This window comes from Grampus griseus (assembly GCF_964374135.1).
Source record: "Grampus griseus genome assembly, chromosome: 9".
NCBI classification, from domain to species: Eukaryota; Metazoa; Chordata; class Mammalia; order Artiodactyla; family Delphinidae; genus Grampus; species Grampus griseus.
This window is the reverse complement of record NC_139003.1, coordinates 42,141,063-42,262,958: the sequence shown is the minus strand read 5'-3', so window position 1 is coordinate 42,262,958 and position 121,896 is coordinate 42,141,063. Positions and strand designations below refer to the sequence as shown.

Sequence of the window (121,896 nt, the reverse complement as noted above, 5' to 3'; positions counted from 1 at the left end):
ATTGTTCTATTTTAACACTACGCTGTTTCTGCTAAGCACTTTTAGAGGCTTATCTTTTTATAGAAATAATGCCCCAACTTTGTTTTTTTTTATGTCATAGCAATAGCTATTTTATCACTTCCTTGCCCATCCTAACCTTCCTCACACTAAAGCAAAATATTTTTAAATGCTAAAAATGCATAAAATACTGAGCTTTAATACTATTTTGTCATGTATATCAAACCTACCACTACTCTGTGCTGCCATAAAAGATATTAATAATCTACAGCACCGGCTGCTACCAGATGTGACCAAGGCTGAGTGTGCAGTGTAGCCCAAGGCCTCTGTTCTAAACTGACTGGCCTAAAATGTACTCATAGTTTGCTGGTGGAGTTACATCAATAAATACTGTTACAAAAGGAGTCTTCTGGCAAAAAAAAAAAAAAAAAAACTAATTTGATTACTTTTATCTTTTCCCAGCATATGAAACAGTTATAACAGTATTTTAATGTTTTTCCTATATAGAATTTCAAATAATTACATGTGAACTTACTGGGAAAGGAATTCCTGAAAGGTGGGAAGAATAGAGAACTTTAAAAGTAAAATTTTTTTAAAAAAATTGTAACTGCTGGATGTATAAAACATATTTACGAGAGAAACAATGGCAAATAAAGCAGAGCACACACTTCCGCTCTTCCTGCCCATGGTGCCTCTCATCCTCCTCGACCTCAAGTGCCCACTTGCCATTTTTCTGCATTGCTTCATCATTGCTCAAATTCTACTCCTAATCCACAACTCCCCAGATGCTTCCTTGTTTTCTGACTGGCAAAAGACCAAGAAATAAGTCACCCGGTAAGTGAGAAAGAGGGGGCAGGCACCTGAAGACACTGACAATCTCCGCTGGAAGGAGGCTCCCTGGGAGAGGCGGGCTCTGGGGAAGACTGGGGGCTGCACAGTCCTCAGCCCAGGCTGTCTCGGCAGCTGTCTGCTCTAAGCAAGCTAGTGCCTCCCCCAGACCAGGCTTGTCCTTGGGCTCTGGTGAGAAGGCAGAAAGAGAACAGCTCTTCACTGGCTCCCCGGAGTGGGCACCGGAAACCATCCCTGAGGACTCAGGTCTCAAGGACAATCCACAATGAGGTTAATCTGCCTGTGGTTAATAAAGAGAACACTGTGTAATTAAACGTGTAGTCCACCAGAGTCATGGTTTGCTTAGAACGTTAAATCTTAAAACCATTTCTCAAAACTATGAGGATTCACTGTTTTGAAGAATCTCATTTCACACAAATTAACTTTTAAGAAACAAAAATTCATACTAGAAATTTAAAGCAGGTTGGAAAATTTTCCAAATAAAAATAAACAGGAAAGAAAAAAAACAAAGAGGAAGGCTGAATATACTCATTCCTCATACTGAAATGATGCTTTTTGGAACCAAAATTATAACATAAGGTTTAAGGCTTCGTCTTATTAAAGACAGGCAATTTTAAAAGTAAAATATAAAAACTCCATTCACTTATCATTATTCATTTACTTATTTGACAAAAAAATTAGTCATATTTTATTGTATCTTAATAGTAAAAGAAAAATTACCACATACTACAGTCTACTGTTCCACTATAAATTATGTCTACTCAAATATACATTAGTTTCTAGATGCATTATATTTGTGGTTGTTCAAAATAGTTTTCCTAAGTCTACAATTATACATGAAAAATTTTAAGTGGTTTAAAGTTATTAAAATATAAACATTTGAACAATACTAAAAATGAATACTAAAAATACACAATTGTCATTAAATTTTTTAAACCAAGAATAAGTACTTGCTAAGCAACTAAATGTGTAAATAGCACTTATTTGACAAAGAATATTGAGAAAGAGAGAGACAGACAGACAGACGCACACACACTAATGCCACATGGTTGGCAGTTAACAGGAATTTGGTCTTAAGGACTAGGTCCAAGAGCTTGGATTAATAACAGGCAGGAAATGCTTCATTAACGAGAGCAACAGAGAAAAGAATGTGAAGAAGTGAAACAAACAGAGTTCTACATAGCAAATACGCATGTCTGCCCCATCTATTCTTACTGAAGTTGATGACAGGGGCTGACTTGACTGAGGAACTTACAATAATCGCTGAAATGTTCAAAAGACAACAGCAAAACGCAGAGAATAAAGCAAGTGGCATCAATAGTCCACGAACTGTAAAATGAGCCCCTAAACAGTCCGTAAGTGACTATATTTTCATATCACCCTTGTCACGACCCATCATATTTTTTATACAGGTAGCTTTGCTCACTTTAGGACAAATATTTAAGTCAAGTACAAGCATATACTCATTTGCATAGCAAATTTTAAGGGGTGCATTGAAATAGTAACCAACTGATAAACGTATAAGTATTTTTACAATCAGAATGACATTCAAATTGACCAAATAAGATGTTTTTCATTTGAAAACAGTTACTTATAAAAGTTTTGGGGATTTGAATTAAAAACAAGGCATAAGCTATTAGCAAAACATGATAACCATTACTGGTGGACTTCTCTGTAGGCAGCGGTCATTCCTCTATAACTTCTAAGACTTTGTAAACACTATTCTGGAATACAGTGGTGAAGTGAGGCTTGGACTCCTTTACTAAGAGGGTACATAAGGGAGGTTTCCCAGCATTAGCAGGATCTTCCACATCCCAGATTTCAGGCATACTGCAACCAGGCCTAGAAAAGTTAATGTGCAGATTAAAAATCAATGTACATTATATAATGGCAGATAAAGGAACACACTTTTTATGTTCCTGCTCTCATGTCATTTTTTTCTTAGTTTTTTTTTTAAATCCTATCATAGTTATTTATATTTATGTAAGCTACCATAAATCCTCTTGAGAATAAGGTGAACACAGCGAAGGTAACTATAAAGAAAGAAAAGACATATAATATACATGAATTCAGGTATTGGGGTAGGAAATCTCCATTGAATTCTGCCTCAGCTACTTACCAAGAATTTTGTATTGGGTAGTTCACTCAGTCTCCCTCTCCACATTTGTAAAATGGGAAGTACCCATGACATAAGCGATTAAGGGAGAGACTGTATCAAGCACATACTCAGTGGTAATATACTGACACAGAACATCATACAGGCGTACCTCCGGGAGATCGCGGGTTTGGCTCCAGACCACCACAATAAAGCAAACATTGCAATAAAGTGAGTTACATTTTTTAGTTTCCAAGTGCATATAAAAGTTATGTTTATATTGAAGTCTATTAAGTGTGCAGTAGAATTACATACCTTAATTTAAAAATTCTTTATTGCTAAAATAACGTTAACCATCACTGAGACTTCAGTGATAAGGCTTCACAATCTTTTTGCTGGCGGGGGGCCTTGCTTTGATGTTGATGGCTACTGACTGATCAGGGTGATGGTTGCAGACAGCGGGGGTGGCTGTGGCAATTTCTTAAAATAAGACAATAATGAAGTTTGCCACCTTGATGGACTTTTCCTTTCATGAATGATTTCTCTGTAGCATGCAATGCTGTTTGACAGTGTTTTACCCACAGTAGAACTTCCTTCAAAATTGGAATCAGTACGCTCAAACCCTGCTGCTGCTTTATCAACTGAGTTTATATAATATTCTAAATCCTTTGTTGTCATTTTAACAATCTTCACAGCATCTTCACCAGGAGTAGATTCCATCTCAAAAAATTACTTTCTTTGCTTATGCATAAGAAGTAACTCCTCATCCATTAGTCTTATCATGAGATTACAGCAATTCAGTCACATCTTCAGGCTCCACTTCTACTTCTGGTTGTCTTGCTATTTCTACCACATCTGCAGTTACTGCCTCCACTGAAGCCTTGAACCCCTCAAAGTCATCCATGAGGGCTGGAATCAGCTTCTTCCAAGCTCCTGCTAATGTTGAGACTTTGAGCTCTTCCCATGAATCACAAAGGTTCTTAATGGTATCTAGAATGGTGGATCCTTTCCAAAAAGGTTTTCAACTGACTTTGCCCAGATCCATCAGAGGAATCACTAGCTATGGCAGTTATAGCCTTACAAAATATATTTCTTAAATTATAAGACTTGGAAATTACTCTTGATCTATGGGCTGCAGAATGGATGTTGCATGAGCAGGCATGAAAACGTTAATCTTGTCGTACATCCACCAGAGCTCTTGGGTGACCAGGTGCATTGTCAATGAGCAGTCATATTTTGAAATGAATCTTTTTTTCCCGAGCAGTAGGTCTCAACAGCGGGCTTAACAAAATCAGTAAACCATGTTGTAAATAAACAGTTGTGCTGTCACCCAGGCTCTGTTGTTCCATTTATAGAGCGCAGGCAAAACAGGTTTAGCATAATTCATAAGGGCCCTAGGATTTTCAGAATGATAAATGGAGCACTGGCTTCAACGTCAAGTCATCAGCTGCTTTAGCCTCTAATAAGAGTCAGCCTGTTCTTTGAAGCTTTGAAGCCAGGCATGGACTTATCCTCTCTAGTTATGAAAGTCCTAGATGGCATCTTCTTCCAATAGAAGGCGATTTCATCATTGAAAATCTGTTGTTTAGGGTAGCCACCTTCATTAATGATCTTAGCTAGATCTTCTGGATAACTTGCTGCAGCTTGTACATCAGCACTTGCCACTTCACCTTGCGCTTTGATGTTATGGAGACGGCTTCTTTCCTTAAATCTCATGAACCAAACTCTATAGTTTCAAACTTTTCTTCTGCAGCTTCCTTACCTTCTCAGCCTTCATAGAACTGAAGAGAGTTAGGGCCTTGCTCTGAATTAGGCTTTGGGTTAAGGAAATGTTGTGACTGGTCTGATCTTCCATCCAGACCACTAAAACTTTCTCCATATCAGCAATAAGGCTGTTTCACTTTCTTATCGTTCATGTATTCATTGGAGTAGCACTTTTAATTTCTTTCAAGAACTTTTCCTTTGCATTCACAATGTGGCTAACTGTTTGGCACAAGAGACCTAGCTTTTGGCCAATCTTGGCTTTTGACATGCTTTCCTTACTAAACTTAAACATTTCTAACTTTTGATTTAAAGTGAGAGACATGTAGCTCTTTCACTTGAACACTTAGAGGCCACTGAAAGGTTATTAATTGGCCTGTGTCTCAGGGAGTAGGGAGGCCCAAGGAGAGGGAGAGAGATGGGAATGGCTGGTTGGTAGAACAGTCAGGACACACACACCCATCAAGTTTGCCATCTTATATGGGTACAGTACATGGTGCCCCCAAACAATTACAATAGTAACGTCAAAGATCACCTAATCAGTAACTGATATATTACTTTCAAATCTATATTACCTAACTATTTTATAATCATCAATGTAATAACTGATTCAGGGAATTATAAGAAGTGGATGCAAGAACTACCTGGTGACAGGCTATTGATTATAAAGGAGATTTGTCTACTTAAAATGGAGAGAATTGGGGAACATTCTTTAATCAAGTGATCAAACTTAGCATCACCAATAATAGAACAAAGTTACAGGTACCTACCAAAGTGACATAATGGAAGTACACATCTTCTATGTACTATTCTTGCCAAATTTTGTCAAACTGAATCTAATCATGTGGAATAAATTAGACAAATCCAAATGTGGAACATTCTTACAAGACAACTGGGCTGGACTCTTCCAAATATCAATGGAAACAAAAAAGGTGAAAGGAATTTCACAATGTTTATGTTTTTTTAAAATATTAAAAACAGAAAAATCAAGGAAAAATTATAGAGATTTGCAACAGCTTATGTTTTGTCATAGTTGTTTCACTTTTCTTTATAAGAGAAAAAACCATTTCCAACAAGTCCCTTTTATTCCCAATGGCAGTCCCACTCCCCTGCTCTCCACCACGAGGCAAGCACTAGACAGAAATGCACATGCTTTCTCCTTTTCAATAACATTTTTAATTTAAAGGTAACCTTCACCCAAAAAGTGTCAAAATATAAACCTATCAAAATAAATAAGTGAGTCACTGTCACCTCCAACACCGTTTCTCAGAGGTGGCTTCTATAAACAATCCAGCATACATTCTGCTAGACCTTTTCACGTTCAGACATACAAGCACACAAAAACATAGGCACAGACATATTCGTATTCACAGATGCTCCTGGGTTGCTTTTACAAAAACAAGATTAATCTGGGACTCCTCACTTAGGAATGAAAAGTGGTCATTGTTGCATTTCATAAAGACCTACTTTATTCTTTTTCATAGATGCTAGTAATTCTATGTATTATTTAACGACTCTTTTATGGATGGATATTTTGTTTCTCATTTTGTCATTATAAAACAATGCTGATATAAACAATGTTATGCCCATATTTTTCTGTAAGCTAAACTTCTAGAAGCAGCACTATCACTATGTCAAAAGGCTATACAATTTTCACTTTGCTTCTATCAAAGTATCTCCCAAAAAGGTATTACCAGTGAGTGTTCCTGCAGAGTGTTCAGTGCACACTTTTTTGCACACCCTTGTCGACACTAGATTCTATCGATGTACGAAAATATGACGGAACTTGGATTTTCTATGTTTTAATTTTCTCACACATACTAAGGCCAAACCGTTATTACACTGCAGGCCAATGACAGTAGAGAGTAAAACATATATGAAGTACCAGCTACTGAGTTCAATTGCTTTCAGGAAAAGAAGAGGGCAAAGAGCTGCCTTTGTGAGCTCTGTCTAACATCCTTTAGTCCTTTTCCGAGTTTTCTGAAGTTTCCCCAGGCCAGCCAGCTACATCTTTAAAATGGCATTAGTGAAAATCTGAATAATTTTCTTCTGAATTCACGTATTTTAATTTTATGTCAACTCTATTATGGGAATTAATGAGAAAGAGAGCAGAGAACTGAGAATAAAAAAGGAGTTAATTAAAAACTCATCTACAACTTGCATTTGAGTATATTTTCCTACTTGTATTTGAACACAGGGTATCAAGTATTTAAGGAATAATCAAGCACACAATTAGCCCACTCTGTTAATGAGAGCACATAAATACAGTGCCTACCAAGGTGCCAAGCACAGTTTAAGCTCCAGATAGATATTAGTCCCTCTTCCCTTTCTTCTCCTATTTGAATTCCCCACTTGCTCCCCCTGTTCTGCCATAGCTTTCTTTTCCAGTAACATACAGCTGTCTCAGGCTGGCATAACAGAAAGAATTGGAGAGTGAGGGCCAAGGGAATAAAGAAGATCCCGATTCTGGTAGAGAGCTCTCTGGCCAGAAACTCAGTTCTTCCTTCTGCAAAGGTATGTGCTAAGTATTAGTCCTTCTTCCCTTTCCTCTTCTGTCTGCGCCCTCCACCTGCTTCCCTGTCAGGACAGAAAGCACAGCTGTGTTTTGTCTCCAGCTTTAAGCAGAGTGCACCTATCTAAGATTTCCTGAGACTTATAATCCTGTAGTAGATAGTGTTCTTTCAGTAACTGAGCAGGGAAACCAGATGAGAGGAAGCCACTTCTTCAGCTTCCTCCCTCCCCACTCCTGCTGCAACAAATACAACAAGGGCAAGTCAAGGTCCAGAGGCGGGGAAGCTGGCACACACCTCCACCCCTCTCAACTCTCAGTCTTAATGCCTGTAAGTGAGCTCTAAATGGAGATGATCAGAAGCCAGTTACTTTACTGCTGACTTTGTTTAGTGTGCAAGATTTATTGCCATACTTCCCAAATTTGTCTTTTGATCCTTTCTTGTGTACAAAAACCAGTGCTCTGTCCATCAGAACATGAGACTACTACAACTATGCAAATCCAAGGAGCTCCGTCAACATCTTAGCTCCATCAACATCAACGGGCTTAGTTGCTCCATGGCATGTGGATCTTCCCGGACCAGGGATTGAACCCATGTCCCCTGCACTGGCAGGCGGATTTTTAACCACTGCGCCACCAGGGAAGTCCCTTTTTTCTTTTCAGAATGAAGCACCTTAGCCTCTGCAATTTCCACATATTCATAACACTATGCAGGAGGCTAGGAAAAAATGAAGAATCTTGAATCAAGGTTCATCATTAGCTTGGAGAAAAAAGGTCATGAAATAATTTTTATGTTCCAGTAACCTACAGGTGTTTCAGGCTGGCATCACTGAACTGGAGAGTTGGAGAGTAAACCCTAAGTCAGTAAAGAAGATCCCAATGCTGGTGGAAATCTCTGCCAAAAAACAGTCCTTCTGACTGCAAATGTCAGCCCACCATTCATTTATTACAGTGTCTTCATCAAATTGTTATGAGAGATTCTTATGACTTTTTGTCCTAAATTTATATAACAAAGTTAAAGTTTATGTATATAAGTTTCACATATATTCTTACGTTCATAAAGACTTAAAGCGTTTTCTAAATTATGACTCAATAACATTTTCTGTAGATCCTGATTAAATTCAAATCACCTGTGACATATTCAATGGAAAATCATTCAACAATAAAAATTTATTTGAGTTTCCTTGTGGGCAATGCTTGATAGGTACTGTGTCACAGAACTATCTTTACTCCTAAGTCAATATTAATCATTTCATCTTAACACCCTTGTGTATTGTTGAAATACATGGTAAATGAGTATGATTAAGCCACAGATACAGCAATCTCCTGGAGACTTCTGTTTACTTAAAGAGTAGTGAGAATTTTAAAAATAATAGTATTCCATAAAATATCCTTGATTTCTGATAAAACTATTCCTTTCTGTATTCCTCATGGGGTGAATGCTCTGATATTTTAATAGCAAGCTATCATCTGCTGTCTAGTCACCCAAGCGTAACATTTCTAAATAGTCAACTTTAGAATTCACATTTGCTTTTAAAATCTTACTCTTATTGCTCTAATCTGCTTAGTGAACTTCTCTGTGGAAATAGATACTTTTTAAAACTATAAACCCAAGAGAATATGGGTCACCGTAAGGTTAATTATTTTCCCACTCAAATAAGATGCAAAACAGAAAGAAAGAAGTTCACTCTGAGTTGATGCTGGGAGGGGGGGTCCCAGCTATCACAGGATATGGTATGGTGCAGAGATGTGGTATGGACAAAGCTGCCTGACTTCATTATAATGAGACTCTCCATTATTTGGTTTCAGACTCCACAAGTCTTTTGAAAGAAAATACATCCAACTTTAAATAAATGTTTCTCAAAAGAACATCAAAGGCAAATATGAACAATCTGGGAAATTATCAATAAGTGCCAATACCTTTAAGGTAATGTGCACATGTAAATCATTATAAAATAAATAGATGTTTAAAATGACTAGAAAAGAAAAAACTCCAAATAATTATCAAAAAGTTTTTTCTGCTTGTATTTTGCTATTATATACATCTCACACATACAACTAGTAAAGCACTTGCCATGAGACTGAATTAACTTTAATGTCTTCTGAATATAAAATGCTGTATTAAGTACTCACTTGGATCTTCTTATACACCAGGACTCTTCCAGAACGTAGTAATTCACTTGTAACTTTATCAATTCTCGCTTCACTTCTTCAGCTGCTTTTCGACTATACATTGAATATACTATTTTTGTTCTGGCTCTAAAGAAAAATAATTAGGCAGAAGATTTTCAAGATCAAAAGAATGCAATCAACCTATTTGGACAAAAGCACTGAATGGAACTAGAAGAAAGACTGTACAGAAGAATCAGGTCAAGGGAACATTCTGCACAGGAGTTCCTGCTGAGGGGCACTGGGGAGGTCAATGGAGAAAAGCACAGGTAGCACAAGAGTCCTGAGAGAAAAAGTTCAGTTTAATGAATCTCTTCATTTCCAAACTTAGTCTTTTGGTTTGTTTGAGTGCTTGTTTTTGTTTTAAATTCTCCATCACTCTATCACAAGTAAGAGTATGAGCTACACAGACACAACTACAGGACTACTTTAAAGGTACAACAGTCCTAACTTTGAGAACAAACGATTAGCATTAAATGGCTCTCCATTTTATTCCTAATTTAAAAAAAAAAACAAAATACAAAAAATGAAACTTATTCAATACAATTGCTCTGGAAATTAGTTTGCTAACATTGATTTTTTAATGAAAAAGCTTTTTATTTATAAAAGGTATGACTTGCTGTTATACAAAATATTAATAAGGATTCACCAATTACTTAGGAAATGACTAGCTGATCAACCTAGAAATTGCATGAAAATTAAATCTATTTCCTTTACAAAGAGAACACAACACTCTAACTTATAAAAAATTAGTAAAAAAAAAAACAAAAAAACAAGATCATTCTAGTAGGTTATATTGGTGAAAATGAGAAAAAAATCCTCTTTGAATGGGATTCCATCTCAACTGACTCCTCAGAATTCAAGAAAAATAGCCTATAAGAAAATCTTAATACAAACTATAGGCTAGTGAATCTTCTGGGGAGCTTAAAAGGTGATGATAACTAATAAGGACCTGGGTGTTTGGAGCCCTGTAACCTGTATAAAACAGACATGGGGTGATTTCTTTTTACTGCCTAGGAGAGAAGATAACCCCAAAGACTGTAGTTTTATTGTCCTATGGGGCCTTAACAGTTTGTATTGAACTTAGCCATCTTATTTCAGCATTCTTTGTCCCCAAACTCTATAAACCCCAGTTCACCATATCCTTTTGAAACACTTCTCATTATTTTGCTGGTTCCCTCACTCACTATTTGTAAGAAAAATTTGTTTTCAACAATGTGATATTTGTGTACTAACCTCAAACCTGCATCTTCATAATGTGGATGATTCACAATGGGCCGAAGTGCGGAGAGTTTAACACTTGCCATTGTAGGCATGGCACCTGCAAACACTGCATCTGCAAAGCAGGAAGGAAGGTCTTAGGAAGACACCTGGTGAGCATGACAAGGGGTCTCCTTCTGGTCAAATCAGTTACTTCCCAGGTGAAAAAGCTGAGGCCCGAATCATGATACAGAGTCAATGACAGAACCAGAATGAAGTCAGGTAGCTAATAAAATGGTGGTCAGCAACCAAGCCTGGATAAACTATTTTCCTTGGAAGATAAAGCCTCATCATATGTCTCATCATTGAGGATTTCTGTTTCTTTTGTTTGTTTTTAATGTCTTTTCTTGCTTCTAGGAAAGAAGTAACAAATTGACTAGGGAAGTTTTATAGCACCTAGGAATTCTGGAAGATGATTTAATATTCAGTCACTTGATACTCAGATGACAACAAAAACCTCTTTTTCTATACATGAATAAAATATCACATTCCATGAGTTCATTTCAAAAAGGAATGTGAAGGGCTAAGATTAAAAATTAATTAGGAAAATAAGGATAACATAAATTATTTTAAATTGTGCCATGCAAAACTTTGTATATACGTTGAAAAAAATTAGAATTTATGTAAAATAGAGAAATAAATTACTAAGAAAATAGATGTAACATTTCCTTTGCAAACTACATAAGCAAGACGGACATCTCTCTCTTTCTGGATAATCTAGAAGCAGGACTGCTTAGAAAGATTGAAAGTAACTTGGGTTCAGGATTGTGCAGTTGTACATAGAACTGTAGGGAAAACCACAGTTTTCCTGGAAGTAAAACCATTGGAAGTAACTTGGGTTGAGGATTGTGCAGTTGTACATAAAACTGTAGGGAAAACCACAGCTAAATAATATGACCTTTTTTTACCTGGTTTAGTGCTATATTTAATCCACTCTATAAGTTCTTCTTGCGGCAAATTGCTGAACTCCCCTACAATATTCCACTGGGTTTGCAGATTTGCTGAACCTTGTATTGACATGGCTGCTAACACAGCAAAAACAACAGCACCAGGATGTACTTTGCAAAAGAGCCATCCAAACAGCTGAAACCAAATTAAGAATACATTGACAACTGTTAGTACAAACCAGCCTGCATCCAACTTCCCAGAGAAGAATACAGTCTCTGCTAGAATCCCTGATACAAGACTAATAATTCTAAGGAAAAGTTCCAGAAACAATAACCTGAGGGATCAAAACAATTCTACCATTAGCCTAATATAGGTGGGACATGATTTAAGAAACTCTTCTGTCAACTTGCTCTACTCCCAGATTCGGGTAAGGCCAGGCCTACCTACATAATTTGCCAGACTCAGTGCAAAATAAAAATGTGGGTTCCTTGGGACTTTCCTGGCAGTCCAGTGGTTGAGATTCCATGCTCCCACTGCAGGGGGCATGGGTTCAATCCCTGGTCAAGAACTAAGATCCCACATGCCATGTGGTGCAGCCAAAAAACAAAAAAAAATGTGGGTTCCTTGTCTGACATTTTTTAAGAAGTTCAAAACAGCAACAGCAGAGCATCAATCTAGGTGCAGAGTCCTTCTGAGTGTGGGCCCCTGTGCGATCACTGCTTTCTATCAATATCTGTAGTTATCATTCATGAATTCAGCCTGCACTGAATGAGTGTTTGTTGTACACCAAGGACTATTTTAGAAGTTAAAAGGATAAGGGATCTGCTTTGGCCCTTACCCCTTAGGAAAGGTTAGTACAAAACCATGAAGAACTTTGATTATAAACAATTTAAAGAACTTTGGGTCATTTAATATTATTTTAGGGCCACTCAATAACAAAGGCTGGGGTAAAATTATCATAGCAGCTATAATGCCAACATAACAATCATCTCACCTGTCTTGAGCAGATCAAGGAAGCCATAACGCACATGTGTGGCGTCAAAAAGAGTTTTAGTCTCATAATTAAAACACCAAGAACTGTATATGCTAACAGCTGCAATGCATGATAAACCAGCTGAAAGAAAGAGAAAATATTTTTACTCCTACTATTTGTGAAGTTTAAGAATATATTGTTAAATTGGTGAATATATGGAAAAGGGTACTTTTTCTTAGTAACAATATTTTGATTTCTGAAATAATATTTAATAATATTTAATATAATAATCAATATTTTGATTTCTGAAAGTCTTAAAATTCACTTTCAAACTTGTCGCTTTTATTAGAGGGCTAAAATTATAAAGTCCCTAAGGTAAGTGGTCCTATAATTCTGCTCAGAATGAAGCCTAGGGTTAATAAAGCCCACATTTCTGAACCAGATGGAAATATGAGATACAGTATCATGAACTATAGTCACCATGCTGTTGCTGAGAGAATAGATCTTAAAAGTCCTCTTCACAAGAAAAAAAAGAAAAAAAATTTGAGTAACTATGTATGGTAATGGATGTTAACTAGACTTATCATGGTGATCATTCCACAATATATACAAATTCTAGTCATTATGTTGTACATCTGAAACTAACATAATATGTCAATTATACCTCAATTAAAAAAAAAAACCAGGCTGAATCACCAGGAGATGAGAACAGCAACCAGTCACATCTCTGAGGCCTCAGGGCAAGGTGAGCAGAGAGAAAAGTGATCCCTAATCATGCGAAAGACACTCTGCATATGCGTCTAAATGGTCTCCAGCAATGAACTGCTATTACCTTGAGGATGATCAGAGCCGACCAAATGAGTTTCCTACCTAACTGCTCTAACAAATGAATGGTCATGTTTGTAGTATTCTCGTAAAAACACATAGAGGCCTATTTTGAAGATGATTACTGACTTACCAATAAAGTTAGAAAATGGAACTAGAAAGAAAAATCCAAACATATACAAACATTAAAATAAGCCAAATTTTGGTAATATTAAGTCTTTACCTCTCCATGATCAAGTTGGTGTTTTCTGAAATGGAAAAAGAAATACTATCATTGAATCACTACGGAAGCACTTACTTCAATCATGCGCATTTTTATCTTACAAATATGAGTTTTACAACTTCTGTAATATGCCCTCAGGACACATACATGAAATCAAAATAACTGAAAGTTATAAACCAAAACTGGTGCTACAGTCTTTTAAAACAGTTTATTTTGCATATCCCATATCTGACTACACGGGTATTTATTAGGCCAACAAGGCTCGCTGGCTGTGTATCAGGTACCTCACTGGTAATATAACCTGGCAAAGCAGGGAGTGAAAAGAAACTCTGCAGCCCTCACAGTCCCATACCCCTACTTCCTGTCCTCAGCAGCCCCTCAGCTCTGCCGTAAATTCTAGCTGCTTTAGGGACAATTTAGGAAGCCACACACAAGGTTTTTTTTCAGCAGCAGCTCTGGAATATAAAAATAGCCACATAATGCCAGCTTTACCTTTGCTTGGCAGTTTTAATTTCCTAAGAAAGGCTGCATCTTTATAGGCCCATATATCCTCCCCACATCTCACTCCGGTCCCCTTCCCGCACCCCGACCCCGTGTTGAGTCTCATCACAGCAGTGAGAGCAACCGTTTGAAAATGGGAATCCAGACATGCCACTCACTCCCTTACTTAAAACTTTACAATCGGCTATGGGGTTTTTTGTAATTAAAGTAAACTCTCAAATCCTTACCATGCTACACATAGTCCTCCTAATCTGGTTCCCCACCTCCCATCCTGGAAACTCATCTCCTACCAGGTTCCCTCTTGATCACTGTGCTCCAGTCACACTAGACTAATTTTATACCTTAAAACATCAGAGAGCCGTCTTTGACTCCCATATTCAGTGCCCCTTACCTTGATCACTCCCACTCCATTTCCCTGTTTTATCTTCTCACAGAAAACACAGTTTTCACTTATTGGTTTATTTGATTATCATATGTCTCTCCTAACTAAAATGAACCCTTCAGGAGGACCAGGTACAAATCCATCCATCCACTCAATTTCATTGAGCCTTGAGCAGTAAACAAGATGGAAAAAAATCCATGCCCTCACAGAGTTTACATATAAGTTGAAGGAGACAAACAAAAAGCAAATAAACATACATCACATGGCAATAAATACTGTGGGGAAAAAAGGAAACAGGGTAAAAGATGCAGGGAGTGCTGGGTGACTGGGATGGCATATATTATCAGTGTGGTCACCAACTGAGTGACATCTGAGCATAGCCTGAAGGAGCTGAGAGTTTGAGCCTGAGGATCCCTCAGGGAAGAAGAGCACTTGAGGCAAGGAGAACAGACATGGCAAAGCCTCATGGTGGCAGGCTCCCTGATAGGCTAACAACAAAGACGGCATGATTAGGGAGAAGAGAGAGCAAGGAGCAGAATGAGATGAGGGAGATCCAGGAGAACGGTACTGACAGGGAAGCACATTCTGAGGCTCAGTACTGTGTTCACAAAATTTGAGATTCTCATTAGACACCCAAGTAGAAATGACAAACAGGGAATCGTATGTATAAATCTGGAGTTCAAGGGAGAAGTCTGGATCAGAGACACAAATGTGCGACTTGATAACACATACCTTCTCTATCCTAAACACTGATCTATTTCCAAGACCTAGAAAACAATGCCTAGCACATAGAGTTCAATCTTTTTTTTTTTGAATGAATGAGCAAATGATTCAATTAGGTAGGTTAATTGAATAGGTAGCACACAATCTGATTTGAGGACTTGCTTTCAAATATATTGATGTGTTAGCAAACAGTAAAATTACTGGGCAAATGAAGGAAGTGAAATGGATCCTCCTTTATTCTTCTTTCATGCCAAGTAAAAATTATCAGTTACCATTTACCGAGCACCTAAAATGTTAATATGATCATTACATTCCATTAACTCTGATCTTACAACTATTTATTATCCTACTTACAACTGTTTATTATCCTAACTGGCAGCTAAGGAAAACAGGTTACAGAGATAGTAAGAGGCGAAGCCAGGTCTATATATGGACTGGTTTCAGAGTCAATATATTTTCTACTTCATCATGCTGTCTCTATCCTACTTTATCCCCTAGTTCCCTGAATAAAGGAGATACTGATACTCACACCTTGAGAATTAAAATGTATGTCCTACCTCTCCCCTTTTTACATTGGCATATGACTTTGGTACTTATGCAAAATGAAATGTCGATGTGCCATTCTCCTTTCCAAAAAGCTCTGATCCTACCTGAATTGAGAGCCCCGTGAAGCTCAGTGCTTTTCTATAGTTACTTCTATAGTTGAGTTATTATTGAAAAGACTGTTTTGTTTCTGTGAAAAGTTCCACCTTTCTCTTCCAGAGGTGCATAGTATAGTTATAACGGTAGTCCCCTTCTGAACTCTTAAAAAAACTTCATCTCAATTGAAGAGAAATTTTGGCATTACATACCAGAAGCTTTTTTCTTTTCCCTGGCCCTCAAAGGCATCAGGTAGAAGTAAGGGCACAGTTACAGTAAATTGTTTCTAAACGAGAACAAGGATTGTCTCAAGAGTGCATGCAATAATTTATCACTGGTGAGGTGAAAGAACAATAGATAAGGCTGTGTGTTATAAAAGAAAATATATAGACACACAAATTCAATAATCTCTACTCCCCAAAAAAATCCCACAAAAGAATGAAATTAGAATTAAAACTTCCTTTGCTCCATCCTCTAATCCCATGCTCCTAACAGTTACAAGTTTTATCCTTCCATATCCCTCCGATGTACAAAGACACATACAAAATCTTTATATTTTAAACAAAAGTGTAATCATCATGTATATGTCTTGTAATTTTTTAATTCAAGGATGTATGATGAAATATTTCCATAAAGAAATTCCACTTTATGACTGGGTCATAAGTAAATCAATCCCGCACTAGTGGATATTTTGGTTGTTCACATTTTCCACATTACATACACCACCACAGTGGGCATCTCTGTACCATCACCTCTGCATTTCCGTGAGCATTTCTAGGGGACACATTTGCACTGGTGAAACTGCAGAGTTAAAGGACAGGCCCACCGTATGTTTTGCTTGTATTGCCTAACTGCCCTACCACCCACTTCCTCCCACGCTTGCAAGCACTGGGTATTATTAATTTTTACAAACTTGATAAGTAAAAAGGCTTTCACTTTTATCTTTACCATGGGACGGAGCACTTTTTCATGTATCTGTAAGTCATGCGTAAGTCTTTGCTCACTCAACTACTATTCTTTCCTATGTGCCAGGCACTGCATATAAACCACTGAACTGAACAGAAATGACCCCATCCCCCTTCAGGAGACACAGGCAACACATCAGTATGTAAGCACACACGGTGACAAATGCCGAGAGAAAGAAAAAGGGTGTGATGGTGGAGAATAACAAGGAAGGAGACAAGGGATCTACTCAGAAATGATGGTCAGGAAAGCCTTCTTGAAGGAGGTGGCATTTAAGCAAGGATTAAAGGAGTGAGTCACGCCAAGCCAGGCTGCGGAAAGCAGGAGGCACAACTACGGACTTAGGGTACAACCACTGCAAAATTGCAGAGGCAGGAAACTACTTGTCATGGTCAAAGAGCAGAAAGGAGATCTGTGGGACATTAGTGTAGCGGAAAAGGGAAAATGGGAATTTTTTTTTTTCTCAATTGCCCATTTGAGTCTTTCACTCATTTTTCAAATGGGTTTTTAGTATTTTTCTTATTAATTTATAGCAGTTCTTTATGTATGATGGTCATTAGGCGCTTGTTATAATTTCCAACTATTTTCTCCAAGTTGTATTTTTCTTTGAACAGTGCTTACAGTATCTTACCAAACCAAAGAATTTATCTGGTCAACCTTGTCAATCTTTCTTTCTAGCTTATAGGCTTTATGTCATACTTAACAAGGCATCTCTAACCCTAAAATTATAAAAATAATCTCTTGGTTTATTTGGGAGTTTCATTTTTTTTTCTATATTTAAATCTTTGCTCCATCTGGAATTTATTTTATGTAAAAATGAGGTGTGGGTCCACTTTTACATTTTCCTGCTCTTCTCTCAAAAAGCTGTCCATTGGTCCTAAAACCATCAACAGAGTAATTTGTTTTCCCTGCCAAACTGAAGCACAAAGCTGTATCCTTCAAGCATAGATTAGTATAGGGCTACAGTCAGATCATACTGGATGCGATTTGGGGAATGAACAAGTGATGTGCTGAGCTCTACATAAATGGGGAATAATGAGAAAAGCGGAGAAGGGGGATGGCAACAATCGAAACATCAATTAACAAATGTTGAGTGTACAACATGTAACTATAAAATTAATATACTGTAAATAACTACTTAATAAACAGAGGAGGTAACAAAATCATTAATGGCATATTTACCTTATATGTGTTTGTTGTTTAGTTAAGACACCCCACATGTCACTAACAATCTGCAAATAGATTTTTAAACATTTTATAACAGCCGTATTGGGAAAAAGAAAATTTCAAATAATGTATCTTCTAAACTTTCAAACTTTTATTTACTTAAAAATACAGAAGTATGGAGATAAGAAGTAATTCAGAAAATAGTAATTACAACAACAAAATCTTACGTTTGTACAGTACTTCATCATATCTATATCCAACCCTGTTCAGATAAGTTTTATTATCCTCATTTTAAAAATGAGCAACAGGCTCAGAAGGATTAAATGATCTCCCTAAAGGTGGACAACAACTAAGAAGGGTCTTGAAACTTCACCTTTTGGCTTCCGATTCACCTTTAAGAGAATTCCACCATGCCCAGGTTGTTGGCAATGCCTCTTCTTAATTATACACACACATAACTGGAGAACTGGCTCAGAGACTGATAAGCACAACTAACTAAACACTGTGTTTTCATATTTAGCAGTCACTGGGAGGTCATCTAATCTGAAATCCTGTCCCCAATGTGGATGTCCTCTGTGACACTGCCTGATAGGTTTTAATTCAGCCCTTGGAAGAACCACCTAGCTGCTGATTAAACCTATAACACTTTCCTAATCAGTCCAGATCAATGCTGGTCAAAAGCCCTAACTCTTAGAATTGGCCATAATATTAAGGAGCCAAAATGAGTATAATCTTATTTCCAAGTGGTAGCCTTTTAAGTCTTTGAAAAGAATTATCCTCTTTCTATTTAAGTCTTTCTTCTTTACATCAAACATCCCACTTTCTTTGACCCCAATCTAGTCATTTTCATCATCTCTAGCCATCCAGGTTGCTATCTTTTTAATACATTCTGGATTGCCAACATCTAGTATTTTTTTATTACCTACTGGGTGCCCACCCACATAAAGAAAACAAAGGAAGCAAAGAGCACAGAGCCTGGCATACAGCAGAAATTGACTAACCATCAACTGACAAGACTTAAAAAGTGCTGTGAGACTACAAAGCTGAATACTATACAACACTCAATGAGGGGGGGTAAAGGTACAGTCTGATTCTCACTCTTCCCTTGCTTTTTTAACGGACATGATGTGAGGCTGGTAATAACCTCACTGACCTTATAATTTTGCACTTGTCAAAATGGAAATAATAATATCTGTGTACCCCATAATGCTGTTGAAGAACCAATTGAAATAAGGTAGATGAAATGTTTGGGGAGATTACAAATATATGATGTAAATAATAATTATAGTACAGAATATTTTACAAATATATGACACTGTATTAACACAAAAATAATAGCTACAAATCAGAAAACTTTTAGGGTCTATCATTTTGATTACAGACTAACCCCAATTCATTCTCTTAAAACACCTGTACTTACAGAGTTCACCAACTCTTAAAAGAAGAAAAGAGGGACTATTACATCACTCTTTACTGAAGATTGGAACTTCCCTGGCCTGATTTATATGTGGACTTAAAATTTCATTATCAAAGTCAAGTTGGGAGTCTATTTTATCAAGTTTAGTAATACACTGTTAATATTCTATTTTTTCCTTTTGATTAATAATAAACTCTATCCAGAAGTTAATGAATACTGCACAAATGACTTAGAAAGGCATATATTAAATATTTTAAAGAAATATTACATAAAAGTTAAAAGTGAATCAGTAATAATTCACATAAGCAAAAACAATTGTATCTGCGTCAAGAGGGTTCCTCTGATCCTATCTTTCAAAATACATGACTATCAAAACTTGAGCATCCTTTCCCTAGATCTACTTTATGCTGGCAACTAGCACAATGTTTTTAAGGCTTATAAATGTTCATCAAAGGCTATTAGTAAGAAAATACAGAATGTGTTTCAATAAATCTATATAAAATATTGTATTAGATTAACATGTAGCCTAGTATATGTAACTACACAAGAAATGAAGAAATAAGAAAATGTTCTATTATGAGAAAGTGCTCTTAAGTGATAGACCTACCTTTCTAATGATTGCAATAAACACGACAAGAACAACTGGAAGCAATAATGTCTTTGTATACCTCAGTGGAGTCTGAAATTCAAAGAGATGTTTTGTTAGAAGAAAAGATGATTTCAAATGAAATTTCAGATCATGATCCAAGTGAATTTTAAAACATGTTAGTATAGAAACATAAGCATTCACCCATCTAGGGTCCAATCTACTCACTGACTCCCATTGTAAAAATGAAGATGCATTTCCATAGAAACGAACTTGCCCAAAATGTTGAGTTGAAAACACTAACAAACACAGTTCCCAAACACTTGTAAAACATGACTAGAAAGACTACTGTTCACTTTTGCACACTACTTTTCTAACTAGAGAGCATTACTTATTATTCACCTAGGGTCAGCAGAACTCCTTTAAATGGCATGAGCTTTACTGTGCATTTTATCTGGGATAAAAATCATAACCATGATCTCCAGATACACACACACACACACACACACACACACACAATAATGACTAATGTTTATAAGAGGAATAAAAACATTTTTACGTTTTCTTTGGTAACAGATAAAAAACTATAGAAAAATTTTTTTTATTAGAAAAGCCCCACACATTGTAATTCTATACACTTCTCGATAATTTGAGATCACAGTCTTAAACAATCCTGGGCTTGAAATTTCTAAATTGCAATTGATTTGCTTATTACCAACACTTTCCCTCAGACAAATAATCTTACATCATTAAGTAAAATGATGTATGCTTTCCCCAATATGTTTATAAAGAGAAATCTAGCTTCAACCATATTAAAAATGCTGGTACATTTTAATTCTACAAAGTATACAGTAAGTAGCATTTTCTGATTTCCCTCTCCTTAGTCCAATTTTCTCACTATTCTGTATTAGACAAGTAATTTTCATAATTCATTATACAAAATGCTTCTTCATGAGTTAGAAATTCCATTAAAAAGAGAATTTTTATGTTTTCATTTTACTATTTACCTTTATAAACATTTGCATGCTATTATTTTAAAATAATAAATATATTTCTATTTTGTAATTTTTAAGTTATGTTTTAACCTACACAAAAGTCATAACTAAAACTATTTTTTTATAGATCTAAACTTTCAAATTTTATTTACTTTTTTGGCCGCACTGAATGGCATGCGGGATTTTAGTTCCCCAACCAGGGATCAAACCCATGCCCCCTGCAGTGGAAGCACAGTCTTAACCACTGGACCACCAAGGAAGTCCCCTAAAATTATTTTATTATTTTAAAAGTTAGACATTTGCTAATAACAGTTAACAATAAATATAAGTAGTAAGATACAGATGTTTAGTTTAAAAAGGAAGTATGTCAAAATTGTGTTAAAAGTATTTAACAAAATTTAATAAGGAGTTCAAACAATTTTAACATTATATTCCAAAAGTTTATTTAAAAGGTGTTTTTTAAATATTTCTTTTAAAAAGAAAATCATATTAGCATCAGATTTTCAAAGCAACACTTTAGACCAGAAGATAGTAGAGTAATTTATTTAGGATTCTCAAGGAAAGATAGGTGAGCCAAAGATTTTGTATCTAGCCAAACTGACCTTCACACATAAAAGCCACTGATAAAATATTTTGAGCATGTAAAAATTCAGGGATTACTGCTCCCATGAGCCCTTCCTGAGGAATCCACTGGAGAGTAATCTTCACACAGCCAAGAAATGTGTTCTTCGATCCTACAACTCATAGTGTACAATAAAAACAATGATCTACAGAACTACGACAATGACGGGGATATAAAGGTGACAGAAGAGTATGAGAGGTTATACGTGCTGACAATGAAGATACAATGGGACTCTTAAAAATGGGGTAAAAGGGGGAGAGTATATAAGAAGCAAAATAATCTCCCTGATTATAGTATTACAATAAATTAGAAATGGGTGGGAATAGGCATCGGGCAAGAAACGACTAGCTAAGTTCAGTATAACTCCCAGGAGGAAACCAATAGAAGGGACTAAGGTTAATATATACAAGTATTAATATAAAGGAAACAAAATTATAAAACTTCCTCAATGCCAAAAGATACACCAGAGAGAGGGTATGCACAGAACAAATGCAAACCACACAGAGAGAGATGTATGCACGTGTGTGTGTGTTCTATTAGAACTGTAAGTTCTTTTAATATTTCTTGTAATTGTTGATTTTATTCTAAGCATAAAAGTTACATATGCTCATTGTGAAAACTAGAAAATGGAGAAAAAATAAAGGAGACAATGAATTTCACATTTTAATCAGTTATCAGCATTTCCTCCCGGATGGATTGTATGTTCACATTTGCTCATTTCTGCATATGTGGGAGGGGGGGGTGGAGGGGGGATGTGTTTTTGGTGCTGGGAAAGGGTGAGAGCCCTTGGTAACTTTTTTTATTGATTTGAACAAGCTCCTATACTAATTATATTAATCTCTAGTTTCATTTATTATATTTATTGCAAGAATCATCCCAGTTAGTCATTTCCTTTTTAATTTTTATAATATTTAATGTACAGATGTTTTAAGTTACATGCAGACAAATCTATTAATCATTCTCATATATGTTTTGCACTTGTATTATGCTCATTAATAATGAAGTTAATATTCATTCAAATTTTTCTCAGATTAATTTTTCAGGCTTCATTTATATTTAACACATTAACTGAAATGAAGTTTGGTGTATAATATGATACAAGGCCTTAAGCTGACTCCCCACCCCAATTCAATTTTTCAAATAATATTCATGAAACAATGCATCTTTTAACCATTTATTGATATATTATGTGGTGCTCTCTTCACTTCATACTAAGTACATACACATAAACATAGTTAAGTACCTACACATGGGTCTATCCAGCATTGTCTGTTTTTGGTCATAATGTTCCTGTTTTGGTATCCCTGTACTTTAAATACTATTGCTTTCCATTTTCATATCTAAAAAGCAAAGATCCCCCTCACTGTTTTAACTTTTTTTTTAGTAGCACAATACAATTAGAATATGATTATTATAGAAAATTTAGAAGACGCAAATTACAAAAAAAGTTAATCACTGATTATCTCTCCACCAAAAAAAAACAACTGTTAAAATTTTGGTCTCTTACACTTTATTCTATGTGTGCTAATTATAGGTCAATAAGATCGGACCATTTTGCTCATCCCATTATACATCTTAAGTGTCTTTCCATATCGGTATGATATCATGTTAAATTTTTCCCTCTTCCCCACTATATGGACGTACCATACAAGAGATGCCCTCTCTGAACTGGCACCGTGCCCTGTCTCTACAGCATCGTCCCTGTGAAGGTACCTATGGAGATGAGGAATGGCAGGCTGGACACAGCTTTGCCATTTTCTTCAAATTGACTGAAGGCATCTTATGCCTCAATAAACAATTTCTTCTATCACATAACTGATGGTTCATACTCCCAGGTTGTAAAGGTGTGTATATCCTCAATAATGTTAAAGGATTTCCACTGAGTCCTAATTTCTCTGTTGATGTCTATACTCTACTTCCTTTACCACCTCCTTGAAAGAGGCTTGATCTGCTATTAAGTGTGCATTTTAAAGCCTTGCAAGATACTTTTCCTTAGTTTCTTTCAGCAGGTTCAACACTATCATTTGTACACTTTTTATCAAAACCATTTGCCAGAACACAGGAAATGAAGACTGATAGGTCACTGGAGGAAACAGTACATCTGCAGGACATGCTCAACTCAGAATGTCTGGTTGGTAAAAGTCTGCTGTGTGCTGCACTCTCCTCCACTGGTCTGTAATTTAGGACATGGGCTGACCCAGTGGGGATTGGGGAAAATGAATGTGTCAACAGAGGACTGTTGGCCACTTCCATATATATACACACACACAGCTTTGAAGAAAAATGTCTGACAGATAATAAAATATCATCATAAATCGGGGCCACATGGGTGGTGTGAAAAAAAGGCATATATATACAGGTCTGTTGAACCAAACTAGCTCATAAAGTATTGCAAAATGGTATTTAATATAAAATATCTTAAAATATCAAAGTACTTTCCTATGTATCTCCTTTCGTCCTCACAATATCTACCTGTAGCATACTACCAGAAACTAGTAAGCTACAACTCCAAGAATGAGAGTCACTTGTTCAAGAACATCAAGTAATATCGCAGACTTCTGTCTCACTATCCACTAAACTACTCTCTGGTTTCCTTCTAAACACCTGAATACAGTTTTAGGAACAAAATGTTGTTGGAATGAAAAACTTATACTCAATGATATTTCAAAGCAATGAGATCATTCAAACAAACAAACACAAAGTGAGTGGAAACTTAAAAGCTTGAGAGCTTCACTGAACTAATGCTATCCCTAAAAAGAGGCGACTTGAAATGCCTCTGTTTTTACTCAATCCTAAAAACTATTGCTAGACTGAATGCATGTTTCTAAATTATCAAAATAAGAAAAGACTATATATTTCAGGAAGCTGTACTAATGTAAATAGGAATATCTTCCTTTAAGCTGCCAGGTTTTCCTTTTCCTTCAAACTGAGATAAGAGCACAGAGGTAAGAGTCTGAATAACAGGAGCACTCTTTATGAAAAATGAATGGACCAAAAACTAAGGAAAGAAAGGAGAAATCACATCTTACCTCCTTCTCCATAAAATCAAACTCCGCTGCACAGGTATACAGTAAAGTGTCAAAATCCTTGTAACTGAAGAATTTTGATGTTAATAAGTTGCCAATATGAGCCTAGTAAGGAATAAAGGGAGGTACCATTAGATTATGCCGTATATTGTAATAATGCATTTTAATCTTAATAGTACCTAAAAATAGTTTCCACTGCATGACAGAGCTCGCTGTTCCCACACCTGGCTACTTCTGGACCCTCCAACTTCACAGTCTCCCTTCAACTGCTCTGCTGACAAGTGATAGCTCCAACAACACCCTGCCGTCCACGCTCCATCATCAACATTCCAAAGGTTTTTACCCTTGGGTTTTCCCTGCTCAAGGTGTTAAACCTGGTGAAATACACTACACAGTATCGGGTAGGCTTGGTAACACACACAGGCATCTGTCAATCACAAAGGGACAACGTGTGATAGAGCAAAGCAAAGCAAACGTTAATTCAGATTTCTGAAAAGCTGTTGGAAAAGACTTTTTGAAAGAAGTAGAAAATGGGCAGGCCTTGGAATAAAACACACTTTTGCCTCACAATCAGCAACTGTGTAATTCTTCATATGTCACCAAGTGCTCACAGTTATATCACCTAACTTACTTCCCACAAGAAGCCATGTGAGGAAGCTGGAATTGTTTTCATTTAACAAATGAGAAAACATTTGCCAAACTTTCAATTCATTATTGTCTAAAAGAGCAAGAAGAGCAAGAACCATAGAAAAGGGGATAAATTATAACTGAAACACATCATGACTAAAACCCTAAACGATACCTAAATGAAGTAGGGGGTCAGGGAGTGAGTAGGAACTATAAAGGGTGATGGGATATGCTGAAGAATCTCAAATGCTCTGTCTCCTGGGGAAGAAATGTATTCTGATAAGTTTAAGAAATCAATAGGAGGGAGAGTACATAGGTCTAAAATACACAAAGTACCTAACCACTGAAAAGGAAAAGAATCTAAAAAGAAAGTAAAATGTTTGGAAAATCTCAAATAAAATGAAAGAAGTAAGTCCTAATATAATGATAACTGCCATAAATGTAAAGAGGTTAAATTCACTAACTAAAGGACAGATGCTCAAGTTGGATTTAAGGGGAAAAATTCAATATCATATTATCTACAAAAGACAAACTTAAAAGTATGCAGAAAGGTTGCAGAAAGGTTGAAAACAGACGAAGAGAACAAGATATACCAGATAAAATGAACCAAAGAAATCTGGGTTAGCTACTGTGATGTCTCACAAAACTAAATTCAAACAAAAATATATGAAAAAAGACAACAAAATGACATTATATGCTGATAAAACAAACAGCAAAGCAAGGTTATACATATCACGAACATATAATATTTGCAATTTGCAATTAACAGTATCGATTGAAAGCGTATAGAAGAACAACTGAAAAACTCTGTAGGAAGAAAAAGTTGACAGTGTTCATTGGAAATGTTAAATATTTCCCTCTAAAGTAGAAAAAGCAGATAAATGTTAACATAAAATCTAAACAATATTAATAAGCTCACAAACAGAGAATACAAACTTCACAAAGAGAGACTATATGTTACCCTCAAACACAAGTAAAGATTTTTTTAATGTTCACATCCTATGCCACAATAAATCTCAATGAATTTATATAATGCAAATTTTTTTTTTCTAATCATAAATGCAGCAAAATTGGAAAATGGTAACTAGGAATGGCTTTAAAAATCCTTTCAGCTAGAAACTAAATAACATAAAGCTTTTTAGGTTAAAAAGAAAGTCGCAAAATAGTTAATTTGTAAGACACACAAAAAAGTACTACTTAGAGGGAAATTTATAGATTTAAAATGCATTTATCAGAAAATAAGAGAGGTGAAAACAAGAGCCAAGCACTTTCCATCAAGCATCAGAAAATGCTACAGAACAATCCCAAAGAAATGAGAAGACAAGAAATGAGGGTGACAGAATTCAATTACAAAGAGCAATACAAGAAAACCAAGGAAGACTTTAAAGAAGTGGTACTTTGAAAATATTAATATAATAAATAGAAAGTAGAAAAAATAGCAAAAAAATAAAAAGCAGGTCTTTACAGATTAATATAATATCAAATCCAAATAAGGAAAATTAAAGAGCATAAAAGACAATTCACATATATGCAAAAAATTTCAATAAGAATTTTTCGCTAACTGAATTCTACAATAATTTTTTTTTAATTTGATGATATATATGAAATGGGTGAGTTTCCTCTAAAGACATAAAATGCCAAGACTCCTACAGAAAGTGGATTTGTAGTAGAAAAATCTCCCATGAACAAAACTCCATATCCTGAGGGCTTCACTGTCAAATTCTAACAAACCTTTAAGGAAGACATAATATCAATTCTATATAAATTCTCATTAAAAATAGGAGATTGAACATTTCCCAATAATTCTGGAAGGCTGCATTACCTTGAAACTAAAACCAGGCAAAAACATTACAAGAAAATAAAACTACAGACTAACATTCCCACAAATATCAGCAAAAGTCCTTAAAAATATTAGCCAACCAAATCCAGCAATATTTAGAAAAACTAACACATTGTAAACAAGTGAGGTTATCTGAGAAATATAAGGCTGGATCAACACGCAAAAATCAGTGAATATGGGGACTTCCAGATATGGCAGAGGAAGAAGTTAGTAAATCCCCTTTTTCAATAACAACTATGAAATTGGACAAAACTGTCAAAAACCATATTAGGATCAAGTAATTGATCAAAAGGAAAACAAATGGAGAAACATGCATTCACAAAAAAACTGATGAGGGGGCTTCCCTGGTGGCGCAGTGGTTGGGAGTCTGCCTGCCGATGCAGGGGATGTGGGTTCGTGCCCCGGTCCGGAAAGATCCCCATGCCGTGGAGCGGCTGGGCCCGTGAGCCATGGCCGCTGAGCCTGCGCGTCCGGAGCCCGCAACGGGAGAGGCCACAGCAGTGAGAGGCCCGCGTACCGCAAAAAAAAAAAAAAACTGATGAGGGACTTCCCAGGTGGGGTAGTGGTTAAGAATTCACCTGCCAATGCAGGGGACACGGGTTCGAGCCCTGGTCCGGGAAGATCCCACATGCTGTGGAGCAACGACACAACTACTGAGCCTGCCCTCTAGAGCCTGCAAACTACAACCACTGAGCCTATGTGCCACAAGTACTGAAGCCCGCATGCTCTAGGGCCCACATGCCACAACTACTGAGCCCTCATGCTGCAACTACTGGAGTCCACGTGCCTAGAGCCCGTGCTCCACAACAAGAGAAGCCACTGCAATGAGAAGCCCGCACACCGCAACGAATAGTCCCTGCTTGCTGTAACTAGAGAAAGCCCACGCACAGCAACGAAGACCCTATGCAGCCAAAAAAACCAAAAAAAAAACTGATGAGCTCTGGGTGGAAATAGTGGGAGTCTGTGGCATTGTTGCTTTGGCCGCTCCCTCCCACCATTACATCACCTCTGCTTCCCCCAGCTTGGTCAGCCCAACGGTCCTACCGGGGTGGGGTTGGCCATGAAAAGCAGAACCTTTGCTACTGCAAGGAGCTGACTTGTTTGGGGGCAGAGAGCAAAAAATTTATGCACCATCAGTAAAAGCATCAAACTCAGGAGGAAATGAAAGGCGGAAATTCACAGTTCTGCCAGCTTAGGGTTACAGTACTCGTTTGGTGAACAGTAGACTGGCAGACTAGCTAGACATTTTACAGAGATTCTGAAAAGGAGACAACCAATGACAGGAGACAAGTTCTCACATCCCTGGTGCACTGGAAAGTTGTCCACAGACGCTGGTGGATCCAAGAGAGCCCAAGCTCTCTACAAATCTATGACTGACTGGGAAGTGGTATGCACATTCATGGGAGATCCAAGGTGGGCATGGCAGAAAGGAAAAGATGAGACAAACTTGTTGTTCAGATGAGAGTTAACATAGTAGGTCTGAAGGGGATCCTTTGAAAAACCTGCTTGCAAGGTTGACCCTTAGCTGGCATCAGGGAACTTGAATTCCGGAAGGCTCCCATCACCCTAAATGATAATAGTGGCTTATACTGAACACCTACATTCTTTCTGGGAGTTTGGAATTTTGATAACGTGCTAGGCAGAGGATGCTTATGTTACCAGCCCCCAATAAAAACCTTGGGGCACTTAGTACTGAGCTTCCCTGGTATACAACATCAGAATTTTACCACGAAAAATGTTGATAGGAGCAAGGATGGGAAATCCAGGATAGACCGAGAAATGCCTCGCTGGGTTCCTAAAGGACAGGAAGTGTGTGTCTAATTAACAGAGAAGGGTGGGTGGAAATGCTTCTCAAGAGCCGTGTGGCCTTGCCATTCTCTTCCTTTGACCAATGTTAAAATTAAGAATTTATTTATAACATTGATGTCCTTGATCAATGTTACAGATTTCTAGAAATACTAAAGCTGCAACTAACTTATTTCTGATTTGGAAATAACTTTTTACAGCATTTTTTTTTTTTTTTTTTGGCCCTGGTGCAACATCGGGCTGTGATAGAAATGACAATAGTCACTTTAACCTGAATTAAAACTCTAACCAGCTTGTCTTCCCCCAATGAGTAGACAGATTCCATAAACCCAGGACTTGGGCTCTTTCCCTTTTCTTCCTGCTCATTCTCTGCCTCCTGGCTGACTCAATCACCACTTAGTGCTCATCTTCACAGTTGACTTCTAGGAGCCTTCCCTGAATCTCCCTGGGTATTCCTGTGGCACTCTATACTTATTTTTTTTAATAAATTTTTTTAAATACATTTTGAATTTTTAAAATTTTATTTTATATTTTTATTTTATTTTATTTTTGGCCATGCCATGTGGCATGCAGGATCTTTAGTTGCCTGACCAGGGGTAGAACCTGTGCCCCCTGCAGTGGAAGCACAGAGTCTTAACCACTGGACCACCAGGGAAGTCCCACTCTGTACTTATTTTTATCAGAGCTTTCATTACACTGTATTATAGTTGCTAGAAATTGTCCCTATCTCCCACTAGACCATGTCTTATTCAGTTCTGTATCTCTAGGATGCATTCTACTATCAGGCACATAGCAGGTACATTGAATGAATGAATAAATAAATGCATTTTAGACTATGCTTTTAAACTTTTAAAATGTCTTTCACAGGTTGTAGACCACCCCTTTAATAGCCCATTGTTTTCCATCTTTTTTAAGCAAACAATTCCTTTGTTCATATGAAAACATGTATAAATGTCCACTATGTAAGAGATTAAAGCAAGACTATCCTGGGTGAAGAGGGGCTGGCAGGGGGACTGAGAAGTAGATGGACCCCACCAAAGAGTCCTTGAAGTCCCAGAACTTCACAGAACTCAGTTTCAAAACCACAACTTTAATCTAATACAGAAGGAAGAAAGACCATCAATTAAAATAAATTACAGAAAAAAATATGTGGCTTACTTTACTCTTTCCATGTTGGTTGGTGTCCTGCTCTCTCTTTTAATTTAATTAATGTGCTTACCAAAACATCAAAATAAAATAGGCAATACAAAATTATAGATAGAGTGAATCACTACAGTTATAAAGCAGAATTCTTCTCATTTTATTTTCTCTCCTACCCAAATACCAAAAAAAAGCAAAACCAATAACAATAATATCTCTTAATAAGACTAACTTGGATTAAATTACCTACAAACCTTTCACAAGCATTGACTAGAAAACTGGAAGAAAAAGAGAATAAGTTATATGATCTATTCTTTAAGAGCCTCTGAAGATGGCATCTTTATCTGTTACAAAAGGGGATTATAAAGAAACCAGAGAAAAATGACTGTAGAGGCCTTAAAATTTGAGCTTAAGTCTCTAGAGCTTTCTTACTTTAAAATTTTAAAATCTTTGTGGAAGACCAATAAAATATGAGAGTTATGTCAAGAAATTAATTTTGGAGAATGGACTACAGACATAGTCATATTTACTCTCTATTATAGTAAATAGATAAAATAACAGGTGAATAGACTTCACCTTAGAATTTGCCTTAAATAGTAGTACTTTAACAACTCTAGTAATTCATTCTTAGCCTGTTTGATTTATTTCAAGTCTTCCAAGTTTAAGCAAAAATACACTTACATCATCTGCAATGCCAAAGATTTTAGATGTCAAATACTTGAGTATGACAGTTCCAAATAACCAAAAACATCCTTGGATAACCTACAAAAGAAAAATATAGCAAAACAAAACTAAACTGATGCATCATATAGCCATTGCACAGACATAGCCTAGGAAGAAAAAAATAAATGCTTTAATCACACGTGAAGTAATTATCTCTAGATCCAAGAGAAAATGTCAAAAAAAAAATGCACCTTAAATTAAAGAATGTTACTCCAAAATCAAGGAGCTATCATCAAAAAGAAAAATATACACAATCTTGTTGTCAAAATTAATATATTTTATAGGAGATTTATACAGCAATTGCAGTTAAATTCCCCTTCTACTAACAGTTTCTTACACATGCACTGCTCCTCAGAAAAAACATGGGTCATACATAAAACTGAAATTCTTTAACTACCTATCCAATATTAATCTTAACTTGCTTCCCAAAAAGAGCAATTTGGCACATTAAAATTGAGCCTTAATATGTTATAAAACTGTTAGATCCTCTGCATTATATAGGATAGTTCCTTGAAAGTAAAACATAAAACCAGTGATATATTTTGGAGAAGGAAAAACATAAACATTCAAATAGATTGATTCTTACCCATAAACTAAGTTCAGATACATTTACTTTCAGGAAACATGGTTTCATTGCCAGTAAACCCTGCATGCAGAAAATAACATAGCATACAGTTAATACTTATAGACACAAATTCAGGTACCAAAAAAATACTTCTAAATAATAAGACTCTCAAGAATCTAAACTTCAGCACACTTTCAGTGTTTCACATAGAATCACCACAAGCTCATTTGATTTCAAGAAGCCCTGTTTTATCCAGAGTATTTTAGGTCAGTTAGTCACTCTGTAAAGTTGAAAATAGAATCTCCATACGTAAATTTCTACGACTGATTTCTATGACTGGTTCTGATTTACCAAAGAACCAAGAAGTATATAATAATTTCAGAATTTTAGACAGGTGTCTAATAGTTATAAGATTTTCCTTAAGTTAAATATTACTAACTCCTTGAATAAACTACAAATGAGTTTTTAACAGATCAACTAAATACTTCTCCTCTATCAAATCTTATTTCTTTCCAGGTACATAATAGACTCCCAAAGTATAGTACCTATACAGATCTAAATCTACTTCAAACCTGGCAAAAATATGCTTAGAATCAAAACATAAATACATGAACCCAAATTAAATCTTTTCAGAAGTTTCTGAATATCTGAGAACACAAAATGTGTTACGATTGTTTCAAAGTGATAACTAGAAATAAAAACAGGCAAATGTGTGTTTATAGTTAAATATGCAAAAACATGCTATATTCTGTACCTGTTGCCATCATTTATTTGTATACACCAAAATACGTGAAATATGCATAATGCTTAATTCATACCTAAGACACACCTCAGTGTCAAGCACCTAGTAGGAAACCTGACACACTGTAGGTGCTCAATAGAACTGAAGAGAAATTTCCTGCAAAATGTACTTAAGATTAGATTTACTGACAGGAAATCTTCCATTCAATGTACTTGTGTACTGTACACAAGTAACAAGAGTCATGTACTTTACTCTGAGTAATAGCAGGACTTCCCCAGGTACACATTTAAATATAGAATTGAGTCCACTGACACATTTCCTAATTACAAACAAAATTCATGACTGTAAGAACTATCACTAATCTCACAGCACAGCAACTCAGTTACTGGGTTTTTGTTTTTATTTTTGTTTTGTCATTGTTGAAAACACAGCATCACCACATGCTAACTGCTAATTTCTGTGCCTAAGTATACTCAAGTCACACAACCTGAAAAGGGTGGTGGCCCAGATTGGGAAGAGGCATACTCCTGGGAAATGGGATCTTAAATAAATATTACTTGTAAAATCAGACAAAGAAATAGCAGATTCCAAATCTGTTAATGGGTTCTAGAAATCAAGAAAGACAAAATGATCTGAGTTACTTAAATGATTATTCAAGAAGTAGAAACCATTTCAGTTAAGACAGTGCAGTGTGCTTTCATCTTCAAAAAACCAGCCTAATCCTAAAGCACATGCATGTTAAATATAAGGAATAATTTTTTTCCTCTTAGGTTTGCAAAACATTGTAATGGAGAAACCCACCGGCAAAAAAAAAAGAGTAACCACCTCTGGAAGTCCTTAAATTTAGAGAGACTTATATTTAGAAAGTCATCCTGCCAAAAGTGGCAGAAGGAGTTAGATAACCTTTTACCTTTTGCTCTAATTCTATAAGACAGTCTCCCCATAATCTAAATCTGTTCTTGGTAGTGATCTAGTAAAATATAACTGAATCATCACCTGATTTAAACCATCTGAATAATTCAAATAGACACGAGGGGAAAAAACTAAAAATATAAGGCCTTGAGCCTCTGATCACAGTGGAACAAGGAGAGACTGCTTGAGATGCCAGAGGGAGGAAAGGGGGTCAGAAAGTGGAGCAGGAGTAGGATAAACACTGAAAAGACGGGAGGAAACAAGAAAAAGACGAAAGCATAGAAACCATTCTAAAATGAACTCCAGGACCAAAAGTCAGGTGACAGAAAAGATGAGGAAAGGACAGATTAGGACTGTGAAACAAAGCACTATGTTTTCCAGTATTAACTTTTGTTGTGTTTCTTTGGAAACGAGAACTTAAATACATTATCACATATAGATGTATTCAGTAAGACACTTGAAACAGTTCTTGTAGAAAATCCCTCACGAATCTCAAGCCAGTGATAAAGAAACTGGTAAACCATTAGTTTCAAAAACAGACATTTACTTAAGGAACACTTACCCAAATAATTACCAAAGAGGAAGCGTAATAAGAAGTTAATAACATTGAGTTTCCAAACATCAAAACAAAACAAAGTGCAAGAGAAATCTGGAAAAATCCAAGAAAAATATAATTAATACACAGAAAACAAAAAAAATGGTTTTATTCTGAAAATTGCACATGCCCATGATAAACAAAATTCAAACTGTTCAAAAGAGAATATACAAGGAAAACAGCCCGAATTCTATGCCACACTTCAAAACCCCAGAGATCACCACCACCAACAATTTTCTGTGCATCCTTATAGACATTCACATGTACAAATTCCAGTTTATAATTTTTTTTTTTAAAGAATCGATTTTATTTATTTTTGGTTGTGTTGGGTCTTCGTTGCTGTGCGTGGGCTTTCTCTAGTTGTGTCGAGCGGGGGCTACTCTTAGTTGTGGTGCACGGGCTTCTCATTGTGGTAGCTTCTCTTGTTGTGGAGCATGGGCTCCAGGTGCACAGGCTTCAGATGTTGTGGCACATGGGCTCAGTAGTTGTGGCTCCCGGGTTCTAGAGCGCAGGCTCAGTAGTCGTGGCACATGGGCTTAGTTGCTCTGTGGCATGTGGGAATCTTCCTGGACCAGGGCTCGAACCCGTGTCCCCTGCATCAGCAGGCAGATTCTTAACCACTGTGCCACCAGGGAAGTCCCCAGTTTATAATTTTTTAAAACCACAAATGGAAACTTGGCCCAGAAGCTATGCTATTGCTTGCTTTTACTCTCAGTTTGTTTCAAACAGCTTTACCTATCAATTCAAACCAATCTAACTCATTCTGTTGAATAACTGAAAAAAGTACTCCACTCTAGAGATGTACTACAGTCCTCTGACTACTTCTGAAAACTTAAGTGCTTTCCAGTTTTGTTTTGTTTTGTTGTTAGTTTTGTTTTTCCTATTACAAACACTGCTATGAAAAACGCCCTTATTTATGTATCTTATGTACATGTCAACACATTTATGGGATAAATTACTATCATGGAATTAATGAATCAACAATACACATATTTTAAAATATGAGAAAATACTGACAAATTGCAATACAAAATATTGTACTCTCCACCAATAGGGCATGAGAGTTCCTGCTGATACGCACTCCTGCCAACACCGTGTATTATTCTTTCAAATATTTGCCAATCTAATCCAAAAAAAGATGTTGCCTCATTGTTTCATTGTTCCATTCTTTTATTAGTGGGTGAGACACAGCATCTTTTCTTCTATTTACTGTTTATATTGTTTTGTGTGTACATGAATTGTCTATTCCTAGTGCCCATTTTTCTATTGGGCTTTGGTATTTTCCTTAAGCACTCTCTTCATATATGATAGAGCATAGCTCCTTACCAAGCAAACATATTATAAATATTTTCCCAGTTCACTTTTATCTTTCTTTGTAGTATTTCTCTATTGTAGTTGCTTTCTACATTTTTATGTTAGTCAGTTTTTCATTCATTTCCTCTAAGTCTTCAGGATTTAACTCCATTATTAGAAAGCCTTTAAAAATAAAAGAATCCATGTTTTCTTCCGGAAGTTTTATTTTTGATCCACATATATAAATTTCCATATGAATTTTATAATCAGCCTAAGTTTCAAAAATTGAAATTTTTATTAGAATTGCTGTATTCTACAAATGTACGTTGCATTATATTTTAGTTACATCTGTCCAATATTGAATCTTTACATCTGAAAATAATACATGTTGTTTCCATTTCCTATTTTTTTTTTTTTGGCCACACCATGCGGCTTGCAGCTTCTTATTTCCCAGACCAGGGATTGAACCCGTGCCACCTGCAGTGGAAGCACAGAGTCCTAACAACTGAACCACCAGGGAATTTCCTGTTTCCATTTCTTTAAGTCTTCTTTTACTGACATCAGTAGAAGTATAAAGTTTTCTTTATATAGATCCTGCATATTAAGTTTATTTCAAAGTATATTACTTGTTTTGCTATTATATCAGAAATCTTTTCATATTTTCTGATTTTTTATATTTAGAAAAGTTACATTAAGTATGCATAAATGAATATAAACTTTCATTGTTTCTAGTAGTAATTAGTTCATTAATTTGGGTTTTTTAAGTATTCAAAAGCATACTTACAATGATACTTTTACATCTTATTTCCTCTTATTTTTTAGTCAATTTTATTAGTTAATATTTATGCAACAATGTTAAGAGTGGCAGTAGGCATATTTGTCAAGTTTCTGGCATTAATGGGAATAGTTCTACTGATTCATCATTTTGTGTGATACTGGCTTTTGGTTTAAGGTATATGTATGTATTAAAAGTTCAGTGAAATATCCACCTATTTTCATTTAATTAAGATCTTAAAAATCAGAAACAGATGTTGACCTTTATCAAATGCCATTACAATATCAAAGGAAATGATCACATTGTTGATCTTTTTAAAATCTATTAATGAGATATATTATGTTAACATAATTTCTAATAATAAGCCAATCTTGCATTCTTGGAATAAATTTACCGTCACGTTACTTTTTTCTTATATGCTTACTAAATGTTAACTGCCCAGGTCCTTGGACTCTTTAACCAATAGAAGTTGATAAGAGGCCAGATGAGAATTTCAGGCAATGCTTAATCAGGGCTCATGCTGCAGCACAAGGGAGCGAAAGCGAGAAAAAGGTACCCTTGCCCACTCCCAGAGAAGAGCTGCTTGGATCCTTACATGGGGTAACAATGGGGGTGGACCCATGGGCTGGGCAGGAGGCCTAACTTAGGTGGTCTGTCCATGCCCTTGGAGGTGCTATGTGCAGGAATCATGTGCAGTACCCTGCTTTTTGCTCCCAGCACCTCAAAAACTTGTAGTTTATTTCTGGCCTTTTTGTATCCTGTTGCTCATAATTGCTCCAACTGTGCATGGTGTAGTTATTTTAGTCACTTATAGTTTCTTTGTATCTTATTGCTCAACGGAGACTTTTGTCCAGGTGCAAGCACTCCAGTAGAAGATTCCAGGTCCCAGCCTATCTCAAATGGATAAGGAACCAAATTCTCAAAATTTTATAACAATAGCCTTTTTCCTTAAGTGCCACAATTTAAAACCAACTTTAAAATTTTCCCAATCAATTTTGGCAGAAACTAGCAAAATATCATCACTTTGAATAAACAGATTCATAACCAAGAATCAGGCAAAGCATTGCTAAGGGGATTCAAGAGAAATATAAGGTAGTATTAAGAAAGGATGTGTCAAGGGTCTGGAGAGATATTTGGGGTCCATTTCCCCAATTTTTTTCCCACTGTTCAAGGTTTATTTATTGTTGTAGTTGGTATAACACTTAGATAGTTGGCTGCATTATTTATGTCGATTTTTTTTTACATTACATGGCAATGTACACTATTCTGATACATATGGTACATAAAATAAGATTCTTTAGAACAGTTATGCACAAGACATGCAATACTGGATTTATAAACAGTTATGCACAAGACATGCAATACTGGATTTATAAGCAATACTGGATTTATAAACCAGGATGTGATTAATTGGAGAAAAAAAAGTTGGACTTGGCATCTTGGCTAAAGGAACCAGCAGTTATATAACACAGAGTTAAATACACATCTGGTTTGAAGGGCAACTGCAGCATCTGCAACATTGTCAGTGGTACCTCTTGAGGAAGTAGAACTATTTTACACAAAACAATTTAGGACCACACAAGATAACTGCCATGCAGCATCAGGATAGAGCTGCAGGGTTTTATGAACCATTCCTATTGCTAACGTTAGGAAATTGATGTTCTTCCTAGGCTGTCTTAACATTACTGCTTTAGTCACAGATCAGATATAAAGGACAATATGCACAACCTCCATTCCCAACTCTGGTAACTTCTCTGCTCAAACTCTCTAAGGGCTTTGATTCTCACTTCAAGGAAAAACCAAAGACCTTTCAAAGACTTACACGACCCTATAGAGTCAGCCCACTAACCTCTGGGACCTCATTTCCAATGACCCTTTCCCTTCTCACTCAATCCAGCCACACCCTGCAGATTCTAGAACACACCAGTATATTCCCACCTCAGAGCACTTACGCTTGCTGCTTCTTTTAACCTAATGGATGCTCCCTCATCTAACCCCATGTAACCTTCTCAGTGAGGCCTTCTTTTCCCACTCTTTTAAATTACCACCTCCCCTACGTACTCAGTAAATCCCACTCTCCTTGTCTGCTTTGTTTTCCATAATAGTGTTTATTCCCATTTAACATACTGTTTATCTTATATATTTGATTTATTTCTGTCTATGTACACTAGAATATAAGCTCCACGAGGGAAGAGATTTTTTAAATTGTTTTTATCACTGTTGTATGCTAAGGGCCCAGGAAATGTTTGACAAACAACTCGTGCTCAAAAACATCGGTTAATTTAAATGTGAAGAATAAAATTTGAGGAGTATTATACTGAGAAAATTGAGAACTCAGAAGGTACATAATGAAAGAGAGATATTATAAGTTATTTTAGTATCTATATCTTTTTTGAGTATCTATATTTTAGCAGATTAAAAAAAAGACAACACTGTGAACAACTTCATGTCAATGAATTTTAAAACTGAGATGAATGGGAAAATTCCTAACAACATAAAAGTGCTAAAAAATGACTCAAGAAAAAATCTAAATTGTCCTATTATCATTAAACAACTTAGATCACGAATTTAAAATCTGTCCACAAAAAAAAAGTAACAGGTCCATATAGTTTAACAGGCAAGCTCTGCCAAACTTTCAGGGAATATTCCTCCCAATCTTACAAGAAAAAATCTACCACAGACAGAGAAAGTAGAAACACAATTAATTCTATGGGGCTAGAATAAATCTGGTATCAAAATCAGGCAAGTGTAGCTGGAGGATTCTGGAGAAATGGCAGCACAGGGAGCACTAGGAAGAATCTGTCTCCCCACCTAGACAACAAATGCAACTTGACAAACTATCTGATGGAACTATTTTGGAACTCGGGCATCTATCAAAACACACAACTTCCAGGAGAACCCCTAGATGGCAAATTGTAGTCAATTTCAGTAAATTTTAGCTCTTAGCTCACCAGCAGCTATCCATCTCTCATAAACCAGCCCTAATGCAAACAGTCATGCATGAGTTTAAAAACAGACAACGAAAGCAAAATCACAGCAAGTGTAGCCAACCTAAAAAGCTTCTGCACAGCTAAAGAAACAATCAATGATAAGAAGAAGCAACCTACAGAATGGGAGAAAATATTTGCAAACTATATACCAGCTACAGTTAATATCCAAAATATACAAGGAACTCTTACAACTCAGTAGCAAAAAACCCCAAAATAATCTGATTAAAAAATGGGCAGGGCTTCCCTGGTGGCGCAGTGGTTGAGAGTCCGCCTGCCGATGCAGGGGACACGGGTTCGTGCCCCGGTCAGGGAAGATCCCACATGCCGCGGAGCCGCTGGGCCCGGGAGCCATGGCCGCTGAGCCTGCGCGTCCGGAGCCTGTGCTCCGCAACGGGAGAGGCCGCAGCGGTGAGAGGCCCGTGTACCGCAAAAAAAAAAAAAAAAAAATGGGCAGAAGACCTGAATTGATGGTTTTTCCAAGAAAGACATACAAATGACCAACAGGTACATGAAAAGGTGCTCGATATCACTAATCATTAGTAAATGCAAATCAAAACCACAATGAGACATCACCTCACACCGGTTAGAAAGACTTTTATCAAAAAGCCAAGAGATAAGTATTAGTGAGGATGTGGAGAAAAGGGAACCCTTTTCCCCACTGTTAGTGGGAATGTAAATTGGTACACTATGAAAAGAGTATGGAAGTTCCTTGAGAAATCTGCAGGGCAGAAATAGAGACACAGATGTAGAGAACAAACGTATGGACACCAAGGTGGGGAAAGCCGTGGGGGGCTGGGTGGATGAATTGGGAGACTGGGATTGACATGTATACACTGATGTGTATAAAATGGATGACTAATAAGAACCTGCTGTATAAAAAAATAAATAAAGTTCAAAAAAAAAGAAATTAAAAATAGAACTACCATATGATCCAGCAAATCCACCTCTGGGTATATACCCAAAAGAAACAAAAACAGGATATCAAAGATATATCTGCACTCCCATGTTCATTGCAGCATTAGTCACAACAGCCAAGACATGGAAACAGGGTAAGTTTCTATCCATGGATGAATGGATATTGAAAATGTGGTATATATACACAATAAAACAGTATTCAGCTATAAAAAAGAAGGAAGCCCCTGCCATTTGCATCAACATGGATGGATCTTGAGAACATTATGCCAGGCGAAGTAACCTATTCTGGAAAAGACAAATAATGCATGATTCCACTTATACGAGGTATTAGAGTAGTTAAAAGCATAGACAGAGGATGCAGAATGAGGGTTTCCAGGGCTTGGGGGGAGGAAGGAGAATAGGGAGTTATAACTCTATAGGGTATAGAGTTTCATTTTTGCAAGATGAAAAGACTTGTGGAGATAGACGGTGGTGATGTTTGCACAGCAATAAGAATGTACTTAATATCACTGATATGTAAACTTAAAATGCTTAAGACAGTAAATTTTATGTGTATTTTATCACAATAAAAAAATGGAAAAAATTTTTGGAAACAATTCCATATTTTTTTCCTTTTTAACTATAGGGATTTAGGAGTTTATAAAGCAACTATGGATAATAAGTGACTAGTTCCATAGTCAGTAAGTGACATAATAAAGTGTATATCATTTACCCAGGATAGGTTCTACTACAAACTAAACCTCTGTAATGTTAGTACTTTTATAACTATAACTTTGAGTCAAAGTCCTCATTGATAGTTGCCTATGTGACTGTGTGATTGACAGACTCTAAATGCTTAACAATTACTTGAATTTTTATTGCTATGTAAAAAAAAAACATATTAAACAGTTTGGGGAAAAAACTCAAGTCTAAAAAAGGATAAGTACTGTCCAATACCATTCATGAGATTTAAAACCCTAACAAAATAGTAAATGAATTCAGCAATATAATTAGTATAAAAATTGTTTAGTCCAGAAAAGCATGGTTTCTTAATGTAAAAAATCAATTAATGTAATTCACCACAGTAACATATTAAAGAGGGAAAAATACAGAGGATCATCTAGACAGATGCAGAAAAGCATTTGATGAAGCTGAGCCTTTATTAATTTCTTTGAACAAGTGTTCAAAGCGTAATGAGGACATGTTAAAAGAACAAAGAAGCCAGCAGGAAGTAGCTGGCCAAATCGGGAACAATTCAAGCATCAAAGCAAATAATGAAAATAGGGGATTACATTGCAGTGAATCAAACAGATGCAATTTTTTCCTTGGACATAAGAGAAAAACTGATGAAAAGTCTGAATAGGAGTGACACAAAAAAGGAAACACAAAGGGCCCATAAACATAAGAAAAGATGTTCAACTTTATTGAAAACCAGAGAAAATGTAAATTAAGGCCATAAGATACCATTTTATACTCTCCAAATTGACAAAATAAAAAAAAGATATAGGATAAGAAGAACTGTTATACGTTACTGTTCAAAGTAGTCTAATCATTTTTGAAAAACAATGCAACATTAAATTGTGAGGTTGAACATCTATTTAATTTACCACCTAAAAATTCTACTACTATGTAAATACCCTAGAGAAACTCAATATATATTCCCCAGGAGGTACGTGTACACCATTATACATAAAAGGAAAACACCTAAATGTCTTTCAACAAGAATATGGATAAATATATCATGCTGTATTTATACAATGCAAAACATAAAGCAAAGAAAATGTCTGAACTCCAGCAACATACAAATTTCAAAAATCTGAGTGAAAACTTATGTCTCACAAAAAGGATACCATTTTATAAACCTTAAAAACAATACTAATATTTAATAATAAAAATATATTATTTAGGAATAAGTAGATGGTAAAGTCATAAAGAAAAGCAAGTTAATTATAATTTTAAAAGTCAGGATAGTGGTTATGTCCAAGAGAAGTGAGGAGATGTGTTCGGGACACACAAGGGCTTCAAAGTAATGATGGTTCCATTTTTCAATTGTAGGGTAGGCTCATGGTTGTTCATTTTAGAACTTCTGTCCATAACTTCTATATGTTATAAATGTCCTATTTATATGTATCAATTATTAGAGAATAAAAAAGTATATGGGGCTTCCCTGGTGGCACAGTGGTTGAGAGTCCGCCTGCCGATGCAGGGGACACGGGTTCATGCCCCGGTCTGGGAAGATCCCACATGCCGCGGAGCGCCTGGGCCCATGAGCCATGGCCGCTGAGCCTGCGCGTCCGGAGCCTGTGCTCCGCAATGGGAGAGGCCACAACAGTGAGAGGCCCCGCGTACCGCAAAAAAAAAAAAAAAAAAAAATATGGCTGTAGTATAAACCCTGACAGTTGGGGATTTTTTCTTCTTTGTAATACAAGTGTCTGACTTAAAGCTTTTATTGCAATCCACTCCAAACATGGCTATCTCTTGAATAAACATATTGCCAGCCACATGACTAGATAAAGGGTCAGGCCACCTGACCCCACTGAGGCTCCTTTGTTTTGGAGATCTTGATTAACTTCAACAACTGACCTTTGGGCCAGTTTTTTCTCTTCCTGTGATGTAAATTCCCACTCGTATGTTTTAAATTCACCCAAAAAAAAAAAAAAAAAAAGAGCCCTCAAAATCCTAGGCCCCCATCCTGGACCCCAGTAAAGGCAGAACTCCAGGGCATGCTTGTTCCCTAACTCTCCCATGCCTCCCCCCACACCCCACGACCTAACTGTGTGGTCCCAGGTGTGCTGTGTAATTTCCAGGTCCTGTAAGTAATAAACCTTGGTTTTTTTCAAAGTTTCCCGAAAATTATTGCTGAAGGGCATCTTGCAATCATAAGAACCACAAGTGCCTGTCCAACCACAACATTGTTATTGATAGGCTGAGACCAGCACAAAACAACAGCATGCTGTAATTACATTAAAATTATAGGAAAAAGAAAATATCAAAATTGTAAGAACTAATGACAGAGAAGACAAATGTTTTTAAAAATCAATATTCATCAAAATCAACCATCCAGGCTTAAGACCTTTGCCCTGGCTATTTCATCAAGCTAGAATATTCTTCTCCATGACATCTACTTAGCTGACTCCCTCTCCTCCTTCCAATCTTTGCTCCACTACCCCCTTCTCAATAAGACCTCCTCTGACCTCCTCATGTGACACCTCAATCTCCCATCCCTTGACACTTGGCCAGCCTGACCTCCTTGGGGTACCATGACTTGTCCTTTTCCATAGCCGTTACCACCTTCTAACATACTATATAATTTACCCATTTACTATGTTTATTATTTATCCATTTCTTCTCCCTCCACTCTTTTAGGATGTAATCCACATATACGCTGGGATCTTTGCAGTTTTATTCACTGATATGTCCCACATGCCTGGATAGTTTGTGCTCAATAAATGAATATTCCACTTCATTTTAACAGAAGGCTCCTGGATAATATACCATTCCATGTTTCTCTTTCACGAATTACCTCTTTTGCTGATAATGTATAAGTTGGGCACAAACTCAAATCAGATAATTAAATTTTCTGGGTGGCCTATTTAAAACAAGGTCTGTTAATTATATCACAGTTTTTGAATAACACTTGTTTTATTTATGGAATTATGTCAAAACTAGTTGCAACCATGAATAAATAAAATACTAATCAGGAGTTTGTTTTAAGGTCAAGGTAAATGGGAAAAAAAAATTAAAAACCATTACCATGTGCATATAAATGATCTTCCGTAATTTGCATATATCAATGTATCCCACAACATATACTGCAAATAATGAAGCAATCTGAAATTTAAAAAGAAGTTATATTAAAATTATATATATAATGAATAGATTAAAAAATTAAGAAAAGATTATCTTTATTTTGCCTCAAATTTATATTTATATTGAAAGTAAGTTCTTTAGTTACCCTCTTACCTGCTAATTTATTATTTATTATGGTCAATATATTAATATAGCACATATCAGTTGATTTTTCTCTTCCATTCACATCTCTCTCAATTAACCATGTAAATTATCTACTGTACGGATTATCCAAACAATACTCCTTTTAATGTCAGAGTGACTCTACTGCCAACATGTACAATTACAAAGTGCCTTGCTCAATCAAAAAATATAAAAATTTAATTATAACATGTGACAATACATAATTGGGGAAAGTACATTAAACTAAAAAATAATTATATAATGCGTGTGTGTGTAAAAATACACTGAGTTCTGCTTGTTAGTCAGTCTTTACGAGTATCTCCATTAGTGCTTTCTTTCATTTATACAAATATTCAAGTGTTGGGCATAATCAAATTTATCAAATCTCAAACTAGAAGTACTTTCACTAAAAAGGTATTTTTAATTTTTTTAACAGTTTTGAAGAAAACTGTGTATTTACCAAGAATTCTAAGAGTACTGGAGTTATTTATATGCATTAATTCATTATATGAATTAATTGATTAAATAATTTACCTCAGTAAAGTATAGAGAGGTATTATGTCAAACAATGCCTCTCCACCTTTCTTCATGGAAAAAGCAATTCAAATTAAATTCCACGCATCTCCTACTACACAAATATGGTTTAAACAAATGGCAAAACAGCTGAAACTTAAACATGTAACTAAGTTCCATTCATCAAGTTTTTTGTCTCCAAATAATCTACAACAAATTTTCCCAGTAGCAAGAAAAAGAAGGTCTCCCTTGACCCAGATTTCCCCATGGGGAACGTGGCACTGCTGAAGGGTGACAGATATGACACAGTAACTGTGGAGAAGTGTGTTGTTATTCAATGTAAGCCCGACAGAGGAGCACAGTACTGCCTACCCTCACTCCATGCACCTCCCCCTAGTTCCTCCCCCTCCCGCAACCAAAAAAACAAAAACAAAAACAAAAAGCAGGCCATCTCCAATAAGTGAAAGGATAGGAACTCTCCCTTTCCACTCCAGGGGCTAAGCAATACACAGCAGGCCTACAGGGTAGAATCTTAAGGAGTGACCCTCAGGGACATTTTAAACCAGAAACATTTAAAATGTCCTCAAACTAAAGAAGACAAAGGAGTCTAAAAGATAAGATCAAGGAAAGAATGAAGTACAAATAGAGCCTGTAAAAAAAAAAATGATAGAAGCAGCAAACTTGATGTCTTAAGTAGCAGGTAATGTGTTAAGACTCTTACATACATGACCCCATTTGATCCTAAACGCAACCCAATACAGTAGGGTCTTTCATTTTCTCTACTTCATAAATGAGACAACTGAAACTAAGAAAAGTTATGCAGTTTGTCCAACTCAAGCAGCCAGTGAATAGAGTTAGGACACAAATCTAGGTCTGACTTCATTTCTCAAGCAAGACATCTCAAAGAACATTAAAAAGCGACTCTTATACTGCTTTATACGAATATGAACATGGCCAGTATAAGAAAGAAGTAGAAACAGTGGTGGCAGGGAGAAATGAGCACACATTTTACTCCCTCTCTCAATAAGCGACCTTTACCTTGCTTTATAGACCTCTATCTGAAGGGAAAGAGACAGACAGAGTACGTGGAAAGATGATAAATATATTACAGGCTGGTAAGGGAGTTATATAAAACATAAATTGTTTAGCTATTTTTCCTATGTTATCCTATGTGTATTTATCCTATGTGTAAGAAAGTCCAGTTATTCACAAAAACATTTTACTTAAGATAAATACTACAGTCTCCTTAAGAGAAATACTTAATGTTATAACACTAGTTCTCTTTTAAGCAAACTAACATTTTGCATTTTGAAAAAAGATAAGCATTCTTATAAACTTGAATTCAATAAATGCATTCTACTAGTAAGTAAATAATTAACACCCATTAATAAGTAAATCATATTTCCCTACCCCAAAATTTCTTTCAAAATATGGACTAAAAAAGCTTTTTAGGACTTAGAATCATATAACATCTCAGTTCTGTAATTTTAGACAAATGAGTTCTCATAATCAAGCTCACTAAGCTTAATTCGTTTTAAAAATGTAAGCACCTTACCTGAGTAAGAAGTACAAACTGAGCAAACTGCCATGGAAGCATAAAAAACACATTGGAAATGCAGAGTGCAATCAAGCTTCCTCTGTAAAGTTTTGTAGCCCTTAAAAAGATAAAATAAGTAAGTTTAACCAGAAAATATTCTAGCATGGCTCCAAACCACTGCAAATTAGAATCTCTAAACATGATCTGGTTATAACATAAACCAGATATATAACGAACCAGTGGATTAGAAATTATACCTCCTGACACTCAATTACAACAATTTCCTGTGAAAAGTAAATCCCCAATATAACTGTAAAAAACAAAGCTTTCCAAGGAGAGAGAGAGCACCTAGGTCAGTGTATCCATTGAGATTTTTCAAACTATATTTTGGTGAATTCATAACCAAACGTATTTAAAGCTGCATTCAATAGATTCATTTGGAGAGACAAACGATGTCTATGAAAAAATCACAGAAGTAGCAGATTCTAAGTGCTAAGTATTCTGCAGACAAGCAAGCAAGTATTCAGGATACAGGCTGAGCAGCTGAGGGAGGTTTTGTGGCGGATATGGGATAAAAGTTGGGTCCTGCACAGGTAGGACACAGAAAAGAGGCAATGGCAGGAGCCCTTCTGGAGTCACATTCAGAGGCTTTGCTTTGGTCCTGACTTGTATGCAAGGGATTTTTAGGAGGGTGAGGTGATTCTCTCATGCTAGTTTTAAGAAGTACTTTTCTCCTAAATCAGTGAACCACTGTGAAGCCCCCAACATGCCTAACATCTTCACTGTGGCTGTTATTAGGTGATTTATACAAAACTGAATTTCTAAAAATACTTAAAATTCAAAATTGGACAAAACCAATTTGTTAGGATAAAATATCTTTTTAACCTTATTTGTAAATGATTTTTAGCATTAGGAAAAGTCTATTCTAGCTTTATAACAGTATCCTTAGTACCTGCAGCCCACATGAACATTGCTCAGCTTCTTCCTGGCTCACTCAAGGCATTCACCTCTCTACCACCTCACATCAAGAGATGTCAACTCTAGGTGGAAACCGAGAACTAGAGGAAATGGCTGCTCTACCAAAGAGAGAGAATTCAGTAATAAAGATGAAATATCAGAAGACTTAAAAGACCACTAGAAATTAGGCTGTCATCCTTCAGAAGAAAGGTAAGAAGTTTACCACAACTCTAGGAAAGGAGGATGTGCTTTTCCCCAGCAAAAAGGACTGCAGTTGCCAAGAAAGCAGAAGGAAGATGTCAACTAGAGAAAAACAAGGAGAATGATAAAAGCCCTTGAAGGAAGGAAATTCCCTTACCTAACACTTTTTTATAAAAACCAAAAGTAAAGACAAGAATGAGGAGGTGGATGAGGCTGAAATGACAATGATTAGGAGGCTAAAGAAAACATAAAGAGCTTACCACAAAAGCACGTGACAAACAAGACAAAAGAACCTAACAGAACTCAGTCCCTGAAGCCAAGAAACAGGAGTTGGAGTAGCTCCACTTTGGTCAGTAGAATAATAGCCTCCAAAGAGGCCCACTACATGGCAAAGGGGAATTAAGGTTACCAATCAGCTGATCTTCAAATAGGGAGATTATCCTGGATTATCCAGGGGGGCCCAATGTAATCACAAGGGTCCTTAAAGTCAAAGAAGGTTGGAGTAAAATGACTGCTAAGAACTCAATCCACCATTGCTAGCTTTGAAGATAGAGGGGGCCACAGGTCAAGGAATGCAAGCAGTCCTCTAGAAGCGAAAAAAGGCAAGAAAACTGGTTCTTCCTTAGACTCTGCAGAAGAAGTGCAGCCCTGCCGACACCCCTATCTTAGGATTTCTGAGTTACAGAACTGTAAGATGTAATATGATAAATCTGTTTGTGGTGATTTGTTACAGCAGCAATAGCAAAGTAGCAGAACCTTCTACAGTACACCCCTCGGTATGGATTAAAGGAAGCAACCCTTCGCAGGTGGAGCAGCACCGTACACAGCTGCTCAGATCACAGCACATCAGCAAGGGAATATGGGAAGAATCAAAAGTTTGCCATCACTGGATTGAAGACAGAAGCAGAGGCAGAACAAAAGCAGAAAGTAGAGATTGATGGGCAGTCCACGGTATTGGAGAAAATACTGTATTGGAGAATACAGTATTGTATTGTATTGGAGAAAAAAGCCAAGATCAAGAACGCGGATGTGGAAACACAGCATGTGCAGTGATGAATCAGACACTCATACGGCACAACACTTCCTCCTGAAGTGTTTGAGAAGGAAACCTCTATCAAAGTGCCCCAGAACTAAAGGTTATGAATTCAGAGTTCATCTTATGTGAAGATGCTAAAAAAGTTCTAATTTTCATAATAAAAGAGGAATTTAAGGGACAGCAATCAGGCTGGAGTTGCAGAGACTTTAAAAGTTAATACAAAAGCTGCCACCCATCCCACATTCTGTGAAAGGCTGGTCTAAAAACCCTACATAAGAGACAAAGCCATGTAATGGCTCTGTTCCTGTTGAGATCATCAAGGTAAATAGATCATTCAAAGGGCTTGATGTAACAGACTTCAACCAGTTCTCCTGAATTCTGCTGATCACTGAAAGGAGTTCTTAGTCTGGGTCATCTTCAGATTTTCATCATGCTCTGTTCTGTTCTTTCATAGACCCCGTTTTGTTTTATCTTCACCCGAGGGGAGGGAAATATTCTCGGTCCAACTCTCTCCACTCTTGTAGTGAGAAACATGGGAGGGCTCAATCCAATCCTGAGTTTCTAGCAGGAATTATCCTAGCATACCTTTGTCTACTCATGTGGTTTCTTTCTACCCCTACTATCCAGTTCTCAGGGATGCTAAACAAACACAGAAAGAAGAACTACGTGTATTAATGTACCTGACCACACCTATTCTATGAACCGTTCTTTGCTTTGAAGGGCTATAGCTTATGGGATACACCCTACTGCCACCAGCTTTCCCTTTTCTATTTTTGGGAGGCTGCTGTGGTGGCAGAAAATGGCTTGGGAAAGTAGAGATTGCAGAAGAAGTGGAAGCAGCTTTGCTGCTCCTCGAGCAGTACCTGTGGACCACTAATTAAAGGAAAGAAGACTAAAAGGCAGATCAAGAAAATGTTTTGGGTAGTAAATATTTTGAAGTTATATTTTTTTTTTTTTTTTTTTTTTTTTTTTTGCGGTACGAGGGCCTCTCACTGTTGTGGCCTCTCCCGTTGCGGAGCACAGGCTCCGGACGCACAGGCTCAGCGGCCATGGCTCACGGGCTCAGCCACTCCGCAGCATGTGGGATCTTCCCGGACCGGGGCACGAACCCGTATCCCCTGCATCAGCAGGTGGACCCTCAACCACTGTGCCACCTGGGAAGCCCCTGAAGTTAAACTCTTAAAACCCCTTTATGAATTCAACCTAGCAACTGCATCAACTTAATTATTTTATTACACTTTTTATACTGGAAGTTTAAAAAATTCTAGCTTAAGTTATTCAATGCAAAACAAACAAACAACTACTAAAGATAAGACAAAGTTACCTGAGAATATGAGTCACAAGCAGCATCTGAAGTACAAGGAATGGATACGAGAAGCTTTCGCGGAGAGGAGGTGTCCACATCACACGGGTACACTGAAAAAAAATTCATAGTGCATGGTATCTTTGCTAAAATTGTTGAGTAAGAAACACCAAGCGAAAGCTGCTATGAAGTTTTTTCTACAACTTAATGGTGTGCTGGAAAACAAGCTACTAACTTTTCTACCAACAGCAAAACTGGAAGATACACATGGCATAAGCTCTTGAGCAACAGTAACATCATGAACTGTCAACAACGAAGTCCTAAAAAACTTCAACTGTAGCCTAAAAGGAAAGTAGGGAAAGCACCAGCAAGAAAATGTTCTGCCAAAAGTAAAAACACTACATTTGAACTGGTTTTGAAAATGAACTATAGTTTGTCTTCTTTCACGTGAATTTCAGCAAAACTCTCCATAAGCAATATTTCAAACCTCCCTGTGGTCATCACTGTTAGTATTTTTACTGACAATGCTGCTTAAAAGGAGCACTCCATCTTTGTTTTTACTTCTTCTTTGCCCAAGCCACCCTGGGCTGCAAAATATTTAAAAGTGGCACAGGGGATCAAATAAAATCACAGAAGTCCTAAAATAGTTAAGTATCAACCTTTCTGAAAAGCTTACTTTAGACTTAATTAAATAATGTAGTATCCCAGTATGAGACTCCATCATGTTTCTGCATATATACTAAATATATTAATAAGTCCATCTTTCAATTTAAAGAAAACTGCACCGGATTAAATGTAAACAATTTGATATTACTACTACTAAGCTCGTCACACTAGAAGAAATAATTATATCTTTCACGTCAAGCAGGGCTACTTCAGAGACTATGTAGTATTACAAAGACCACAGTGGCAATAAGTCTTTCCTTTATTTTAGCTCTACCTCAGACTATTAGATATTTCTTCTACTGCTACAGAAAGTCTGAGCCAATTTATTCCTCTTTTTTTACCAAAACTCACCATTCTCTATGAAATTAACATAAATATCTATTTATAAATGAACTGTACATACAAGAGAATATGAAAAGATTGAAAAAGTCTTTAAAAATGTATATTTGTTTTTACTGAAATGCAAAGTAAAAAATCTGTTAGTTTATTAGATTAACTAGAGATTTCAGTATGATTGACAGTAGAGATATATAAAATTTATAAGGCTACCAATCTCTATGCAAAAATGAATAAGAAAATATTTAAACTATGTAATACACAATTTGAAAACTTTCTTCATACAGACTGTTCACCCATATTTATTTTGTTACCAAATACAACTATGTTGTCATCTCTTAGAAATTCATTTCTCTTAATAGCAGGAGTAACTCAGTTTGCTAAAACTCGATTACATCCTCTGTAAAGTAAGGATAAGAAGGCTCAATTATAAATTAGTAACAAAAAGCAAGGTTTTCTCCTTCTAAAAAGTTAAGAGTGAATGAATTCATATGTATGTGAAAGTGCTTCTTATTGTTTCTCCAATAACACAGGGTGCTTTACTAGATCTGGTACTAACATAATTGCTGTTCCAGATGACACCATATAATATGAGAATAGTAAACAGATTTGTCTTAATCATACCTTAAATTTCAACAAATAAATATTTTTTATTTAACTATAATTTTAAATAGAAAATAAAAATCTATCGTTCTCTTTATAGGTTCAAATGTTAAGAATGAAAGGAGGAAATATACACACGTGAACTGCTTCAAAAAGGGTTACACAAATGTATTCTATACTCTGACAAAGAATAAGAAATTCTTTAATTGTGAAAGTAAACTCAATAAAAAATCTTACACTGTTTTAATTGTCATCATCCACTAAATAATTTTCAGCACACACTTCATAGCACTGAATAATACTGCAACATAACACTGCCTAGATATTGATGACAACAGGCTTTTAATCTATTTTCTGCTTGGTGAAGGCTGAATTTTTTAATCATCTACTCAAGAATCAAAAATGAAGAATTTTAGCAATAAACAGCTTCATTTTTCAACCTCTACTTTCAAATAGTTTACTTATACTCTTAGAGATCTAGCATAATCTAATTGATTTCTCTTCACAATTTAAAAATAGGAATAGAACTGACTAGTCAATTGTAAGTTATAGTTAGTATCAAACAGATCATGTTTAAGGCTTGTTCAAGAGTTTTAACTACAGTTAACCTTTGTAGGATCAATTGTAACTTGTTCGTATAATGTTTGGGTTTAAAACAAATTATCCCACCTCTGACTGCTGCACTGCTATGTTAGCTATAATATTGCTGTAAACACTATACTTACAAGCGATTCCAAAAAAGATTTCTGACCACCATGGGTTTGGCTACTCTTTTTCTGAGAATGGTGTAGGTTTAAGGATTCAGCTATCCAGATGTCAACCATAATAACGCTAGGTGCAACACCTATCGTTTGAACATCTTCCATCTGATGTTACTTAGGGCAGTCCCATTGTTTAGGTAGACCCTTAGCTTGGCATGGGCTTTGTGAGGCTGATGGGACTGCACCTTGATAATAAGTCAGGTAGCTTTCTTGGAGTTTGTCTCTTTCTATACCATGTACTGACATGCTGCCCAAATAACCAGTCAGTTACAATTTGAATCTGTAATACAATTTTGGCTCACACAAAAATTAATGTTTCAGTGATGTATAATTGTTATTAGTAAGCTTTACCATCTTAATAAAGAATTTCTACTGGTTCTATGAAAACCTTTTTTATCTCTGAACTTCTAGGATATCACCATATCCTACCATAAAGTTTGCACAGAACTTCTGTGAAATCAGTCAGCTTTGTTGGATAAGCAATAAATTACATCTTCATGACTCTATCCTTTATAGCAATGACGCAACCTGACCATTCCTTACTTTTTTAAAATATAAAAAGCTGACAAGATGTTATCAATATCAACTCTACCATCTTACCATGTGGTTGTAAACTAAACTTCTCAAGGTTATCAACATAATCAGAGTTCTGTATACAGTATGAAGGTATTTGTCAAGATACAAAGGCAGTATAAACTGAAACAAATGATTCTAACTGTATTAAATGGTAACATAACAGAGAAGCAAAAATAATCTATGTATATTTTGAGCTGTTTTACTTTTGAACTCTGTACCCCCTTAGTAGAATATAATCTTAGGAAAAAAAACAACAGCAAAGAAATCTTAAACCTTACTTAGTAGGTTTGTTATTGGTAATCGTAATGTATTAATTCTGAAACTATTTTGTGTATATTACAGAATAAAGCAAGTAAGTAAATACATTTAGATTGTGGGGAGGGAGGGGATACAAATATGGAGTGGGAGAAGGCAGGGTTTATACTACTAGATTACTAGATTAGGATTATTGGAAGAATCAGTATGAATTAATGATTTTTGCTAAAAGGACCTAAAAGTCATTACATCCAAGCAGTAATAAGCACATCAAGCACCCCACTTGTGGTCTCTAGTTACCATTTTCCACTAACAGGATCCAAGATTCCTTGGAAAATAGCTGATTCCACATCTGGGGGCAAGACAGTACGAGGTGATCTTGAAACACCTTTTTGTGCAAGAAAGTAAGTGTTGAAAGAACACTGAGGACATATCAAAAGGGCAGAGAATAGTATCCCTCCCTCCCAAAAATACACACACACACACACACACACACACACACATTTGTTAGGAATTAATCTAATAAAAAATTTGCAAGACACAAAACATTGCTGAAAGAAATTGAAGAAGATTGATATAAATGAAAGATTACCTATGTTTATAGATGGGAAGATCTGATATATTTAGAATGTCACTTCTCCCTAAATTGATCTAGAGATCAAGGCAATCATAACTAAAGTCCTAGCAGGTTGTAAATCTACTGGGGGAAGGAGGAATCATGGAAAGCTGATTCTAAAATTTATACGGAAATACAAAAACCTGGACTAGCTAAAGCAACACCGGAGAACAGAGTTGGAGACTTTTTACTACCAGATATCAAACTTTTAAAGTTACAATATTTAAGATAGTGTGATACTGGCTTAAAGATAAATAGAAAAATAGAACAGATTTGAGAGTCTAAAAACAAATCTACAAATATACAGTTACTTGATTAATGACAAAAGCACCACTACAATTCAATGGAAAAAGAATGGTCTTTTCAACAAACAGTACTAAGTTAATTGGATATTCAGATTGGGGTGAAGAAGCAGTGAAGAACAGGGAGGAAGCAGAGAGAAGTCACAGTCTCACACAGTGCTTAGCTTCCAGGAACTTGCTGAAGTCGAATCCAGTGATGGACTGAAACTAAAAAGCTAAAACTTCACCCCCTCCAGATTCAATTGCTGGTAAGATCAAAGAGATCATGCCCTGGGCTGAGCATCTGGGAAACTGGAGATTGAGCCACAGAGCAGAAATCTCCTTAATTCATTTGAAACTGGAGGTAAACTAAAACAAATTAAAACCACAGCCCTGCCCAGCTTAGCAAGACTCATGGTGGGATCAAATTGCTCAGGCCCTTACCCTACATACCTGACACAGGAAAAGATAATCCCTCTCTGGGAAAAAAACAAGCAAAAACAATTATCTACTTCAGGCTTTATCATTCTTTTATACAAAATGTCTTGCAAATCTATGAGACATGCAAAATACAAAAATATAACCCACAATCAAAAGGTAAATTCTAGTTAAATCCACAGATAATGTGAATGTTGGAATTAGCAGACAAGGACTTTAAATTTAAACTTAATAATTAGGTTTAAAAATTTGCAGGAAAAGATGGACAGAATGGGTAAACAGACAAAAATTTTCAACAGAGAAATGGAAGCTCAGGAAAACAATGAAATTCTAAAATTGAAATTTATAATATCTAAAATAAACAAGTCACTGGATGGGCATTAAAGCAGACTGAATATCAGAATAAAATACCAATGAACTCAGGGATATGGCAAAATAATATATCCAAATAGAGACAAAGAGAGAAAAAATTAAAATTAAAAAAAAATGAAGAGAGTATCAAAAACCTACGGGATAACATCAAAAGTTGAACATACATAGAATGAGAATCCTCAAAGACAATAAGAGAGAGAATGGGGAAGACAAAATATTTGAAGAAAAGATATTTGCTAAAAGGTTTCCGAAAACTGATTTAAATTAAAAAAAAAAAACCCACGGAACAAAGATGTTCAGTGAAACTTAAGCAGGATACATACAAAAAAGACCAAATTTAAGTTCATCACCATCAAACCAATAAAAATCAAATATAAAAACAAAGCTTTAAGGACTTCCCTGGTGGCGCATTGTTTAAGAATATGCCTGCCAATGCAGGAGACATGGGTTCGATCCCTAGTCAGGGAAAATCCCACATGCCGTGAAGCAACTCAGCCTGTGAGCCACAACTACTGAGCCTGCGCTGTACAGCCCGTGAGCCACAACTACTGAAGCCTGTGCACCTGGAGCCCATGCTCCACAACAAGAGAAGCCACCGCAATAAGAAGCCCGTGCACCACAACGAAGAGTAGCCCCCTGCTCACGGCAACTAGAGAAAGAAAGCCTGCATGCAGCAACGAAGACCCAACACAGCCAAAAATATAATTAATTAAATTTTAAAACAATGACCAAAAAAAAAGAAAAAAAACAAAGCTTCAAACCACCACAGAAGATACACATTACATTCAGGACAACAATAATAAGAGTGACAGATGACTTATGAAACAATGGAAGCCAGAACACAAAACAATGACACTTAAAGTGCTTAAAGATAAAGCTTTCAATCCAGAATTCTTATCCAGCAAAAATATACTTTAAAAAAATGAAGGCAAAATAAGGATGTTTTTAGAAAGGCAAAAGCTAAGAGAACTTATGGGCAGCAGATCTTCACCACAATGCTAAATAAAGTTCTTAGACTAAAGAGAAATGATACCAGATGAAAACCCAGATCTGCAGGAAGAAATGAAGAACACCACTGAAACCCAAACTAAAACATCCAGTTATTAAAGATGACTAAGAGTTAACTAGGCACAGATTAAGAGATACAGGGGGAGGGAAGTATACAGGGCTAGGAAACAGCATGTGCAAAGGCCCTGAGGAAGGAAAAGGAACAGTCCTTTCTGGGAACTAGAGGAAGGAAGGACAGCAGGATTGAGGTAAAAAGAAAATGCCCTGGAGTAGTGAGACGCAGAAAGGGCCAGGTCACGAAAGATACTGCAGGCTAGTTTTCTACTACATTAGAAGCTAGTTTTCAGATCTACATCAACAGATTCATTTCCAGCTAAGACTAGCACACTCTCTGTTTTTGGACTTTTGGAGTTACTGTAAGTTTCACAAATAGGCACACCACTCAATAGTCTGAATAACACATCTTGCACTTACACTATAGTCCAAATTAATGTAAAAAATATTTAAATCATGTCCCTCTTCTGCAGGTAACCCTCCATGGCCTTTCCACGTGCTCCAAATGAACTTTACAATGACTGACAAGACTACAGAATTGGCTCCTTCCACACATCACCTCCCGTCTTTCACTGTTGGCCTTATCCCTTCCACTCTCTGCTCTTCCACAATGGCCTCCTTGCTTCTCCCCAAATAAACCAGTATTCCCCCCACCTTAAGCAGAGGATTGTTCCACCTTCACATGATTATCCACAAGGACAGGGGTCTTTGTTTTACTAACTGACACATCCCCAGCATCTACAAGTCCTGACATACAGTAGGACCTCAGTATATGTTGTTTTAATTGAGTTGAATAAACAGAAGACTCAGAATAAATATCCTGGCCAAAACCTTACCATCATTAGAAAGGAAAGCAAGGGAGGGAGGGAGGAAGGAAAAGAAATTAACAGTCAAAAATTGCAGAAAAAGGGCTTCCCTGGTGGTGCAGTGGTTGAGAATCCGCCTGCCGATGTAGGGGACACAGGTTCGTGCCCCGGTCCGGGAAGATCCCACATGCCGCAGAGCGGCTAGGCCCGTGAGCCATGGCCGCTGAGCCCGTGCGTCCGGAGCCTGTGCTCCGCAACGGGAGAGGCCACAACAGTGAGAGGCCCACGTACCGCAAAAAAAAAAAAAAATTGCAGAAAAATATTGCATTTAGTTTTTTTTTTAATGTACCCATCTAAATGCTTTAAAAGCTAAGCAAAATTGTTAGCTTTCATCTTAGCAATAATTCTCAATAGGGACAGAATCAACATTTAATTAAAAAGCTTGGTAAGTGAAAACATCTGCATAATTTTTATTATGAAATATATAACCTCAATATTATTGATAATTACTATGAGCAATTAATAGCTCCTTTACTGTGTTTTCACACTTTTTAGATTTGAAGGTTTTAAATTTCTGTTTTAAATAATTTGATTAATCATTTACACTACATAATTTGCAGTTCTTTTATTAAAGCAAATATTTTCCCTTGTAAAATCATCTGAGAAAAAAATATTTTAAAAAGTACATCTTACACTATCTTAGACTCAAGTACAGAGCAAACTAAATAATGGAAATAGAAAAAAGCAGGTAACAATTCACAACTGTTTTTTGGCACATAAACCACTCACTCACATGATTTAAATAACTCTTCTAAGAAAGAAGGGTACCAATTAGAAACTGGCTAGAAATTCCCGTGAAGCAAACACTGACTCTCCGGAAAAGTTCACTAAATGCATTAATAGGTACTATCAGAGTAGATGCTTCCCCCCTTATAAAAACTATGTACTTTAGGCAACATTTTTAAAAATCAGAAGAAAACAAGGGTCTGAAAATTGTACAATCTGAAAACCAAAATAAATATAAAATTATAATAAAATAGATTTTAGTTACTTGAGTTCTCAAGATTATTTTACCCAAAACTGCAGTTTATGTTCTAAATTTTAATGTCATTACTCAAAATGGTTACTTTTCTACTCTAAAGCTATAGTTACTGATATAAATACAATTATCTACTTGACTAATTCAGTAAAACCACAATTCTAATTCTAATCTCATTTAGTTTACCTTTTCCTAAGTGGAATGTGTTCCCTAAGCATGTTTCAGTGTACCAAGTAGCTAAAAAGTATCAAAAAAAAAACCTCTCAACCTGAAAAATGAACTGAATTGTCTGAATTTCATTGTTAAAAACTGAAAAGACTTTGTCAAGAATGATGTTCATGCTACATGAGTATCAAAATTATTAGAAAAATGTAAGATCAGGAATTAATAACCTCTAATTTACACTGAGAATATTTCTGCTTAAAGACAGTAGTATCTAAAACTGTGCCTTGGCTTCAAAATTTACAACAGTCCCTTTCCTCTCAACATCTCATTGTGAACCCTCAATGTTCCTTTCTTCCATTGTTAAGCAGTTATTACCTATTTCTTAGGTCATTCTCACAGATCTGTGCTTCCAAAAGGTTTATGGTCCAACGACAGCACTGAGCAGCATCCACAGTCAAAAAGAGCCAAATAATTCTTTTTTTCTTTGCTCAAAATTCAGATCAAATCAAGTAATTGATGTCATATTGCAATCATTTGTCAAATGCTCTAATCCATAAAGCTTTAAGTTTCTGTGATTCTAAATACTAAGCATGTGTTAGTTCAATTTCCATCAGTAATCCACTGAATAATATAAAATTCAACCTTAAGTCTACAGTTAAGTTTTTGCATGACTACTCTTAGAGCTTTGTAACATGTGCATATTCAAATGCTGTAGACACTTAGTGTAGAAACACATAAAAGGAATGAGTTACTTCACACAAAGCAACCTGACCTTTCTTTTCTTTCCCTTCATACAAAACTTACCATGAAAGAAAACTGGACAGAGATATATTACTAGAAATTCATTTACAACTATAATTAATTTCCTGGAAGGATTTCACTGGCATCTTGAATTTATATTAAAATTTAATCTAAAATAAGTTACTAATGATAATATAAACAATTACACAAACTAAATTATTTAGCAGTAACTGTGTGTCAAACATTGTGCTAGGCACATTACGCATATGAATTCATTTAATCTCCCCAATAATCCCATGAAATGGATAACATCATTATGCCCGTTTACAAAGAGGAAACTAAGGTGAGATTAAATGGCTTGCCTAGGTCACTCAGTCATTAAATGGAAGAGCCAGGATTTGAACACAGGTAACCTGGATCCAGAGTCTATGCTTTTTACAATGCTGTTCTCTTTGGAAAGCCCTTGGATACGTGAAAATTTATAGATACAATAAAATATTCTGCAAAGGATACTCAAAAGTATATCAAAGTTGAATTGAAATGCATTAAACTAGAAACATACACTATAGCTCCTACATCGAAAAGTTACCCTGACACAGGAAGTTAATGGATACATGGCTAGCTTATTTGCGTCAGTTAGAACACAGTGTTAAATTATATATAGAATTAACACAGACCCACTATTTCTTCAGGCCACTAAGAGATGTATCACATAAAAGATATAATGGTCATGAAAAGTTAACTAAAGATAAGTGCTAGTGTTTAAAAAAATGAATCAAAATAAGATCAAACATTTAAAGAATGCTACTATAGATTACATTTAAAGAAATTAAGGAAGAAATTTATATTTCTATTAGTAAAATCTCCTAAAATTTTAAAAAATACTTGACTGACTACCTAAAGAAGAAACTCATATTTCTAGAAGTAAAATTCCCTAAAGATTTTGAAAATATTTGTTGACTACCTACCTCTCCATGATTGAAAAAGAAGCACAACACTGTAACCAGGCCTCCTAATCGACTGCCGCTGGAAAAGAGAATAAGAAAATGTAACTTGAATAACAGAAAGCAGGTCAATCTTAAAACCTTGAAATAACAGAGCATGATAATCTGCCAGTACTACAAGAAGTTTTAGCCACACTAGAACTCTACTATACTTATTTACAAAACAGCTTATTTCCTCTAAGGTATCATTAGCCAAAACAAGTTTTATTTTTAAAAAAATCATTTTCCATCTTCAAAATGTACAGAAAAACACAAACTGACAAGAAATAAAAAATTCTTAATAGTCATGTTACTGTGCGTCATGCAACCTGACCTGTCTTTCTCTTCTTTTTTTTTTTATCCTTTAGTACACATATTAATTTGTGTCCCTCAGCATTTCTCAAAGTATTTTTCTTGGCATATAATATATATTCAGAAGAGGGGATGGGAGCAAGTACAGAAAAGTGCTTAATGGTCATAAAGCTGGAAATCACCACACTGTCTCCTGCTCTTGGAAATTCACAAAGCATGTTAGCACATTAAAGATTTAATTAATTCAGTATTTCCCAAACGCAAGCTACTTTTATACATGCTTGGGAAACCTAGTTTACAGATAAAGTTTTATCGTTCATTTGTTTTCCAAAAATTGGGAAATACAACACAAATATCAAAATATGAAAATCTGGCGTATAACTCTAGCTAAGAAACCACAGTGGTATAGTTTGGCAGTCCTAACAGTTAAACCTTCATTTGATCACGTAAGAGTGAAAACATCCCCATTCTCCTCATCCCCTGGCCAGAAGCATTTGGGCAGGTGAAAGTAAGGCTGTTTTTAGGTTTGTTCCATCGTTTCTTTCATCTCTACTATTGAGGTCTTTTTACTCTCTTTAGCTCATGCTGCTTTCTTGTTATTTTACCCAAATATCCTTCTTTCTTTCTTTCTATCCATCCAGCAAATACGTATATAACACAGAGAAGTAACAAAGAATCAGACATAGGTATTCTAGGCCATTATATTTATTCTTCAGGATGTATGAATGAGGAAACACAGAAGAGATACATGAGATGGCAGGGATAATCCATGTAGCAAGAACATACACCTTCTGCATCACCCCCAGAAGGAGAAAGGAAGGGCTGGGATCCCCAGCACATGGGGCCAGTCAGCCAAGAGGAAAGTGAAGTTTGCATGTTTAGTGGCAAGGAGTTTACAGAGTTGCCATTTTCCCTAGAGTCAGGGCACAGAGTCACTTGCTGCTCAAGAGAACAGGTAGCAGGGCTAAAGGCTTGAGGAAAGGGGGGAAGGGGATGTCTGAAATACCACTTGCATTTAAGGAGAGAGGTAAGGAGGGAAAACAGAAGGACTGTAGAGCCATCTTTTTTTTTTTTTTTTTTTTTTTTTTTGCGGTACGCGGGCCTCTCACTGTTGTGGTCTCTCCCGTTGTGGAGCACAGGCTCTGGACGTGCAGGCTCAGCGGCCATGGCTCACGGGCCCAGCCACTCCCCGGCATGTGGGATCTTCCCCGACCGGGGCACGAACCCGTGTCCCCTGCATCGGCAGGCGGACTCTCAACCACTGCGCCACCAGGGAAGCCCCAAGGCATTCTTTTTATTTTAATAGATGTCAAATATTGCACAGTACAAACACACTGCAATTTTTTCAGCCCTTTTCCTGTTATTGGTCATATGAATGTTTTTCAATTCCTTGCTATAGTTTTTAAAATGTTAAAATAACATCGCTGTACATGTAAAAAAAAAATGGTGCCTTTATTTCTATTGAATAGACGTGTGAGACTGCCAAGTCAAAGAACGTGAACTTTCCAGAGAAGCCATTCCAGTCCACACCCTCACCAATGTATGAGGGGTCCGTATCTCTATAACACAGCACCCAATATGCCCAGATCCTTTTACATTTTGCCCATAGGAAGGGTGAAAATGTTTTGCTCACTGTTATTTTGATTTGTTCTTCCTGCCTATTTGTACAAGGCATCATTTTACTTTTTTAAAAATTTTTTTATTAATTTTTATTGGAGTATAGTTGCTTTACAACAAAGCATCATTTTAGTGGGCTGTTTTGTTCTGTTTTCTTCATTTACTCTTCTGTGAATTGTATATTCACATTCTTGTCTGTTTTCCTATTGGATTCTCTGTTTCCCTATTTAAAGATTAGGGATACAAATTTTTTTACTGTCATGTGTGACAAAATCTTCTGATATAATTTACAGTGTATTCTGTCAGAAAAAAATTTTAATTTTATGTAGTTAATTTCATAGTAAAATGTCAATATTTTAATTTATTTCTTCTGCATTTCCTGTCTTGTCTGTGAAGGTCTTCCTTACCTCAAAATTATATACTGTTCTAATATACTATAGGTTATGGCACAGCATCTTCCATGATTATGTAGACACCTTTGCTTAACTAATAAAGCAGGGAGGCAGACTTTCTGGTATATTCAGGCCCTGCATAGCCAGGAGGAGAGAATAAACTTTGCTTATCTACGAGGAATGTTCTAAGTTACAATCACTAGGAAATGATATGACTTGCAATAAATCCAAAGTAGTGTTCCCAGCATTTACCTTCCTACCCTCCGATCCTTAATGACTATCACATAGGTCATTTTATTTTGCTAAACAGAAAAGATGTAGTAATCAGAATACTTAAAATTGATTTTTTTTTCCATTACAGTTGATATTTCAGCATTCCCTAGTGGTTAAAAAAAAAGTTTCTTCTGCAATATTACCAACTACCACCTGCGAGAAAATATGAAAGTTCCTACTGTGCAAATTTGAAAGGATTCTGAGCTTGGCAAACAATTACCACATTTACTCATACATCCCATTAATCTTTTGAGCCTTGATTTCCTTAGATATAAAATAAGGGGGTGAGAATGTAAAAGATCTTAAAAACACTTTTCAGTTCTAACGTTTAATAATTTTATAATTCTCTTCTTTCCCAAACTTTTCAGTGAAGCAGATTCAAACCAATCATCACATTTTGGTAGGCTGTGTTAATCTCAGAGGTTTCTACCTCTATTTACCAAAGAATGATGAAACACGCAAAGTTCAAAGAGAAAATGAAAGTAGTAATTCAAAATGATATTAAATTACCCTTGGAGTGAGTTTTCTTGCTGTATAAATGCTTAAGAAACAGCATATGAGAGAATATTTTGGAAAGAAATCAATTAAGAGGATTTCCAGTCTCAAGTTGGAGATGTAATCCTCAGCACCTGCTAGCCCACCAGGCCTGGTTGAGAGCTGAGCATCTTCCCTTAAACTTAGAGGCAGGGATACTTTGGAGCATTAAGGAAAGAGAAAGTAAAGGTGAGAGAAAGAATGAGAATCAGGAAGGCTGAGAAAAGTTCTCAGCTTGGTCCTGCCAGTCTGTTATAAGCAAATCATTAATGCCTTTAAATTAACTCTTTGTCTGCCAGGGCCAAGAAAAATAATATTTTATTTACTAGATTGTGAACTTTCGATACATCACTGCAGCTGTTGGAGTGCCTAATACTGAGCCTCTCCTAGGGCAGAGATTCAAAAGGTATCTGAAGAGTAAGTGAAAACATAAAAACTATTCAATCAGAAGACTGTTGGCATTCATTTTGGGGGAATCTTGTGGTCAAATATACAACATCTCACGTCATTGCTACTGGGACCTCCATTCCATGGTGAAAAACTTCTTTCCTCATCAGCCTCAGCCTCTACCCAGATGCTTCCTTCTCCTGCCTTGAAACCTCACCTTGCTGTGAGAGTCACTCTGTCATGCTCCTGTATTGGCTCTTGACCTGGAGGTGAGGCCAGCAGCCACCTCTATTGTCACTTCCAGACACTGCTCCTGAGCCCTTCATTAAACCCTGCTCATCTCAGCTCATTTCTTCACTTGCCCTCCTCAGGGCTGTTATCTCCCAACACTCCAGCTCATTCCCCACTATTCACAGCTTTCTCCTTCCTCACAGGCACTCCTAGCTTCTTAACCCTCTGTTGAGCACCACTGGAGAAAATTACACCAACGTGCAAACATGTGCTGTCCTAAAATTATTTTAAAAAGAACAACTCAATCACAAAGCCTCATGAACTCTGCCTCCCAAATATCATGGAGTCTGTCCACTTCTCTCCATCCAACCCCCACTATACTAGCTCAGGCCACCATCCCCTTCCACATGGACAATGGCAGCACCTTCCTGCACACCTTCACTATATCCAGGCTCACTCCTCCTACAGTGTATTCTCTACATCATGCCATCATTAAAAATAAATTAATACGATCACACTAACACTATCCACTCAGTCCTTCGTTGGCATCCCATTGTTCTCAGGAGGAAATTCAAACCCCTAAACACGTCTAAAATGCCATGTGGGATCTGGTCCTGCATACGCTTCCAGACCCCTTTCACTATTCTTCCTTCTTCCCCAAAACTTGTGCTCCTGTTGCACTGTCCTTGTCACAGTCCCACAGTGTACAAATAGCCCTGTGGGGGACTGGACTGATGGCAGAGCTGAGGCAGTCCTAGGGAGAGAGAATACCATGGTATCCTAGTAAGAGAGATGCTGGGATGTCCCAGAGAGACAGAGAATGCCAGGGTGTCCCAGGGAGGCAAAATGATAGGGTACAAATAAAGAAGTGCAAGGACGCCAGAGATATTCTGAAGGAAGAAACCAATGGGATTTTGTGACTACTTGGATTTCAGAGGTAACTAAAGGGGATAGTCATGGATATCTTCCCAGGGTTAGACCTGGACAACAAACAGTGTGGTCAAGTGTCATTTGCTGAGGGACTTCCCTGGTGGTGCAGTGGTTAAGAATCCGCCTGCCAGTGCAGGGGACACGAATTCAATCCATGGTCCGGGAAGATCCCACCTGCCGCGGAGCAACTAAGCCCGTGTGTCACAAATACTGAGTCTGTGCTCTAGAGCCCCCAAACCACAACTACTGAGCCCACACGCCACAACTACTGAAGCCTGTGTGCCTAGAGCCCATGCTCCACCACAAGAGAAGCCACCGCAATGAGAAGCCCACGCACTGCAACCAAGAGTAGCCCCAGCCTGCGCAACTAGAGAAAGCCAGCGCACAGCAACAAAGACCCGACGCAGCCAAAAATTTTAAATTTAAAAAAAAATGTCATTTGCTGAGATAATGACATAAAAGGGGGCAGATTTTGTAGAAAAGACACCAATATTTTTAACCAATAACTTTCATCAATTTAAGCATGCTGAAGAGAAATACACATCTTTTAAATATTCATATACAACTGTTAGACCAAATGATTAAAGATGTGCTAGCAGGCCAAGTTAATAGAACATTCAAAAAACCAAAAAAAACCATGGAGCTGGAAAAGTTTGAGCTGGTTCAATTCACAGCCTACTTAAGACACGTTTTTAACCAAAAATCCAGCCTGCATAAACAGTAAATGCTTGATTTATTAATGAAGAACAAAAAAATGTCAAATAAAACAATGCAAGTGAAATTAGCATACAGAATAAGAAATTCAACTTTTCCTTAAAACAGGTGGAGGGCGGGGAAGGAGTAAGAAATTGATGTAAAAAGTTAGTCTATTCTGCCACAGAGCCTAAAAAAAAAACACTGAGTCACTTCATAGGCGACTTGGGTTGGATCATGAGAAGACAGTGTTGGAAAACTGGTTATATTAATTATGACTATTCACTTCAGGTTAGAAAGGGGGTTATTAAGCAAAATTAAAAGGAGGTTTTGACATACAGACTAATCTTCCAGTCCCTCAAGGCTTCTGGAACCTATCTATAAATAAAGTAGTTCTAAAAAAAGTGCTGGTATCAAAGAAGCCACTATGAACCTCCAATGGCCAAAGATAATAGAGAAAAACAGAAAACCAGAATTGGATTTTCTTTGTACTCTGTGAGTGGTTGGTTCCTCATGTGAAAGGCATTTTCTGATGAGTAGTTATGTCTACAAAAGAGTGGCCAGGCTTTTCTCACAAAAGCTGAGAAGCAGTAAAGAACTTAGCAGAAACAGGTAGAGAAAGGTAAATATTCAAAGGAGAAGGAGAGTCAGGGACAGATCCGAGTGGTCACATAGGTACTGAGCAGCAAACATTAAATGTAGAGACCTTCATAAAGAAAATCATTTAAAAGTTCTCCTCAAAAAGCTCCCTTAATGCAATAAAGGGAATGGAAAAGAGAGACGGGGAATACTGCTTCCTGCCTTTGTGAGTGGACTTGAGCCCTCACACATAAGTGTCCACAAGAGGTGGGGGTGGGCAATTGTCACTGGTACCTGGTGTCACTTCTACACTGAAGTGATTAAGAATCCAATGTGCCTCCACTCTCCGTATAGAGGCTTCTGAGGCTGGTAAATGAAGAAGCTACAAGATGATCCCGACCTGTTCATTCTATAATAAAAGCCACTAGTCAGTAAGTCCCATCCACCTTACACCCTTCCAACGGGCTTTTACAAGCTACCTCGTTCTTAAAAATAAATGTCAAGCTAAGGATCACCAGGTTGTGAGGAAGCTTTCAGCGTGAAAAACAGAAACAAATACAAATTGAAGGGGGACCTGCAGTCAAGAGACAATGCAAGAAGCAGAAGAAAACTTCAAGCTCAAAACTCTTTAGGAGAGTTGGAAACCTCATAGAAAGTACAATAAAGTATAACAGATAAAATAAGGGAGGGAAAAAACTAGAAATTAGATTTCAATCCAAGAGTTCCATATCCAAACAATAGGATTTTGAGAAAAACAGAGACAATGGAGAAGAGAAAGTCATCCAAGGAATAATACTAGAAAATTTTCCCCAGAACAGAAGAATACACATGTCCAAATGAACAGAACCCACAGGGTATCCAATGAAAAGGATGAAACGAAATCTACCACATCATGACCTTTATTTAAGACATGAAAAAGAAGAACCCAAAAGCTGCCAGAGGGAAAAAAAAGCCACGTACAAAAGGAATTGATGGCAAAACAGAACTAAATTTTGAAAAGCCAAATTGAATTCTTAGAAGACAGTGGAACAAAGTCTGAGGAAAATAAAATACTAAAATCAGTCAAATCAAGTGAAAAAGTAAAATATAAAGTTCCAACATGCAAGCCTAGAGAGTGATCAGCCTAGTGTGGAACCAGAAGACAGGACTCTAAGAGGGAGGCCCCAGGGACTAGGGGAGGGAGAACTGAAACGGTGAATTTTATACATTTGGCAACATATAAATTAAGCATTTTACAGTTTAGTTGTGGTTCAGAATTAATCAGTATACAGAAACCAAAGGAAAACAAAATAATAGGCAATTACTAACTACAGGAAAGAAACTGTTACCATGTAAACAATTAATTACCCTACGTGACTCAGCGGTGAGCAATATTTACATGGTTATAAGAACCTAAGTATGGGCTACTGGTTTCCATGGTAGAATTGCTGAGATTTCAAAGATGTGAAAGTGGTTTCTCTGGACAAAGGAATGGATGGGTTATGGAGACAGACGGGGTAAGAAACTGCTGCTGCATTTTATCACAAAAAGCCAATAAGCCAAGGTCATGTACGTACACACAAAATAATGACAATTAACTTTAAAAACACACTAATAAGTCTCTTACCCAGCTGTAGAATATAATTAAAAAAGTAGTTCAATAAACTTATTTGGGGACCTGTTGATATTTGTCAGACAAAGAGCTATGAGTAAAACAATCATAAAAATCTTCCAGACAACATCAAAACAGATGTTCTTATTCATCACTAAAGGAAATAAAATAGTATATTTTATTAATTTTGGCTTGAAAAACCATTAGAACAGAAACTTCAAAAAACAAACTGAAACATCACAAATCATCAGACCATCCCAAACTATGGGGCACACTTCTATAGGGAGGAGGATGAATTGGGGAGAGATGTGCAATCAAAGAAATACACATTCAGGGAAACTGAAATGCCACACACAGCCTGCTACCTTTCATTTCAATTTGTAATGTGTCAACAAAATTATTCTAAGAAAAATTAATGGATCACAAAATCACATATATGAGTACTAAAAACAGAGCAAAATAGGATCCTAAAAAATAGTAACATTAAAAAGAGTAAACTTACACGTGTCAAACTAAAAAAACAATGTCCACAGTTTTTCAAAACTAAACAATATATCATATTTAAGAATATATACATAGGTGGTAAAGTTATAAAGAAAAGCAAGGAAAAACTTAGACCAAAAGTTAGGATGCCATTTCCTCTGAGGCCTGGGAGAAGGGAAGAAAATGCATTAAGGAGGAATTTTAAGTGAATGAAAGCTTCCAATAATGATATTTCTTAATTTGAATGATGGGCACACAGGTGTTCACTTTACTATTGTTTAAAAATATATGTAAATATTTTATACAATTCCACAGGGAGGACACATTTCACACATAAAAAAGTTTCCTAAGAGAGGATAGTGGGTACTACAGTAGGTAATGTACTCAAACCACAGAGATGCACGAAACATAAAGTAAGGAATTTCATATAGTTGTTTCTTTTAAGACCCTAAAAGTAAAGTTCAGTAAAAGTATTTTCCATGGAGGACAACAAACAAGTGTGCAAGTAGGCAGCAGGGCCTGGAGAGTTACCAGACCGTATAAGTGGACTCAGAGTCATCAACTCTACTCAATGCTCAATGATTTCTAAAGAAGATCTGCTCAGATGATCTAGAACAGAGAGCTACATGCTGAAAGAGCCTAAAAATCAAAAGGGGGTATTCTCTGGGCACCCTGCAGTAGAACAGTGAATGGAAAAGGGCTCAAAGATTCTATTACAAGATCTAAAAATCATACTCAAACTTAGGTGCTTTAATGATTCTCCTCTATTTCTCGCCTTAAGAATTGTGGGAGGGACTTTCCTGGTGGTACAGTGGTTAAGAATCCACCTGCCAATGCAGGGGACATGGGTTCGAGCCCTGGTCCGGGAAGATCCCACATGCCACGGAGCAACTAAGCCCATGAGCCACAACTACTGAGCCCACGTGCCACAACTACTGAAGCCCACATGCCTAGAGCCCGTGCTCCACAACTAGAGAAGCCACCGCAATGAGAAGCCTGCACACCACAACAAAGAGTAGCCCCTACTCACCACAACTAGAGAAAGCCCGCTTGCAGCAACGAAGACCCAACGCAGCCATTAATTAATTAATTAATTATTTTTTTAAAAAGAATTGTGGGAAAGGAATTTTTGTCCATCCTTCAGCTACAGTTTTTATGAGAGGTGTAGAAATTCTAAAGATGGCCATAATCAGTGAGAAACTAAAGAGAAAATTAAGCACAAAAAGACAGGAACAGAGTCCCTATAGGCTGTTCACAGCACTTCTCCGTGAAAACCTTGAGTGGTTTTATGCATTATTTTACCATCCTTAGATTAAAACCAAACAGAAGAATGGCTTGGCTGGCTGCCAGGTAATCACTGTAAAAGGGGCAGGTGGTACAGGTGGATGGGACCACACCCTCACCACTGGTGAGACCAGACTGCAGTAGAGAAAGGAACAGGAGTTTTAAAGATTAGATTGGGGGTGACAAGGATACCCAATGGGTAGACCAATTAAAAAATCTTGCTTCAATTTTGTCCTTTGAGAGGGAAAGGTAAGAGATGTACATATTCCTTGGCAGAAGGGAAGGAACCAAGAAAGACAGACTGAAGGATGGTGACAAATAAAGAATAACAAATAAAGAATAACTACGTGGGCTTCCCTGGTGGCGCAGTGGTTGAGACTCCGCCTGCCGATGCAGGGGACACAGGTTCGTGCCCCGGTCTGGAAAGATCCCACATGCCGCGGAGCGGCTCGGCCCGTGAGCCATGGCCGCTGAGCCTGGGTGTCCGGAGCCTGTGCTCCGCAATGGGAGAGGCCACAACAGTGAGAGGGTCACATACCGAAAAAAAAAAAAAAAAAAGAATAACTACGTGGTAGCAAGTAGGGATGAACTCTGTAACAGCAACAGGGGGATGAGCCTTAAAACAAAAACACATCTTCAAATGGACATCCCTTTTTCAGGACTAATTCTGTCCTAAATTAATTTTCCACTAATAGAAATATTCACCCTCAAAAAACAAAGTTTGTTTTGACTTCCTTTGAATTTCAAAGCAAGGCAAAAGGACGAAACCAACTAACTGGGGAAATAAACATACTTCTGACAGACACCTCTATCAGAAGTAATAGAGACAAGAAACACGTGGAGTAGGAGGAGGGAAGGAGAGAGAGTTGATATGGAGAGGACAGGCCTCCTTGGTTAAAAGGGCTTTCAAATTCCCACTTTCAGTTTTCATGAGGCCCAAATACTTTGTTTCCTGTCCCTAATACCACAAGACCTCTGTATCCCAGTACCACACTCCTTCTTTTATTTGAGCTAGTCAGAGTATTTCTGGTGAGCTATTTCCAAAAAGAACTAAAAAATCCTGTTTAGAAACTCTGTTATTATTTGTACACATCTTTTATATCAATAAAATTTATAATAAATTTTAGGTATATGTATATTTTTTCCCGAGAGTTGGCTATTAAACATTTACCAGCACACCACTGCTTCAGGGTAAATATTAATAGCTATACATACCATCCAATCTACTCTTACTTAACAATGCACAGTGGACTAGTGAAGAAGCATCCCACACTCCAGAATAATATTAAAATCAAACTGAATGACAAAGAACGAAAGGATTAATATTACTTGCATGATATCTGCCCTTCAGGTCCAACAAGAAAAGCTTGCATTTATCAATAAGAGATTCCACTCCTCAGGAATGTATTGAATTCCCCTCAAAAGCAGCAATGGGGACTTTCATAACAGCCTACTAACTACTCTCCTACGTTCTCTCCCCCTGGCAGAACAGAGACTTGCACACGCGGGGTCTTGAGAAACTGGCCTCCAGAAACTGTCAGTCTGTGGCTGAGAAATACCAGGGCATCTTATGAAATAAATAACTGTAACTATGTCTTCACAACACAGCTTTTAGAAAACAATCAACAATAGGTGTTTTAAAGAAATACCAAAATCCTGAGAATTCCAGACAAGAAGGTACATTAGAAATAGGTTGTGTTTGCAAAAACATCTTACTTCATCTCCTTAAGTCAGAGGTTGGCAGCCCAGCCCCATTTCACCATTTGGCTATGTTTTCTATTTTCCCTTCTACTTCCATTTCCGGTGAAATATACTGGCTTATTTGACTTCAGAAAACGTGTGTGTGTGTGTGTGTGTGTGTGTGTGTGTGTGTGTGTGTGTGTGTGTGTGTGTGTGTGTGTGTGTGTGTGTGTGTGTGTGTGTGTGTGTATTTAGTTTAAAAACAAATATACTTCTGGATTTTAAAATGTCATACTCAATCTGCCTATAAATTTCTAATCTGCTAAACAAATATCAACTTTTATTTCTCAATAGAAACACAATTTATAAAAAAGATTCTAAACTCAATTGAAGATATCCTCCTCTTTATTCTTAACCTACATGTTAAGAAGCCTGCAGCTTTATCCCACTTTATAAAATTAGAAGGGTGACAGACATAACAATCAAGGAAGAAAACATTAAGAACTACCTCTAATTGGACACCTCTAAAAATACTCATGTCAAGAACACTTAAAAATGCAATAAAAAAACTGATAGAAAAAGTGACAGAAGACTTGATTCAACATATTATAGACCAAGGTCACTACTGGAGTATAATTTACACACCTGGGCCCCCAGGGTGCAGTGCAACAGTCAAGAGAATACAAGTGGCTCCACAATGCACAAGAACTGGGTGTCATTTGGGGATGGGTGGATGATCCTAGAGTTTCGGATGTGTTTGGACAGGACTAAAGACATTATTTAGGGAAAAGAAAATGTGTGACACTAGTGGGGTCTCTATATCCAAGCACAGCTCCAGAGGGTAAACCACCAGGTACAAGAGTCGACAACATCAAAGGAGCCAGCTGGGGCACAAAGCAGTAAAGTGGGTGAAGCTGAAACAGGATGCAGCCCTCAGAGCTGGGAGAAGAACCAGAGACAGCTAGTTGGCAAGACCCAAATCCTCTTACGGTAAAGTCACTCCCTCCTGCTACCCTAAGCAGTGAATGGTCTATGGATTTTTTTTTTTTTTATCCTAAAACTACAATAAGAAATTAGACTTTACACCACAACTCAGCACATGTACATCTACACACATATATACAATAAGCAACAAACAGAAGTTTCTCTAAATAACACCTATTTTATAATGGTATACTTTATTTTTTACATTTGTGTTCTTTTTCATGTAAAAAAGTTGCTGGGCCTAACTCACTAAATTGATTTTAAAATCCCCTAGGTAAAGCCCTGCAATTTGACAGACTCTGTGCTGAAGTAGTCACTGGCTGACTTTGGGGGCAGGTGGGTGTCAAGGGTCACATGAGATCATAGCTCACCTTGAATCCTGTCCCTCTATTGGTCAAATTTCTGATTTCCTTCACTTGCTTTGGAAGTGGTTTCAAACCAGCCTGGCATTAAGGTCATTCATCAACCAGCGCAACTCATTTCTCCAATCTTACTCTTCCACAACGCCTCCTCAATCATCTGCGTCCCAGTAAAACTGATCTGCTTGTAACCCCTCCATATCCCAGATTTTCCACCTTTGCTCGCCCCTGGGATTCTTTTCTCCTCCACCTATCCAAAATGCTCTGACCCTCCAAGGCGGAGCTAGATCGACTGCTCCACACAGAACAAATTTCTCCTGCCCCCAGAACTGTAAGCACTTCATCCTTGCTGTCTATCTTCTACTGACACACGCCTACCACCACTGCCATCTCTCACCTCACCCCACCACCATGCTCTCAGAACCCAAACACGCAGTCTCAAAAAGAGACCACTTGGTACGCACTTTATGTGCTGACTGAACAAATGAACATGTAGGGAGCACACTGCTGTCTGCGGACTAAAAAATCTCAGGCCAGGGCCCAAACCACCAAGAATCCCTCAACCAAAACTAGAACCTCATATTCTCTGCGGCAGATATTGTGCCTTCAGCCTCTGAAACAGTTGTTATAGCAAGCATTATACGAAAATGATACTGAATGTTTACTTTAATAAATGTTTAGAAATTCTTTCAATTGCAAAACAGCATAACTACAGATTAGCAATTTAGTAATAATGCCATGTTCCATGTTTTAACTTCTCTTACTTAAAATCTAATTTCCCAAATGTAATAAAGCTCTCCATAAGACAGCTGGGTAGTACTTAGCAAAATGGATAGATCCCCTCAAACTCATCTAACTTTGGCGTCTCATGAGACAAGGCACACTGGCCTTGCTTTCCTTCAAGTCAGCCCCCTCTCCTGATGATCAGATACTTTGGTTAAGTTATTTCTGTGTGTCTTGTTTCAAAAACAAAATTTTTCACATCATCTTTTAATCATGAGTTTTCATTTTGGTCTCCCCCAATTACATAATTAAAAGAACTTTCTTTGATGCTAACATTTCTGACTTTGCTCTAAGTATCTTAAATCTCTATGCAAATATATTTTAAGTTGGTCTTCTAATAGCTTCCTCATTTGACAAATATTTATCAAGCAACTGCTATACACTAAAACACTGAGCTAGGATGCAATAGATTCTTTGAGGCACACTAAACTAAGAATGCCACACTTCCAAAGCAAAGAAGATAACAGGATAATAGCAGATTCACACTCATTAACCCAAATTGAAAATCACATACATACGCTATACTTCTGTACCGCAAAGAATCAGTAAGAAGTAAAAAAGAAAATTCTAAAGATACTCTGAAGGTAAAATAGTTCAAGCAAGTAATGTAAGGAATGGTCAAAATAAAGAAGAAACAAATACAAAACTCAGAAAATTTGTCTATCTTTTAGTTTTAGAAATGTTGCTCAACTATGAAGTAAATGAGGTCAGATATTCAATATCTGTATAGAATATATTTCTATTTAACATCAGCAAAATAGTCATTAACACCATTTGATAATGAGTGGTTCTTTCCTTTATATTTTATGTAAACAGTATATACTGCTTATGCACAAATGCCTATGAATATTTAATATTTATCGAATATCCCCATCCTGCTCTACTTAAACCTTTAAAATTATTTTAAATGTGGCTAGCTAAGCCAATGGTAAAATCATTCAAATGGGAAATAATTTTGTATCTACAAATAGATATATTAGAAATGACATTGTTATAAAACTAACTATAAGTCAATCATTATCCCACTATTCTTACTATTCTAGTATATAATATTATAAACACATACGAAAAATGAATAGTCTTACCTTAAATATGTGCCATATATGAAGAATAATGCCATCATTAGTCCATTTAAAATAAAAATTACAGCAACATAAAAGCAAGCAGGATCTCCCAATCCTTTAAAAATAAAGAAAAAAATATGCTCTAACTATAAATTATGTGTCTGGCAATTTACATTAAAATGTGCTTATTTTGAAAATGGTTGCCATATATATTAAATGGTTGCCTTGGTTCCCATATGAACACATGACACTAGTGTGGAACATAGATGAGAGCAGAGTAGTAACTACTGTGGTTTCAAAACAGGGCTGAAAAATCATGGACACTCCTCCTGTAGAGGTACGGGGCCTATGCCCCTGCTTCTGAGTCTGGCTGGGCTTGTGACTGCTTCAATAGATCATGGCAGAAGCCATATAGAAGACGCCATGCAGTATCAACTTAGAGCCCTGAGCTACCACATGAAAAGCCTAACTATCCTGAGGTACTATGCTACACAAAAGCCCAAGTTACATGAAAAGGGCACATGTAGGTGTCACAGTTGAGTCTCAGTTGGGCCCAGCCTTGCAGGTACAAGTACCATGCAGGTACTTACATTCTGGCTCTAAGTGAAGTAGCCCCAAGTTAATTCCAGTCTTCCCAGCCATTTGAGTCTAGCAGAGTCCTCTGACACAGTGGAAACCAACCAACCATCCTATACCCTGCCCAAATTCCCTACTTTCAGAAGCTGTACACCACTAAGTTTGCAGGAAATTTATTATGCTGCAACAGACAACTGGACAATATCATAGAAACTTGCCTTCACAGCTTTCAATAGGGCTGAGTCCTTCTCCTCTGGTAACTGTCCAACATATCTTGGTTTGAATACCAATCAAGTCCATTATTTTGATATAAATCCTGTACCAGCTGGCTAAGACTACCTAATTTTTTAAAAAAAAGAGAGACACCATAAGAAAAAAATATTATCCTCAACAGTTTCCTTACTAGAATATTTCTGAGATATTTTGATAATTATCAAACTTTCCCTTCCTGTACCATCCACTTGGGTTCCTTTAAATCTAGTAAAAGGACCTTCATAATCCCCTGTGTAGATGCTTCACTGGTCAGTCTTACCAGTGCATGGCCTCTCATGGGTAAGAATAAAATATAACAAGAAATATGCAAATCTGTAATTTTCAAAAGCTATAAAACTCGACTAAGGGACATAAAAGAAGAGTTGAATAGAAAGATACTCTGTCTTCCTAAATAGATCTAATTTTTCAAGATGTGAATTCTTCCTCAAATTAATTCATAAACATAACACAATGCTAAGCAAAATCCCAAATGTCTACTGAGATGCATTATATGGAAAAATGACAAAAAGGAGATAATTGAAGAAAATGTCCTAACAGATAACAAAATTTGTTACTTACATAATTAAATAGTGTGATGCTGGCACAAGAATAGCCAGACAGATCAACGTAACCATGGTGGAGGCAGTGGAGCACCACCCAGATCCCCCTTCAAGGCTGAGGCACTCATTCCCCTAGCAGCTGGGAGGGTTGGTGGCCGACAGCTCCCAGCTGAGTCCCTCTCTGGGAGCTACCCTCTGCTGAAGAGAGTAAATTCACTGAAGATCATACCCCCTCCCAAGGGCAACTGCATCCAATGCCTAACTACTCAACAGGGGGAGGTATAAAGGCCAGGGGCCCTTGCCTCAGGTAGGACAACTCTGCGGGGTCATCCCAGTTCCAGAGCTTCCCAGGGGATTGGCTGAGGCCTTTGCTGTGACTGCATCACAGCTCAGCTCTCCTCCTCCTCCTCCTACTTCCTTCATCCCCCTTCAGATGTCGCACCCAAGGGCTTTCCCCTATACACTTCCTGTGTGCACATCTCCTCTTTTCCAGGACCTCAACCTAAGGTAACACTGAACACGAAGTCCAAAAGCAGATGCAAGCATATATGTATAATAATTCTGGATATAATAAAGAAGCAGGGAGAAGACGGACCACTCATCCAAGTGTCAGGTTACACAGAAGACCACTTTGAAAACATATAACGTTAGATCCCTACCCCAACACTGAGCATCCAGACGAATTCCAGATAAATTAAAAATGTAAATCTCAAAAATATAATTATAACAATTAAGAATGAAGATTTTTTACATATGAATGACTAAAAACCATAAATCTAAAAGCTTCACAGATATCTCTGAACAGAAAAAATACATTCTCATCATACTGTACAAAACTAAAAGGCAACAAAAAGCTGGAGAAAATATCTTATCATATAGCATAGTATTAACATCCTGCATATAATAAATGAGCGCTTATAAAATATCAATAAAAACATAGACAAAGGGCATGAATAAGCAATTATTTTTAAAAGTGAAAATGCATTTTAAGATATAGCATTGAATAAAATATACATACACACACATATATACAGCAATGAACAAAATACTTCATGTGATCTTAACTTTTTTCAGCCTATTAAATTAGCAAGGATGCAGGGAAACAAGCATTTTCAGAAAAACTGCTAGTGGGAATATAATCTATCTAGAAAGCATTTTGGCAACATGTACCAAAATCATTAAAGCATATATTCTGTTGAACTAAATAGTTCCACATCAACATATTCATAGTTTAAAAAAACATAAGAATGTATGTAAAGATTTCGCTTCAAGGATGCTTATTGCAGCTTTAGATCTTTTAAAAGTTGAAAACAACCAAAGTTTTCATAAAAGATGGACTAAATAAACAATGGTAGATTGTATATACAGCCATAAAACATGATGGTGAAGAAAAGATGACTTAGGAAGATGGTTTTAAATATTCTTAAAAGACAGGGCTTCCCTGGTGGCGCAGTGGTTGAGAGTCCGCCTGCCGATGCAGGGGACACGGGTTCGTGCCCCGGTCCGGGAAGATTCCACATGCCACGGAGCGGCTGGGCCCGTGGGCCATGGCCACTGAGCCTGCGCGTCCGGAGCCTGTTCTCCGCAACGGGAGAGGCCACAACAGTGAGAGGCCCGTGTACCGCAAAAAAATATATATATATATATATTCTTAAAAGACAAAAAGCACTTATAAAAAATGTTATGTGTTGTGTGATCCCATTGCTGTAAAAGTAAATGTGTACATGGTTATAGAAAGTACTCAATAAGTACTTTGGTGATTATTTATTGGTCTCTATCTCCTCTATCTCTATTGCCTTACTAATCAATCAGGCTAACTCAGTTGATCTGGAAGTTGGACTCCACTCACTCAATGCGAAATGACCAAAAGCCCTGCTTCGTGCTGGTACTGAGCCCAGGCTTGAGATCCCACAGAGACCATGGCCCTGGCATCAGGCAGCATGCCTTCTAGAAGCATCAGCACGCTAAGAAGGGGGAGCCCAGGGGACGTACGCTTAACAGGAGAACCTCAAGGAGGAGTCACTGAGGAAGTTACATCTCAGGTTGGTCCTGGAGAATGCTTAGGGATGCATCAAATGAAGGAGGGATGGTGAAGGAGAAGCCAAAGGTTACTGATATCACTGCCTTCCTATCTCAGGTCCTTTCTTCCACTCCCACAGGGGAAAAGTGCATTCAATTAAATGAAGAATCCCAGATAAGGAAGAAACATTATTTGGCAAATGACATGTACAAGTAATGGCGCTCCTCTGCTATAATCCCTATAAACATACCAAATCTAGACAGTTTTCATACTTTGTAAACCATGCAATCATACTAATCATTCCCATAAAATCAGTTAAAGACCCCCAAAATTAATAATGATCTTTTTTCCATATTCCTTTCCAAGAAAAGATACACGTTTTCTTTAAAAAAAAAGAAAATTTAATATACTGAATTACATCTTAGATTTAGAATCAGCATTTAATATAAGTAATACTTTAAAAAGTAAAAAAAAAAAAAAATCACAATTGAAAAAGTACCTTACCTCAGGGTAAAGATTGAACCTTTTTAATGTATTAATAACAAGGGGATATTCAGTCAGCTTATCATTCATAATCATCCATACTCCATCCAAAAATGAGGGTGCTTCCACAATAGTCTTAAAGTAGGAATAATATAGTCCCTGAAATAAGCACATGTTATGATTAAAAGTACATAATCACTATGCCTCTTATTAGCTTAAAAAAAACTTAAATATACTGCTTTTGAAAAATAAAGCCATCAAGAAAGTTACAGCTACAATTAATTTCATAGGTTTCTGATCGCTAATAAACGCTCAGGTTGCAAAAAACTTACATATCTTAGTATAACCTTGTCTTAATTGAAACAACTGATCTCAAAATAGCTTCAAAAATAGTTTCAACATTTAAAAAGTAATATAGGGCTTCCCTGGTGGTGCAGTGGTTGAGAGTCCGCCTGCCGATGCAGGGGACACGGGTTCGTGCCCTGGTCCGGGAAGATCCCACATGCCGTGGAGCGGCTGGGCCCGTGAGCCATGGCCGCTGAGCCTGCGCGTCCAGAGCCTGTGCTCCGCAACGGGAGAGGCCACAACAGTGAGAGGCCCGCGTACCGCAAAAAAAATTAAAAAAATAATAAAAAGTAATATAACTCAGACAGCACGCTTCATTTAAGAAACCCCTATAACCCATACTAACTGAAGTGTTAGTAAAGGCTATCTTACGAACAGGATGAGTTTACTATGGAACCTAAGTTTACCATGAACCAACGCAATCATCCTCAGCCAAAAACGTTTCCCCCTAAATGCTTATTTGAATCCTCAAAATGGTGCTATCAGCCACTTTTCCTCCAGAGTTATACGTAAAAATACAAATATATTAGGAAGGCTACACACTGATGTATTACATGTAAGTTACATTCAGATGCCAGCTAGTTTTACAGACTATTTTCCTTCTTCTCAGCTCAGCATAAGGTAAGTACCCTGCAGGACCGGGGCTCTGAGGGTGGAACAGAGGGACAGTGGTAGTACTCCCATTTTGAGGAAAATAATTTTTTACTTTGACATGCTAATTATGAAAGATATCAAGGTTGGAATACTACATGGGACAAAAAACAAGCAAGTACTAGAAGCCTTATGAGGGAGCAGAAGTGGCAGCATAGGGCAAAACAGATGAACCAATTCCATCTGCTATACAGTTTTGTCTAGAGCTCCCCTGGTAGCCAGTACCATTAGCTATCAAACTCTAAACTCACCTTAAGGTTTATAAATATCAAAGTGATTTGCCTACCCAGAAAAGGAAAAGAATGGTTCTTGATACCATGGTATTTAGCTCTCATATCACTGTTTTTTTAAATACTTCCTACTGTACTAGGTTGAATAATGTCCCCCAATATTTCATGTCCACTAAAACCTGTGAATGTGACCTATGTGGAATAGGCTCCTTGCAAATGTAATCAAAATAAAATGAGGTAATACTGGATTAGGTGGACTCCAAATGCAAAATAACTGATATCCTTATAACAGCAGGGAAATTTAAACACAGAGGCATAAGGGAAAATGCTGCATGAAGACAGAGGCAGAGATTGGAGTGATTGTACCTCCAATGCAAGCCAAGGATTGCCAGAACCATGAGAAGCTAGGAAGGAGTCTCAGAGAAAACATGGGATAGCCAGCACCTTGATTTCAGACTTCTAGCCTCCAGAACCGTGAGAGAATAAACTTCTGCTCTTTTAAGGCACCTAGTTTATTGTACTTTGTTATGAGAGCCCCAGGAAACTACAACCTACCTTGTAGGTTTGATTTTGGAACCATGTGAATATCTTATATAATTAAAATATAAAAACAAAAAATTTTACATGCCTAAATAGCAAAAAAAAAAAAAAAGAAGAAGAATTAATTATTTATCTAGTTGGGAGAGGATTTCAAACAACTTTAAGACATATCGATAGTAATTCTACTGTACACCCCTAATGGAATATATCCTAAAGTCAAAAAGAGCTGCAAGAAAGTTTTAAATTATTTTCAGTAATCATTTTTAATAATATCTTTGATACTTTTATTCCTCAAGTATAAGTAATTTGAAACCAAGATTCTCAAGCTGACAGAAAAGATACAAATTTAATATCAAAAAAGTAAAAACCACCTAAAACTAAATTTGAATTTAGAAATATAAATCAATAATTTATTTTCTCCTTTTAAAAAACTGTTTCCTAATTCTGTTTACTAAAAAGGCCTAGACACAATGGCCAATCTAATATAAAGTATTATCAGTGAGCACCTCTAGAACCAAAATTGTGGTCTCTAAATACCATGTGCTACTGAAAGGAATCAGGGCTCCTTGGAAAACTGGATGATTCCAGGTCTGGAGAGGAAATGTCTTGTAGTACCAGCAAGTAAGGAAGCTACAGAATACTAGTGAGGTCATGTCAAGGAGACAGAGAGAACTGCAAGGGCTCTCACCAGCTAAAGACAGGTAAGTTTAAAAAATATGTTAAAATCTGTCAGGCCATAATGGTATTCCAAAAGGAGTACCAACAGAACTCCATTGGTCACCACTAGAAGATGCTAGGGAACCAACTCATTTTTCTGAAAAGTTGTAATAAAAAGAAAGAATCAAGCATTTCCTGTCTTTCCTGTGAAGTGTACCTCAGAGAAACAAACCAAATAAGTATTGTGGGAAAGTTCTTCTCTACAGAGGAATTATGGTTATTAAATGCCCATTCCCCCAGGTAATTTAAACACTGGTTGATCTTTGATGACATTAAGTAATTGCTCTTCATTATTTTCAAGTATGACAATGATACTGTAGTTAACAAAAAAAAGGCCTTTCTTTTGAGACACATATGAAAAATATTTACAGATGAAACGATATCTGAGGTTTCCTTTAAAAAGAGATGGGTGTGTGAAGATGTAGATGACAGAAAAATGGGTATGTGTCCTCAGTTGTTGAAGCTGGGAGAATGGGTAGGGGGAGTTGTCTACTCTTCCTACTTTGGAACATCTTTGAAAACTTCCAGGATGAAAAGCTTAAAATGTTTAGATTACTAAACTACTATAATAAAATATTACATGAAAACTAACCATTTCAGTGCGAAAAGCCATCTCCCTTTCCAATGTTGAGAGGTGAGAAAAATGACGATCATTTTCAAAGAGGTGTGTGATATGGCTCCTGTAAAACAAAAGAGTAACAAAGCAACAGTGTTGAAACTTATACTAAGTATAATTTTAAAAGAAACTCTAAAAGCAAAAAACAAAAAATCTATATATTTGCAACTCATTTTGTGATAAAACTCAAACACAATGGTATGCATATTTGTTTTTCCACTCAGTATATCTTACATTTCTACTAAACTTTCTCTCTATAAGAATTTTAAAAGCTAATTCAAATTAGATTTTAAAATTAGAATGAACCAGAATAATGACGTTTTAAGCCAAGTAAAATAAAATTATAGATTAAACTATAAATGTCATTGGGTTACCATTTCAGAAATGTCTGATTTATGAAATTCATATTTCTTTCTATCCAGAAAATTAAAAGAATGAATCTTCTTCTCAACATGAACACTATATTAATGTTAAGGGAAGGAGAGTCTCAAATATAACCTCTTTAATAATAGATCTTTTTTATTAAAAAATTGCATTATTCTGGCTCTGATTTGTGAATTAAACTACATTTTCAGACTAGTGTGCTGCATGTAATAATATACATTCATCCTTAAACTGAAATTATTCATATATATATGAGAAATAGTTTGGTAGGCTATAAACATCTGCATAAAATATACCATAGGAGAAAAACAATCTTACCAGTGCAACACTGCTGCAAAGGCAGCTGCAAGAAAAAAGAAACGTAAATTATTACTTTAGCATTAAAAAATGTTTTCACCCTACAGAAAAGCATTACAAAGATAAGCATGGTAAAGTTTGGGAACTGTAAATCTTGAACTCTTAGGGACTGGGCAAAGAATAGGGACTCTTCAAAAGAAGTCCCAGGGCTCTGCTTAAAATACCAATAGACTAAATTATAAAAGAATTAAGCATATATCTACAATTTTCATTCATACACTCATTCAACAAAATAAATGAGGAGCTATTATTTGCCAACAACTATACAAGAAACCCTCAGATGGAAAGTTCCACAAACTGAACTGCAAAGCGAATAGAACCAATGGTGAGAGGCAACAGAATAAAGAAATATGGTGACCTCAGGGAACAGGACTGGGGATGGACAAAAAGAGGGAACTATCACTTTCGATATGTGCTGCAATATCTTAATTTCTATAATACATTTTACTTTTTTTTTATTTTTTGCGGTACGCGGGCCTCTCACTGTTGTGGCCTCTCCTGTTGCGGACGCGCAGGCTCAGCGGCCATGGCTCACGGGCCTAGCCACTCCGTGGCATGTGGGATCTTCTCAGCATGTGGGATCTTCGCGGACCGGGGCATGAATCCATGTCCCCTGCATCAGCAGGCGGACTCTCAACCACTGTGCCACCAGGGAAGCCCACATTTTACTATTTTTTAAACAAATTTAAAACAAAAGAAGAAGGAAGAAGGAGATGGAGGGGGGTAAGGAAAATAGAAAAGAAAGAGAAAACAAGCTAGCAATAAAACCAGTCTCATAGTTTGCTTTCTGTACAAGTACAAAGAACACATTAAAATGAATCCAGAAAATACTATTCAGTTTCCTTGTATCACAAGATTCACTGTATTGCAGGCTTCTGATTAAATACTAAGGAAATGAACTATAAAGTACTCTTAGAAATGAAAGACAAACAGCTCAGATTTTATTGTCTTATTTTTAAAGAAGTATTTATATTTTTAAAAATTAAAAAATGCATTTTACCTAGAAGATACTAATAGTTACAAAAGAAAAAGATTTACTCTTTCCAGATCATTGAAACTACAAATATTTAACTAGGTTTGTCATTTGACATTTATTTGTACATGGTACTTTGACCTTTTGAAATTTTGATTTTTTTTTTCTTATTGACAAATCTAGTATCCACTCTCTTTTTGGTTTTTACCTTTAAAGACTTCACACCACCATAATATAATCTGGGCTTTATTTTCTCAATGATCTAACTATCATGTTGCTGAATAAATCATTCTTCTATCATAGAATGTAAATACCACCTTATACTGAAGACTTGTCACATTATACTTTGGTAATCCCTTAGAGCTTATAATTTTGATTTCATTCATAAATTAATATGGGAAGAATCTACATATTTATAATATATATGTATATGTTAGTATCCATAAACATGATATATAACTTCAATTATTCAACTCTTTTCAACTGCTGTCGACAAAAATCCTATCAGTAGAGCTAATACGTAATACATAGTTAACTCATATTTCTTATTAAGTCTTACCTGGGAGTTTAACATCTTTTTGTTCCTGCTAATAACCATGAAATTTTGTTTTCATTATACTTTACTGGATATTGTTAATGTATTTATTTTTGAAGTGTATTTATTTAGTAATGTATTTCTTTTGGGCTCATTTACTAAACTATTAATTCTTTTATTTATTTTTTTTTTGGTTTATCATCTTCAATTCTCCATTTTAAATAATATTTTAAAAAGATAACTTTGCTCATGTTTTATAATTTTACTATTAGTTTCTTCTTCCCATCTGACAATAATAATAAACTTCTAGAATAATACCAAGTAATTCTGGTAAAAGAGGGCATCCAGTATTCTGCTGACTTTAACAGAAATGCATTTCACATTATGCCTTTAAATTAGTCTTTGACCTTCACAATTCTGCAGTGATACATAGGATTTCTCAAGATCATCATCTCTCTACTTCCTCAGAATACTACAACTTCTCAGAAGGATGGAAGATACAAAGTGCCTTTTGGTGCCTTCCTTTAATTCAATCCGTGCAGCACTAGACAATTCTTGGATTTCTTGGCATTTGAATGACCCTCTTTCATAGTTTCCAGGGTCGATTCATAATCTGCCCAATGTTTTGAAGTCCTTTGTTCATTTCAATTTAATAATAGTAATAAAGCAGCTAACATTTGAATTCTTATTACCTGCCAGGCATTTTTAAGTGCTTTACTTGAACTAACTCGATAAATCCTCGCAACCATCCGATGTCTTAGGTACCAACCTTCCCTGGTATACAGATAACACGTTGATTCCCAGAGAACTTTAGGAACTTGCCCAAGAAACAAAGTGGATAAACAGAGAAAGGGAGGTTGGAAGCAGGAATTCCGACCTAAGATCCCTGTGCTGTGTGGCCTCTTGTGGAGCAGGGAGGGGCTGACACAAAGGCCAGAGCCTCCTTACCCTAAGTATCTTATTCCCCTTCCCTCTTTATTTATTTTAAAGATAAAAGAAAAAAGTTACAATTCATCTGTTGATAAAGGCAGTATGTTTTATAGAAGCTATTATTTTTTTATAAAAGTGTAGAGCTATACTTTAATTTATTCAAAATTGAGATAAATTATATGCATGTCATTTGAAAATGAAAGCCCCAGCAAGTAAAGCAGATACTGCCTTGTGAGCATAATTTAAGCATAACGACATAAAATGACAAAAACTTCCTCAAGTATCCCTAAAGAGCTTTTCTTGCCTTCTTGCCTACAGAAAAGATTATAAATGATTTTCTCTACATGTATTCCAGTGATTATCAATCCTGTGTATAGTCTTCTGGGAGTGTCACAAAATTGATAACCAATTTTTCCAGTTTAACACATATGCTCTTCTTGTCATTCTAAGGTACTGAGGTAAATACAACATTTTTTTAAAAAAATCAGAAGATAAAACTTTCAAAAAATCCAAAACTATTCTATAAGAAAAAGGTGTTCAAGGAAAGAAGGTTTGCTTTGTAACGTAATTCAAAAGATTGCAATCCTGTGGCTGAGAATTCTGAAAGGCTCTTAAGTTTTGCTAGAAGCACACAAATTACCAATACTCTGAAACTAAATTGGCCACTCCTTCCACTTTCTGATTAAAGAAATTTTGTACAAGATTATATGTCACAATTATATCAATTTTCAGCCTTATGCGATTTGAGCTGCTTCTTCACTGAAAATTATTCTTCTCCTGTTATTAGAATCTTGTTTAAACAAAATAGAATGTAATTCCCTGAGGGTACAAACAATGTTTCACTGAATTTTACTACAGCAGTACTTAGCAAGAAGCTGAGCACATAGCCAGACTCAAATGTTTGATGAATTAATGCATATAATTAAGGTGGGAAATTAAATAATCCTAAACCATGTCCACATAATAAACCAGAGTTGAATATACTTTGATGGATAGCTACACACACACACACACACACACACACACACACACACTCGTGTGCATATAATAGTTTTGTTTTGTTTTTTTTCTAAAATAGAGTCCCAGCGATCAGTGCATATTAGACCCCTCGCCTACGCGCAGCCCGCTGCCTAAGCCTGCCATTCTCAGTCTGGAACCCCGGCACAGTGGAGTTCCCGAGGTCCTGCCCCAGCTCTGCTCCCTCTGACACCCCTCCTTCCAGCCACAGCTCGTAAAGTGGGAAGGGGACGCCCCCTGCTTCCCCCCCTCGATCTTGCCTGGCCCGCAGAGCTTTCCAGCAGTAAAGAGGGCAGGAGGAACGGGGAAAGAAATGGAGGAGGGGGTCCTTCCATGCTGTTCTGCTCAGTCCTCAAGGGTTCCTAGATCCCAGCCCCTCTCCAACCAGCACCAGATCCCCCAGACCTCTCTCACCAACTCTCCCAGCCTCCTACCTTCCCCCAGGTCGCCTCGCCCCAGCAGGTGACTCAGAAGTCCTCCCACCCACCCAGTTAGGATTGCTGGGAAGCCGAGCCCCGCGATCTGCTTTCCTAAGATTCCTCAGCTGAGTCTTCTGCACGCTAAAGTTGGAGACCCACTGTCCTTTCTCTCTTCCTCCTCCTCAAGGCAGGAGAGCAGGAACTGTGAAGCCAGGGTGGGCTGCTTCTCCCCTTGCCCCTCTCTGGTAACCTGCCAGCCACCCTCCTGCAACCGCAGCCAGGACTACAGTTTCCCATTGACCCTACATTTAATCCCTCACGCGTGTACTTCATAACTAGTACTTGACTTAATTCACAGAATACCTTCACAAGCCCTCTTATTTGAGTCTCACAACAATCCTGTATTTATTCCCATTTTACAAATGAAAAACTGGGCCTCTGAGAGGTTATTTCCCCAAAAGCAAGAACCTGGACCCAGAAGTTCTAATTCCAAGCCTCAGTTTCTTTCCACAGTGACAGAGCTGCCTCCCTTCCCATCTGTAGGCATTCGATGACCTCATCTTGTAACAATATTTATACACAGAAATATATTGTAAGTCCAAAATAACTTGCAAAATTTAAAAATGCATCTTATTCTTAAATTGAGGTTAATCCATACTTAAAGCATTCTGCACAGTTTTGGCCTCCCTAATGCTCAAGTAACAAAACGACATAAAAAGAAGTTAAGAACTCTTCTTAAATCCACTGGACAAGGTTTTAAAATCAACCTTGACAAGTTCCACACTCAACCTCTTCCTAATATTACTAACAATTGTTCTCAAGGGTCCATTCAGAGTTTAAAAGTTTCTTCCCAGAAGATGAAGTCACCAGTAAATAGTCTCCCTATTCCACACCAACAATCCATCCTGGAGAAGGAAGTCAGTTTCTAAATGTACAGACTTAAGCATCTCCTCCCCGTCTAAAAAGTCCCATGACTTTCCATGGCCCACACCATGGAGTCCACATTCTGGCCTTTTTCCAGTTAATCCCACCACACACCCTTCATGCTTGGCTGCACTGGGCAATGATCCCCTAAAATGACAAGTGTTTTTTGGTTTTGTTTCGTTTTGCTTTTGGCTGTGTTGGGTCTTCATTGCTACGCATGTGGGCTTTCTCTGGTTGCGGTGAGCGGGGGCTACTCTCCGTTGAGGTGCGTGGGCTTCTCTTGTTGCAGAGCTCTAGACTCTAGACGCGGGCTCTAGACGCGCGGGCTTCAGTCCTTGTGGCACGTGGGCTCAGCAGTTGTGGCGCACAGGCTTGCTTGCTCTGCGGCATGTGGGATCTTCCCGGACCAGGGATCGAACCCGCGTCCCCTGCATTGGCAGGTAGATTCTTAACCACTGCGCCACCAGGGAAGTCCCTACCAAGTGTTTTAATGATGCTACGCCTTTGCTCCTGCCTGAAAACTACTAATTCATCCTTCAAAGTCAAAGGAATTCAAATGTGGCATTTTGTGAAGCTTGTCCTGCCAACATAGCTATTACACTTTTATTAGAGCACCTAAACAGTTCCCTATGCTAGGATGAGAAGCCTTGAGGCTGAGCTTGTGTTTAATTCATCTTAATATCTACATCTTCTAGCATTGTGCCTGGCACCTCACTGGGTTGAACTGTTAAATGACTATCACCATGTGAGAGAAATTAGAGAATATACTCAATTAAGTCACAACCTAAACACCTAAAGACAATATCTAAGCATTCCAAACTGCTCAAAGGGTCCCAATCATGTGAAGGTAAAACAGATATAACAAAATTAATATATTGAAGGAAATCATGTTTCTAGTCTACAGTACCTAGAAAAAATCAAAGCCCAGTTTCTGTATAGTAAACTAATAAGTAAAAAGACATTCTTTAGGACCCAGTTTGGGAAAGAGAAAACGGTCGTATATACCTCAGGCTTGGCCCCTTCCTTCTTTCTACACCTAGACTGTGTGTTATCAAGGGCTTTAAAGCCAACAAGTACCTAAATGCCTCCTAGATGCACAACACATTTTCCTAGAAACTGAGGACATTAAAGCGATAGTAGCCAGCATCTGGGCCTTTAAAGATAAAATCTTTGAGAGAGAAGATTTAGGTGCATAAAATAATGAGAGAACACATTAGGCACCCAAGCAAATAGCACAAAGTCTATGAACTGTAAGAAATCTGAGGAGGCAGATCAATAGTGGCCCTCTCAGCACAGGGTTTATTAAAGTGGGATGGGGGGGAGGGGGGATGGATTACAGGACATGATTACAATTTAGGCGAGGATTTATGGTGCGTAGCCAGAAAATAAGAGTTACAATAAGGCTGTATGTGGACTCTGATCCAACATCACAAAAGAATTCCCATCACTGATACTGGTGATACAAAGTACACATGATATTGACAATAATGAGACATTAACTGAAGGCTCACTCACTATATATATAGTGTGTCAGGCTCTCAGAGCTCTAGGAACACCAGGAGGGGAGTTTGGCAGAACCACTCAACCAGTGGTATCAAGAACGGTAGGGCTTCCCTGGTGGCGCAGTGGTTGAGAGTCCGCCTGCCGATGCAGGGGACACGGGTTTGTGCCCCGGTCCAGGAAGATCCCACATGCCGCGGAGCGGCTGGGCCCGTGAGCCATGGCCGCTGAGCCTGTGCATCCGGAGCCTGTGCATCCGGAGCCTGTGCTCCGCAACGGGAGGGGCCACAGTGAGAGGCCCGCGTACTGCAAAAAAATAAACAAATAAAAATTAAAAAAAAAATTAAGAATCGAATTCTTTTTTACCTTCCATGGTAAGAAAGTCATTCTTAAGAAGAAATATTCCTTAGATTTTATATGACTTATTTAGCTTCAGTCTCATCTTCACCAAATGTGAAATGAGGGGTTTTCACCTGGTTATCTCTATTCCTAGCATGTAATGACCTTGTATAGCTACAACTACTAATACTTAGGACTTCACACTGTCCAAGGGGCCTCCATGGCTATTTTCTGTTTTCCTTTTAGATCTTTCTGCTCCCCAAACTAAAAGCCTTGGCAGGTTTGACTCTTTTAATTTGTTTTTTCAATAGGGAAAAAAGGAATGCACTCAATTTATTAATAGAGACATTAAGTCTCAAAGTGAGAAGTAGGACTACTTTAAAATTCCATCACGATTGGAAGAAACTATATAGCTCCCAGGTAGAATTCACAGTGGTCTATGTAATAATGCTTGTAACGTTGACCTTAGTTAATTTGAATCTCCTCCATATATTTGGCATTGAGCAAAATAATACCTTACAACAGTTAGGGAAAAATTAAGAAATTCTCAATTATAATGAATAAATCTAACAACTGTTTATCAGTTGCAGTTCACAGAGCACTTTCACATATTAAGCAAAAAGATCCAGGAGCCCTTTTGAGGCAAAAATGGCTCTTATTTTCCCATGAGGCCCAAGGTCACATGATTGGGATAAACCAAGGCCTCGTGGATTGCCTGGGTTCTATGCCACTGGTGCCCTTCTAATTGGAAGCTTAAGCATTAAAAAATGTTAATAAGCACATTTAACCAAAAGGGTACACTGACATAAAGGAGGAAACTTCTTAGAAATAATTTAAAAATCAAGGACAAAGGTTTATTTTGAAGTGAAATTATAAAAACAGAACCTGGCAAATGTATATCACCACCCCCAAACAGTATAAAATTAGGCCTCTAAACAAAGAAATAGACAAAGAAAATGTTCACATTTAAAATATTTATGTATATACATATATTAAAGTAGGCAATACTTAATACAATTACCCAACATATGGGTTTTTAAAGCAATAAATTCTAACTTCCTTCTAAAATCGTATCCTCACATAATATGGACACAAATATTTCTAAATCAAACAGTAACCTACATTACCAATTTTCATAAAGTAACTTTCTCCTTACTAAAAAAAAATTCCATTCAGTTTTTAAAGAACAAGTATCTAGATAAAATATACACCTGAAATAATATGCTAGCTCGTTAAATGCCCCTGAGCAAGCATAGTGAAACTGTAAAGCTTTAATAAATCTAATGAAAAAAAATGTATAAGCTACATCTCTTCACCAGAGGAAAAAAAAAAAAAGATCCATATATACACAATATACACCCAGGCCCAGCATATTATTAAGCAAGAGATTTTAACAAGTTCATTAATCGATAAGCCATTTAAAGTTTCAAGGCTATGGTTATGGATTCTCAAGGTTATGCATTCTCCCCAAATTGCAAACTGCCCTTGGGTAGCACAATGTTTTGCTTAGCCTTTAAATGATTAAGAAAACTGTGATACTGTTTTTTACTATTTTATTCTGTTTTTTTTTTTTTTGTAACAATGCCAAACAACCAACTAACACAATCAAAAACAATTCAGAATTTAGTAGTTCCCGAAAAAAGGTTATGCAAAGACAAAATGGAGACTGACAGGTTGACCATAAGGATTTAACAATCAGATCAATTCCCCATAAGCCACCAAAGTAGTGCTCTTGCTAAAAAAGTTATCAGGTCTTGGAACACATGAGATCATCTTCCCATTAAAGCATCTGTGACAGTTGCCTTAGATTGTAGATCTGAAACCTACAATTTGACAGATGTGCTTAACAAGCCAAGATACCTTAACTTTAATCCCAAACTTCACCCAGTGAACTCACTAGAGATGTCAGACCATTCACCTGGCCCATTTTGGTTTCCTCACATATCAAATTCCAGGAGTTAACTTTTAAGTTCTAGATTCCCATGAAACTTCCATGAAGATCAAAGATGAGAAGAGTGAGGAATCAGGTCTTATTTTAAAAAAACTTTTAAACATAAGTAGAAAACAGTAGCTCTCTGCTAGTTATGTAAGTACTTTATGATTAGTATTAAAACGTGGGGAAAATATTCTGAGGTGTGACATTTTCAGCACTGAAAGGCTGCACTACAAAAAGCAGTGGTTACTGTTAGGAAGTAATAGGAAAATGCAATGCAGAGCAGTAGTATATTAGGCAAATTTGAGTTGGCGTGAACATACGAATAAAGCCTCACTCTTCTCAATTATAACAATATTCTCAAATTAAAAATCTGTCAAGATGGCAAGTTTTCAAAAGTTATTGGCCAAGTGATTTATAAACTGTGTTTTAAGATATAGTTGGTGCTATTGTAAACTAGAAGATAAAATCACCTCCATCCTTGGTCAGTACAATGAATCACTCAGAACTTCTGTGAATGGTTTTGGTGACCGTGCTGTTATGTTAACATTTGCTGCTATGATTAAAATACAAAATGCCATCCAAGAATCAATTACGTGTAGTGAGAGTACTGAAAAACACACCTGATAATTGGTTACTTTGGAAAGGAAGTCAAATATGAGGAAATATGCCAGGAAAACATGAAGATATATGAGCTCTTAAATGCATTCGGGGGGGGGGGAGACAGTAATAATGCTGAGAAAATGAAAATTAGTATCAAAACAAAAATAAAAGTTACAATAGTTGTAGATTTATGTACTCTAAAAATTAATTCTTCCACTTTTTAAACTTAATCGTACTCAATGATTCTTGAATTATGAAAGATCACCCATGGAGAACTGATCTTTCCTATGAAACAGGACTGCTTTTTATGGGATTAAACAATAATATAAAGGTTTTGACCTAGAAAGAAGTGTAATTTTTACTAACTTTTATGACTAGTAATCATCAGAATGGTAACTAAAGAAAACTAGCAGACTCTTGAGCTTGGAAGAATAATGTTCCAATGGTTTGGGCAAAGTATAATCTGATGGTAAAAGATGAACTAGCAAAACAGGAATTTAAGATTAAACATATAAATTATAAAGCCTATGCTACCCCATTTGGAAACAAGCACACAGGCTTGTAGTCTCTATGATAATGTAAATATCTCATTAACATAAGCTTTAAGAGACATTATAATATAGCCTAATCTTACAAAGTGTGTAAAGCTTACAAAAATAGCTACAGTGCAAATTTTAGCAACATCCAAATACACACATGTAGATAATAAAGTTTTATCTGCTTTCAGTATTGATGCCATATTATGGGCCAAAAATCAATCACGAGCTGGTAATATATCCTTATATTTACACAAATTAAACTTATCACATTTGTTATTTATTTGAGCTCTCATGAATATCACATATTCAGAACCCTCCTAATTGTATATTTTAATAATAACATATATTTAAGTGATTATAAACATTCTTTAAAGTTAACCAGAAGTGTACTTTAGAAAGAAAAAACTGGTTTTAAACAGAGGAAACTCTCTAAAAGCCCAAATACCCATCCAACTCACTGGCTTTCAGGGAACTGTATTGGCCCAACATCTATGTATTAACACACCCTCAGGGCTGGTGCTCAGGTGTGTCTAAGTGTTTGTTTGAAAGCCATACCACAAGATGGCCAGTGGCCCCTGTGCCTCTCGGTTCCTCAGCTTTTCTTGCCCATTAAGCCAACCCCAATATGCTCTTTTTCCACTTCTATTCCCTTATCTCTAGTTATGATCCCTCTCTTCCTTATTTCCCCTGAAGAAGGAAGAAACAAGAAAGCTAATGCTTACTGAGCACTAAATGTTGAGGTTTCTCTGAACTGGACCCTGGGGCTTCATTTCTCTTCTTGCTATTCTCACCCTAGAGAAGATGAAATATAAGCATAGCAGTTAAGAGCATGAACTCTGGAGCCACACTGCCTGGGTTCAAGTCCTGACCCTTCCACATTCTAGGGGTGACCTTGGGCAAGTTACTTAACATCTGTGTGCCTCAGGTCCCCAATCTGGTAAAATGGGTATGACAATCACAGTGTCATGGTGAGGACTGACTTAATAGTTAAATGAATTTGAGATAAGTCAGTTAATCTAAAATACTTAGAACTATGCCTGGCACAGAGTAAACCCCATATCAGGAGAAGATACTATCATCAAGTCCCATGAATTTAATACCACCCATTTGCTGATGACTCCCTGTTTTATGTCTCCACTCAGATCTCTTCTCTTATGTCCCATTGCCTACTTGACATTTCTACTTGGACATCTCACGAATGTCTCAAAGGTAACATGTCCAAGATAGAATTCTTGATCTTTTCCCTTAAATCTGTCCGCTCACCATACCCCTAGTCTTCACCATCTCCGTGAATGCTACTCCAATTAAAATAACAGACATATCAGATGATAAATAGCAACTCACAGCCCGTTTTGGGAAAACAATAGAGATTAGGAGAAACTTTGGCAAACTGGGCTGTGTCCCCATTTAAAAGAGGGGAGGGGTAGATACACTTAGTTCCAGGGGATTGCTGTCAGGTAGGAATGTCAGCTCTGTGATGCTAGACAGTCGGCTCCTAAAGGGAAGCAGAACATCAGACTTTAAAGCTACTAATGCTTCCCTCCACCTCACCCCACCCCAGATTCTCATTTAATTGGTCTGACATGTGGCTTAGCTTTCGGGATTTTTTGAAGTTTCCAGGTGACACTAGTATACAGCTAAGGTTGGGAACCACTAGTCTAGTCCGGGTCTCCCATTTTTACATGTGTACAAACTGAGGCTCAGAGAAGCTAAATGCTTTGCTCAGGCACCAATGAGTTTGAAACAGGTACAGAATCAGAAAACAGTTCCTCTAAGGCAGTGTTTTCAAACTGTGGGTCATAATACTAGATCATGAAATCAGCTTAATGGTTTATAAACAGCATTTTTAAAAAAAGGACAGAACAGAACATCAAAATGCACTGTATATTATAGAGTGAGTACAGTGCATGACCTTTTTATTTTAAATGTATGCACATACTGCTCTTAGTCTCCATTTCCCTTTTCAAATCCGTTCTCCTCCCTTCTCTGCCTTGTTCCCAGCCCCAGGAGGCTGACCCTACAGAAAGATTCAGCTGGACCCCTTGCCTAAGGATTTCCCGTTGGACAGCCAGTGAGAGGCACCAGTGGGAGATCAGAGGGTGGGCAGAGTGTCTGGGGTCACTCTTCTTGGGTGATCCTGCCCCCACTCCACAGCTCTCCTTGGGTTCAGCTCCGGAGGAAGCTCCCTTTCCCCTTCAGGCCCAGAGGTGGTAGCACCTTCCCACTGGTGACAATCCCTGGGTGCTTCAGTGTCCTTTTTGGGTTCCTTAAACCTGCTCACACTTTTGAAAACAGGCCACTTGTTAAATCTGTTTCCTGCCAGGACACTGACATAAAACAGTTTGACAGACAGAGAGACACATGCATAAATATACAGGGTTGGATTTTCAGAAGTGTGAGCAGTTTAACGTAAATTGTGTTGCTTGCTGTGGGTTGTGGTCAAAAAAGTTAGGAAAACACTGTGTCATGGTTCTTCTTACTACACCACTGCCTCCCCTGGCTGATATAGGGAGCTACTGGGTTGAAACATCTAAAAATAAACATTTCAAAGACCTTCTTTATGACTGTTACCATTAAATGGTAAATAATGTCTAAAAAACAGAAAAACACGTTTATTAAAATGGATTTTTTAACAGGGCTTAAGACTGCCCAACAGTGGTAAGGGCCATCCTGGTAGGTTGTGAGTTCCCCATCAGAGCTTCACACACGTGGAGGAGATGAGAGACTAGGGACCCCTAGTCAGTCTCTCTTTAAAAGGTGTGCTTCTATCAGGGAGCCTCAAGTTGTAAAATTTCTTCCAAAACACAAATGAAACAATTTTTGTCATAGTAAAATCCTGTACTAAAAAACCATACCATGTCAGCTCAGTTCTCACTCATTCTGGGAGGGAAGAAGAGTGAAAATGAGGCAGCTTTCAAAAATGTCTAAACTCTGCTCCTCTTTACAGGTTTTGAGAGTACAGATCCAGAGAAAGAACCAAACATTCCAGGTCTGGTTATTCTCCAGAATCATCTTTCAAGCTGCCCCGTGTCCTCATGTAAACGGTTAGCAAGGACAGAAAGTCTCTAGACCTTGGTCTGGTCATCCAACCTCCATCCATCTGATGGCCAGTGTCCAGAGTACATCCAAAAATGTGGGACAGCACCTTCACTGTACCTCTTTCCAATACCCAAAGGGATGAGTCAAGTAAAGTGTCACACTGCTACATTAATACAAAACTTAGGTATGAATCATTACTAGATTACTAGATCCAAATATAAGCCATCCAATATAAGATTCAAAGGAAATGAAATTACAAGCAAAGAAAATATGCACATAAGAAAATGGCAATAGATATTACTCTATGATTTGTTACTGTAACCTCCCTTAAGGAGTGATGCCCTTCCATATTTTGCTACAAAGTGGTTAATGTTTATAGTAGCTATCTATTCAAGAAAAATGCAACTTCATTCTGTCACCAGATATCAAATCAATATTATGCTTGTGCTTTTAGTTTAACAGCAACTAAAACTTGTTAAATGTTTTAGATACAAAGTGTCTAGCCATATAGTACCCACCCCTTTTAGTTCTGCTCCTCAGGATGTGCCCTGAAGTAGGGCAGGTGATAATCCCATGTCACAGAGAAGGCAAGGCTCGCAAAGGAAATAACTTGAAACTTAAACCAAACTTAAACACAGTGAACTGGATCAGGAGCCTCTGTCTCATCCACTGTACCATGCTGCCTCCCCAAGGTGAATTGAACTAACCTGCACACTGGCAAGGTTTTTCAAGCTCGCTACTGAAAAAAAGGAGAAATGTACTGAAAATACTGAATTTCTCTAGTCTTGAATCTACAATAGAAAAAAAAAAAAAAGTACCCCATAAGCAATATCAACATTTCTGAGCCCATTAAAATGTGTGCGTGTGCAGGCGCACACACACGGTGATGACTGGCTTTCTATGATTGAGTGGTTGTGATCTCAGGGGAAGCCGATTTGTTGTATTTTATTCCCTGGTCTATACTGAACTCCAAATTCTTTGGGGTCACTAAAGGAATTTGAAAGGACCAAGAGTTAAATAATTCAGTAGCCAAAGCCCATTAATGACATTATATAGGAAAAGGCAGTGTTACAGCATTTTACTTGCTGACTTAGACTTAGAAAAATTAGGCCTATTATCCAAACTGCTATAACTTGCCTTATCAGAATGTCGACCAGAAAACAAAGGAAACCTGAAGTCGGTCCACAACATGTGAATGTTTCAACTTTATTTTTTTCAGCACATCACTACATATCATTCGTTAGGTCAAGGCAGCGGATGAGGGGGAGCCCTCCATACCAATCTTTCCCAGGTCAGCAGGGTCCCAGCTTGGGGGCCCAAAACACAACACAACCGGGAAGGTGACGTGCGGAAGGGAATCACAAAGTGCCATCGGCGGTGTCTGCAGCCAAGAAGAAAAACAGCACGCCAAAATTTAATTATAAGTTTAGCAACTTTCTAGAACAGGGGACGTGCTTTTGCTTTGAGTTCAGTGGAATCGCTTCCAACCCAAGGCAAACCATCCTCCCGGACAGGAGGCGAGATAACTGGAAGGCTGCCGGCCCGCGCCAATCAGCAGCGTCCAATCTCGTTAGCGCAGACCTGCCAATTCGCTGCCAGGCCGGGCAGCTGTTGATCTCGGGGCCATTTTTTTTTTTTTTTTTTTAAAGCAGAGACAGAGAGCAAGTAGGAAGGGAGCGAGGAAGACTGAGCCTAGGGGAGGGAGAGGGAAGGAAGAGGTAAGGATGTCCCAGGAAAACTCGGAGAGGGCTGCGAACTGGCAGGGACCGACCGGCGGGGCTCGGCGGCACGGAAGCCGGAGGAGAGCGGAGGGGAAGGGGAGAGGGGGCCCGCGCCTCAAAGTTCCGCGTCCCGGCGGCGCCCGCGCGCTGGGCTGCTCACCTAGCAGGAGCGTGGTCCAGGTCCGGCCGCGCCCCGAGAGCCGCAGGCCCAGCGCCCCGCGCAGCCCGGCCGCCAAGCGCCCCCCGAGGCCGCCCCCGGCGAGCGGCGGGGCGGGCTCGGCGCGGGGCCCCTTTCTGCCCGCGGCGCCCTTGCGCCGAGGGGACGGGGGCGCGCGCTCGGGCCCGGGCTCCCCGGCGCCGACATCTGGCGACCCCCTCAGCGGCGACTGCGAGGCACGGGGTGGCTGGGGCGGCTTGGGGGCCGCCTCCCGGTGCTTGTTCCGCGCCTGCAGGACCATCTTGGCATAGTCGCGCCCGCTCGCTGCGCGCGCCCGGACGGCGGCCGGGGAACGGCGGGCTGGCGGGGCGGCCCCGGCGCCGCTCACTCTCAGGCGGGCGGGCGGAGGGCGGGCCGGCCCCTCCCCGCCGGCGGGGAGGCGGGGAAAGCTGCAAGGCCTGGCGGCGGCTGCCTGCCTGGCGGTGCGGCCGGGAGGCGGCGCCGGACTCGTGCGCCCGCCGCCGCTGCCGGTTGTCACGGCGACCGCGGAACGCCGGGGGGCGGGGGCGGGGGCGGGGACACCCTGTGAGCGGCTGCGGTCCCGCTCCCCCCGCCCCTCCGCGCCGGACGCGCGCTCCCGGACAGCCAACGCGCACGCGCGGACTTCCGGCGAGGGCGGGGGCTGACCTGGGGCAGCCCGGCGACCCCGGCCCTACGTGGGACCTGTGCAGGACTCAGCCGGGGCGAGGGCACGGATCGCCTCCCGGGAGCGGCTGTCCCTCCCTTTGGGAGCGGCCGGGAAGAAGAAAGGGCCCTCTCGGGGCGGGGGCCGCTGGTCGAAGTTTCGGACCCGATTAAGGCTGCAAGTGGACCCCGAGAAAGCCCGCGTGGCCCAAGCAGCTCGTCTCGGGGACGGCCGGACCGGGGAGGAGACGCTCGGGAATGACCACGCGGGGGCGCTGTGCGTGCGCTCTGGAGCCTCGGTGGCCCTGCCGCTGGAAGAAGAGCAGAACAAAGTAGAGCCACTGGGTCACGTTACTCCACAATGTGTGGCCTTGCAGTTTAGAGCGCTGCCGAGTGCAGCTCCCGCATTCGCTGATACGACGAGCGGGGCAACCCGATTTTAAATGGCAGCAGAGTATCTCAAGGGGAGCTGTTAAGGGTCGAGACACAAGTGTGTGCCTGACATTAAAACTGAAAACCAGGGTAGGAGCCCAGGCTGAGGGTGATAAAATTGAGTGGACCGAGAAGAAAAAATTATCGTATGTTCTGTTACTTTTAAATGCTGTAACCTTGTGGCTTGAAAGAAAGCAGAAAAACTTTATTTGCTGTTAAAATACAAAACCTTAGTCGAAAACGCATTTTCTTACACGTAGCAAGCGGAAGGCATGACTGAAGGAAGCCCAGGAAGATTGGGAAAACCAGGCAGATCCCAGTTACCCTTCTCCCCCCCACCCACCCTTGCATTCTTTGGACAAAACCCTACAGCCTCCTGGATAACTAAGTTCCTTTACTTGCGGTGTCCAGTGGGCTTGTTCCAAAAAGTTGTCCTTAATTCCCAATTTTGTAAATCAAGCCACATCGTTCTGATTATCTCCATTGTAATTCCAGGTGCTTCACGTGGCTGTGGATCCTTGCCCTTAAGTTTCTTTGTCCAGTGATTTCGTTATTTAAGGAAGTTAATTAATATTGGCATCCATTCACTGTTATGCCTTTTTAAGGGCAATTAATTATTTTGTAAAGGGAAAAAATTTGCCATGCTAATTAATAATCCCTCATACTCTATATATTTTGTGAATTTGAATTTTCACCTGTCTTTCATCAGAACAGGGAACAACTATTTTTAGACACTTTTTAAAAAATTATTGAAGTGATATTACACAATGCTTGTATTCTGAAATTATGTGTCAGATGGATCCAGTGTGTTTCCCTCTTGGATTCAACTGGTACCATTTTGCCAGAGAAAACACGTGTTGAAAAAATAAATGAGTGATTGAGTGAATGAATGCAGGAGATAACATAATCAGATGAAGATTAAATATGCTGTGTTCTGTAGTTCACTTGAAAGTTACTTAGTTCTAGCCCTCCTCCCATGGTCTCGAATTTCTAGAAAACAAAGAAGCTTTCCTACTCAACTTCATATTGTCCCACAGAGCCTAACCCAGAGCTTGACTGTGAAAATTTGTTGAACTGTATTGAAAGAGGAACACCTATTGTTTAAGCCATACCCAGTGGGTTTTGATCAGTTCCACCAGTGCTGAGGAGTCCCTTCTCTTCTTGGCGACCAAGTGGGGGCAGTCTAGCATATTGGTCAAAACACATGGTGACAATAGGCCCATATTCCAGTCTTTGCTCTGACGTGTACCAACCCTATGACCTTGGCCAAGTTACTAGACCTTTTTTTTTTTTTTTTTTGCGGTATGCGGGCCTCTCACTGTTGTGGCCTCTCCTGTTGCGGAGCACAGGCTCCGGACATGCAGGCTCAGCGGCAATGGCTCACGGGTCCAGCCGCTCCGCGGCATGTGGGATCTTCCCGGACCGGGGCACGAACCCATGTCCCCTGCATCGGCAGGCGGACTCTCAACCACTGTGCCACCAGGGAAGCCCTACCAGACCTTTTTGAGTCTCGGTCTCCTCATCCCTAAAATAAGAGTAATAAAAACATCTACCCTACAGATTAGTAAAAATTAAGTAAGACAGTATATGTAAGGTATCTAACAATTACTTCCATCAAAGTAATTGCTCGATAAATGTTCAAAGCAGTGGATGCTGTATAGGGAGGGTGGCAAGTCTTCTGTCCTCCCGAAGCCTGAAGCTGACAGTCCAGAATGGATGTGAAGATGCAGAGGAACAGAGTGCTGAGGAGCAAGGACAGCTGTGTGATGTTTAGACCAGACCCACACGCTCTGGGCTTCAAGTTTCTCAGCTGTCTGAGCAGTTGCTCCTCCCCTTGAAGTTTCCTGCTTCCCACACATGCTTTACAAAGGATGACCATTTCATGGGTCATTAAGCTTGGATAAAATAGTAGGCAACTGCTCTTACTTCTCTCTCCCCTCCCCCCAAGAAAGGAGGATGTTTCACACAGGGAGAGTGGTAGGGCAAAAAATGGAATAGTCATGAAAGTTATGTGCCAGATTTCATTTTGTCTTTATAACTCTGAGACCAAAAGAGCAGAGAATGCAGTTTATTCATATTCATATCTTTAGGCTAAGGGCTGCCACATAGTGGTGGACAGACGCTAAAGAGAGAGAGAGAGAAAGGGGGTGGGGGGGACTGAAAGCTGCTTTTAAAAAAAAAAAATGTGTGTAGATGATCCTAAGAAGTAATTCAAGATTATAATGAATACAGATTAAAGTATTACAATTACTGGCCACCTTTAATGCCTTTTTTTCAAGAGTTCCAGATGTACCAGAAAGGTACTTCCTTATGTGACATTATAGAAATACTGGATCAAAGCAGACAAATTCCAAGGATAGAAACCCTACAGAGCAACCACTCATGAAAAATCCCTGGTCTGGTCACCGGGATACAAGCCCAGTCCTTTTCTCACTAAAAGCTACATCTTGGGCATTTGAAATAAAAATTTTTAATTAAAAAACTAATTTTGTAAAAGCTTTGGGGATGGAGAAATAGGAAGTTAAAAGGAAATGCGCATAAAATAATAAAGACAAGTAAATGCCCCAAAATAAAGCCTAGCGATATTAAAGTATAGGGACCAGAGAAACATTGTTAAATGGACAATGAAAAGCAAAATTTGGTCAAGGGAAGACTGCCGGGAACCAATTTCCTTATTTCTTTACATTTGCATTTTCAAGGCCCTAATTAAAACTTCCAAATTTCCGCCTTTTCCTCCCACTCGCTCTCCTACCCACAGGAGTGACAGCAAAAGGAGGATCTTGACTGTGGCATCTGTTTCTCATTTCCTTGAACTAGGTCACTTGATCTGTTTATTGCAGAAGTATCTGGGGGTCAAGTTCTAGATTCTGACAGTTGTGTCCCTCAGCAGTTGCTCATATCAAGAGAGGAACCTGCATAATCTAGGCACACTTCACAGAAACCTAAAATGGGTGCAACAAAGTATATCTGTATAACATTCAACTTTCCACAAAGCCCCAACATTAGCTTGTCACTGTTATAATGAATGTATTTCTTTAGTCTCTGGTGAGAACAAATGTAAATTGCCACTTTATTGCTTTTCACATTTTATCTTCTGTCTTTCTGGTAGCTGGCCTTGTAATTTAAACTGTTCATGCTCCAATGACTGTTCCTGAGAAACTCAGAAAGTTCATTATTAGTCCTAGTTCTAGTGCACTGTCAAGAAACACTCCATTACAGAGGGGCTTGTCTCCCTAAAATGCAGTTCCTGTTACTGAGGGCTTACTATGTCCTTGGTGTCTTAGTGGATTTCAGAGACATTAAAAATTCACATAAAGTCCTTATCCCCAAAGGTCTTACAGTTTCAATGGAGAGGTAGGGTAAGCTAGGAGAAAATATGATTGCGTAGGGAAATATGTAATTCAGAGCACAAGTACTGAAAGAGTTCCAAAGAGAAAAGACCACATCTGATACGACTGAGGAGTTTTCAGGGAGGAGATAAAACTTGTCTAGGCCTTGTTGGAACGATAGATCTTTGAACAGAAGGAAACTTGGAAAACACGTTATAGAGAGGGAACAACATATATCCGAAACCCTTGTGTGCTTGACCCATAGTAAGTGCTAACAGGAACATCTTAAATCCTTTTTGGAATGAGGAAGGGAAGAAACAACTAATATAAGTTTGAGGAATAAATAAAAGGATTAAAGAGATTGGAGCATGAAATGCTTAGAGTGCCCAGACATGGATCCTGGGTCTCAGAGCCCCCAAATCTATCTACCCCTGAGCAGACTCCTCGCCAAATGAGGCTGAGCACCTCTGTCCCGCAAACACACACACACACACACACACACACACACACACACACACACAAACACACGTGGCCTTAGGAACACTGGGAGCGAATGAATCCCACTGTTAGCCTCTAATGTGAACAGGGACTTGCTCGCATCCAGCGGGCCTTTGCTGACTCATAGCCTGAGCCTCGCCCTCACCTGCTGCCAGATGCAGATAAGGTGGGAGACTGATTCATCTGGACATTGAATGGTCAGTCCTCCGAGCCCATTCTCCAGGGTCAGCACCTGGATGTATCACACAATTTATCCTCTCCCCACTAAGCTGTTTCCTCCACCCGACCTTACCTTGTGCTCCCTAATACACTCAGCTCATCTCAGTGCTCTGTACCTCTTGGCTCTTTTCAGAGGCCCTTTCTCCTGTAACAGGTTCATTCCCTCATATCTCCACCCCCTTCTTTCCCTGGAGCTCCTTTCTGCCTCTGGAAAGCTCCTCTGAAGCCCTTGTCATCTCTACCCTTCAATCGTTGCTGTCCTCTACAGATTACCTGGTAACACTCCCCCCACCGTTTACTGTAGCCCTGGCCCCCCATCCTCTCACTTCCTACTATTGCTGCAAATGACTTAAGCACCTAACACTGAACCTCTCTGCTCCCTGAAATCCTCATCTCTGGTGACCTGCATTCCGACTCCATGTCATTGCCCCACTCCAATGGCCCCATCCTGCTTCTTGTCATTACCTCAATCTGGCTTTGCTCCTGCATTTAAAATCCAAGCAACCCACCTCCAATGCCTCTAAGTCTCCTTGTTATTCCATCTCAAGTGCCAGGGCCCAGCCCATCACTGCGACTCTCTCTGTCAGGATCTCCCCCCGCATTCCCTGCATGGTCCTTCCATCTCACTGACCTGGCAAAATCCCACTGTCCAACTTTGGGTCTATGCCCATGCTACTGGAGTTCTGGAGAAATCCCATGGCTTGGAAGGCAGGAACTCATATGAATTCTTAGATTCCATTGGCAACTGGACCTGAGTGCTGCCCTGAAATCTTCCTTCATTCCCCTGGTCCCATTCTCCAGAGCAGATGCAGCAAATGTTCGCTAATGCTGTGGACTGAATTTCCTCCTCCCCAGATTCATGTGTCAAAACCAAATCCCCAGTGTGATGGTGTTTGAAGATGAGGCCTTTGGGATGTGATTAGAACATGAAGGCAGAACCCTGAGGGGGATTAGTGCCCATGAAAGAGACTTAGAACTCCTTCTCCTGCTTCCACCATGTGACGACACAGCAAAAAGAGGGCCATCTCTGAATGGGGAATGAGGCCCTCGCCAGACACTGAATTTCCCAGCACCCTGATCCTGGACTTCCCAGCCTCCAGAACTGTAAGAAATAAATGTCTGTTTTTTATAGGCCGCCTAGTCTATGGTATTCTGTAGAGCAGCCTGAGCTGGCCATGACAGCTAGTCTTGCAAACCTGCCACACCTGTCTCACCAACTCCCATACTCCCAGCAGACGAGGGCTTTCCCCCTACTCCACGGAGAAACTGGACACTATCAGGACTTGCCTCCCTGTCCTCCCATATACCCACAAATTTACCCAAGACCCTCCTTCCTTCACATCACAAGAAGGAGCCCCTCTTCCATATGCAACCAACCTCTTCTCCAAGGGTTGGTTTACTCCATCCCACCATCTTGGTGCCTCACTCTACCAACTAACTGCTGGGTCATCTCTCTACTGTTTGGGTTGCCTTCCAACAGCCTCAATCTTGCCCAAGTGACTCCCGTCTTAATTAGAACTATCTCCCAAACTAACATCTCCCCAAAACAACTGCCCTCTCCCTCTCCTTACTTCATTCATAGATATTCCTGGTAGAGTTCCTTATACCTGTCATCTCTGCTTCCTCATTTCCCAGTCAGTCAAGCTCATGGATGTCTGGCATTGTATCTAACATACCACAAAACTGCTCTCATTGAGATCACTAATGACCTCCACATTGCTAAATTCACAGGACACACGAGTCTTTATCTTGGCATCTGACCTCTCCTTTCCTTTGGTTTCTCTGACACACATGTTCTTGGGTTTTGTGTCTCTTTGTTCTTTTTCAGTCTCCCTTGAAGGTCCCTCTTGTTCACTAAATAGTGATGTCTTCTAGGGTTTAAAACTGAGCCTTTCCTCCTTTGACTCCATGCACATTCCCTGGGCAATCTCATTACTGCCTTTTTGCTAGAGATTTCCAAACATGTGTCCCCAGCCCAGATTTCCTCATTGAGCCTCAAATCCATATCTCCAACTGCCCATTCGATGCTCACACTGGGATGTCATTTTGGCACTTCGAACCCCCAAATCCAAATCTGTGTCATTTCCAGTCACCTAATCTCAGTGAATGACACCACGATTTTCCCTGTTCCCGTATCCAGGGAGTCATATTTATGTCTCCTCTCTTACTTCCAACATCCAATCAATCACAGAATCCTACTGATTCTATCCCATAATTGTCTCTCAAATTCCTTTCTTTCCATCCTCACTGCCATGGTCCACCATCAATTTCCCATGAGTTTCAGCATCATCTCCTATTTGGTTTTGCATCTTCTCTTGCTTCCCATCGTTATTCCAGAGAACCATTTCTAATATGCAAATCTGATGTCACTTCTTCTTAAAAAATCATTCAGCACTTCCAAATTCCTAAACATGACTCACTAGGCCTTCATGAACTGTGCTCTGTCATACCCTCTCCCTACTTTTTTCTTCTTCAGCCTTATCTCTCACCATTCCCCAACACTCTGTGTCCTCCATCCCCCTGGACCTCTACACATGCCATTCTCTTAAACTGTCATACCTTTGTCCTGCCCAGCCCCTGGCAGTTCTCCTGGATAACTGGCTTATCCTTAACACCTCACTTAGAAATCAGCTCCTGCAGGAACTTTCCTCCCCCCTCACCCTGAACCATACATCAAGTAACCTAGACTATCTCCTGTCATATCACTTACCACACTGTTGATTTGCCTGTTTATTTGTCTGACTTCTCTGTTAGACAGTAATTTTCTCAAGGGAGAGCTCTGTATTAGGTCAGGTTCCCCGAGAAGACTCTAAGATGAAAATTTGCAGGCAAGTGGTTTTGGGAGGGGGCACTTTCAAGAACAAAGCCTGTAAGGGAGTGAAGGAAGTGGAATTGGGCAAAGAGAAATTGAACTGCAACGTAATTGTAGCAGAAGCTTCAGCCAATCCAATAGGGAGACCTGGAGTTAGGATGGCCCTTCCTAATCATCCTAAATTGTGGCAAGGATCCCAAGTCTTTGACACCACACCAGCTGGTTATTGGTGGTGGCTGCTTGCAAGGAGTGAGCGAAACCTGGGCAGGCAGCTCCACAGAATGTGTACAACTGAAAGCTAGTCCCCAAAGGGATTCAGTGGTGAGCCCTCAGCCACCTACACCCCTGGCTTCAAACCTGAAGGGGAAATCTGGGTAGCATACCACAGTCCCCTCTGCCAACACCCTGTGGTGTCTCAAGGCCTGACACTCTACAGGTGCCCATTCTCTTTGTAGGTAAATGACTGAATGTATGATTAAATGAATTAATTAAACGGCAGAAAACAAAGTTAGTTAGATTAAATGAATTGAGATTTAGAGCCTTATGGAAGGACAAACTTTTCTATTTGAAAACAGTGAACTCTAGTGATCAAAAGATTGATGGGTTACAAATAGGATATGAAAAAATAGCAAGTAGACATGCTCTGAGGATGTAAACTTGTGGCATGAGGGTGGTGGGGATGGCTGAGATGATAGCAGGAAGATTGACAGGGGACAAAGCCCAGGGCCTGAGAGTCTGCTCCTATAACCAGGACAATGGAGTATAGAAGGCCTATAAGAGGATAGTGAGAGCATGACAGGACAAATATGAGACCAGCTAAAATGTTAAACTAACTCTTTGGAAGATATTTATGACTAGGTGTACTCGATCTCATTTATGAGTTATAAGCAGAGATTCACCGTTTGAAATGTAAGGACTATAAACTGGATGTAAGTCTAGCCTTCAAAGGTATTCACTATACATTTCTAAACTATAATTATTTTGGATTAATTTTGCAGATATATTTAAAAACTAAGAGATTTAGTTATTTTACTTCCCAAGCAGCTATTAATTCAACTCAGCTCGTGCCACTAATCCTGGTTTATTTTCAGAAACTGACATTAAGAAAATAGCTGGAGACAATTCATTGCCATCTCAAGATGACCCGAAGCCCACAATGTTCAGCAATGCTGGAGTGAAGGAACATCTTACTTTTGCTTGCTGAGTAGCTGCATGTTGCTACAGTGTCCATTTTGTCCCAGGCTACAGGTTAGGGAGAAGTAACAGGTAAGGAATCTTTAGCTCTTCAGAAAAAACTGACATGGGTTCCAGCACCTGATTTTGCATCCAGACAACGAACACTGTGTCTGGAGTCAAGGTTTCTCTTACAAGAACTGAAGTGCGAAGTGCAGTGAGATAGTGTGCTAGCCCTGGCACCTTGCTTGAGGGGCAGTGCAAACCGTGCCTGGTTGCTGGAAGCTTTGGGAGGCTATGTGGTGTGGATTCTGTGCAGCCTCAGGAGGAATCAAGATCCAGTTGCCATTGGCCCTGAGTTAATGAGAGAAGAGGGGCACAAAGAAAAAGAGCTTATCCCAATCTTTTCTGACCTACCCCAAATGGCCTATTTGTTGGGTTAGTGGACAAAGGAGCAAGAAGTGGCAGTGTCTGAGCACACAGCCCAAAATTTGAGGAGTTTCCGACTGATGGGGGTCACTGGTGATGGGTGCAATGGTGTTAGTGATGCTTTGAGGCCAGTGCTTTTCCTGACACCGTTCAAAGTGTGAAAGTCAGAGGGGGCTAAGCTGGGCCTCCAGATTCCCCTGAACAGATGCCACAACAACCCAGTGATTGGCCCAAGTGTGCGTCTTGCTTTGTGCAGAGTTTTGTCACACTTGGATGTAATATGGTCCTGTGAGCAATTCTGCATGACCCTCTCTGCAGTTCCTCTGGCAGCTTATCACAGCACGCTTGATTCACAGAGAGACTAGATGTTTGCTCGTCTTTCTTCATCTCCCACCATGAAATAAACACAACCAGGACTTTAAGAAGTTACCTGCGGGCATGGAAAGCCTGATGCAACTTACTTAATATAACATAAAGAATGACATAATACAAGATCAGCCCTTGATAACAGTCCTGGACAACCAGAGAAATGTTTGGGCATGCTTGAAGTCCACTCCAGCCAGAGTAGATGCACAATGAAATGAGAACATTGGGAAGTTAAAAACTTTTATAATTCATTATGTATAAAATAAATAAGCTACAAGGTTGTATTATACAGCACAGGAAATACAGCCAATATTTTATAATAATTTCAAATGGAGTATAATCTATAAAAATATTGAATCACTATGTTATACAACTGAAACTAATATAATATTGGATATCAACTATACTTCAATTAAAAAAAACACTGTTGGGCTTCCCTCGTGGCTCAGTGGTTGAGAGTCCGCCTGCTGATGCAGGGACTCTGGGCCCGTGGGAGCGGCTGGGCCCGTGGGCCGTGGCCGCTGAGCCTGTGCGTCCGGAGCCTGTGCTCTGCAGCGGGAGAGGCCACAGCAGTGAGAGGCCCGCGTACCGCAAAAAAAAGAAAGGGTTACAATTCAGCAAGTGCAAATGTTAAAAAAAATTATTTCACCTTAACATAACCTTACCATGTTCTAAATTTCTTTTCTTTTGTGACTGTTTGGACAAATCCATGTATTTCAGAAGCCATTGAGTGAATAGGATGGTTGAGGAAGAAAGAGTGTGGTAAGACAAGAAGAGTTCCAAGGACCTTAACAAGGATGGCCCTTGGAATGGAGAGAAGGCAGAAGGAGAGACAGAAGGCAACAAGTTAGGGAACAGGCAGCTCAGTGGAAGCACAGAGGCAGAGACGACACTGATGTTTGGAGTCCTTCAAGCAGCTTGGTGCAGTGCCTCTGGGAAGCTTCCCTGAACCCCCAGGACAGGCCACCTGCTGAACCCCAAGCCTGCCTCATCACTATTTTGCCCACTGGAGGAGCTCCACCTTCACTAGTTTATTTACTGGGATTCTGTGCACAATTTTATTTTAAAGATGGCACTGCTGCTTTAAAAAGTAAAGTCAAGCAAAATGCCTAGGAAGCTTGTTTAAAATGCAGATGACTGACCCTTGTCCCTAGAGAAATTGGGACAAAGCCATAGGTAGACTGCCTGTCTAGCCAGGAGGCTCCTGACCACACCTTGTAAAACCTGGCCTGGATGGTGGTTTAAGACTCATTTACTCCATATGAATTTGTTCTGAGTGTTTGGAGGTCACACTTCCCAGTAAATTAAGATTCTTTCTTTTGCTTCTAATTTGCATTTTTTAAGACAAATAAATATTTTCTCAAATCCCTCTATTATTGATATTTAATAATCTGTACATTTGAGAAGGACATACGCAGGAGAAACAAATAAACTGTGCCTATAGATAAATAATGGACAAAGCAATAGAGATTCATCTTCACAAAGTTTATCCTTCATCCTTCTTTTTGGAGTCATATTTTGGAAGAATAGTTATTAATATCTATAATAATTCTTCTTTAGTAGTTTAAGATGGATCTTGGAAATAGGTCTTGAAAATACTGCCAAGAAAATGAGGTAGGTAACAAGAGATCATGTACTATTAATAAAACTTTGTTAAAAGGTTACACAGATATATTATTTTGGGTTCTGCCGGAAGCATCTTTGGTGTCACCTGACCCTTTTCTTGGAACCTGAGGTTGGGGGAAGGAGGTACAGGGAATACCCACAGCTGCTCAGTACGGACCCACAGGCCTGCCAGGTCGCATTCTGCAGCTCTGGCAGCATTAACATTACCTGGGAGTCTTTAAGAAATGCCAATGCCTAGACCTCACGCAGACCAGTGAGATCAGAAAGGACTAGCATCTGTATTTATTAGAAGCTCCCCTGGTGACTCTACCAAACGGTGAGGCTGAGACCCAAAACCTTAGGGAAAGAAGGAATTGATCTCTATTTTTATTTCTTAGTTATAAGATAGATTTTTAACATATATTAATTTATCTTCATGCAGGGTCTGTGCAGTAAAGCAAAAACAATGACATGCAAGGAATGTGGGATGGCATGCTGATCAAAACAGAGAAGTGACTTTCACACATCAGAGGAAGACCTTGTCCATGGCACTGGTCTCTACCTAAATCCCTCTTTTGTAGCCTCTTCAACATTTAGATCAGGTTACAAATGTTAACTTAATCTGCAGAGCACAGTAGTACACAGCACTGGTTGAAAAAGTATTTGGAAATTCAACCTGGAACGCCAGGGGTTCATCTCCTACCTCCTGCTCCTCCCCTCAGCCCAGCCCCGGCTTTCCTACAGCTTGGAAACCCTGAGCAGGAATCTCCTCTTCCCCCTATGCCTACCCTGGACTGGCCAGATACAGAAAGAGCCTGAAAATGATGGATGTAGGGAAGGAGCAATGAATCAAGGTGCAAGTATGAGAAGCCAGTGAAGAGAGTCATGGAGTATTTGGGAGAAAAGCTCCTTGTGCCAAATCTCATTTTTCCTGGAGATACCCAAGCCCAAGACATATTTCTGGAGCCAGCCAAGGAAGAGACCCATGAAATTTTAAGTATCTTGAAAGCAAAAGAAATCCAGGCCGAGGCGTCCTGTGTATTTACATGCAGACACGGTGCAAAGCAGTAATGATGTATTTGTTCTTTACACCCCAAAACAACATGACAACATAAAACATCAAGGAAAACGCTCAAAAAAAGAAAAGGCTCGCAGAGCGGCTGGGCCCGTGAGCCATGACTGCTGAGCCTGCGTGTCCGGAGCCTGTGCTCCGCAATGGGAGAGGCCACGACAGTGAGAGGCCCACGTACAGCAAAAAAAAAAAGAAAAGAAAAGGCTCATAATAACAAATAATAGTAGCCGCTATAAAACTAGCCTCGGCCAGATCTCAGGCACTGTTCTATGTCTTTTATACACACCATTTAATCCTCACAATAACTTACAAGGTGCATACTTTTATTATCCCCAGTTTAAAGGGGAGAAACCACAGAGATGCTGGGTAACTTGCTCAAGGTCAGAGCTGGTTAGAGATGGAGCTGGGATATGAACTCAGATGGGGCCACTCTGCCTCACGCTTGAGTCTATGCTGTTTTGTGTGGTGGAACATTCATAAAAGACAGACACCGTGAATTGTGGTTTCCTTTAAGAGCTAAAAATTGCCTCCTTCAAAATAAAGGCTATCCAACAATTACAGGCTTTCACAAGAAAGTATGTTCAGGGTAACTGAGTGTGGCATATCATGGGGATTAACTTGAGTTCTCTTTAATTTGTATATTGTTTTCAATATGTCATTGGCAGACTTGGGAACTCTATTGTTAGTAACAAAAGACTTGCACCATCGCTGACAGCCTGCTGCAACACCCCAGTGGGTTGTGACACCACCGTTGTTGGGAACCACCAGCCTGGAAAATAGGCCTAAGCAGAAGATATTTATGTGACTGAGTTGGAAAAGGTAGCTGGAAGGTGCATGAAACTAGACATCAGCAGTTTGTGTCAGGCATCCCAGCTTAGTGCCTTTCTGGAAAAGTGGGCAAGAAAAGTAGCTGGCTTTGGAACATACACATTACATTGTTGCAGCTGAGCATACACATCACATTGTTGCAGCTGAGCATACACATCACATTGTTGCAGCTGAGCCTACAGAGATAAACTTCAGGGCACCCTGTAGCTGGCCAAGACTGCAGGACAGAAGTCCCAGAAGCCACAGTATTTATTGTATAAGATCAAATCACTCCTGGCTGAGAATTCTCCCCTTTGATACAACAAATGACAGGCACTGGGGGAAGAATGAGCCATTTCTCCCAGGATATCTAGAGGCTTCCACTTGGGCATTTTGGCCCCTTGACACCAGGTCAGCTAGGTGACTTTGGTCGTGAGTTCATCGCATTAGTCCTCTTTATCCTCCCATTCCCCCCAAAAAGATCTAGCCCAAGAAGTAGTATTATTTCCATTCAACACATCAAGAAACACAGGCTCCATGGAGGTTTAAAAGCAAACCTGTAAATTCTTTGACACTCTTGCCATCAAGAAGAGGGATCTATATCCTCTTCCCTGCAACATAGGCATGACTTTTCACACCTCCACAAAAACAATGAGGTGTGACCTGTGAGGCTGGGTCACAAAAGGCCATTGACTTCCACTTGCCACTCTCCTGGGACAAGTACCCCTGAAGCCTGGGCCTTCGTGTAAGAAGTCCAGCTGCCCTGAAGCCACCGTGCTGAAGAGTCCATATGGAGAGACCACACTGTGATAGGGAGAAGTGCCTGAGGAGCCCCAGATGTTCTAGACCCCTGCTGTTTAGGACTCCCCAGACCAGCTGCCAGACATATGAATGGAGCAAAGTTCAAGAAAACTGGACCCCAGCCACTGTGCAACTGTAATTGTAGAAGGACCAAAAGCTGCCTAGCTGGACTCCATCAACTCCCAAACAGTGAAAGATAATAAATGCTCATTTGTTTTATGCCACTAAGTTTGGAGTGATTTGCTGTGCAGCAGGCTCTAAGAGAAGTCACTTTCCAAGATCACTCAGGAACTTCCCAGTGGAGCTGGGGCTGGAATCACTTCATTCTATTCAATGCAGTATTAACCAGACAGTTGTGGCCCCTGGGGACCAGACAAGAATAAGGTACTGCCCAAGCCCTCTGCAACTGGGGCCTCCACCTTCCTCCTCCTCCTGAAGATAGCTCCTCCTTGCTGGAGGTGGATGAGCCCCACCGCCACTGGTTTCTAGAAGGAATTTACTTCAGGGCTCTCTGGCTATTCCTCTACACCGTGCTGTGTGCAGGTGGCTTCTGGCACCAGGAGGTGCCAAGCCTGCTGCCAGTCTTGGCTTTCCCTCTAGTCTTTCTCTGATGAGTTGGTTGGCTGTGTTTGCCATTGAAGGCAGACAGTACTGCAAAGGTATGTGGGTACCATACAGCCTGCCTGCAGAATATAGCTTGGCTCTGATGAATTATGCCCACTCCCTGGTCTCACGTTTGGCTGGATCTGCAGGAAAAATATGTGTGTTCTGGGCCCCAGCTGATCTTTTAACCTAGCTTCTGTTCTAAAGTAAACATTCTCTGTTAAAATTGCAGACTTTCACCTGCTTCTTCCAAATAGATTGGTAAAAAGGCATAAAATATACAAAAGTCATTTTTACTTGTAATAAGCTCAGGGTTGCTGGGTGACCAGCACTCACCCAGCATCCTCGGATTGTCCTGTAAGTCAAACCTGATTTCTATGTTTCCTTTAATCAAGGAATTCCTGTACATAAAGAAGAAGGAGGGGTGCAGTGGTTAAGAATCCGCCTGCCAATGCAGAGGACACGGGTTCGAGCCCTGGCCCGGGAAGATCCCACATGCCGCAGAGCAACTAAGCCCGTGTGCCACAACTACTGAGCCTGTGCTCTAGAGCCCGCGAGCTACAACTACTAAAGCCCATGCACCTGGAGCCCGTGCTCCGCAACAAGAGAAGCCACCACAATGAGAAGGCTGCGCACCACAACGAAGAGTAGTCCCTGCTCGCCGCAACTAGAGAAAGCCCGTGTGCAGCAACGAAGACCCAACACAGCCAACAATAATAAATACATTTAAAAAAATAAAATGTTTTTTTAAAAAAGAAGGAGGGAAAGAAAAATAGGGATGATTCAGCATTGTGATAAGGAGTAAAAATTATGTTTAGAATATTATGCATAGTGCCTGGCCCATGATAGAGGCTCAATAAATGCTAATTATTGATCTTTACTATTCTGCCTTATCTTTCCAAGGCTTCTCTACCAGGAGGATACAAATGAGGTCAAACTTACTGGGCGACTTAAATTTCATTGACTGCTTGGCTGGCTCACATCTGCAGGACCTTCAGGCATCCTTCACTGTAAGTTCCACGCCATTTCTGGGACTCCCCGGACGTGTCTCTCAGGTGTCTAAGAACTAGCCCGCTGCCTGCCCTGCAGGTCTGCCTGTGCCCTGCCTATCACCAGAATGCCCTGCCTTCAGCTGCCATGGCCTGGGAAGCTACACCTGATGGAGACGGGGAGGTCCAACCTCTCTGCCACCCACCTGCTCTGATGTCCTGAGCAAAGCTGACAACAAGGTGTGGGGAGAGGACCAGCTCTGTGTTACCAGCTGTGGGAGGGATGCTGAGCAGGGCTGCTTGTGACCTCCTGTGTTAGAAATTTACAGACAGAATCACCATTTTTAAAAAGGTGTCAGGCTTCCCTGGCGGCGCGGTGGTTGGGAGTCCGCCTGCTGATGCAGGGGACGTGGGTTCGTGCCCTAGTCCGGGAGGATCCCATGTGCCGCGGAGCGGCTGGGCCCATGAGCCATGGCCACTGGGCCTGTGCATCCGGAGCCTGTGTTCTGCAGCTGGAGAGGCCACAGCAGTGAGAGGTCCACGTACCGCAAAAAAAAAAAAAAAAAGGTGTCGACGTTGTCTTTACTCTCCCTAGGAAACAGACAAGCACCTGCATCCCAGGGGCTGGGCTGGGCTGGGGATGAGTAACTACCTTTACACACGACTTGGATTCTTCACTGTCTTCAGCAGTGAAGGCTTTGCTGTCAGGGCCAGTTTATTGCCCTCAAACCTCTTCTCTTGGGAGGTCTTCTCCCCTGCGGGTCTGTTCAGCTCCCTACAGTCAGCCCATGGCGGGCCCAGCCAGCGTCTCCTCCAGCAGGCTCTTCTGCCTGTGCAAACAGGCTGCTGTAGGTCCACTCCTTGTCTGCTGGTCATTTAGGCTCAGACCCCGCCAACCACTGCTTCGGGCCTGTTCTATGGAGCACCCCACCTGCATCTCCATCCTCCAGGAACTGGCCACTGTGGCTGCCCCAGGTTCTGCCCAGCTCCTGCTGGGACTGGGCTCTTTCTGCCCCAAAGTGACAATTCTGATAAATGAGAAGCCTGGCCTCTCAGGCGGATGGAAAGAAACCAGTATGTAGTGAGCACCCCGCTAATGCCAGGCACGGGTCCAGCCACTCTCTCTCCTCACTGTCCTAGGATTCCCCTTTTGCAGCGGGGGTGACCAGAGCTTACTTGGCCCTAGGCAGTGGCCAGACCTCAAACCCAACTCTGGCTCAATCAAAAGTCCATGCTTCCCAGAGATTCGCTGTCTCTATGTCCCCTGAGGGAACCTCTGCTTGTAAATGGTCACACCTCATGGTGTCATGAGAGTTATTAGAACTTCCTCAAGAGCTAGGCTAAGTGTGACTCAGCGTAACACAGTTCTGGCCACATGTTCCTCCCACATGGCCCCTAAACTGGCCCTGGACCCAGGCTCCAACCACTGGTTACTCTGGCACCTTTCTGGGGGTCTGCAGTAACTGTCCACGGCCCCTCCTTGAGTGTGTGCTTCATCCTGAACTCCAAGGTCCTGATACCTCCTTCAGTGAACCTCCAGTGTCTCCAAGGGACCTAGGTCCCCTGAGAACACTGGACCCCCTGGTGGCCTTCCTAGTGATATCTACTCTTTTATTCCTGATACTGGTAGTTTTTGCTCCCCATCACCCCTCTCTGTTAATTTAGCTAGAGCTTTATGCATTTTGTTTATATTTTCATTTACATTGTTTATTGTTTTTCTGGTTTCACTTTCATTGATTTTTGCTCTTATCTTTATATATTCCTTCCTTCTGCTTACTTTTGGTTTAGTTTGTTCTTCTTTTCCAATTTCTTAAAAATTTTTTTAAAATTTATTTATTTTACTTTCATTTTTGGTTGCGTTGGGTCTTTGTTGCTGCGCGCAGGCTTTCTCTAGTTGTGGTGAGCGGGGTCTACTCTTTGTTGAGGCGCACGGGCTTCTCATTGCGGTGCCTTCTCTTGTTGCAGAGCACGGGCTCTAGGCTCACGAGCTTCAGTAGTTGTGGCACATGGGCTCAGTAGTTGTGGCTCCCAGGCTCTAGAGCTCAGGCTCAGTAGTTGCAGCACATGGGCTTAGTTGCTCCGTGGCATGTGGGATTTCCTGGACCAGGGATCGAACCCGTGTCCCCTGCATTGGCAGGCGGATTCTTAACCACTGTGCCACCAGGGAAGCCCTCCCATTGGAAGTTTAGACTATTGATTTGAGACTTTATTTTCTAATATGAGCATTTGATGCTATAATTTTTTTTCTCTAAGCACTTCCAATTGTTATAACTTATATTTTCATTGTTATTCATTTAAAAATATTTTCTTATTTCCCTCAAAACTTCCCTTACTTCTTTGATCAACAGACTATTTAGAATAGTGTTATTTAGTTTCTAAATGTTTGGATCTTTTCTGGCTATCTTTCTGTTTTTGATTTTTTCTTTAATTCTATTATGGTCGTACACACTTATTACTGTTAACATATTTAGTGTGTTTTCAATTATTTTTTTTTAAATTTAGGGTTTATTTAATGGCCCAGAATATGGCCCATATAGGTACTTTAAAAGAATGTGACTTTTGCTGTTTTGGAGTGGACTGGCATCTGTCGATAGAATTTCCCTGAGAACCAGTCAGTTTCCTGTTTTTTTGTTAACTTGTTTTAGATTGTATTCTAAACAATTTGGTATTATGTTGTAGGAGTCTGGGTCCTGTTCACATCCTCTGGAGATTTTTGGAGTTTTCCCCAGAAAAATATCTGGAGAATATTGATTTTGTTTGTTTGTTTTAGCAACTAATTAGCAACTAATTAACCTCATGAGGTACAAATCACAAATTCTGTGAACAGTGGTCTCATCTCAGGTCAGGTCTCAAAGTGGTTGTGATGTTGCTTTGGGTCTGACTCATGCACGTCCAGCTTGGGCACTAAGCCCAGAACTTGTGTTAGTTTGTACACAGAATTAGTGTACAATTAATGTACAGAATTAGTGTACAATTCTGGCCTCTCCAGGGTTTCCCGCACACTCTCCAGTTCCCAGGGCCATCGGTACCAGGTTCCTCTGGCTGGAAAGATGGGCTCCTCATAGCATTTATTTGGATCACTCTGTTCTACAGTTGCATGTGACTGACACTACATTCAGGGCAAAGCAGTGAGGTAAGAGAGAGAAGACAATAATAGAGATTTCTCCCATACTCTTTGGAACACAGAGAACCCTTTTGCCAGATCCTCTGACCAGAGAGACTGAGTTCCTTTTCTTTTTTTTTTCCTCAGTGCTTTAGGTGTTCATGCCATGGCCACTGCCATGAAGTTCCAGGCTGGGACCACATTTGTGTTAGAAGTAGGAGAAAAAGAAGAGGAAAAAATTGAGATGTGTTCCACATTTTTCAGGTTGCAGGGGGCCCCCTCTCTTGCTTTGGTTGAAAAAGGTAGGTTCAGAGTTCTGATGTCTGTATCTGCTGCCCAGTTGCATAACTGGGGCCACTTTCCTGTGAGAGGAGTGAAATAAAGGAGGAGAAACAACCCCAAATACTGGTTTTTCTTCAATTTTTGACTTTCCTCTTCAACCTCCCTCCTATTGCTTATTTTTCAGATTCTTTAAGTAGTTGTGTTTTACTGTATTGGTTTTAGCCATAATTAGTGAGAGAAAGAGCGTGTAGAGGGCTTACTTCACCTTGACCAGCAATAGCAGCTGCAGAAACATTAATACCTAATTATTATTGAATTCTATATATAACTTGCATCTCCCTGTCCTTCCTTCTTTGGGAAGGCTTTTTTTTTTTTTTCGGTAGGCGGGCCTCTCACTGCTGTGGCCTCTCCCGTTGCGGAGCACAGGCTCCGGATGCGCAGGTTCAGCGGTCATGGCTCACGGGCCCAGCCGCTCCGTGGCACGTGGGATCCTCCCGGACCGGGGCACGAACCCGTGTCCCCTGCATTGCAGGCAGACCCTCAACCACTGCGCCACCAGGGAAGCCCTGGGAAGGCTTTGAAAAACGCTGAATATGTGGGAATTGTGGAGACATGGGAATCTGACTTCTGCTTTTGCTAGGAGAGGTGCTGAGAACTTCATCAGGGGGGTGTTGTCTGTTAGTCCACATGCAGCTCCTTTGCAAATTGGTAGCTTCAACCTCCCATGAGTCATAATGATCCAGTGTCCCATCCAGTGTTCATATGTGTTTTTGTGTTTATGTTCACATTCTGGAAATATACCCGTGCCTGTAATACTAGGCAATTGTTGGTTTATTTGTCTGTTTCCTCCTTGAGGGTCATTGTTGGTTTATTTGTCTGTTTCCTCCTTGAGGGTCCCTGAGGGCAGAGAATTCATCACTGCCCTCTGAGCTCCTTCCATTTTCTGGCACATGGCAGGAATGTGATCATTTTTTTTTAAAATAGTATGATTTTGCCTTAAAAATAACTTTCAGATTCTTGGCATGAGTGCCAGCAATTTTCTTGTCTGTTAACCGTGTCTGATAATAATGATCTGTCACATATCTCTGAGAACTATCCTGTAATCACAGGCTCTCATTCCTAAGAAAGGGTCAACAGTTCACAAACACCAGTGTCCTGGAGCTGCCGGACATGGTCACACTGAATATTCTCTATTTCAGAGACAGGTAAACTAAAGCCAAGTGTCTCTTTACTCAACCTAAAATTACTAGTCATCATGAAGAAGCTGAAATGGAGAATCTGAGTCAACCCAGACTCATAGTGGCAGTTCTGATCTCAATTGCCCTCAGCTGCCTAGCAGACAGCTCAATATACATTTACAAGCACTCATTTTTATTTTTGCATTAAGACATCACTTAAGAATAGGTTTTCAGACTTCCTCTGTGTCTCTGGCTGTATTAACAGTGAAATGCATGGTGTGCCATGCTTCACTGACATCACTGCGCTCCCCCACTGCCATATCATTTCCATCCTATTGTGGAGCAAAAGCCTTAAAAATAATTTTTAGTTTTAAAAAACAAAGCATTTACATTCTGCTGGTTTATGAGTGCAAGGCAATTTTATGTTATTTTCCAAGTCTTTTACATACTTGGGGAACTTTGCCTTCGAGAGAGATCAGCAAGATGTCACGTCAGCCATTCACCCATGTTCTAAAGTGAGCACCTGCCCTGTCCGGCTGAATGCATATCATTCACCGTATCACCAGGAACAGCTCCACACCCTCAGGAGCTACATGGAATCGCACACACAACTCATACTGTCACGAAATTGCCGCAGATGGGAACTTGATTTCCTCCAGAGCATTTTAAATTCCAGCAAATGGGCACCAGTAAACAAATAAACAGGAAATGCTCAAAGGCCTGTGCCCTTGACTTTTGTTCAACGATAATCCTGTGCCTGATCCAGCAGGGAAGCCTATAGTTTGGACAGCAGAAACCTGAACTTCCCCAAGAGGAAGCAGGATCCCTCAAGTCTGCCAGTAAGCCCAGCACGGAGTCAGCTGTGGGACTCTGTGAGTGTCTGCAGCTCCCCACTGAGTCACTTCTTAATGAGGAATAGAAAGAACAGGAATCCCGCTATGGGCTAGAGCTCCTGGGTGTACAGAATGACCCATATGCCTGCCTTCCTTTCCCTCTCCACTGCTGTACCAGCTGAGACTTGTTCCCCATCCCGAGGTTCAGCCCTGCCCTGCACCCCCAGGCCTACACCCTCAGGCTTACACCAACCCTGAGAAGGTTTGGGATGAGAAGAGCTGGGTCAATTACTTGGTCAGTAATTTCTGAAGGAATTCTTGAGATGATCTTTGGAACCCAATTTCTTTAACTTCAGGGTAGATCTATCATATTTTTCCCTTGCAAAAGTTCCAAGGCTCTTATTCTCAGCAATTATTCCTCATCCTTCATTTCTTTCACTATCCGGTCCCAAATATAAAATGACAACTCCTGGGTCCCTTACTTTCTAGATCTCTAGTTTTGTCTCCCCATCCAGGGCAGTTTGTTTTTTGTATGATTGTATCTGTGGATCAGACAGACCTGAATCTAATTTCCAGCCTTGCTCCTCTCTAGCTAAGGGATATTAGGAAGATATTTGACATCTCTGATATCCAAGTTTCTCGCCTGTGAAACATTACTAAGCTGTTCTAAAGATTAAATAGCTGATGTATAAAGTGACACAGTGCAGAGTAGGCCTATAAGTGATGGCTTATTATTATCATTATTACTATTATTATTCTTAGGAGTATATGCCTGTCCATGTCCTCCATGACTGCTGGCCTGGTTTCCAATCTTCCTCAGATTCACTTTTCTTTTTTCTTTTTCTTTTATTGAAGTACAGTTGATTTACAATGCTGTGCCAATCTCTGCTGTACAGCAAAGTGACTTAGTTTCACACATATATACATTCTTTTTTAAATATTCTTTTCCATTATGGTTTATTCCAGGAGATTGGATAGAGTTCCCTGTGCTATACAGTAGGACCTTGTTGTTTATCCACTCTAAATGTAATAGCTTGCATCCACCAACCCCCAATTCCCAGTCCATCCCTCTCCCTCCCTCTCCCTTGACAACCACAAGTCTGATCCCTATCAGACTCACCTTTCTTAATCACACATCACTGAGGCCATAATTTAAAGATCTGTCCTTGTCCCAGCTCTCACATTCAGATTTATTCTTTACTTTCACCTAAACTTGGTGGTCATCCATGGACTACTGGCCCTACCTGAATTACTTACCCTGCTTTTGCTCTGCCCGACCTGTCCTTTTATTTCCTGAGCCTCTAATTTATTTACACAAGAGAGAAAGATTACACAGTATAAATTCTGCTTCCCTCAAAGGTAAATATTAATGTCTTGTATTATTCAGTAAATGACTGGATGCTGGTTGTTGTGCATCCATCTATTAAAACAGTGGAATAAATAAATTGATTGTTCTGGTTTTCTCTACTTAACTGATGAGCTCTTTGTGTCTGAACAGACATTCACATTAAAACTATGGTCAATGGTTTTGTGGATATAACCAATAATGATAAAGTTTTTAATTGTCTTTGGATTTGAGTTAGTTCACATTTACTCTCTGAGATGGAAAGGCCTTTAATGGTACTGCCACACGGAGCATCAGATCGAGATTAGGTAGAGAGGGACCATACACTGAGTCATAAGAGTAAGACCCCTTGCCTGGGCACTAGAATAATGACTGCATTAGTAAGATGGAGTCATCAATCTATAACACCGGAAAGGAAAGGCTCTCTAATCAACTTTATGAAGTTAATAAAGGTAGAGTTAAGAATGATTGGACACACATAGAAAAGGAAGTGTAAAAAGTTCATTATAGCATTAACTTGAGCAAAAGTATTTGCAACAACCCTAGGCATTATATTCTCACTTCCCCTCCCTTTAAAGGAGAGGATAGTTCTTTTAAATATGGATCACTCAGCTCCTTCTCTTCGGCATGCTTTGTGTCATTCATGTCCCATGTAGGTCTAAGCTTGATGGCATTCTTTGTGTCAAAACTATTTTTAATGACTGTAAAACCATCAAACTTCAAATTTTAAAGAAAAGAAGTTCTATCCTATACATTGCTAACAGGCCCTCCTCCTTTCTCCTCCTTTTCCTCCCTCCCTGCCTTCCTTCCTCCCTTCCTTCCTTCCTACCTCCCTGCCTCCCTCTCTCCCTTCCTCTCTCCTTTTCCTTCTCACTCTCCTTCTCCTTCTTCTTTATAAAACACATGCTGTTAAGTAGGTGTTATGGGTTGAATTACGTCTTTCTGAAATTCATATGTTGGAGTCCTAACCCCCAGTACCTCAGAATGTGACTATATTTGGAGACACGGTCTTTAAAGAGGTAATTAAAGTAAAATGAGGTCATTAGGGTGGTCCCTAATCCAGTATGACTGCTCTTATGAGAATAAGAGATTAGAACACAGAAACATACAGAGGGGAGACCATGTGAAGTCAGAGGGAGAAGACAGCCACCTGTAAGCCCAGGAGAGAGGCCTCAGAAGAAAGCAACCTTGCCAACACTGATCTCAGACTTTTAGCCTCCGGAATGGTAAGACAATTAAGTTTCTGTTGTTTAACCCACTCAGTCTAGGTATTCCCCAGGCGTGGTCGTTGTGTGTCATTTCACTGCTCTATGTTCTGGTCAAGAATGTCTGTCACCTTCCTTTGTGTGGAAATGGGTCACCAAAGGGCAAATGCATAGGCAATATTAAAAACCTACTATGATCTTGGATCTTTGAGGATTTAGTCCCAGGGATAAGTTAGTGAATATAAAGCTAATGTAAAGTACAGCCAGTAAAATATCAAATATGCTGTGTGGCACAAGAAGTATTGTAGTGGTTTAGCGAAGAGTTCACATTAAGTGACAAGAAAGGCTCCAAAGTGGGAAGATTTGAGCTGGACTTTCAAACGTAGGTAGGAATTGGTAGTGGAGAGATTGGGGAAAACAAAGAGAAATTAGTGTGAACCAAAATGTGGACATGCTCAGAAGATAGGGCAAAGTCTTCTGGTTCAATTTGTTTAGGTGAGCAGTGGGAGATGAGACTGGAAAGGTAGACCTAGACTGCACTGTGGAAAGGTCTTCAGTGTCAAGTAAAGACATTTGCCCTGTGAAGAGTGGGAAGCAATGGAAAGTTCTGAGTAGAAATGTAGCCTCAATGTATGGCAGCCAGTATTTAGGAAGATTAATCCATTATGAGATAGAAGATGGTACAAAGGGAGGAATTGCTGGAGACAGGGGCACAAGGTAAGTTCCTCCCATTGTCCTTATACAAAGTGAAAAGGAAGCTAATGAGGGTTGTGTATCTGAGTAGGAAAGGAAAGGACAAAGCAAGCTTTCCTGAAGGCATCAACAGGAGCTGGCTGCCCATAGGGCTGTAGGAGAGTGAGGTGACTGACTTTTCAAGTTTTGATTGAAAAAGGCCACATTAGCCATTATTATTTCCATTTTACTGATGGAAATATCAAGGCACAGTAGATTTGCCTACAGGTATTCAAATTACCTAAGCCAATGAAAACAAAAGTTCCTACTCATTTGTTCTTATTGGTAGGTAGCCTCTATCACATCTTCTACTGCCATGATCTCACTTTTAAAGTATTATCATTAAAATGTCCCTTACCAAATAACTCTTGTTGTTCCTTTATTGTTGCAATCTCTGTATGCCTTCACTCATAAGTCCTAATCTCTTTTACTCTCAAACCATCACATCTATTATTTTTCATTTTATCAGAGACATATGGAAGTGGTGATGATTCCCTCAGAAAAATTTTATCAGCTGCAACTACCACAAAATAGCTTTTTAGTAAGCACCTACTTTAAAGACTCTCTGATATATATGGCGTTTAATCTCCACAGGAGCCTGTGGGATAGGCAGTATTATCCTCATTTTATAAATGATTAAATGGATGTTCATATGGATTAAATTACCTAAGGTCAAATGGCTATTAAGTGGCAGAGCCATGGCTCCAACCCAGATCTGCCTGTCCATGCTCTTCCAGCATGACCATTGCTAAGATAGAGAAGAAAGGATCAAGAAGACACTTTGCCACGGTTTTTAGGCTAGTTCTTCAAGGTTACCACTATCTGTCTCTTCTAAGTTTATCCAGGATTTTTTCCCCATTTTTAAAATTGGGTTGTTTGTCTTATTATTGAGTTGCAAGAATTCTTTGTAAGTGCTGGTTACAAGGTCTTTCACAGGTATATATTTTTTAGAGTAGTTTTAGGTTCACAGCAAAATTGAGAGGAAGGTACAGAGATTTCCATATATCCCTGCACCCACACAGGCACAGCCTCCCTCAATATCAACATCCCCCACCAAAGGGGAATATTTATTACAGGTGATGAACCTACACTGACACATCATAATCACTCAAAGTCCATAGTTTACATTAGGGCTCACTCTTGGTATTGTACAGTCTATGGATTTGGATAAATATATAATGACTTATATCCATTATTATAGTATTATACTGAGTATTTTCATTGCCCTAAAATCCTCTGTGCTCCATTTATTCATCCCTCTTTCCCCACACCTTTACCCTTGGCAACTACTGAACCTTTTACTGTTTCCATAGTTTTGCCTTTTCCTGGTATCATACTGTTGGAATCATATAGTATGTTGCTTTTTAAGATTAGCTTCTTTCACTTAGAGATGTATATTTAAGGTTCCTCTATGTCTTTTCATGGCTCGATAGCTCATTTCTTTCTAGCACTGAATACTGTTCCATTATCTGGTTGTTTATTTATCCATTCACCTACTTAAGGTCATCTTGGTTGCTCCCAAGTTTTGGCAATTATGAATAAAACTGCTACAAACATGTACAGGGTTTTGTGCAGACCTAAGTTTTCAACTCCCTTGGGTAAACACCAAGGAGTGCAATTGCTGGATCGTATGGTAAGAGTGTGTTTGTAAGAAATTGCCCAACTGTCTTCCAAAGTGACTGAAGCATTTTGCATTCCCACCAGCAATGAACGAGTTCCTGTTGCTCCATATCCTCACCAGCATTTGGTGTTGTCACCGCTCTGGATTTTGGCCTCTGGGATTTGTTTTAAACATCTAAGGTAAGACACACAGACGTGGCAATGACTGTCATGAAAAAAGACGTTTACTCACAGCTCCCAAGAGGAGAGGGCACTCTATGCACCCACATGGAGAAGGATCAAGGCCCATCAGGAGGCAGAGGAAGGTGGGGGGAATGTACACATGCAAGAGGCTTGCTTGTGGTTTCTGTGGGAAGAAACAGGCAAAGTAGGGTAAATAAGTCTAGGATTGGCTAGTAGACTCTGGGGCATAGGGGCTGTCCCTAGTTGTCTGGAACCTGGCCCTGTGGTGATTAGGGTGGTTGGGTAATGGCCCGGAATCTGAGATCGTATAAGCAAGGACCTGCTGTATAGCACAGGGAACTCGGCTCAATATTCTGTAATAACCTAAAT

At 39.0% G+C, this 121,896-nt stretch overlaps 1 protein-coding gene across 1 annotated transcript; it reads right to left on the bottom strand.

The window, feature by feature from the left end:
* Positions 1-926: 926 nt before the first annotated feature.
* On the bottom strand, positions 927-95,528 carry DPY19L1 (dpy-19 like C-mannosyltransferase 1; the record flags this gene model as incomplete). The annotated part of the gene is made up of 23 exons (XM_082662197.1): positions 927-1,126; positions 2,507-2,688; positions 9,345-9,470; positions 10,617-10,716; positions 11,549-11,723; positions 12,523-12,642; positions 13,550-13,574; positions 17,940-17,989; positions 19,949-20,020; positions 24,574-24,675; positions 30,665-30,745; positions 31,293-31,352; positions 33,488-33,574; positions 43,226-43,303; positions 45,513-45,612; positions 49,013-49,104; positions 58,677-58,734; positions 72,889-72,982; positions 73,662-73,782; positions 76,780-76,917; positions 79,834-79,921; positions 80,560-80,584; positions 95,231-95,528. 22 exons carry the CDS (start codon positions 95,526-95,528, stop codon positions 2,532-2,534), a joined length of 2,247 nt encoding a protein of 748 aa, XP_082518323.1. The 3' UTR covers positions 927-1,126; positions 2,507-2,531.
* Positions 95,529-121,896: the final 26,368 nt, after the last annotated feature.